Raw genomic sequence first — 144,179 nt, 5'->3', positions numbered from 1 at the left:
TATTTGCCTATTCTGAACATTTCATATAAATGGAATCATACAATATGTGGACATTTGTATCTGGCGCCTTTCTCTTTTTGCATAATGTTTTCAAAGTGCATACATGTTGCAGCAGTTATCAGTACCTCATTTCTTTTTATTTTTTTTAACCTAACAAAAATATTTTTTCAGGTTTCCTCGAAAATGCTAATTCCCTCACTAAATTAAAAATACTATTAGACTTTATTCTGACCACTTAGGGATAACTTGAAGTCTCATCCTAAAAAAAATTTTTTCATTAATGTCATGCTTATTTCTAAGAACAGAGTAAAGTGTTCTGGTGTTATAAAGACTTTTTTTTCCCCTCTGTAGCTATCATACATCCTGACTTACTACACTTTTTAACCCTTTGACCTGCCCTCATCCATTTCTCTCATCCCCCCCACCCCACTTCTGGCAACCACCAATCTGTTTTCTGTTTGATTTGTTTTGTTTTGTTTTAGATTCCACAGATAAGAGAGATCATATGGTATTTGTCTTTGTCTGACTTATTTCACTTAGCATAATGCCCTCCAGCCCCATCCATGTGGTCACAAATGGCAAGATTTCCTTCTTTTTTATGGCTGAATAATATTCCATTGTTCCATTTTCTTTCTATCTATCATCTATCTATCTACCTACCTACCTATGCTACATTTTCTTTTATCTATTCATCCATTGATAGACAATTAGGTTGTTTAAGTTATATATCGTGGCTATTATAAATAATGCTGCAATGAACATGGGGCTGCATATATCTTTTTGAGTTAGTGTTTTCATTTTCTTTGGATAAATACCCAAATGTGGAATTGCTGGGTCATACGGTAGTTCTATTTTTAGTTTTTTGAGGAGTCTCCATACTGTTTTCCAAAGTGGCTACACCAATTTACATTCCTACTAAGAGTGTACAAGGGTTACCTTTTCTCCACATCCTCACCAACACTTGTTATTTCTTGCCTTTTTGATAATAGCCATTCTAACAGGTGTGAAGTGATATCTCATTGTCATTTTGATTTGCATTTCCCTGATGATTAATGACATTAAGCATCTTTTCATGTGCCTCTTGGCCATCTGTACCTCTTCTTTGGGAAAATGTCTATTCAGATCTTCTGCCCATTTTTTAATCAAATTGGGGTTTTTTTGTTGTTTTTCCTTTTGTTTTTTTGCTATTGAGTTGTATGAGTTCTTTATATATTTTTGGATATTAATCCCTTATCAGATATATGATTTGCAAATATTTTCTCCCATTCAGTAGGTTGCCTTTTCATTTTGGTGGTGATTTCCTTTGCTGTGCATAAGTATTTTATTTATTTTATTTTATTTTATTTTATGTGTATATGCTGAAGTTTTTTAGTGTGATATAGTCCCACTTTATTTTTCCTTTTCTTTTGCTTTCGGTGCCAGATTAAAAACAATCATCACCAAGACCAATGTCAAGGAGCTTACAACTGTTTTCTTCTAGGATTTTAATAGTTTCAGGTCTTACATGCAAGTCTTTACTCCACTTTGAGTTAATTTTCGTGTATGGTGTAAGATAGTGGTCAAGTTTCATTCTTTTTCATGTGGCTGTCCAGTTTTCCCAACACCATTTATTGAAGAGACTGTCCTTTCCCCACTGTATATTTTTGACTCCTTTGTTGTAAATTAATTGACCATATATGTATGGGTTTATATCTGGGCTCTCTATTCTATCTCATTGATCTATGTGTGTTTTTATGCCAATACAATATTGTTTTAATTACTATGGTTTTGTAATATAGTTTGAAATCAGGGAGGGTTATGCCTCCAGGTTTGTTTGTCCTTCTCATAATTGCTTTAGCTATCTGAGGGTTTTTTGTGGTTCCATATACATTTTAGGATTATTTGTTCTATTTCTTTAAAAAATGTCATTGGTATTTTGATACAGACTGCATTGAATCTGAAGATTGCTTTAGATACTAAGGACATTTTAACAATAACAATTCTTCCAATCCATGAGCATGGAATATCTTTACATTTATTTGTGTCTTCTTCAATTTATTTCATTAATGACTTGTAGTCTTCAATATATAGGTCTTTCACATCCGTGGTTAAATTTATTCCTAGGTATTTTATTCTTTTTGAGGCAATTGTAAATGGAATCATTTTCATTTCTCTTTCTGATAGTTCATTATTAGTGTACAAAAATGCAACAGATTTTTGTATATTAAATTTGTATCCTGCATCTTTACTGAATTCATTTACTAGCTCTAACAATTTTCTTTGATGGAGTCTTTAGGGTTTTCTGTATATAATATCATGTCATCTGCAAATAGTGGCAGTTTTACTCCTCCCTTTCCAATTTGGATGCCTTTTATTTCTTTTTCTTGCCTAATTGCTCTGGCTAGGACTTGCACAAGAGTGGGCATCCTTGTCTTCCTCCTGATCTTAGAGAAAAAGCTTTCAGCTTTTCACTATTGAGTATAATGTTAGCTGTGGGCTTATCATCTATGGCCTTTATTATGTTGAAGCACATTTCCTCTATAACTACTTTGATTAGGGTTTTTATCATAAATGGATGATGAATGTTTTCAAGGGCTTTTTCTGCATCTATTAATATAATTATATGATTTTTATTCTTCATGTTGTTAATGTAGTGTATCACACTGATGGATCTGAGAATGTTGAAATAGCCTTGCATCCCTGGAATAAATCCCATTTCATCATGGTGTATGATCCTTTCAATGTATTGTTGATTTTGGTTTGCTAGTATTTTGTTGAGTATTTTTTCATCTTTGTTCATCAGGGCTATTAGCCTGTAATTTTCTTTTCTTGTGGCATCCTTTTCTGGTTTTAGTATCAGGGTAATGCTGGCCTCAAAAAATGAATTTGGAAGGGTTCCTTCCTCTTCTATTTTTTGGAAGAGTTTGAGGATTCTTTGAATGTTTGGTAGAATTTATCAGTGAAGCTGTCTGGTCCTGGATTTTGTTTGTTGATTACTGATTCAATCTCTTTACTAGTAATTGGTCTCTTCAAATTTTCTACTTCATCACGATTCAGTCTTGGTAGGTTGTATATTTCTAGGAATTTATCCATTTCTTCTAGGTTGTCAAATTTTTTGGTGTGTAATTATTCATAGTAGTCTCTTATGATCCTTTGTATTTCTGTGGTATCAGTTGTAAAAGCTCCTCTTTCATTTCTGATTTTATTTAATTGAGCCTTCTCTCTCTCTCTCTTTTTTTTTTTTTTTTTGGTGAGTCTAGCTAAAGGCTTGTCAATTTTGTTCATCTTTTCAAAGAACTAGCTCTTAGTTTCATTGATCTTCTCTATTGTTTCTTCAGTCTCTATTTCATTTATTTTTGCTCTGATCTTTGTTATTTCCTTCCTTCTACTAACTTTGGGCTTTGTTTTTTCTTCTTTTTTTTTTCTAGTTCTTTGTGGGGTAAAGTTAGGTTGTTTATTTGAAATATTTCTTGTGTCTTGAGGTTGGCTTTTATCATTATGAACTACCCTTTTAGAACTGCTTTTGCTGCATCCCACAAATTTTGGTATGCTGTATTTACATTTTCATTTTTCTCAAGGTATTTTTTTTTTTTTTTTTTTTTTTGTGGTACGCGGGCCTCTCACTGCTGTGGCCTCTCCCGCTGTGGAGCACAGGCTCCGGACGTGCGGGCTCAGCGGCCATGGCTCACGGGCCCAGCCGCTCCGCGGCACGCGGGATCCTCCCGGACCGGGGCACGAACCCGTGTCCCCTGCATCGGCAGGCGGACTCTCAACCACTGCGCCACCAGGGAAGCCCTCAAGGTATTTTTTTATTTTACTTTTTAATTCTTCTTTGATCTGTTTATTTTTCAGTAGAATGTTGTTTAATCTCCATATATTTGTGAATTTTCCAGTTTTCTTCATGTAATTTCTAGTTTCATATTTTTGTGGTCAGAAGAAATGCTTGCTATGATTTTGATACTCTTAAATTTATTAACTTGTTTTGTGTCCTAACATGTGATCTATCTTGGAGAATATTCCATGTGCACTTGAGAAGAATGTACATTCTGTTGCTGTTGGATAGAATGTTCTGTGTATATCTATTAAGTCAATCTGATCCATCATGTCACTTAAGGCCAATGTTTCCTTATTAATTATCTGTCTGGATGATATATCCACTGATATAAGTGGAGTATTAAAATTTCCTACTATTATTGTATTGCTGTCCATTTCTCCCTTTAAGTCTGTTAATAGTTGCTCTATATATTGAGGTGCTCCTGTGTTGGGTGCATAAATATTTATAAATGTTATATCCTTTTGTTGGATTGACCCCTTTATCATTATGTAATGCCCATCTTTGTATCTTATTATAATCTCTCTTTCAAAGTCTATTTTGTCTGATATAAGTATGTCTACTCCAGCTTTCTTCTGGTTTCCATTTGCATGGAATATCTTTTCCCATCCCTTCACTTTCATTCTGTGTGTATCCTACATCTAAAGTGAGTTTCTTGTAGGCAGCATATTGATGGGTTTTGTTTTATTTATCCATTCAGCCATTTTATGTCCTTTTTTTTTTTTAATTGGCCACACCACATGGCTTGTGAGATCTTAGTTCCCCCGACCAGGGATTGAACCTGGGCCATGGCAGTGAAAGCACCAAGTTCTAACCACTGGATCACCAGGGAACTCCCATGTCCTTCAATAGGAGAATTTAGTTCATTTACATTTTAAAGTAATTATTGATACGTATATACTTATTGCCCTTTTGTTAACTGTTTTCTGCTTTTATAGTTCCTCTCTGTTCCTTTCTTCTCTTGCTCTCTTCCTTTGTAGTTTGATATCTTTACTTAGTGGTATTATGTTATTCCTTTTGCTTTATCTTTTGCATATTTACTATAGGTTTTTGCTTTGTGGTTACCATAAAGCTTACATTTAACAACTTGTATCTATAACAGCATATTTTAAGTTGATAACAACTTAAGTTTGATTCCATTCTAAAGCTCAACATTTTTACCCTCCCCACTGCTCATTTTATGTTTCTTGACATCATATTTCCATTTTTTATCTTGTGTATCCCTTAACTAATTATTGTAATCATATTTATTTTTACTACTTTTGTCTTTTAACCTTTATACTAGCTTTATAAGTGATTAATCCACTAACTTTACTATATATCTACCTTTCCAATGAGATTTACTGTTTCATATGTTTTCTTGTTACTAACTAGAACCTTTTCTTTTCAGCTTAAAGAAGTCTGTTTAACATTTCTTGTAAAGCTGGTTTAATGGTGAAGAACTCCTTTATCTTTTGCTTGTCTGGAAACCTCTTTATCTCTCCTTGAATTCTGAATGATAACTCTGCTGTTTAGAGTATTCCTGGTTGGAAGTTTTTTCTTTCAGTACTTTGAATGTATTGTGCCATTCCTTTTTATTGCTAAATAATATTCCATTGTGTGTATATACCACATTTTGTTTACTTATTCATCAGTTGATGGATACCTGGGTTGTTTCCACTTTTTGGTTATTATGAATAATGTTGCTATGAACACTCATTTACCAGTTTTTGTGTAGACATATGTTTTCAATTTTCTTGGCTAACCATAGGAGTGAAATTACTGAATTGTAGCTCTTTTCTCTGTGGTCCAAATTTTCTGAGGGTCATGAGTTGTTTTTATAAGATAAAATAATCTTTGTTCAAAAGTTAAATGCACCTTGGGACTTCCCTGGTAGTCCATTGGTAAAGAATACACCTTAGGGCTTCCCTGGTGGCGCAGTGGTTAAGAATCTGCCTGCCAATGCACGGGACACGGGTTCGAGCCCTGGCCTGGGAAGATGCCACATGCTGCGGAGCAACTAAGCCCGTGTGCCACAACTACTGATCCTGCGCTCTAGAGCCCATGAGCCACAACTACTGAAACCTGTGTGCCTAGAGCCCGTGCTCCACAACAAGAGAAGCCACTGCAATGAGAAGCTCATGCACCACATCGAAGAGGAGCCCCCACTCGCGGCAACCAGAGAAAGCCTGCGCGCAGCAACAAAGAACCAATGCAGCCAAAAATAAAAATAAATAATAAATAAAATTTTAAAAATAAAATAAAATAAAACCATAAAAAAAAAAGAATCCACCTTACAATGCAGGGGATGTGGGTTCGATCCCTGGTCAGGGAACTAAGATCCCACATGCTACGGGGCAACTAAGCCCGCATGCCACAACTACTCAGCTTGCACACTTCAACTACAGCTCACATGCTGCAAACTACAAAGCCCACGTGCTCTGGAGCCTGCATGCCACAATTAGAGAAGAGAAAACCCACACACCACAACTAGAGAGAAGCCCACACACCACAATGAAGAGCCTGTGCACCTCAACAAAAGATCCCGCATACCTCAATGAAGATCCCAGGTGCCACAACTAAGACCCGATGCAGCCAAAAAAAATTTTCTTCTTATTTATTTATTTATTTATTTTTGTGGTATGTGGGCCTCTCACTGTTGTGGCCTCTCCCGTTGCAGAGCACAGGCTCTGGACGCGCAGGCTCAGTGGCCATGGCTCAGGGGCCCAGCCACTCCACAGCATGTGGGATCTTCCCGGACTGGGGCATGAACCCGTGTCCCCTGCATTGGCAGGCGGACTCTCAACCACTGTGCCAGCAGGGAAGCTCCTCTCTTCTTATTTTGAAGAGAGTATAGATTAGCAATATAGACCACCTTCTTGACTTAGTCATATCTACCAAGAAAAACAACCCTTGTACCAGTCCAAACAAGTAAGCAGCCAGTGGTTTATAACGCCAGTCTAAATCCAGTCAAAAACACAGAAAGAAAACATGCCAATGACCTGAATATTCTGTGCCTCTCTTAATGGATTTTCCAGTGTTGGCAGAACAAAAATTCAACCATCCAACATCTTTCTAAGTCACACTTACTATATCATGCCTGTCTTTCTGTGGGATAGAGAGAGAGTCTCCTCATGGTTAAGTGGTCCATACAAATTCATCAGGACTCCTACTCCCACCCTCTGGTTCATTCTGCTTCCATACTTTTAAGGGCTGGCACTAGATATTTTCTCTTGTGCTCAAACCTCTCTTCCCACTTAACTATCCAAGTGGGCTAACCTGTAATGGGCTAACCAGACACTGGTTATTCAAATGGCCCCTTACAATATTTTGTTCTACTTAAACATGCTTCTTTGCACACTAGCTTAGAAGCAATGAGGCTCCATAAAGACAAAAGACACATGCAGATCATTGCAACATATAACAGATAAAATCTTCCAAAAATGGACAAGAAAAAGATATGTAACAAATTTTTAAATGGGCATCAAATACATTCATAGAAAGATAGATACATGTATAGATATGTGATAAAGCAAATAATTCATAGTTAATAGTAGAATCTAGGGCTTCCCTGGTGGCGCAGTGGTTGGGAGTCCGCCTGCCGATATAGGGGACACGGGTTCATGTTCTGGTCCGGGAGGATCCCACATGCCTCGGAGCGGCTGGGCCCGTGGGCCATGGCCGCTGGGCCTGCGCGTCCGGAGCCTGTGCTCTGCAACGGGAGAGGCCACAACAGTGAGAGGCCCGCGTACTGCAAAAAAAAAAAAAAAAAGAAATTAGAATATTTTCTCACATTATATACAAAAATAAACTCAAAATGGATTAAAAAGCTAAATGTAAGACCAAAAACCATAAAACTCCTAGAAGAAAATATAGTGCACTCTTTGACATAAGTCATAGCAATATTTTTTTGGATATGTCTTCTTAGGCAAAGGAAACAAAAACAAACGAGTGGGACCTAATTAAACTTAAAACCTTTTGCACAGCAAAGGAAACCATTGACAAAATGAAGAGACAACCTACTGAGTGGGAGAAAATATTTGCAAACGACATGACTGATAAGGGGTTAATATCCAAAATATATAAAGAGCTCATACAACTCAATATCAAAAGAAACCCAAACAACCCAATTAACAAGTGGGCAGAAAACCTGAATAGACATTTTTCCAAAGAAGACATACAGATGGCCAACAGGCACATGAAAAGATACTCAACACTGCTAATCATCAGAGAAATGCAAATCAAAACCAGAGTGAGGTATCACCTCACACCTGTCCAAATGGCTACCATCAAAAAGACCACAAGTAACAAATGTTTGCGAGGATGTGGAGATAAGGAAACCCTCCTACACTGTTGGTGGGAATGTAAACTGGTGTAGTCATTATGGAAAACAGTATGGAGGTTCCTCAAAAAACTAAAAATAGAACTACCGTATGATCCAGCAATTCTACTCCAAGGTATACATGCAAAGAAAACGAAAACACTAATTTGAAAAGATATATGTACCCCAATGTTCACAGCAACTTTATTTACAATATCTAAGATATAGAAGCAACCTAAGTGCCCATCAATAGATGAATGGATAAAGAAGCTGTGTGTGTGTGTGTGTGTGTGTGTGTGTGTATACATACACACACACACATACATACACACATATATACATACACAGACACACACAATGGAATATTAGCCATAAAAAAGAACAAAGTTTTGCCATGTGCAACAACATGGATGGACCTGGAGGGTTTCATGCTTAGTGAAATAGGATGGAGAAAGACAAATACTGTATGCTATCACTCATAGGTGGAATCTAAAAATTGGAACAAATGAATGAATATAACAAAACAAACAGACACAGATATAGAGAACAAACTAATGGTTACCAGTGGGGAGAGGGAAGGGGAAAGATAGCAGTAGGGGATTAAGTAGGACAAACTACTTTGTATAAAATAAGATACAAGGATTTACTGTACGGCACAGGGAATATAGCCAATATTTTATAATAACTTTAAATGGAGTATAATCTATAAAATACTGAATCACTATGTTGTACACCTGAAACGAATATAATATTGTAAATCAACTACACTTAAAAAAAAAAGCAAAAGCCACACTGAGAAAGTGTGTTACATTCTGCTCTGGACGGTGGTCTGTGTTTCTTAGTGCTGAGGGCTTGTGAACCTTCAAAGGGAAAGCACAGACTCCTGTGGGATGCCAAATCCGAGAAAGCTGAGAGGTCCACCCACTCAAATTTGTTCCTGAAGAAACAAACTTGTGATCACCACTGTTGAGAAGCCAAGAGTTAGACAGTGCCTCAATTTAGGAGACACAGATAAGTTAACAAACAAAGTTCTGATATGGCTCCCAGACCATCCCGTTCGCTGCTGCTTAGCATGGTGGCTGGACTCCCATTGTGATGGATCCAGAAGTTTCTTTGATTTTTCCCACTTATCCATTATCTCTGTTCCAGACAAGATGAAAGAGGAGAACGGGTACTGCTTTAAAAGGAATCAATCTGTTTTATCATACTAGAGAAAAAGAGTGAATTCCGGGCTGCGGGCAATTACGCTATTCACATACTTATGTAGCTAGAACATGGTGGAAGGTCTGTGAGGTGAAGTTGTGAAGTTTGCATTTTATTTCATTTTGCACTGGAGTTTCAAAGCACTAGAACTTTTTCCCAGAACTAGGTGACACTATTTTGATTAGCCCAATAAAGGAGTGCTCATTTATATATATATATATATATATATATATATATATATATATATATATATATATATATATAGTGAAAGGAATTGGGTTTGGCAAAGTGATGCCTTGGCTAAGCTGTTGGTGTCCCACAGGTGATATTATTTAAGACTGTTATTTAAGACTAATAACCTAGATTTTGGTAAAAATGCAGCCTGATCTGCCTGGACCATAAAAGTGAAACCTATAGATGTGGAGAGTATAGGACTTCTCTGAAAGGAGCTAAATATTTATCCTGTCAAACATACAGGAGCAAGAGATGAATGGGTGTTTGTCGGAGGAGGGAAGAATTTCCTTTCTCTGGTATTGAGTTAGCTGGGACCTGGACTCTGAGATAAGGAGAGCCCTGGGGATTTTTTCTGTGGAAAACCAAACTGACCTTCACCAGGTGTAGCCAACACAGGCAGTGGCTGAGCTGGGACTCGGAGGGCTGACTCTTAGGCTAGTGCTTCCTCCACTTATCCAGCTCATAGCCTCTGTCTCCCCACTGAATGAGATGGCAGAAAAAGATATCCTCCGTCAATGCATGATTCACACAAATTTCAATGGATTTATGTTAAGTCTTTTAAGTTGAAATTCTCAGGGTGTATCTCCTAGCCAAACTACTAATACAAGTATGGTACTTTTCTAGTTGTTGCAATTTATTTGTCCTGATTGTTCATTAACAAAACCCTAGGTCTCCTGAATTACTCATGTCTCAAGAGTAACCACAAAAATGTATTATGATCAGAGACAAGGGTCTTGGCCCTGCAAAGAATGAGGTATTGTCCTTGGGCGGGAAACCCCTGTCCCATTCCTATGTAAATGAGGGTCATGAGGAATCTTTTTTTTTTAAAGTGCTGATACTGCACGTCATTAGTATCCACGTATATAAATATCTGATTATCCAGATCATCTACAAACGAGGCGTCAAGGAAATCTTAACGATATTGGACATTTCATCTTTCCTGGTGTACAAGGTAATAAATATCCTTTCAATTATAAATTACATTACCTTATAAAAGATATGGACAACTAGAAAGGTTGAGAATTAAAGAATTTAATTTATTTACAATAACATTTTAATTCTCTTTTATAGTCACGGCCCATGCTTTTAATTCTTTAAATATTGTCTCATGTACCCACATGTTTATTTATTTTAAATATGTTACTCTGATGTTTGCTCTGGGTTACGTTAGGGCTTTAAAATAGTGACTGAAAACAAATTATAGAAAAACAGCAGTGACAAAAATCCTACATAAGTGGAATATTCAAAGTTATCCTTCAAATGTGCATTCCTGTTTCCCTCCTCCATATTTACAGCAATGTATATAAGGAAAAATAAGGGGAACATCAACAGTTATAACAGGGGAACATGAAGGATGCAAGCCTTCCAGCAGGCAATAATATTTACATAAATTTGGTCTTCGTATCATCCTCTTGAAGGCTTTCTTCCCATTTCAAATACTGTTTAACCTTGAAGATGGACTTTTAAAGTCAGTCATTGGCAGTTTGGTTCAGGACATATTCTCTTATGGCATTTCACAGATCTAAGATTATTGGATATGTGTTGTCATTTTGTCTTGATTTGTTTTAAAATTACATTTAGAGCTCTCTTTGTAAAAAGTATTTCAAATGGCAGAATTAAGTTTTATTAAAAACACTTACCAAGAGTGACACCACTTACAAAACTCAATCAATATACTCTTGATAAAAATTACAGTAATCCTATGGAGAAATAAAACAATTATACTTATCTTCAGAATGCCTGATCTCTCTTCTCTTCCCTCAAAACAACAAAAAAGGCATTTTGTATATCATTTAAAAGATGATGGAACTTTTCTTGTTTTCATGAAAAATGAAAATGATTGAAATAAAAGTTGCCATGATACAGTAGAAAACAGAAAAACAATGAACCTATTAGAATTTACTAACACATCAAATAAACAATCTACATCATAATATAGGAGTATAGACCAGACAAATACCCACTTCTAAGTGGATATTATACTAATGATATCTACCTATCCAAGTCATTGTAAGAATCAAATGAAATAATAACTATTTTAAAAGCTGTGTTTTTACAAGCAGTTAATAGAATAGACCAATATTCTTTTAAACTCACTGGGGCAATATTCCTAATAAGCATGAAATGTTTTATACTGTACTGTACTTGAATGCACGCCTGCGTGTGTGTGTGTATGTTGTAGATCTTGAATTAGAGCCACACACAATTCTTAAGGCATGTGAATCATAATCTATATTCCAAGTGTTTAATATCTTCCAGAATCTCTAATCTATACATCCTTTGGTTCCCAATAGCATAATCTTCGCCAAGTTCCTTAATAATGTGCCTGATCCAGTGTCACGCTACATAAGCAGGAAAGGGCCCCATATTTTCCAAGTTAAGAATTAATACTCTTGTTTTACTTGTAGATAGAGTCAAAAGATGAAACTGGTGTTTCTGCTCACTTTCCTTTTGGTCACAGCTCACTGCACACCAGTAAGTAAACTCTTAATGTCTATTTCTGCAAATCAGTCTTGGTTCATGCATTCCAAACTTTTATATTCAACCCTCAAAAAAAAAAAAAAATCTATCATTGGATTCAAAGCCACAGTCTCCATTTTAAGTTTCTTTGGAGCTAAAAGTAGCTCTTTCAACCTATTTTAAAAGACCCTGTTAGAAAAACAATAGATTTGAGTCAAGCACAGCAGAGAAACTCTCCTGGCCTCAGAACAGAGCAGTCATTCTCAATCTTGGCCGCACTATGGAATTGCGTGGGGACTTTAAAAAGTCCTGATGTCTGGGTCCCACCCCTAAAACCTGACTTAATTGGCCTGGGGTGTGATCCAGGCATCAGGATTTTTATATGCTCCCCAGGGGATTATTTCACTGGGCCATGGAGGTTGAGAACCACTGGATGACGGAGGGGCTGTCAGAGGGAGCTGCGATTGCTCTGGAGAAGCCCTTGATAAACCCTGAGACAAACGGAAGACGCGTGGCAGCAGGTTAAGGAAAACTACAGCTCAGGTCGTTATTATGAACAAAGCAGAGAGTGAGTAGGCTGAGAGAATTACAGGCTTACCTCGGAGATATTGCAAGTTCGGTCCCAGACCACAACAATAAAGCAAATACTGTAAGAAAGTGGGTCACACGAATTTCTTGGCTTCCCAGTGCATGTAAAAGTTATGTTTACACTATACTGTAATCTATTATGTGTGCAGTAGCATTATGTCTACAAAACAATGTGCACCTTTATGGAAGAATATTTTATTGCTAAAAAACGCTAACCATCATCTGAGCCTTCGGCAGGTCGTAGTAGTAATATTTTTAAAGATCACTGAGCACAGATCACCATGATAAATATGACAATAATCAAAAGTTTGAAATATTGTGAGAATTACTGAAATGTGACACAGAGACATGAAGTGAGCAAGCACTGGTGGAAAAATGAATGATAGACTTGTCACAGGGTTGCCACAAACCTTCAATTTGTTAAAAAAAAAAATGCAGTATCTGTGAAGTGCAATAAAACTAGGTATGCTTGTATCTGAGATAATATTTTTGGTATTAAAAAGGATTAGTGACCGATGTTAACAGATGCAACGTTCATTTGCTTATTCTGTAAACAATTTTTTCTTGAAATGGGTGGATCGTGCTAGGTGCCAGGATTACACAGATGACAAAACATAGCCCCTGCCTTCTGGGAACTCAAAGTCTAAATCTCCTAGTTAATTACTATTATTATTATTACATCTATTTCCTCAGTCTCCATACTCTTCCTCTCAATTTTCACAGGTACGAGAATTTCATTCTGGAATTCACCATGATCACTTCTTAAACTGGAAGGTAACTGTTCTTTTTTAAAAAAAACAAAATTAGGAATAGTTGTTGTCTCCTAGGAAGATATGATTTAGGGAGGAAACAAGTGACATTTTCAAGAAGTAATATTTTCAGGAACATAAAGCATGATTACAAGATTTTCTCCAAGAAAAGGGAACCCTCTTACTCTTTTGGTGGGAATGTAAATTAGTGCAGCCACTATGGAGAACAGTAGGGAGGTCCCTCAAAAAACTAAAAATAGAGTTGCCATATGATCCAGCAATTCCACTTCTGGGCATATATCCAGACAAAACTATAATTTGAAAAGATATATGCACCCCTATGTTCATAGCAGCACTATTTATAATAGCCAGGACATGGAAGCAACTTAAATGTCCATCATCAGATGAATGGATAAAGAAGATGTGGCACATATATACAATGGAATATTACTCAGCCATAAAAAGAAACAACATTGAGCTATTTGTAATGAGGTGGATAGACCTAGAGTCTGTCATACAGAGTGAAGTAAGCCAGAAAGAGAAAGACAAATACCGTATGCTAACACATATATATGGAATTTAAGAAAAAAAAATGTCATGAAGAACCTAGGGGTAAGACAGGAATAAAGACACAGACCTACTAGAGAATGGACTTGAGGATATGGGGAGGGGGAAGGGTAAGCTGTGACAAAGCGAGAGAGAGGCATGGACATATATACACTACCAAACGTAAGGTAGATAGCTAGTGGGAAGCAGCCGCATAGCACAGCGAGATCAGCTCGGTGCTTTGTGACCGCCTGGAGGGGTGAGATAGGGAGGGTGGGAGGGAGGGAGACGCAAGAGGGAAGAGATATGGGAACATATGTATATGTATAACTGATTCACTTTGTTATAAAGCAGAAACTAACACATCATTGTAAAGCAATTATACTCCAATAAAGATGTAAAAAAAAAAGATGTGGTATATATATACAATGGAATATTACTCAGCCATGATAAAGAATGAACTAATGCCATTTGCATCAACCTGGATGCAACTAGAGATTATCATACTAAGTGAAGTAAGTCAGAAAGAGAAAGACAAATACCATATGATATCACTTATATGTGGAATCTAAAATAGGACACAAATGAACATATCTACAAAACAGAAATAGACCCACAGAGATAGAGAACAGATTTGTGGTTGCCAAGGGGGAGGGGGCTGGAGGAGGGATGGAGTGGGAATTTGGGGATAGCACATGTAAACTATTACATATAGAATGAATATCAACAAGGTCCTACTGTAAAGCACAGGGAACTATATTCAATATCCTGTAATAAACAGTAATGGAAAAGAATATGAAAAAGAATATACATACGTATAACTGAGTCACTTTGCTGTACAGCAGAAATTAACACAACATTGCAAGTCAACTATACTTCAACAAAATTAAAAAAAAAAAAAAAGATTTTCTCCAAGGTAAAAATGAAAAATCTAAGGTGGGAAGCATAGGAACCAGCCTCGCTGGCATACCTAGGAATTCTGTGGACAGTTCCTGCCAATTGGGAGAATCATCTCCAGAGAAATAGACCATCTCCAGGCCCGTGAAAGTTAGAACACCAGCCTTGTGTCACTTCTCGTCTGGGTGAACACCACCCTTCTCAATATACAACTGGTTTAGATCCTTCTCTTTCACAATAAGGGGCTAACATAAGTCATTAAACGTCTTCTACAAGTTTAGCATAATCTGACTTAAATAATCTAGAACCCAGAGATCACCAGAATACTTTGTTTTTGCAACTGAATATTATGTCCTTACTTTTCAGAGGATCCAAAGAATGCGCCCATGTAGACTGCATCGCCTGGTAAACCCATTCAATACATCCATTATAATATCTAAAATTCCTCATTAACAAGTTACATGTATTATTAATTCCTTTTAGAAGACTTCATCTCAACAGACAAATGTCTACTTCTTTTGCCAAGCAAGCTCAGAGATAAATTTATACTTATTTTCAGTAATTATCTTTAGCGTAGATTTTGATCTGTAGATTGTGGCCTCTTGGTATATTGCCTGCTGCTTTGCATCTTCCTGAAGATGCTTGGAACATCTTTGAAAGCTCAGGTTTCTGCTCAGAGAGAACTGCCAAAGCACACAGCTCTCTGTTCCTCACCCTGGCTCTCAACTTCCTTTTCCTTTTATAGTCTGACTAAAAAGGCAGAGATAAATCTTTATGTTTCTATGGACTCTGGTTGTTTTTTAGTGGAGTTAATCTCTGGAAAATTTTTGTACTGATCCTCATCTCAGCTGACTCCTAACTCCCTTTTCTTCTATATGATTGTCCAATTTACATTACAACAAGCTTCTTTACTACTCACAGACCTTAAAGTAATTTTTGCAATTTCTTCTTGGAAGTATTTCTTTTTTTAAGAACTTAAAAAATTATATGTGAACTGAAACAAAATTTCCTAACAATTAAATGTCAGGTAACTGTTTTTATTTTCCCCCTCTTGCAGTACCTTCAGAGGTTTTATGAACTCTTCAATACCTGTGTAAGTTTTCATTTTTGATTTTTCTATCATTATCAACACTTGAAAGAAGAATGAAGGTTCAGGAAAATAAAGGGAAAGACAGGAAATGTGAAATCATGTTTGAGGGTTTTGTTATCATAATACTGGCTAATTTCCCATTTATATCTTATTTTTAATAAAATTTTAAGTCACTGCTTATGAATTAAGAATGTTCCACATACTAACAAAATTGCTAATTAATGGAAGAACTAAAACTTGTGAATCTGTCTGAAAAGCATTACAATTTCTTGAAAATGTTGAAGATAGTTATTAAGCAAAAGTCCTCTCAAATTTTCATTACATGTATCCTACTAAAAATATCTGAGAGGGAAGTTACATTTAAAAAAATATACATATATATTTATATAGAAAAATACGTGAAATTATTTAAGAAATCATAATTTCTTAAAATTATTCTATTTCCTTCTATTTTTCAGCTCTAACGTGTCCCTTTTATGCCAAAGTCACCATCTTATCTTCTAATTCCTTGAGCATTTTAATCACAGTTATTTTAAAGTCAGTGTCTGGTAACTCCACTGTTTGGACCTCCTGAGGGTCTGCTTCTATGATAGACTTTTTTTCACTGTCACTTGAGTCTCGTTCCCCCCCAACCCCACCCCCTCTGGATTCTTTTTTTAGCCTGGTTGCTTTTGATTGAGCAGTGAACATTGTTTTTGAAAATGATAGAGACAACTTGAGGTTCGGGATGAAGTTATCGTCCTCCAGAGAGAATTTACTTTTGTTTCTAGACTATGTAGACTGTGGGGACAACATTCACAGATCACCTTGATCCACTTGGAGACTGAGATGATTAGAACAAGTTCCCCTGGTTCACTCTTACCCCCAGGGTGAGGTCTTTGGGGTCCTAGCCTTAAGCCGGGTTACTTACCAAGTCTCCTCTCCGGCAGCCCCTGAACTTGAACTTTTGGCCCCCAGCCCTGTGAGTTTGTCAAAAGTGCTGGGCTTCCAGCCTTTCAGCCACTGCTTTAGGAGTCTCCAGTTGCCTTGAGGGCAGTCAAATGCCTCCCTGGGATTCTTGCCTCCCCAGGATCTCGGGTCCATAAAGCCTCACTTTCTTAGAACTCTGCTACCTTCAGAAGTATGCATAAACATTTGGCGGTGGGGGCGTCCAACTCTTCTAGTTGTTCTTCCCAAAAAGATTGGCTGAAACAACAAGGTTGGAAAGAATGTACTTGCTTTTCTTTGCAAAGATGAAATGCAAACAATTTGAAATTTCAGTAATTAACTGTCATACACATAGAGAGAAATAGAGGAAGTTGGTAATGTTAATAAAACTAAAAAAAAAATGGTATTGGTTGAAAATTCTCCCCTCTTATCTATATAAACTTAAAAATGTTTTATTACTCAAGTAGTAGCTACGTAATATTTATATGTCGAGGATTTATAAATGCCTTTTTTGTCTTGATTTTTGTTTTATCAGCGGAAACCACCAACGAACAGACGGACTACCATAGTCCCCATGCTACCATTCTCACCAATAACAGAAATCACTCCTTCTTTGACTCCTAACCCAACAGGCTCCTTTACCCCCGACAGACGGGGAGATTCATGATTCATGAAGTTCTCCAGGAACTTCGTAGCCAAATGCAGCTTCTTTCTCCAGCATTGTTTAACACCGCAACTGACGATCAATGACTTCATCTCTCTGCTCCTTGTACCACAGTGAACACTTTTCAGTATCCTGGATAAAATGGCAGTGCTTCATTAAAAATGTTTGTATCACTATATTATTCCCACGTGGAATGTCATTTTCCATCATTATCGACATTTAAAGAGAGATCAGGAAAACAAGCAAAGGAATCTAGGAAACAGGATCTCTTTTTCTCTGGGAAGTCGTATGCCTAGCTAAGAACCAGAGATTCTACGACAAAGGAAGGAAGGAAAAAGAATATCGGGGAGGGGTATGCAGCCTGCAGTCTCTGCCATTCTTGGGGAGGGGTGGGTGACAGGACTGTCCTCAGCCTACATCCAAGCCCTTGAGAGACCACTGGGATGTTTCCGGCAAGAGGAGATGGTGTTTTGACCCTTTTAACTGGGATGGAAATTGATGAAGCCATGCGGAAATGCACTTAAAATTTCCTTTTGTCTTATTTGAGAGGCAAAGTTACAAATTTCTCCCTAATCTGTCTCTACAGATGTACAAGGAAAAAAGGAACAAAAAAGATTTTACAGATATTACTCATTCTCCACCTCTACAAATCCGCAGTCCACTTTTCAGGAAAGAGAATGGTAACCATTTCACCTCTTAATTAAGAAGAGTGATCACAGTATGTTAGTCCCTTCTGTTCCTTCGTGGTGGGAAAAATCACTACGTGGCATTCATAGGGGACTTTGGCTTCATTTGGGAAGTTTCCCAAAGGTCTGTCCTTACAAACTGGTTCAACAGGGCTACATCTAAAAGTCAAAGGGAATGGAGTCTGCATAGGAGGGGACATGCATCTATTTCATAGAAACCAAAGTCTCAGACTTGGAAAGGACCTTAGAGGCCATTGAGTGGACATCACCTGGGAGCTTGTTAGAAATGCAAAAGAGATCAGGCTCCACTGGGGACCTACTGAAGCAGTATTTGTGTTTAAGCAGGACCCCCCAGTGCTCCTCCAAAACATCACTGACATACAGACATCTGCCAGAATACCTCAGTCTATGTAAGAGAGACATTCCATAGTCTTTTCTTGGCTAGCTTTGATCTTGGAAAAGTCTTTTTTTTGTTTTTTGCGCTACGCGGGCCTCTCACTGCCGCGGCCTCTCCCGTTGCGGAGCACAGGCTCCAGACGCGCAGGCTCAGCGGCCATGGCTCACGGGCCCAGCCGCTCCGCGGCATATGGGATCTTCCCGGACCGGGGCACGAACCCGTATCCCCTGCATCGGCAGGCGGACTCTCAACCACTGCGCCACCAGGGAAGCCCGAAATGTCATTTTTTTGTATGGAGTTAAAACTTCGTTCTAATCCAGCTCTTTGGGGTCACATCAGATAAATCCAGCCTGGTTTCTCAATGCTAACCCTTCAAATAAATAAAGATAACTTTCACAGTCCCGAGTTCCTCCAAGAAAACTTCCCCAGTCCTCCGACCATCCTCTGTATGACATGGTATGATTTTTCAATATCCTAGGAGTCTTTGCCAAATATTCTTTAGTTTTTATATTGTCGCCATCCTCGAAGATGGTATTCAAAACTGCACGTAATACCACAGATGTGATCTGGAAAATGATAAAAATGGGGTGATTGTCTCCAACATTCCAGATCCTACATCTATTAATATGATTTAGGGCTGTGACTGTCTTTTGTTTTTCTTAATATTTATTTATGTATTTGGCTGTGCCAGGTCTTAGTTGCAGCACGCGGGATCTTCTTAGCTGCGGCGTGCATGCAGGATGCAGGATCTAGCTTCCTGACCAGGGGTCAAACCTGGGCCCCCTGCATTGTGAGCGCAGAGTCTTAACCATTGGACCCCAGGGAAGTCCCTGTAACTGTCTTTTTGGGTAATCACTAAGTCCTTTTCCTGCATTGCTAAAAACATGTTAGATGTTTTCTGTGCCTGTACCCTTGGACTGAAGGACAGGACCTTACATTTACCTCTGTTACCACTTATGTGATTAGACCCAGCTCGGCATTCTCACACACAGATATTTCTAATCTAGACTCTATCATTAAATATATTTTAGTTCAGTAGTCCAATACATGGTCTTAACTCTCTCTGTTCGTTCACCTATCCATCCAACATACAATTTCAAGTATTTCCTCGGTTCCAGGCACTGGGGAAACAGATGACAACAGGACAGTCTGGACTTCTGTCCTCATGGGCTTCTCACTGCTTTGAAGCAGTATTTGCTATCCCAGGGAGGGTGCTGTTAAACATAAAATATATTCGACGGTATAGCAGATACCGTCAGGGCTATAAATGAGTTTCATGACCAAAGCACTGAGAACAAATAGAAGACTTAGTAAAGCAAATATTTACATGGCTAATAAAGGGTATGTTACATGCATCTTGATAGCTGAAGCCTGGACGGAAAGGCGTACCCAGAACTTCCCAGCCCCGTCTCCATGTTAGTATCATCTGGGGACCTTAACTACACCTAGGTCCCATCCCAGACCTACGGGATTGACATTCTTGGTTGTGCAAGGAACCGAAGCATCCGCATGTTAAAAGTGCCTGGGGTGATCCTAATGTGTAGCTGGGCTTGAGAACCACACGGATTCTCGGAAGCACGGTGGTCCCTCTACCTTGTGTGGATTGGTTCTGGGACCCCGCACGGATACCAGACCCTATGGACGCTCCAATCCCTTACATATAGTAAAATAGCCTAGTATTTGCAAACAACCTATGCACATCCTCCCTGTATACTTTAAATCATATCTAGCTTACTTATAATACCTAATACAATGTCAATGCTGTGTAGTTTTTACAGTGTATTGTTCAGGAAATAATGACAAGAAAAAAAAGTCTGTCTATGTTAAGTACAGTCACAACCACCATTGGCCTAACTACCTAGTACACGTCAGCAACAACGTAACATTTTCTTTCAACACTTGGATTGCTTTTGTTAATGACCTGAAAGAGAACTACATAGAATAAAACACAGAATATTTAAAACACAGATACAAATAAAAAATAGAAATAGAGAAAATATGAATTCATTCCCTCTTTCTTTCATACACACACACCGTGTTAACACTTACCAAAACCCTGGTTCTTCTCTCTTGATAACCCTGGTATGATGATGATGCCAACAACGACAACAGCTATATGGCGCCTACAGTGCCCACGTGGTTGGGCGACGAGATGTGTGGCACTGAGGCCTCAGGCTGAATTGAACCTTTGACAGAACATCAGAAGGATCATCGCAGTGGGAGGAACCAGGTTCTGACTGCAAATTGTTGACGCTTTGGTGGAGGCTTAATAACAGTCAGGACCTGCTGTAGAAAAGTGTTTCTTTTTCTTTGCAACATCAAACAAGTCTTGCAGTAGCTCTGGGAAGGTGTTGTTAGCCCTCGGGCTTATTTCCGGGTTGTATTTGAGAATCAGTTCCTTCAACAGGTGGAGCTGCCACAAGTTTTTCAAACATCCAAGCCAACGAACACTGCTTTTGAAAAAGCTACTTCGTCATCACTCTGGCCCTGAGCGATAAGTCCTGCGCGCTGCCAAGGCCCCGCCCCCCACCATCTGGAGCACGAGGTGGATCCTGGCACTGCTTCCCTTCACACTCCAAACACTCCACACAGACGCTCACTCTATTCCTGCAAGCGCTAGACCATCACTTACAAAAGAAAGACGTTCCAAATTGTAAACGCCAGGCGGTAACATCTTGGATCCCAAAATATTTGCAAAAACATGTACAACGTGAACAAGGCCAAAGGACACTGCGCATGTTTACACACTTCCAGCGTCTTTTAGTGGTGTCGTTCTCTAGCTCCTGACAAATCTGCAGGCTTTATTGATGCAGTAGGCTGAATTACAGCCCACCAAACCTCCCACGTCCCGATCTCTGGAACCTGTGAAAATGTTACTTTGTGGAAAACAGCTCTAGCAAGTGTCATTAAGGATCGGAGGTGGAAAGTATCACGAGTTACCCAAGTGGCCTTACAGAAAAAAAAAAAAGAAAGGCCTATTTAAGAGATGTCAGGAGGAGCAAAACGCTAACCCGTTGACTTCAAAACAAAAGGGTCTACGGCAAATAATTCATAAAAGCGATATAAAAAACGTTCCCGTTAACTATAACCCGACCATAGCCGCGATCTTACTTTTCTTCTTGTCAAAGTTTTGAATGCTACCGGTTCATTCCTGTTTCAAGAAAGAAGGCATAGCTACCTAGAATAACACATAACTCCGAAATAAAAGTAAACCTGCTAAAAAAAAAAAAAAGGCGATGTTACGAAAGCATTTGACACGCACTTAGAGCTCACTTTCCTTGTTAAATAACACATATCAGGGAAAAGTACGAACACAGTTCCTTTACACCACAGATTGTACAAGCAAACTTCCAATACTTGGGAGAATTGCAAGGATGACCTCCAAAGACGAAAACTAAAACTCGCGCTAAAAAAATACAACTGCAGGATCCCTATACTTCTTTCCAGTAAGGGTGAGATCGTTCCATGGCCGGGCACCTCACCCTTAAATTCAAATAACTCTAAAGATAAGATCACTTTTCTCATGCAGTCTATAGACCCCCTTACTTCTAGAATAAAGAGTTTCTAAGCTAATATTACCAGCAGCAATATTTTGATATCTAGATATTGCCAAAAATCTTAGAAAAAATATGTGTAGCTTAAGCATGACCAGCAGTCACTGCGCTCATCTACATATTCCAAACCCCTTTTGTGATCTCATTTAGCGCGTCCTTTTCCTAGCATTGTTAGTGGTGCAGTTCCAATAAAACTTAAAGGTAAAGACACTCTACAAATTTAAAGATAAACAACATAAATTAGCTGCTTCCTTCAAGGGCTTGGGGCAAATGACGTCGCTGTGATATCTGGCAGTTCAGCAAGATATGTGATATCTGGCGGTTCTGTACACGTAACTAAAAGAGCTAGTCTAAAAAGATGAAATTTGGCAAACCACGTTTGAAAATCCAGTCCTTGTATTGATGAAAATACGTTGTCAGTTTAAAGCTTCAAGCACAAGGACAAAACATGCTTTCTTTCAAATATGCGGCAAATGATTGCCCTTAACCTGAAAGGTCAGTTGCACAAACACTCATTCTAACTTTGAATTGAGCAAACTAGGGAGAAAGCTCGTGCAGCGCCCCCTCCCACACACACGTATGTGGAGAAGTCGCGGGAGTCTGCACAGCCGGAGAGATCACACTCCGCCAGTGGAAACCAGCTTCGTGATCAGAGTGTCTCCCCTTCCAAGCAAGAATAAATGGTTTCCATGTATCCTTAAACCCTCCTGTCTTCAACTCTACAAGCACAGGGTCCTCTGTTCCCCTTTTCACCGGGCCTTTGAAATCCAGAACAAGACTGCTGGAAAATCCATCCTGCAGGAAACTCCCGAGCCCTCCTAGACTCATATTAGACTTCAAAAAGAGCAAATCCTGTCTCAGGCAATGGTTAGTAATTCACATTTCCACGTCCACATAATAAATGCTATCAATCTCCCCAATCCTCTCCTTCCTTCTTCACTGTGAATTAGAATTGGAGTTTCCAAGTTTACCTGTTCTTCAGTTGTCTCTCTTGGGATTACACTGGAACCAGGACTCTTCTGGTATTCTACCTTGGCCAAAATAAATTAGTCAGAGTTTTATATCTTTAAAACAGGAAGAAAAAAATGCTGTTTCAAAAAATCTTTAAAGGTGGACCAGAATAATTCCTCTTGTAGCTTAAGCAGGGTAAGAAAAGCATTAGTGCTATAATCCTCACAGAAACCCTGCAGACGTGAATATCCTTTGAGGAGAGCCACAATGTGATTAGAAAAATATAAGGAAATATACGTGCGTGATAAATACTAATATGTTAGCATAGAGAAAGCGGAGAAGCTTCTTTCTTAGTCATTTTACAAAGGTTGAAAACCTCTTGGCAAAACCAAAGTAGACATAATAATCTCGAAGATAAATCTCATTTATGAAAAATGCAAAACTCTTAACTAAATCTATAAAATCTTTATGAACTGAAGCTAGTAGGGTATGAAAAGAACATATACAATAACTAAATAGGTTTCACACCAGGAGTATAGAACTGAAGTACATGTAAGTATACTGTACATGTGTGCAGGATACAAATTTGCTCTCTAGAAAGCTCTCTTGGAGGAACTTCCCTTGCAGGATGTGGATGTGTACACTTTCTAGTACATTTCTATTTGCCCACCAGGCATAACATGGGAGCAAAGGCCAGCACAGGAGAAGACATGATGTAACTTAGGTTCACTTAATTAGAACTTGACGTGTGCCTTGTAGTTTTCTCTGACAACAAGGGTAGTTTTTATCTGGAAAAAAAATAAAACTTACACACAAAATATTTCAAATGTTACTTGTCTACAGGATTTGGTTCTCTTTCTTTGAGGGGTTCTCTGGTGGTCAGGAATTCACGGTCCGTGTACTGTACTGGCCTCACCCAGCTTCTGAAGTGCATGATCCCCTCCAGCCTCGGTATAATTATGTATGATCAAGGGCGTGTGGTTGGCTTCAAAGCCAGGGGTAAGCAATTCTCTCAAAAACAAATCCTGAAAACAGACTGTCACTCCCCATCTGACATCATCTTTCGTAAGGCCTCCCATCTAGAAAACACACAAAGCCACGGGCGTTTTGTGGGGTTAAGAGAATGTCTGGCGGGTTTTGCTCTCTGGTAGAGCTTCCTGCCTGTCTTAGAAGCCTCCAGCGGCAGCAGATGAGTCTTGAGGGGTCTGGAGGGAAATGCCTATGCTCTGATTTATTGATTTATGGATTCAGGGCTTAGCGACCTTCAGGCATCAGCTAGAGCAGGAGCTATTTCTGGCGGATATGGCAACATGAAATCGTCACTGGAGTAGAGTGGAATGTTTGTATCCTGGGGGCGGGCAACAAGACCCACAGGGGTAGGAAAAGATTTTAGAATTTTTTAATTTTTAAATTCATACTTTTAAACTTATTTTTTAGTGAGTTCTATAATGTACATAATAAATATGCAGTAGAACATGCTTAAAACGGGTAAATAATTATGATATATATACATACACATATATATGCATATATATATGGTGCACACTCAAAATTGTTTACTGATGAAGCACATGATTAAAAAAAAAAAAAAGAAACAGAGACCACGGTGGTAAAAGTCTGTTAGGTGAGCGAGCCTGTTGATTTTCCTGCAAGGTTTCCAATTCCTTCTTCCCTGTGGTCTCCCCCAGCAGATTCGCTGAAAGGAAAAGGCAGATACAGAATCTGCAAAGTCTGTGGCTGGGAAAGATTTTCCCGTACGTTTCTTTGTTTTTCAAACTTGAAATGATAAGACTGTAGTCATTAAATATGTTTTCTCCTTTGCTAAACCTCTAGAGGAGTGAGTAGTTTAAGAGAAGAGATGAAGGAAACAAAACAGCCCCATACCTACAAGATGTTTTAAAAATTAGCATGTCTTGGATAAAAGGGTCATTTTACTCAGATTGTTTACTATAGTTTTCCTAATGTCATTCCAGCAAGCTTTTAAGAAAATTTAACTGACCAGGTAATTTAAACATGTACTGGTTATTAAAACCTGTTTTGTAGCATTGTTGGGAAGATCAAATAGAGAGCACAGTGCTGTGGCTGTAATGAGAGCTTAGTGAGGATTAGTTTTGTTATTTCTGTTTTATTATTATTATTTAAAAATTTTAAATTATTATGACATAGCTCCCCGCTTGGCCTTTCTTGAGGTGGTTCTCTAGATTTCTGGAAGTTCTTTGGGACCCTGGGAAATTTATTCTCTCTGACCCTCTTTCCAGGCAGGCCTGGTTTCACATTCCATTGTCCCTGACCAAACATGGGTGCTTAATTCTCCTCTGATATGGCGCATTCTTACTGAGCAGTTCTCTTATATGTGGCCAGACTGGTCAGGTTGCTTTTCCTTCGTAAGGAGCCAGTGGAACTGGCAGGACTGACAAGCCTTTAATATAAAAGGTAATAACTTTCATCTCTTTATCCCTGCCACCTTGCACAGTGCTCAGTAAATGTTTATTGGATTGAACTGAATATTAGGAGAGGCAGTAAATTCAGTCAAAGGAATGACTCTCTAAAGGTGGAATATCAGACAATATCACAGGGAGGGAAAGAGAGGTCATCTTTGGGAGTTAATATTCCTTAGACAATACTACAGATTATCAGTGTAATCTGGGAATGGCCCACTATGGGGAGTGCTGGTCAGGTGTGTGTCAGAGGAAGACCCTAGATTCATGGGAAAATAAAAGTAGACAGTATCATTGTATATGACAGGGAGGTGACTTCCAGGTACAGAGGTACCCCAACACCTGGAACTGTACCACATATATATAGAACCAAGGGGCCTGAAGAGCAAGTCTTGGGAGCAGTACAGCAGGCCTGTGTCTTAGCTTGGGCTCCTATAATACAATACCATAGACTGGGTGGATTAAGCAGCAGAAATTTATTTCTTACAGTTCTGGAGGCTGGGCATGGTCAGGTGCCAGCATGGTCAGGTTCTGGTGAGGGTTCTCTTCTTAGCTTGCAGACAGTCACCTTCTTGTGGTATCTTCACATGGCAGAGAGACAGAGTATGGGAGCAAGCAATCTCTCTGCTCTCTTCTTTTAAGGGCACTCATCTTATCATTAGGATCTCAGCCTCATGACTTCATCGAAACCTAATTATCTCCCAAAGACGCACCTGTAAATATCATCATACCTGAGGAGGGGGGTAGGGCTTCAACATATGAATTTGAGGGGGACTCAGTTCAGTCCATAGCAGCCTAAGTACTTGGGTTGGAATCCCGATCTTCATTTCATAGCCAGGGCTTTGGGCAAATTATTCAACCTCACTTTGCCTCAGTTTCCTCACCCATAAGATAGAAATAGAAATACAAGTCCCTGCCTCAGGATGCTGTTGTGAGGCATGAACAAATACAATTAAAGAACCTGGACCAGTGTCTGCAGCATGGCAACTGTGAGTTATTTTTGTTATTAGCTATCATTATCCAGGGAGGTGAGGGCAAACGAAAACCCTTAATTAGGTGAAAGCTGAGCTTTGCACTTGAACCCAACCAGAACACCCACCTTAGCTAGGTCAACATTTACCAGTGGCCTCGGGAGTTGGCAGCAAATGACCAGGAACCAGCCTATGTGCCGTCACGGGTCTGCCCCGACACACCTAGTCTCCTGTGCAGAGCATCAGGCTTCCTTTCCCACCAACTGGGCCTACCTTGTACTTCCCGTTCTCTCTCAACTGCCACCTTGTCTTAGCATTTCTCTGTGTCTGTCATTGTCTCACTTCTCAGGGGAAATCTTTAAGGGTTCTTGGCTGCCATTCTCTGGTGGCCAAAGAGCCCTGTTCCCTCCTCAGGGTGCCTTCCTAGGACTAGCTGCTGCCAAGGGGCTGCCACTCATGCTGGTTCTTCCTCTCCTTGGATCCCCAGAGCAGACGTCAGCAGGGCAGCCACCAGAACAGGAGATGCTTGGGGGAGAGACCCACAACCAGGGCAGGAAGTCCAGACAGTACTGCAGTCTTTTTAAGCTCCCAGATTCCATTTGGCTTTGTTCTCCCTCCTTCGTCCAGACCTATCAGACCCAACACCCCCTTTTACATACAAATATTTTGTAATTCTCAGGTGAGTCTCCAGTAATGAAATGCATAGATACAACCATCTACCTGTATACTTACCTCCAAAGAACTAATATAATGCTCTAACTGTGCTATAAAGCAGAACTAAAGAGGGTGATTTATAGATATTTCAATATGTAGATGCTCAGGCATGACACTGTTAGAAGACAGTGTTTGTCAGCTCCTTGGTTTCCAGACAGACCCCCATGAATACAACACGCACAAATGCAAGTGGTGGGCCATTGGTGATTTGATTTTCCAAAATGGTGGACAGTTCCTGGAAAATTGCAAATAAAGTTCAATTTTGCCTGGATCTACCTGAGAACCACCGCTCTAGGCTGCTTTGAGAGAAGCTCTGCGTAAATGGTAAAATATTCACGCATGCCCATTTCCCTGTCCAACTCCAAAGGGCCAAGTAAGAAACAGAGGCCTGGGGATCAGAAAGAATCAACTGGAGTCAAGACAGACATTCAAACCCTGCTGTACCACCTCCTTTGATGTGACCTCGGGGCAGTTATTAACCTTTCTAACCTTGGCTTCCTCATCTACAAAATATGCATATAAAATACCCACTTGATGTAGTTACTGCAAGGATTAAATGAAATCATGTGTGAAAAGCACACTACACAGGACCTGGAATATAGAAAGCTCTCAATAAAGGCTTTTAGAGTGACAAGTAGGCAGGAAATAGCGTAGGGAAGGAAAAAAACCTTTTTCCTCTACCCGTCTTAGGTTCTCCAACTGGGGCCCTGTAAACTGGCAAAGATAGTTAACAAGAGTAAAACGGAAGTTTATTAACATGTGCATCACGCAGGTACACAAGGGAGCACCTAGTGATGAGTAACCCAAAGAGGGGGTTAGAACTTGGGCTCATAGCCTATCTTAGGCTAAAACAAAGGAAAGGTGTTTGGGGTTTCTGTGTGTGGGAGACCAGTCATGGGAAGGTGACCAGAGAAATCACAGTAACAGGGGCAGTTTAGGAAGGCTTGTTACGCAGGTTCAAGTCATGCCTTCTCCATTGGTAACAGTTGTTAAGAGCCCTCCTCTTCCTGGTACCAGAGAGGGAGACATCGTTCACAAGTGGAAATCTTTACAAAAGGAAAACTTATTCCCTGTTTTTAGAACTTTTCCTGCATCTACTGGGTCTCAGTGGCCTTAAGCTCAAAATAACTCCAATGCCAAGAGGCATAATTTGGGGTGGCATATTCTGCTGCCCTTCAATAGTCAACAAATATTCACATCAGAGCTCTTCAGATGGTTCCTGCCTCCAAAGGTGTGACTTGCAGTGTCTCCCCGACACCAGGAACTAAGCCCAGGAGAAAGACAAGTCCAGCTGGGGAGCTGTCCCCTGTTTTCTTTGCCCTCGGGGAACCAGGCTCACTGACTCACAGGGCTCGGTGGGTCTCCAGTGGCTCCTGGAGAAGCCTACAGGGTCACCCACCACTCTATGGAGTCAGGATCCCTGGAAAATACCTCAAGGGCCTCTGTGGCTGAAGAATATTGACCACCTACCATGGGGTTGGGGTGATACTGGTCAAGAAGCAGCCAGGATCTTGGTGGTGTCACGTGCTTAACCAGAGCCTGATTTTCTAGGACACATACGACCGTCAGGTACTTCTGCTTTAGGTATTTCTTGCTCTTGAAATGTCCATCTTCTGACCTAGACAGCTGTGCGAGGCACTGTTCAGGTCAAACTCACCCTGAGTTGCGTCCGGTTTATGGATCCTCTCAGCAAATATTTAATGAGTAATCACTGTGAGCAAGGGATGAAGCAGTAAGCAGTGCAGGCAGAAATCCACTCTTTTTATTTGATCTCTTAAATAGACTATGAATTCTTCTCTATTTGTGCTCAGCTCAGAGCATGATGGTAATAATAAAAGATAAAAACATATAGAGGGCCGCCATGTTCCATGCACTATTTTAAGTGCTTCATAAGTGCATATTCTCATTCAAATTTCATAATCACCCTTGAAACAGCTTTTATTTATTTATTTACTTTCAATTTATTTATTTTATTTTTGGCTGCATTGAGTCTTCACTGCTGTGCGCAGGCTTTCTCCAGTTGCGGCGAGCGTGGGCTACTCTTCGTTGCGGTGCGTGGGCTTTTCCTTGTGGTGGCTTCTCTTGTTTCACAGCAGGGGCTCTAGGTGCGTGGGCTTCAGTAGTTGTGGTACGCAGGCTCAGTAGTTGTGGCTCACGTGCTCTAGAGCGCAGGCTCAGTAGTTGTGGTGCATGGGCTTAGCTGCTCCGCAGCATGTGGGATCTTCCCGGACCAGGCCTCGACCCTGTGTCCCCTGCATTGGCAGGCGGATTCTTAACCACTGTGCTATCAAGGAAGTGCGAAATAGCTTTTAATATTATCTCCATTTTATAGATGAGGAAAATGAGGCATGAAGAGGTTAAATAATTTGCCCCAGGTCACACAGCTAGCAAGTGTCAAAGTCAGTATTTCAAGTCCCACCTGCTCCAGCACCTCTGTGCTCTACTTCCCATGGTACACAGTGGGTGTTTAATAAATAAAGGCTGAATGATCAAGACATCATCTATGTATACGCACGCACATGTTTATTTATAGAAATAAAAAAGTTTCACTTGTGCTTTCAGCACCTCAGCATGGCGCAGCGTGTGAGTCTTCTGGTCTTTCTCCATGGAGTTCCCACGTCTCAGATGGTGAGTAGTCACTGGTGTGTTCCCACTTCTTCCCCTTCCAGGGTATCTAGATTTACCTATAGGAACACAAAGGCACATGACATCTAGGTTTCCTATACTCTGGAGATAAGATAGATTATGTCAAAATTTTTTCCCCATTCTTATACCCTTTTATATCCATTCCCTCTTTCAAGAAAGGATCTAAATTCATTTATGCTAAAATGAAGGTGACTAAGGGTAACTTAGGAATCAATACATGTTCAGAAGCAATGTTTAAGTTACTGACTCCAAGGCAGGGAGAGAGAGAGAGACTAAATTGGATAAGGGGAAGGTCCTTCTGCTCAAGAATAACTCCACAACACATTCTACCTAAAAAAATATTTAAGTTTAGGTTTTTGTTTGAAGACGCAGAGAAGAGCCCATGGGTACAGAGGGAGATGGAAAAGGAGAACAACAGAGATCTGACTCAGAGTCTCCAGTGTGCTGCTTATTTCGTCTGAAATATTTTTTCCTTCCACTCCTCACCCAGAGCAGCCCTGCTCCTCCCTCAATATCTCTTAACTGCTAGTCATCCCTGGGAGTGTAGTTTAAACAGCACTTCCCTGACCCTCCCTCAGCATCTTAAACACGCTTAGTTTGGTTTTGTTTTCTAATCGATTCTCTCTCATCAGCCATGTATAAAATGATTTTTCCTTTTCTAGCATTTTGTGGAACATTTTCAAAGTTTTCAATTTATACTGCTAGAGAGTGCCCCATTTTCCAGCTCTTCTAATTACATGGATGGATATGACCAAATTGTCTGGTAGTATGGTCTAAAAATATAAAGAATTGATTTTCCAAGTCATATTTGCCAATGCCAGATGCATTAGGCCTTTATGTTATTTTAAGATACTTTTAAAAATATTGAAATACATCTTCTGACAATCTTCACAATTAAATAAACCACTAGATACTTTTACAAGATGGTAATAGGCAGTAGGTGAGCATCAAGGACACTTATGAGGTCAGAGTATTTTGAGATACAAATCCAATTTTTATAGGCAAGAATTTTTTCTTGGGATTCATCCGACTTTGTATATTTTTGGTTATGGCCTGCATTTGGTCAAAAACACCTATAATGTTCTTAAGATAAAGATCTATTTTGCAAAGTATCTGTGAGGGTAGTTAGCAGAGCTGTTTGGAGACTGGATTTCAGATTCATTGTAGCTTTGCCCCTTTGCCTGAGATCAGTGGTTAAAATGGACTTCTGACACACGGTCAGAGCAGGGTTCAGATATTGGCAGTATTATCTTTGGAATTGTAATTTTTGTATTTCTTACGTGTATTTCCTAGGGCTGCTGCAACAAATTAGCACAAACCTGGTGACTTAAAACGATAGAAGTTTATTCTCAGAGTCTAGAAGTCAGAAGTCACGGTGTCAGCAGGGCCATGTGTTCTCCAAAGGCTTTTAGGGAGAATCCTTCCTTGCCTCCTCCAGCTTCTATTGGCTCTTGAAGTTCCTTGGCTGGTGGCAGCATAATTCCAGTCTTTGCCTCCATCCTCGCAAGGCCTTCTCCCCTGTTTCTCTGTGTCTTAAAACTCTCTTATTGGGTTAAATCCAGGATGAACTCATCTGGAGATCCTCAATTATATCTGCAAAGGCCCTATTTCCAAAGAAGGTCACAGTCACAGTACTGAGGGTTAGAACTGGTACAGGTCTTTCTAGGGAACACGGTTTGACCTGCCACACGTACCAAAGTCCATTTAGGGCATGTCATGTATCACACTCACCCTTCTCATCTATCACAATGTGCTCCTTCAGAGGACCCGGTGGCAGGTCAGAGGTGGGCCAAGCCATGAGCTCAACATGATACCTCTTCGAAGACTGGAACATTATTATAGGGACTTCCCTGGTGGTGCGGTGAATTAAGACTCTGCGCTCCCAATGCAGGGAGCCTGGGTTCAATCCTGGTCAGGGAACTAGATCCCACTAGTTTCCTGGAAGATTTTTTTTTTTTGAGAAAAATTTAACTGGTGATTTAAAACATGTTAGTAGTATAATAAGCGTATTGTGGCATAGAGTTCAAAGTTCACGTAAATATTTAAGAGGAAATGGGAGACTCCAGCATATATTTCAGTAGGCAATGGCTTTCCTACTAGGCCTCTAGAGGAACGGCATCCACTCCTTTGCTGGTGGGGTACCTCACAGTGAAAGTTTGGGCTTTGTCATCACAGTCCCCATTATTCACGAGCAACCTAGAAGTCTGTAACATATAACTTGTCATTTTGTGGAAACTTGAATTGTGTGCTGCTATTGACTGATTTATGGGAACAAATGACTAACCTAGCAAGTCAGTCTGGCTGGTCACCCCGCATAGGCATCTAGACTCGGCAATATTGTCCCTGGTTCTCACCCGTTCTGTGGGAGATAGAGTAACATACAGGGTCATGTGTGAATTTTAGAATTTGTACAAGTGATTTATTCAACATATATTTCTTGATCCATGGTATGGGGATACAAGAATGATTCCCCCCAAAAGAAAGAATTCTTGTTCTTTCCAAAAAGGTAGATAGATAGATAGGTAGAGATATATGTCTACTATATATCTAGAATTAATGGGAACTATGAGCATACATACCATCGCCGCCCATTTGGCATAATCAGGATGGACATTGCTAATTGATCTTGGCGCTCTTTCCTGCTGAGTCCATGTTTTAGTCTGCTTGGGCTGCTGTACAAAATATCACAGACTGGGTGATTCAAACAATAAGAACTGATTTCCCCCAGTGCTGGAGGCTGGGAAGTCCAAGATCAAGGTGCCGGCCAATCCATTCCTGGTGAAGCCTCTCTTTTTGATGTGCAGACGACCATCTTGTATCTGCACATGGCAGAGAGACAGGAAGCAAGCTCTCTGGTGTCTTGTCTTATAAAAGCACCAAGCCCAGTCATGAGGACTCCAACCTCACAACCTAATTACGTTCCAAAGGCCCCACCTCCAAACTATCACATTGGGAATTAGGGTTTCAGTATATGAATTGTAGGGGGACACAAATACTTAGTTCATAGCAGCCCAGTTATGGCTTCAGGAACAAAGGACATCTGCGCTTCCTGTATGCCTTCTTCGTAGGGCTGGTATCAGAAGTGAGAGCATACTGTTTTAACCACTGATTCTGATAATTTTATATTCAGAGCGATGCTTTCTATTTATACATATTTTTTCATGAGATACTTTTGGCATTATTATTCACTTAATTCATCCAAGGGACTAAACATATTTTGGAACATTACAGGATGTCACAAAGGGCCTAATGGGACGATGTAAGTGGAAATCCTCTGAAGATAGAAAAAAAAAAAGGGAATTTTAGCCAACATACACACATAGCTGAAAAGGTGTGTGTTTTTGGGGGGAGGAGATAAAAGTCAAAGTTGAAACCTGGCTTGCTCCTGGGGTCTGGCTGAGGGGGCGTGGGGTGGTGTCAGGGGTAATTTTGCACATGGGCTCGCAGACCAACTTGCACCGTCTCTGAGGTCCCAGCAGAGGAGGAAGCTGGGATGAGAAGGCCAAGGTTGGTTCTGGCTAAAGAGCAGAGACACAGAGACACAAGGCAAGAAAGTATGTGAGGCCAGGGCTCCGGTGAGAAGGAGGGATGGGGACAGAGACCGCTTCTGGCCCTTGACTTGCCCTGAGTCTGTTTGCACGTTTCCCATTTTATCCAAGACATTGTGTATCTTGCCAGAGCCACACACTTAGTATATGTACTTTGAGTAGCTCTTCTCCACATTTTGAGTAATAGGTACCTATTTGGAAAGGAAGCAACAGACCAAAAGAAAAAAGGGGTTCTAAGACAACTTCATGTTTCTGTTTATAGAAAGGGGTGCTCGGTTTGCCAGAAGAGAGCAGTGACAGCAGTCCTGGGTACAGAAAAAGCTACTATATAGTTCAGATGCTGGTAAGTCAATAATAGCATTTATGTTTCCTAAAAGAATTGTTACTTTGGATCAGGGTTTCTCAATAGCGGCACTACTGACTTTTGGGGCTGGATAATTCTTTGTTGCCGAGTTGCCCTGTGCATTGCAGGATGTTTACAGCATCCCTGACCTGTCCCCTCTAGATGCCAATAGCCCCCCTATCCTCCATATGTGACAGCCAACAATGTCTCCAGACATTGTCAAGTGTCCCCTGGAGGGCAGAATTGCTCCCAGGTTAGGAACTTTTGTTTTAGATAATTGACAAGAGAAGTCCATACTTGAATTGTTGAAACTTAGGACTCTGGTAATATTTGAGGGACTGGTAAAATAAGAGTGTGTCTGAATTTTTCAAACCTCTGTGTACTGAACCCAAATAGAAATGTTTCGGATTCAGTGAGAACAGATTTTTTTTTTTTTTCATGTAATATTCTTCTGTCATACCAGAAAAATTCGGTCCTGGGCTAAGTTTAGAAGATATAAAGCTGAAACTAACCATTTCAATTCTAATATCATCCTGAAGGAAATCCTAAAATAACAACTACACCAACCAAAAATTTAATCATTTAGGACATAATGACTAGGATGTTTGTAGGCTCTAACTCTTGCCTAAAAAGCTCTGTGGCTCCCTTAGCAAGACCAACAGAACTTGGGCTCAAGAAAAGCTTTGACCTATTTATAGTTTTTGTTCATGGGAATTTACTACTCTAATGGGAAACTGGTGATGAAAAATAGGTCAATGGAGACAAGAAGGATATAAAGATATTAGACCAAATGAAAGGACACTGATGAGTCATGGGGTTTGTGGAATATCGCTCACTTGTGCCAAAAAGACTTCTTTGTTGAAGATGTCCTACCATTGTGACACACTGGTAATAAAGGGGAGAAAAATGAAAGGATAGAAAATATCTAGCCCATTTTAACTGTTTAGTCAAAGCACCAGCATGCAAATGACTCTGGTGGTGGGTGGCAGTGACCAGGGTACAGCAGCGATCTAAGGATGCTTTAGGACCTTTCTACTTGGGGACACTGACATGGACCTGTCCCCAGGAATTGCTTCCCCATTCTCTAAGTTTTGTATCTCAGAGGACAGATGGCATTCAAAATGTAGGCGAATCAGGCAAAAGCCAAACCAGTTTCCCAGTTTAGCCCAACTTCAACCACACTTACCTATTGCATGTCACCCCAGCCTCAGATGCTCCCTTTATCTCCTACAGAAGTTATATGTGCACTGCTCCCTCAAAAAAGAAAAAAAAAAAAAAAAAAAGAGGTTCTTTTAGGCCAGAACTGTCAATTAGCCTGGCGCCGCCTGTATACTCCAGCCAGGAAGTGCTTTCTCTAACTTGATCTCTCTGTCCTTCTACTTACAGCCAATTCAAAGACTAAAAGAGCGACCAGAGAATACTTACGACAGGAAGGCAGCACACTTGCTAGCTTTGTGGCCTTCCAGTGTTTTTGGAGCACCAGATGGAGTAAGACGCCCTGTCAGCATGGTGGCACGTGTCCAGCTTCTGCCAGTGCCCATGATTCCTAGACAGAGACCGTCCACCCTGGCTCTTCCCCTGTTGGGAAGCACAGCTCTGGGAGGCCCTGTCCTTGCACCCTCTGCCCAGTCCAAGACATCGGAGGGAAATGGAGAGGCCTCTGTACCTGGGAACCTGGGGATCTACTGTGGTGTGTCAGCCAGGTTTCCCTTGACACCCCAAGTTCTGACTACTCCAGGTCTCCCCACAAAGGGAGTACTTCACAGCAGCAGCTTCCCCACCTCCCCTCCCCACCCCGACTAAGGAGCCCCGAGGAGATACGTAAGCTAAAGTGTTCAGTGCTCCCTTCTCTTGGGAGAAGGCCCAGACACACACCCACCTGTGCCGCTGTCTGCGTGTGGAAGCAAATTTCAAGGGAAGCGTTCAAAGCTCAGGAGCTCCTGGTCATATCACAGTCAATCACTCCTGGGGATGTACCCTGTGAACCTACTTCTATTACAGGATTCACCTCAATCACCAGCTCCCGTAGAAATGAAGTTCTTCTCTCAGGAAGTACCATAGAACCAGGAAAGCGATGTTGGCACGTACACTTTGAGGCAATTTCTCACTGTTACCTAAAAATAAAACAGCACAACTTCTAAACCATCTCTGAAAAAAAATTTTTTTTCAGCCAATGGTAGGCAAAAGTGGGAAGCCATAGGGATTTGCCATCTGTTGCCCTGTCCTATCTTTTTATTTTTGCATTTTTGTCCCTTGCCCTAGGGATTGGAATCTCCCGTTCTCAAATTGTCTCTGCCAAATCTGGAAAGATTCTTTTTTTTTAATAGATCAAGTCTTGTTAGTCTTTTTGTAGTTTTTAAAAATTTATTTATTTTATTATTTATTTATTTTGGCTGTGCCGGGTCTTAGTTGCAGTATGCATGTGGGATCTGGTTCCCAGCCCAGGGTTCGAACCTGAGCCCCCTGCATTGGGAGCAAGGAGTCTTACCCACTGGACCACCAGGGAAGTCCCTGGAAAGATTCTGATGTTGGTCATTTATGCTTTTAATTCCTACTGTACTCTTTAGACTACTGAGATAATTTCGATGTCGTTGGTCTCCAACACTTGAGCTGTGGCCACCAGAGTAAAAGAGAAAGCCCAGATGATAACAGAGTAATTCTAAATTGCAAAATTCTTAAAAGAAAATTCTCAGAAAAGAGCTGTTTTAGCAGGAAATTTCAAAAAATACATCAGTTTTCGGGAATTCCCTGGTGGCACAGTGGTTAAGAATCCGCCTGCCAATGCAGGGGACCTGGGCCGCTAAGATCCCACATGCTGCGGAGCAACTAAGCCCGTGCGCCACAACTACTGAAGCCCACGCACCTAGAGCCCATGCTCTGCAACAAGAAGCCACTGCAATGAAAGGCCCACGCACCGCAACGAAGAGTAGCCCCTGCTCGCCGCAACTAGAGAAAGCCCGCACTCAGCAATGAAGACCCAACACAGCCAAAAATAAATAAATTAAAATAAATAAATTTAAAAAATAGAATAAAATAAAAATACACCAGTTTTCTTCTCAGTTAAATCAGAGTCTCCTTCAAGTGGAAATAGCTGCATTGACAATGTATCTTCAGAGAGTGAATTGGTAGAGATGATAAAGGAGTGAGCATGAATTAGAAGCTAAACTATGCCACCTATGCAGACGGCTGGAATTGAAAAGCTGCAGCAACTACTCAATTTGATAACGGTACAACTGACAGAGATCTACTCAAAAATTTTAGTGGTGCTTGTCTGCAGCAAATGAAATGAAAAACTTAGAGCTGACTCAAAGGAGGAAGCTAACCTACTCAATAAAACAAAAGTTGATCTTCTGTTAGACAGCTTCAGTTGCAGACGGTAAAACTATCCTATTTGGACAAGGATGAAAGGACAAAGCATATGTCTTGATAGAAACCTTTCTATGAACTGTTTGCACAAATCTTGAAACTGGAAGAAAGAAGAATGATGTTAAACACATCAAAATGAGGATTTGGTTATTAAAACTTAATATATGATCAAGCAGCATTTTACGGGCTTAGAGCAGTGGTGTGCTGGCAAATGTTTAACTGGGTCTCTGGGAGGATAAAGCTCCAGTCTGTGGCTTTTGCCATGACATCGCTAAATACAGAGTTGTGAAGAGGTGTGCAGCAGCACACCATAGATAGTATTTCCTCCATACAGATAGATAAGAGTCAGCAGAAACATCCTCAAGAGCATAGATAATAGTACAGTAATTAGGAAGTGTTGAATTGAGTTTAGAGTACTTATTACCAATGTTTTTATTTTTTAAATCGATTTATTTTTTTACAATTAATTAATTTAATTTATTTATTTTTGGCTGCAATGCGGTGCACAGGCTTCTCATTGCAGTGGCTTCTCTTGTTGCGGAGCCCGGGCTCTAAGCCCGCAGGCTTCAGTAGTTGTGGCTCGCGGGGTCTAGAGCGCAGGCTCAGTAGTTGTGGCGCACGGGGTTGGTGGCCCCGCGGCATGGGATCTTCCCGGACCAGGGCTCGAACCCGTGTCCCCTTCATTGGCAGGCGGATTCTTAACCACTGTGCCACCAGGGAAGCCCTACCTTTGTTTTTAATATAATTTATTTAATTGTAAGTTTATATAATTCAATTTTAAATAATGGCCATGTTTAAAAACCAGCTCACAAAATCCCTAAAAAATTAACGAGCAACTCCAGCACACCACTAGACATGAAGATTAAATCAAAAGGCAAAAAGAAGCAGACACAAGGGAACCTTGCAGTACCAGAATGACTATATTATTGTATTTCTAGGCATAACACATTAAGAAAAGTTGAAAAATGAAGTGGAAATAGAAATCCTAGTGCTTACAAATGTAAAGTACCACAGGAACTTTTCTATACTGTATTGCATGTAGGAAAGCATGGGTATTAATAAAGAATCCAGAAGAAGGAAGTAAGAGGAAATACACAGATGGGGCTGTCATCACCAAAGCATGTGTTAGAATGGGATGAAGAAATAGGAGAAAAGGAAGAAAAACATGCAGCTGGGCAAATACAGCGCAACCTGAAAGATTCAACGCAGCCCTTTTGTAATTTGGAATAAGTTTTTGTACTTCAGAGTCTTAGACATCACAAAAGCTCTTGGAGTAAGAAACAAAATTTTGAAACGTAAGTTAATTCACTTGCTTTATAGACTTGCTGACTTTCAAGGGAGATTGAGAGGAGAAAACATTTTCAAAATCCAAGTTAAGGAGCTGCGAAAACAATCACTTTCACTTTTTTCCTACATTGCAATCTTCCACTCTGAAAAATAGGTTAGCATTTGAAGGGGATCAGGATGTGCCCCCACTGTACCAGGAAGAGAAGAACACTCATCATCAGAGACTGGGAGTCAACACTGAGATGAGTTTGCCTAAACAAACTTTATTAAAATAACCCTTATCTTCCATTAGTTCTCCAATACATTTTCTAGTCACTTCTCTACAATTTATTGTCCTTTGAACCTCAAATCCCCTTTCCTTTGTTACAATGGTAATATGTCCCCAAGTCTAGACACTTCTTTAACTTATCTGTGAACTCCTGTGCACATAAAAAACTAATAAATTTGTATTCCTTCTCTCCTGTTAACTCTTCTGTCAGTTAAATTCAGACCCCATTCATGAAACAAACCTAACAGAGTAGAGGAAAAATTTTCCTCCTCCACACAGTAATGGTAACTCAGTGCCTTTCAAAGGTTGTCTAAAGGCTTAACTGTGCTTACTTGATATCAGATGCACAGCCCATCACTAATATCCATTCTCTTTCCATGGCTGACATCACTAATCAAGCAGGGTACCTTTTCCCACTGAGCAAAATGTGGTCTCACGATCTCAACCCAGTAGACCAAGCTGCCATACAAGGTGCAACCTACTAGCCAGTTCTGGCTCAGGCACGTCATCAAAAAGACCTTGAATAAATGAAGATCTGCTAAAAAGTAAAAACAACAGAAATTTCATGTGGTTATAAGAAACACACAGAAATAATCTAATCTACCACTGCAGAAAGTAGTCAACTGCTTAAAGTCAAACTTACAGCTGCAGGGACTTCAAAACCAAAAGCTGCTGTTGCACTAATTGCAAAATTTTCATCTAATACACAAGGGCTTGGAATAGATCCTAATGGTTATTTTATCTCCATTAAAGGCAATTGGATAAGCAGACCATTAACAGTAGATTCAGCTTCCGTGCTTGTGCCCAACAGGAAACATTTATATTTCAAGCCTTTAAAAAATTTACCATCATTTAGACATAGTCAATAGATAATTGGTGAGGCTGATGCAGTAATAAATGCTTAATAGATAAATCTTCCCCATCTGTAATTCTTTAATGACAGGGATAGATTTCAGTGTACAGACTTCTAAAATACAACAGTCCTCCAAGGTCATTCTCTGTTCTAATATCCTTTGGACAATGAATACAATTTTTAATTCATGCAGACTTATAATTCTCTCACAATTTGATTATATTTTATCAGTTTGGGTGATTTCAATTAAACAAAATAGGAAAGATAGAAAATAGAGACCAAAGCCCAAAACTTTCGAAGTTTTTTTTTTTCAATGCAAAGAATGATAAAGAATCAGATTTGCTGTAAAATAGCTAGTGCGAAGCAGCCACATAGCACAGGGAGATCAGCTCGGTGCTTTGTGACCACCTAGAGGGGTGGGATAGAGGGCGGGAGGGAGACGCACGAGGGAGGGGATATGGGGATATATGTATATGTATAGCTGACTCACTTTGTTATAAAGCAGAAACGAACACACCATTGTAAGGCAATTACACTCCAATAAAGATATTAAAAAAATCAGATTTGTTGCATGAGGACTCAATTGTTAGGTAATTAATAAACAGTAAGAAATCTTTCAAGAACAGTGACCAACAAAGGGTCCGTTTTCATCCAAGTTCCCACAGATCACTTCTGAGAATGCTTTCAAGTCAATCTGAACAAAAGTAACCTCCTTTCATAAAGAAAAGAAGAAAAAGAAAAAAATATATACAATTATCACAAGAGCATAGGCATTATCACACTAACATAAAGCAAATGAAAGTCAGAAAGAATGAAGAAAAAGTATGGAGAACATGGCTCAAAAAGGTATTCTTAAAAGAGGACTTCAAGTAAATGTTTCTTTGCCCAAATAAACGTAAATACAGTGGAGGAGATCTGTTGGTTTTGTAGTGAAGACAGGAACAAGCTGTGGTGTCCCATGCTCTGTTCCTTCTGGAGGCGTCATTATCGGCAGACCCTCTGTAAAGCTAAATACGGGTCAGAAGGGCTTAAAATATTGTCAAAGGTTCTGCCACATAGGAATCTAGAAAAATGGTACAGATGAACTTATCTGCAAAGCAGAAATAGAGTCACAGATGTAGAAAACAAACTTACAGTTACCAAGGGGGGTAAGGGAGGGTGGGATGGATGAATTGGGAGATTGGGATCGACATATATATACTACTATATATAAAATAGATAACTAATAAGGACCTACTGTATAGCTCAGGGAACTCTACTCAGTGCTCTGTGGTGACCTAAATGGGAAGGAAATCTAAAAAAGAGTGGATATATGTATATGTATAACTGATTCACTTTGCTGCACAGCAGAAACACAACATTGTAAAGCAACTATACTCTAATAAAAGTTAATAATAATAATAAAAGGTGCTGCTACATAATTTGAAAGTGAGTTCTCTAAAAAAACAATTATTCCCTCCCAAATGTTTAATCTGTTTCCAACACACCACACACGCAACACAAACAGACACACCCACACAGAGGAGAGAAAACCTAAAAACTCAAAAAGAAGGAAACTGAGAACAAATGGACATAATAAACATTTTTGGTTTAAAAAATCAAGGAGTGCTTAAATTTATTAAATGACATTTTACCCCATAGAGAAATTTTGACTCAGGAAGGTAAAGTTAGTGGAAAAGAAACATAAATAAACCATAGAAATCCATATTACTCCTTAACTAGGGTGGGAAATTGCTTATCTCTGTGTTAACAAAGATAAAATACCTAACCAGAGATAAACACTCATTATGATCAAAACAGATTTATCATGAATAAGCACTGGTGGATAATATATGAAAAATTTTAGTCCATTACTATTAATTGCACAAAACGCCCATGTTAATTAGCTACTTATAAAGGGCATTCCTTTAAACATTTTGTATGAAAAAGGCCTTTTGAAGGGATAATGAAAGTTCTATGTAAGTCACACATAAAACCAAGCAATAATATGCCTATGCCCCTAGATTTCATAGTGAAGACAGGAACAAGACGGCTGCCCTCTCTCATTTTCTTAAGGGCTCATCATTATAACCCCAGGGATGGCTGGGAGAAATCATCCCAGATCATTCTACATGATGACCCATGAACTTTGCCTTCTTAAAGGGATGCTATAATGCAACCCATTCCATGGAATGCAAGTTCTTTATAATTTTTGAAGTCTCAGGCTTCAAAATTAATTGCATGCAATTATTATTTGGTCAATGTCCCTAATTCTGTTAAATTTGTAATTACTCAAAGCAGATATCGACACCTTTGAAACAATGGGACAGAAGTTCTCAGATTTCTAATTTGAATACGAACAAGTAAATAGAATTCATTTATCTAGTCAGTATTTATGGACTGCCCTCTATATGCCAAGCATTGATCTAGGCACTGGGATTCAGATATGAACAAGACAATTTTCCTGCCCTCACAGGGCTTACTTTCATTCTTGGAGGTATAGAGACACAAACATTTGTAGACAGTGATTGGTGTTACAAAGTGAATAAAACAGTGTGATAGGATGGAGGCTACTGGTGTATTGGCTGTTAGGGTTGTCCTTCAACCCCTGTCTCATTCCCACCCCACCTTGCTTCTGCTTCATTCCTCTCTGCAGTGAACTTTCTCCACCTCTCTGTTCCATATCTGGTGTAGACGGCTACTCCACAGCCCTCCAGTTCACATCTTCCTGGTTTAAGAAGCTGGAAGAGAATACGAATACCAATTCCTGGAGCAGAGAATCTGGCCCATCTTGGGTCAGGGGTGCAACCCCTAGTCCAAGCAACTACTATAGTCAAGACAGGAACATTTTGAAAAGATAAAGTTTACTTGCAAAGAGTACAAGGGAACAGCCTTCCCAGATTAAAACAAAAACGAAAACAAAAAAACCCACACAAGTATTTGAAGGAAAAGAAACTCAAACTACAAAGGTTATGACAGTTACACTTGTCTGCTCATGGTGGGAAAACAGCAACTTTCCCACATGACTATCAGTTTCACAAAGGTCATGATGTACCTTTAGATAGCAGCATGGTAAAAATTAGGGACAAAATTATTTTGGCTAGGGAGTCCAGGTTTACAGGAAATAGTTAAGGCTTTATTATTGGAGATCAGAACCAGTCAGAATGACTCCAATTTTTTTGGTGTATGTCAGGGTGCAAAGCTTTGTCCCGAATTTGATACGTAAAGCGCTCAGTTATACTGGAAGCAAGACCAAGTGTCAGCTTTTGTATCTACAGTTCACAAGCTACAAACATAGCAGCCAGGGCCCATCCCCCGCTAAAGGAGGCAGTTAAGGGGGTTGCTCTGAGCTGAATAGACTTCCAAAAGAAAATGTTTACTGCTGCCTGGGCATGCTAAGCCAGGTGAAGCCTAATTACATAGCCACAGAAGACTATATTGCAGATTTCTAAGTCTTCACATTTGACTAGTACTTTCTATAAAATACCTTTACATGCCTATTTTTTAAAATAAGTACTTATTTATTTGGCTGTGCCGGGTCTTAGTTGCAGCATGCCTGCGGGATGTAGTTCCCTGACCAGGGTTCGAACCCAGGCCCCCTGCATTGGGAGTGCAGGGTCTTAACCACTGCACCACCAGGGAAGTCCCTCATGCCTATTCATACAGTCAATCCTCAAAATTCTGTAAGAAAAGAATACTAGTTAAAACTTATTAAGCACTTTAGATATGTGCCATCAGTTCTTGAGCAGTTACAAGCATTGTTCTCACACCTTTACATATATTAACTCTTAGTAATTCACTTAATCCCCATAATATGCCTATGAACATAAGGTACGATTACTATCTCATTTTACAGGTAGTGAAATTGAGGCACACAGGGGTTAAGTAATTTGCCCACAGTCACACAGCTTAAAAGTGGTGTAGTTGGAATCTGACCCCAAGTAACCCAGCTCTAGAGTCCATGCTTTTACTCACTGTTCTACACAAGGGATCCCCAACCCATTTGCCATGGACCGGTACCAGTCCGTGGCCCGTCAGGAACCGGGCCGCACAGCAGAGGGTGATCGGCAGGTGAGCGAGGGAAGCGCCATCGGCCGCTCCCCATTGCTCCCCATCGCTCCCATCACCGCCTGAACCTTCCCCCCACTGCTGCCCCCACCTGTGGAAAAACTGTCTTCCATGAAACCGGTCCCTGGTGCCAAAAATTTGGGGACCGCTGTTCTACACAGCCTCTCTAGAAATGAATGTTATTCCAATTTTACAGATGAAGAAATAATCAGTACTAAGAGATTAAGGTACTTGCTGAAGGTCAGTAATAGGATAAGTGACCTCAAGTCACTTGAGTCTAATGACCTAGAATAAGCTGAGATTTTAAATCCAGTCCTTTGACTTTAAGCCAGGTTTCCTTCAATACTAACAATGACAGCAGCAGCAACAACAGTTGACAATTATACAGGGCCTACCACGTGCCAGGCACTGTTCTATATACTTTACATACATAACTAATTTAATCCACAGCTCTATGACATAGATACTGTTATTAGTCTCATTTCACGGAAGAGGAAATTGAGGCGTAGAGAGGTTAAATAACTTGCTCAAGGCCATACAGCTGGAAAGTGGCAGAGTCAGGATTCAAACTCAGGCAGTCTATCTCCAGAATCTAGACTCCTAACCACTAACCACGTCTTACACTGCCTCTTCATGCTCTACAACCATCTTCCTCAGCAGGATCAGTAAGGGAAAAGATGGAGGTGAAGGACACTAACATTTACTGGTTATACTTTCACATGTGATTTACTGTCCCTCCCTCTCAGGCCTGTTCCCACTGAAGGATTATACTCTGCATTGACATTAGTTTGGCCATGACTTGCTTTGGCCATTGAAATGTGAATGAAAGTGATGCCACTTCTAAGCAGAAGTTCTAAGAGCCACCGTGAGGTTCTGCCACCTCTCTTTTCCCTTTGCCAAGAGACCTGCCTGTCCGAGGAAGAACCTGCTTCTTTAGTGTTGGTCTTGGAATGACGATTCGGGGCAGAGTACAGATGACATGCTAAGGACACGAACATGAACAAGAAGTATCCTTGGGAGACTTCTCTGGTGGCACAGTGGTTAAGAATCCGCCTGCCAATGCAAGGGACATGGGTTTGATCCCTTGTCCGGGAAGATCCCACATGCTGCAGAGCAACTAAGCCTGTGCGCCACAACTACTGAAGCCCATGTGCCCTAGAGCCTGTGCTCCACGACAAGAGAAGCCACCACAACAAGAAGGCCGGGCACCACAATGAAGAGTAGCCCCTGCTCACCGCAACTAGAGAAAGCCCATGTGCAGCAACAAAGACCCAACGCAGCCAAAATTAAAAAGAAAAAGAAATACGGTTCAAGAAAACAAAAGTATGCAGCATTCCATGATCTCCACTTCCTGGTATTCATGCCTCTGTGTAATACCCTCCCAAGAGTGGGCAGGACCTGATTTGTTTCTAACCAATTGACTACAGCATGGTGATGAATGTCACGCCTGTGATTATATTACTTTAATTTTATTTATTTTTGGCTGCACTGGGTCTTCGTTGCTGTGTGTGGCTTTCTCCAGGTGTGGCGAGCAGGGGCTACTCTTCGTTGTGGTGCACGGGCTTCTCACTGCGGTGGCTTCTCTTGTTGCAGAGCACGGGCTCTAGGCGCGCGGGCTTCAGTAGTTGTGGCTTGCAGGATTAGTTGTGATGCAGCATGTGGGATCTTCCTGGACCAGGGATCGAACCATGTCCCCTGAATTGGCAGGCGAATTCTTGACCACTGAGCCACCAGGGAAGTCCCTATATTACTATGTATAAAACACAGTCTTGCTGGCTGACTGGGGCTAGAGCTTTCCCTTGCTGGCTTGATGAAGTCAGCAAGCATGTTGGGGGAGCCCATGAGGCAAGGAACTAGGGGTGACCGTTAGTTGCTGAGGGCAGACTTCCGCCAACTGCCAGTAAGAAACTGAAGCCCTCAGTTCTACAACTGTAAGGAATGTATTCTACCAACAACGTGAATGAGTGTTGGAAGCTGATCCTCCTCCAGTTGAGCCTGCAGATGAGAATACAGCCTGGCTGCCACCTTGATTGAGGCCTTGGGACCAAAAGCAGAGGACCTAGTTAAGCTGTGCCCTGACTCCTGACCCAACTAGGGAGATAATAAATGTGTGTTATTTTAAGCCACTAAATTTGTAGTGCAGTGTAGAAACCTAGGTAATACTTAAGCTTTTATTCAGCTCATCCTGCTTTTAAACAGGCTAACCATTTTTGCTGCAAAACAGTTGCCTACATTTTTTTGTTTTACAGGCTTTATTTATGCAACTTCATTTTGGGTCTAGAACACGAGGGTAAAAAAGAATCAGAAAGTTCCACTCCATATCCACCACAGCAACTAGTTTGCATCTCACCTTCTCCCTGATACTAGGCAACAAGTTATTTCACAGGGTATTGGCATGAAATGTCACAGAGGGGTGACAGAACTTGTTAAGAGTTACAAAATGGTTTTACCCTTTTAGATACCCACTAGATTCAGAGAATAATACACTTATTTAAATAAATCTAGAATTAAAAGGCAGAGCTGAAAAAAGACTAGCAAAGTAGATACTGGGACTCACTTGTTTACATTCTCACAGTAGAAAAACAATTACAAAGTGGTCTCACGTTTTTGTAAGGAGCAAAATCAAGAGTAACATATAACTGTAGTAAGGTCAATGTTTAAGCTTTTTCAAACTAAAACAACTAGTCACGGTTGCTTAGAATGAATATGGAAAAACCTATGTCTAGACAAAATGAGTCAATCCGCAGGAAGGGAAACCACATTTAAGATAGATATGTGTCATACCTTAATGTTTTTCTCTCTGGAAACTTTTTTTTTCTGTACATGGGCCTCTCACTGTTGCGGCCTCTCCTGTTGCAGAGCACAGGCTCTGGACGCGCAGGCTCAGCGGCCATGGCTCACGGGCCCAGCCGCTCCGCGGCATGTGGGATCTTCCCAGACCAGGGCATGAACCCGTGTCCCCTGCATCGGCAGGTGGACTCTCAACCACTGCGCCACCAGGGAAGCCCTCTCTGGAAACATTTTAATTTTCATTTTGAAAGGTTATAGAAAATCCTAAAGTTTCTGAGTTGTAGACATAGAAAAACTGCAAGAATAACTTTAGAGTTTCTGGAAGGGAAGCAAGTCACTAACCCACAAAAGGCACAATTTGATAAAATAACTTGCATTAAAATAAAACCTCTCAAAGGATATAATGTAATCGTAAACAGATATTTTATTTAGATAAATATCTTCTATTTGGTTAGAAGACAGATTCCTCAAAACAAACAAACAAAAACAAAAACCAACCAAACAAAAAAACCCAGTTTAATTAGGTTCACTAGTAAAGAACTAGTCTACGTTAATAGAATAATGTGTTTCATTAAAGCTGTTTGAAAAGAATTAAGTTTTCATTTTCCAAAATTGCAGTAGGAAATCAGTTTAAAGGTCAGAGCTTGCTCAGTTTTCCCCTTAATTCCAAGGCTCCAATTTGCTCTGGAGTAAGATGATTTCGTTACTCATTTAATATTTCTTAAGCTCCATCCCCACCACTGAAGGCTGAATTGCCCAAAGGCTCAGTTCTTGGCTGCCTTCTCTCTACACTCACTCCCCATAAGAACTTATCCTACTGGGTGGACTTAGATTCCATCTCTACACTATTTTTTCCAACACAAATGAGCTCCAAACTGCCTACTGAACATCCATCTATTAGTATAAATCTATCTACTTGGGTCTCAGATTTAGCAAGCCTAACACACAACTCTAGATCTCACCCCAAACCTGTTCCTCCCGCCTTCCCCCAGGAGTTAATTCTTGTCTTGCTCCTCTACTCCCCAGACACATGCAATTCATCAACGAACCCGCTCAGCTCTACCTGTAAAATGTATCCCAAATCCTACCACTTTAGACACCTCCACCCCCACAGTGCAGTCTGAACTACATCTGCTTTTGCTTAGATGGGGCCAATAGCTTCCTACCTAGTCCCCTGGCTTTCTTTCTTGGCCTCCTCCCCATAGACAATTCTCGACCTAGTGGAGAAAGTAATCTATGAATACAAATCAGATCTAATTGCTCCTCTGGTTAATGCAAGCTCCCTTCCAGAAGCTACAAAGCATTTGACATGGGCTTATGTACTTGTTTACTGTTTTCTCCTCCAGAACGTAAGTTATATGAGGAAGGAACTTTGTCTCATTCATATCCCCAGTGCCTACAAGCAGTACTCAGCACATTATACACTCAGTAAATATTCATTGAATGAATTAATACATTTTGCTGTAACAGTAAAGATTTTCGTTCTGATGAACGTTATGAGGCCCTTACCTGGCCACAAAAAAAACACACTAAACTTTCAAACAAGGGTTTGATCTCTCAGCATAATTTCAAAGTAGTAACTTAAGACTCTAAAATGTGAGCTGTTACTTTTACCTTTTGTAGTAACCTTGGATGATTATTCTTTCCTTTCCAATGTGCTAGAAGTGTAAACTACACTTGAATAAAACTTCAAGTAAGGACAAATATGCTTTGTGCTTCATGACTGCTCCACTGTTATAGCTCTCAATACATGGAAATAGCCTTTAATGTGAGGGTTGACAAATGGGCAGAGGAAAGAACACGTGCAAAAGCAAAGTGAGAAATGAAAAAGCGGGATGTATGCCATGATGGCAAATATCTTGGTATGGTTCTAAAGTATACTTGAAGGGAGCTAAACTAGATAGTGGTAGAGCACAAAGAGTCTTATCCACATGGCTAAGGGCTCCAGACAGTAGGCAACTGCAATCTCTTTGGCTCCTATCTGCGTTTCAGAAAGCTTATTGTAGTGAATATGGAGGATGGCCTGCAGAGGCGGCAACCAACTGGGGGCGCAGAGACCAGTTTAGGAGGCTCCAGAAGCAATCCAGGCAAAGACAGACAGACAAACAAACAAACCCCAAAAAACTATAGCTATGTTAGGAAGGTGTCCGCTTGGGCTCCAGGCTGGACTGTGCAGCTTTGAGGCCTTCTTGTGTCTTCTCTACTCCAAGCCAGCCTGAGTGACTGAACTTTGGCAAGCTATCACTGATTTTGCAGATGTTTCTTTCTGAAGATCTTTGGTATTCCATTATTTCTGGAAGTACTACTCTTACTTGACACATTTTTCCTTATCCTTGTAACATTAGCCTGAAATGTTCACTACGTGGTGTCAAGTTTAGGAAAACTTCACACGGTCTGAGCTGGTCCAGTAAAAATCATGTGGTTCTCTGATGGCAGATGCCATCTCAGGATGGCATGGCAGCGGTGGGATTAGGCAGGGGCGCGGTGCAGTATTCACGGGTGCTCTGTAACACACAGCCATCTCCCCTTTCAAGACATGTGAAGATACTTCTTTCAAAAGTCTGTGCCCCTTAGTGGACTGCTCAAATTATTCCTGAAGCCAGGAGGCAGATGATATACATAATGCCCCAACTCTTGCTGTCTTGCCTTTAAGAAAGCCTGCTTCTTTAAATAGTAAATCATTGTTGAAGAAAGAACTCCAATGCTCAATTTAGAAACATCCAAACCCTTCTCCAACTTCTGATTTTGTTCCAATTAGCCCCCTCCGATCTTACGGAATCCTAATTATTGGCTGTAAATGATAAGACTGCTGTTATCATGCAGTTATAGCAAAGTCCTTTAGTAAGAGAAGGACTCCTTTCACCACTTCCCTCTGCCTCATCTTGTACAAAGACTACTACTCTCAAAATCTAAAAAAGGGAACCATGACGAGGGATTAGGTGAACATAATATCTATTTTTATTACGAAAACATTAAAGTTTGACACATTGCTTCATTGCTTTTTAAAAATCTATTATCTGACTTAAACCTATTCAGCAAAAATGCCAATAAATTATATAAACCATAGTTTGGATCTTTGTAAAACTAGGAACATAATATGTTTTATAATAATCAAACAATAATACTAATTCTGAGCTGTATGAGCTGTTAACTTGTAATCTGTTTTAATGTTTAGCTTAAAAATAAAACCAAAACCAAAACCAAACACATGCTGATACACTGTTGCAGAAGTTTCTCAGAAACACCCTCCTCTTCACTGTGTGCTAATATCCTTCTTCTTCACTGAGGTACAGAATGCAGCCATATCAAGTGTCAAGGCACTCATTCTACACTGTCCTATCCTACTCACCTTAGGAGTCACATTGGATGGAGGGCTGATGATCTATTATCCCCCAGAATAATGCTATCTTGCCTTTAAGTAAATCCATTCCTTTAAAAGGAAATCATTAGCTAAGAACTCCAATACTGAATTTAGAAACAGTGATTCCAACACACATTAAATCAATCGTGTTAGTATTTAAAGTCACAAATTCTGAAAAGTAAAAATAGCAGACAAATACAGAACTTATATAAACAACCAATGAACTAAAGGCAAAGAGCATTGCCACCACATGCCTGAAAATATTATATTTTTGGTGTCTGAAGCTCTTTGCAAATTATATTTTGGGATAGTCCAGTTCAATAAAAGATGTGTGCTCTACATGAAGTCAGAATAACAGGATTATCAACATGGGTGGTGGCTTCATTTTAAAAATACATCAATAGTTGTATTAGTGAATGTCTGCCACTTGGTTTCTAAATCTTTACTTCCTGTGGAGGCAAACCAAAGCACTGTCTTAAGACTCCGTCTTCAAAGTTACAATGTAACCCCTATCATTCCTAGAGATTGTAAAGCTAGATATGACCCTGTTCCTTGCTGTCATCTTCATCTTCCTCATCCTCATCATCTTGGTCTCCGGATTCAAGTTCATCCTCTTCTTCAACCTAAAGGGAAAATATATACATTTAACATTGAGGATTTGCTCACTTCACATTCAACACATAATGATATCTACTCTGTTGATACATTCTTTATTCCAGAAATTAAAGTAGATTACAGGCCATCTGATTTCCTTGATTTAATGTTCAAGGATCCCTGTCATTGTTAACATGACACGAGATACATAGGTTAACTTGCTGCCAGATGGCTACACCTCTCTACACACAAACCTGAATCAACATGGCAAAAGAGGACGACACATTTGGATAGTGAGAGTCTTGTCACCACAGGAGCAATCAAATCAATTCACTTTCTAGGCTCAGAGCCCCAAAGAGAGCAGTTAACAAACGCTGGAAACTGCATCTAATCTGTGTCTTAAGTCAATTCACTGAATACCATAAGAGCGGTGCAGATGATACCACGTTCACGTACCTACAGATCTCTGCCTGTAGTATCGACATATAGGCACAACATTCCCATGTCACAGTACAATATTTAAAAATACATCATAAAGAAACGCAATATAAATCATTTTTGGAAACAATGCAATCTTACTGGATGACCAAGTTCCTTGAGTTTATTCTTTAATGAAAATATTTTCTGATCCTGATCAGCCAACAGCACCAAGAGATCATCTTGTTCTTTTTTAGAATCTGTAATGTCCACCTCAAGCTTGTTTTTCTCATTTTGTAAAATGGCAATGGTACTGTTAGATGAATCCAGCTGCTCTTTAATAGCAGTTCTTTCCTCAGACAGAGCTTTAATTTCATTCTAGGAAAAGAAAGGTGAAAATCACTAATCTAAAATTAGTATTCACTCTCCTAGGGTTTTAACAAACATGTTCTTTCTTTGATAAATTGCTGCGCTTGTCTAGTCTGAAGAATTTGGGGTTAGGGGTTGGGGGAACAGGAGGTTTAAAACACACGCGCGCGCGCGCGCGCGCACACACACACACACACACACACACACACACACACACTCATCTAGTAACATGAGAATTTATGTTAGGCTATACATCAAAGATGGTTACTGTAAAAAATAGAGTTTAACAACCAAAAATAGTTTTAATCATCTATTCCTCAAAAAATCCTACCATTTCAGATAATCAGAGGGATAAATAAAGACATAAAACATTTTATAACAGAAGCCTAGTTAGCATCAGAATTAGAATTGAAGTTTAAAAATAAAATTCTATCCTACTTCACACATACAATTAAATGGAAAAGAAAAACAGCTTCAAGTAAAATCAATGGTTTAAAAATAAAATAATTTGGGCTTCCCTGGTGGCGCAGTGGTTGAGAGTCCGCCTGCTGATGCAGGGGACACAGGTTTGTGCCCCGGTCCGGGAAGATCCCACATGCTGCGGAGCGGCTGGGCCCGTGAGCCATGGCCGCTGAGCCTGCACGTCCGGAGCCTGTGCTCCACAACGGGAGACGTCACAACAGTGAGAGGCCCACGTACCGCAAAAAAAAAAAAAAAAAAAAAAAAAAAATTTGACTACAATCCAAAAGGCAAAATCACACATTATCTTCCTTTTTCCATGTTTTAATTCCTATCTTTTTTTTATTACTGTTACCTCATTCCTTTCTTCATGTTATCTATTTTGATTTCTCTGTCACACAAAAGGCTGGCAGGATTTAATATGCCTGTGTTCCTCAGCCTATGGAAAACCTACAGGTGGCTTGTGTATTAGCCAAATCTATACTCCTCGTTTCTTACTGTGATTAAAGATTGATAAGCAAACTTAACTATTTTTTTACTCTTACTAAAATCTATGGTTTTACTTTCAAAGTACATTCATATACATTCTTATTTTATATATTTAATACCACTGTTTGAAATGGCATTTAAAAATCTTCATTTGTGGGACTTCCCTGGTGGCACAGTGGTTAAGACTCTGCCTGCCAATGCAGGGGACACGGGTTTGATCCCTGGTCTGGGAAGATCCCACATGCTGCGGAGCACCTAAGCCGGTGTGCCACAACTACTGAGCCTGAGCTCTATAGCCTGTGAGCCACAACTACTGAGCCCATGTGCTGCAACTACTGAAGCCCACGTGCCTAGAGCCCATGCTCTGCAACAAGAGAAGCCACTGCAATGAGAAGCCTGTGCACCGCAACGAAGAGTAGCTCCCGCTCGCTGCAACTACAGAAAGCCCGTGCACAGCAATGAAGACCCAACACAGCCCAAACAAACAAAACAAAAAAAAACCCCTTCACTTGTGCCACCTTTAGTCATCCAAATAGGAATGGACGTATTGTGAGATAAAATTACACTCCATTGACTTTCTTCATAAATCTAAGGATTTGAGAAATTAAGTGAAATAAAATCAAATTTCCTGGAGTTCATTTCATATAATATGCAATGAGTAAAAGTTTCACCAAAACCAACCTTTAATTCTTTAGTTTCTTGTAATAATGCGGACAGTCTTCCTTCTACATCAGTAGTTTTTGTAGCTATTATAGTTTCACTCTCTCCTGGTATAGGAACTGATTTTGCCTGAAAGTAGAAATTGGAAAAACAAATGTTTCTTTACAGTTACAATCAAAACGAAATTCCAAAGATGATTTAATTTTCTAGCTATTTTGAAATTTTCTCTCCAATAACAGAAAGTCTAATTCTTTATGTATTTACCCACAATAAAGTGCTTTCCCTACACAGATAAGTTGCCCCTTCAGTGGAGCGGGAGGCTGAGTCAGGAGTGGCATGGCATCAGCTCTCATCAGAGTATGAGGAAGGCTGGGTTAAGCAAATACCTTAAACTGTGGAAGGGGCTTTGGAACTGGTAGAGGTTAAAAGAATTTTGAGGTTCATGTTAGACAAAGTCTAAATTAGCTTGAAGAGACTGTTGATGGAAATATGGACATTCAAGGTAATTCCAGTAAGGGCTCATAAAGCTTTCTATAGAGAAAGCTTCTATGGTCTTAGTGAAAACATGTATCATCATGAACAGAATGTTGGTAGAAGTAGGGATGTTAAAGGTTTTGGTGAGCTCTCAGAGATGAGGAACATGTTATTGGAAAGTGGAGGAAAGGTGATCCTTGTTATATATAATGTGGCACAGAACTTAGCTGAATTGAGTTCTAGTGTTGTGAAAAGCAGAACTTGTGAGCGATGAACTATTTAGCTGAGGAAACCTCTAACCAAAGCATTAAAGGTGTGGCCTGGTTTCTCCTTGCTGCATATAGTAAAATGTGAGAGGACAGAGATAAACTGAAGGAGGAACTGTTAAGAAAAGGGAATCAGAACTTGAAGATTCATAAGATTCTCAGCCTATCCCTATTGCAATAAATGACAAAGCATGTTCTACTGAAACATCAGGGGTGTGGCTGGACAACCATTTGTGAAGCGGTTACTCGTGTAACACATGGACACAATCAACCATCTCTGTAGAAGCTGGAATAGAAATGTGGTTCCCCAGGAGGGATCCAGGAGAACTTTGCTTGATGGCTTGGAACCCTGTGAATTGCATGGGTCACCAACAAGGTTTTTGACAATTTTATACCAGCAGAAAACCTGCCAGGTTAGAATGAAGGAGACAAAGATGGGATGAAATATAAAATACCAACAAAATGAACCGTGAATAACTGATTAAACTGACCTGGTGAGTCTGACTATAATATGGCTGTCCTCACGGCCAAGAAGCCTATGTGACTGGAACTCTGGCTAACGGATAACCTGAATGGAAGGTGCTATCTGACAAATTTGCTTCTTTTCCACAGTGGCTGATAAATAACCTTCCAACCTTGTGTTTACTACCTTTGAGAACAAAAAAATAATTAACTTACAAATGCTTCTGTTTTCTGTAACAGCTCCTGCTTTTCTGTCTGTAGTTTGGTGATCTCAGAAGACTGTGAGTTTAACTGAGACTTTAATGTTGCCAGTTCCTAAGAGACAAAAATAGTTAAGCTGTAACATTAAATAGCATTAATTTCATCAAGGAAATGTCTATTTACAGGAAGAAATAAAAAATTATTTCCTTTCTTGGCCCTTCTCTCTCAAATCACAACTTCCAAGTTTTAAAATTTAAGTGGAAGAACTATTCTTGAACTTGGTGGGTTCAAGATGGAGAATTAAACGTGTAGATTAAACATGTTCACCTCTGCTTCCTTGTGAGATCCAATGTAAAAAATTATAAAGGGAGGGAGGAAGGGACGAGAAAGGAAGGTGGGAAGGAGGTAGGGAGAAAGGGACGGTGGAAGGGTGGGCAGGAGGGAGAAACCCACAAGGACAGAGAGTAAAAGGAAAGAGCAATAAATTGAGGAATTTCAGAAAGCAAATGACAGTGGTAACTGACTCAGCACACGTGAGACAGCTGAAATGTAGGCTGACCTTTTAGAAAGCCATGCTGCTACCTGACTTACAATGCATAACTACCAAAGGGCCTGGGATGTTTTGGAAAGTGTGAGTAAAAATGGAGTCAAAAACAGCAGGGTTGGTTGAAAGCCAGCTTAGGAACAGACCACCAAATCCCTGTCCTACTCTCATGCATCAGGTAACTTTTCCTTTTCTCCTGGTGGAAGACTAAAGGTATATTATTTGAAAAGGGCAAAATAGGATGGTTTTCGACTTGGGGGCCACCAAACATAGATGAAAGCATTAGACTTCCCTAGCGGTCCAGTGATTAAGACTCCATGCTCCCAATACAGGGGGCACAGGTTCGAGCCCTGGTTGGGGAACTAAGATCCTGCATGCCACACAGTGCAGCCAAAAAAATAAAAAAGTACTCTAGTGAAAGTGGCAGAATTAATTGAAAGTTTATATATTACAGATGTTGAAATTTCCAAACTTCTTGCTCTCTCCCCCACCCCCAGAAAAAGTACAGGAAAATAAAACAATTGTAACAGTGGTTCTCCACTAGGGGCTATCTTCCCCCACGATATCTGGCAGTGTCTGGAGATATTGTGGTAAGTAGTGGGATGCTGTCATGTAGAAAGCATTTTTATTCTCTTAAAACTTTCTATCATGTACATACACGCCTTTTCTTGGATTGCTTTTTTTCAGTTATCAAAATGAGTCATGTAAACATGGAAATTATGAACCTTTTTGGTTTTCTTTTTATACCATATTTTACTACATATTATAAAAAACAAAACTGTCATTTAAAATATATCTTTGGGGCACTTCCCTGCTGGTGCAGTGGGTAAGACTCTGCGATCCCAATGCAGGGGGCCCGGGTCTGATCCCTGGTCAGGGAACTAGATCCCACATGCATGCCGTAACTAAGGAGCCCACGTGCCACAACTAAGGAGCCTGAATGCCACAACTAAGACCTGGCACAACCAAATAAATAAATAAATAAATAATATTTAAAATATATCTTTGGGAAACACAAAAAGTAAAAATATTTACTTGGGATTTACAAACTAAGGGTATATATTAATAACTTAATTCCCTTTAATTTTAATATAGTTCTAGAATTAATAAAATCAAAATAGATATTGCTCTTCCTCACAAGAACAAAACATTATGGACACATATTAGAGACTTGTAAATCGTTAATGACAAATTATTATTATTATTTTTAAAAAACATAATTTAAGTAGATTGTAGAATCTACTCTGGGGTACAAAGACACTATCAAAATAAGACATTTTGTTTCTCTCTTTCCGATCATTCCCATCATATCAGACATGTCAGTGGGTAAGGACCAGCTGGCTACTGGAGGGAGAAGGAAGTTAGTCCTAGCTTGGCCAGGCTGTTCACTTCTTTCTTTAGTAACACTTTTTATTTTCTTTTAAAGAAACATATATTCCTTCTTCAAGAAAGGAAGGAAGGAGGGGAGGATGGAAGGAGGAAAAGGCTTATTTGCTTTTCTAAACAATATAAATTACTACAGCAGAAAAAGTATATTTTGCTTTTTAGCTAGAGTCATCTAATTGAGATATATACAAGTTTACTTCCTGTTTTTCCCTTTTCCAATTTTAAAAACCAACATTTTTCTGGATAGAATGACTTAAATGCCCAATACATTTAACCAACCAGTTATCATGAAAATTAGGCATAAGACTTTATATCTTCATATTTGTGGCTTATAAATATATTTAAGGTTTCCTTAACCGTTAGTTTACTGATAATCTATAAATAATCTGGGTAAGATGCTGAGATCTGTTAAAAAGAACATCACTGAAAAATAAAAACACAATATAAAGCAAAATACCATTACTGTATAATTAAAACAGCTTCTGGATTTTCAAATGGCTGTCTTCACTATCAAATTTTGCTTACACCTGACAAAGCAGTTCTAGATTAATGGAACTGCAGTGCTGTTATGCTATTATAATTAAAACAAGACAAAACAGAGCTTGGATCAAGCTGAAAAATGACCTGTTTTAATTCTTCAATTTGTTCAGAATCTCTTGCTGAAGCTGTCGCTGAAGACTGTTCATTTGTGCCAGGTGATGGTTGGGACGATTTCTACAAAGAGCATAGAAATAAACTATGAAATAAATTCAGTTTAAAGAGACAGAAAAAAACCCCAAACTGTACATATATAAGCTATGTCTGGTATACGTTTACCAAAAAATTTCACACTGACATGTAAAATTTTATACTCAAAATAACATTTCAACATAGCACATACTGTCTACAAATTTTCCATAGCTAATAAATTTATACTCATGCCAAGTAATTTATTAAATCTAGGCACTTAACTGAGGTCATATGAAGAAAGAGCATAAAAGCAGGTATTTATTGAGTGATTTCCATGTATTAAAAGAACCTCATACAGGGCTTCTCTGGCAGCACAATGGTTAAGAATCTGCCTGCCAACGCAGGGGACATGGGTTCGAGCCCTGGTCTGGGAAGATCCCACATGCCGTGGAGCACATCAGTCTGTGCGCCACAGCTACTGATCCTGCATTCTAAAGTCCACGAACCACAACTACTGAGCCCGTGCGCCTAGAGCCCGTGCTCCGTGACAAGAGAAGCCACCGCAATGAGAAGCCCATGCAATGCAACGAAGACTAGCCCCTGCTCACTGCAACCAGAGAAAGCCCGCACACAGCAACAAAGACCCAATGCAGCCGAAAGTAAAAAAAAATAAAAAATTTTAAAGAAATGAATAAAATCTATCTTTAAAAAAAAAATCAATAAAAGAGCTTTTAACAGTGTATCTCATTTAATTCTCACAGCAATGAGACAGATATCACCACCACCATTTTATAGCTCAGGAAACAAGTTTAAAGAGGTTAACTAAGTTGCTTAAATTCAGTTAGCTAGGAAGCACTGAAGCTTTAGACAGTCTGACACCAGAGCTCATATTCTAAAACCTTAATATGATACTGTAGCTTAAGGGATGGAGAAAAATAAACAAGCTGGATAATGAGAATCATTCTTGACTTCTTGTTTAAAAACTGTCAACATTCACTTACCAAATTTTCAATGAAAGCGTCCTTTTCAGCCAGTTGGCTTTGTAAAAGTTCCTGATTACTTTTTAATTCCTCTATCTCTTCTCGCAACCTACCAATTTCTTCTGGCTGAATACCATTCATCTGAGCCCCATCACTGTAAGAACCTTGATGCTGATTGTCTTTTCCTATTAGACAGGCATAAAATTTGAAAAGCCAGCACGAAACTTTTCATTTTTTGAATTGATGATTCAAGTATAAAATAAATACATACTTTCCTTAATAATTACTTTGGCAGGGTTTTTGCAAGCACATTTCATCTTTGCAAAATAGTGTTTTTTTGTTTTGTTTTTGTTTTTTTCCAGCCACGCCGTAGGTGCGGCATGTAGGATTTTAGTCCCCTGACCAGGGATCCCAATGCCCCCTACGTTGGGAGCATGGAGTCTTAACCACTGGACTGCCAGGGAAGTTCTGAAAAACAGTGTATTGATAAAAATAATGATATTTTCAGGGTTTCTGGGAAGAAAAAAAGCATAGTCTTAAGACTAAACTGCATGGTTTAGTGATCTAAGATTAAGAATTACAGTAGTTTACCTCTTGCACTGTTGGTGGGAATGTAAATTGGTACAGCCACTATGGAGAACAGTATGGAGGTTCCTTAAAAAACTAAAAATAGAACTACCATACGACCCAGCAATCCCACTACTGGGCATATACCCTGAGAAAACCATAATTCAAAAGGAGTCATGTACCAAAATGTTCATTGCAGCTCTATTTACAATAGCCAGGACATGGAAGCAACCTAAGTGTCCATCAACAGATGAATGGATGAAGAAGATGTGGCACATATATACAATGGAATATTACTCAGCCATAAAAAGAAATGAAATTGAGTTATTTGTAGTGAGGTGGATGGACCTAGAGTCTGCCATACAGAGTGAAGTAAGTCAGAAAGAGAAAAACAAATACCATATGATATGGAATCAAAAAAAAAAACAGGTCATGAAGAACCTAGGGGCAAGATGGGAATAAAGACACAGACCTAACTAGAGAATGGACTTCAGGATACGGGGAGGGGGAAGGGTAAGCTGGGACAAAGTGGCATGGACATATATACACTACCAAACGTAAAATAGATAGCTAGTGGGAAGCAGCCGCATAGCACAGGGAGATCAGCTCGGTGCTTTGTGACCCCCTAGAGGGGTGGGATAGGGAGGGTGGGAGGGAGACGCAAGAGGGAAGAGATATGGGGACATATGTATATGTATAACTGATTCACTTTGTTATAAAGCAGAAACTAACACACCATTGTAAAGCAATTATACTCCAATAAAGATTTAAAAAAAAAAGAATTACAGTATTTGAAATTCCAATTCTGTCAATTAATGTAAGAGAAAATAAAATCCTTTTAAAAATCTTCACAGCACACTTCCCTGGTGGTCCAGGGGCTAATACCCTGCGCTCCCAATGCAGGGGGCCCAGGTTCGACCCCTGGTCAGGGAACTAGATCCCACATGTCACAACTAAGAGTTCGCATGCTGCAGCTAAAGATCTCACACGCAGCAACTAAGACCCGGTGTGGCCAAATAAATAAATAAATATTTCTAAAAAAACTTCACAAAGGAATAGCTTTCTATATGGACTAAAAGAACTGACAAATTATTGTCATTAAATAGAGGAAGTAAAAGATATTTTCTTCTGAAAATTTTGGTCACCTTCATATAAATAAAATTAATTATATTTCTAAGTAGCTAGCATTCCACCCACAAGCAGTGTAGAATGAGACTATTTACAAGCATCTGAGCTCCTAGCATGTGCCAGGCACTGAACTAGAATTTTATATATATTATTTCATTTAATTCTCAGATGACACAGGTGCTACTATCAGCTCCGTTTTGCAGATAAGAAAACGAAAAGGTTAGACCAGTCAACTGGCTGGCTCAACTGGCTAGACATTAGAATCACCTGGGGAGCTTGTAATTAATAATCACTGATGCCTGGACCCACCCCCCAACTAATTAAATTAGAAACCTCAGTGGGGTTTCAGTATTGGTGTTAAAAAAATAAAAATATCAGGGGATCTTAATGTATAGGCAGCTAAGGTTGAGAATCAATGGATCAGATAATCAAACACTGAGCAGAGAGCCTGGACTTCAAACTCTGACTTAAATGTTTGTCACAGTGATTAATTTAAGGTTACAGAAAGACTAGTCCACAAGAATAACCTGTCTGACTTTGTCCAGCTCCTGGGGACACTACAACAGGAATGGCTAGCTACACTTACCTAGCTGTACTTTAAGAAGATTATACTGATCCTTGTGTTGCTGAATCTGAGATACTTGCTGTGTGACTGCTGTCTGGAGCTGTTCGTTTTGACATTTTAACGTAGAAATCTGCTGCTTCAATTCCTCAAGTTGCAGATCCTGTGAACCAAAACATAATTGAAGTGTTTTAAATTCAGACTAGTTAGCATTAAGAGGATGAACAAATTAAAAATTAGAGATTATTTTGGGTGAGGATGTTAAACTACTCAATATTTCCAAAAGCATTCTATAATTAAGCAATAACACATTAATGTATGCACCAAGGCCAATTAACATGCAGCAGAACTGTAAGATTTCAAGGCCCCATCATATGGCGCAGTCTGCAATCTCACCGTAATTTTGGTTTGGGGGTGGGGGGAGGTCAATTTTAAAAACTTCATTTTATGGTCCATCAAACTACTTAAGATATTTATACCAAATTATTTAAGAAGCTTAGTATATGTATATATATGTATGTACCTCTGTTACTTTTAACATTAAAAGACAACCATATAACAGAACACTTAGAATTCTGAAAAAAACAGGTTTCATCTCTTATCACCCTAGTGTAGTAACTAGTTAGAATTTGATCTGTCTTCATTTTCTTCTAATTCTTTCCAACCCAGGTTTTTTAAACTTGTCATAATCCGTCCACCTACATTTTGTAACCTTTAATTTGCTTAGTACTCAATCAAAATTTCCCAATATTAATCAGTAGATGCAATGTAATTTACACTCAAAAGCAACACTGAGGTTGCTCTCCATTTTTCTAAATGATAATATCATTACAATAAATATTTTAGTCCAAATAACTGTTCTCCTGAATTTTGGAGAATTTCCTTAGGATGCATTATCAAATGTAATTCAAAGTTTATATAAACATTTTACAGCTCTTGATGCTTGTTGCCTAATTGTCAAATGGCATTCTAAGTGATGAGAATATTTAAAATTAACATTTCTAAAGAAAAGTGATTATAGTAATTGTGTCAAATCACTCTTTTCTTCTTCCAAATCAACCATATTTATCAGCTCCAAGTGCAAGCAAGCTATAATATCACATTCCAAGTATTTATTTCCCATTGCTCTAAAAATTACATTTTACCATCTGGAAATGACTCCAAATTTGTACTAAGACAGATGAAAAATCCTAATAACCATGGGTAGTGTAATGATTCAAATTTGGATCATTCAAAGATGATTCTAATTTACTAATCTGCTTATAAACTGAAAAGCTCAGACTGAATGCTAAATACACCACTAGTATATTTTTATTCTTTCTGAGAATTTCATTCTCAACAATACAGATTGCGGGGAAGAGAAGAATACATCGGCAGCTCTCATTCAGAGGGCTCTACACAAAAGCTCTTAGGAGCCACACCTGCCTCAAGCTGTCACAATCAGCAGGGGGTGGAAGGCAGTGCAGGGAAGGGGCAGCAGCCTGCCCCACATGAGACGCCCCCGTATATTGTTTCCATGACTCTGGAATTTTAACACCATAACACTGCAGCACTTTCTAGGATTCCATTCCAATAAAGGTATATGTACCAGAGTGAGGAATTAAATGAGAAAAGAAAACCAAGAACCATCCTGAAGGAATGTAATGGAAGGTGTAAGGTGCTCAACACTACCCAAGTGTGGGGTTCATCGGTATCCTGCAAAGAAAATGTCAGCTGATGATTTTGAAAATGTAGTTTCAACTTAACTCATCATGACGCACTCTAGTAATTCAGCTCCCTCTTGTTCTATCTAATTTAATATCATCTATTCGGGTGCACAAGACAGAGATCTAAGGATCGTATCTGACCCTTTCTACTCCCTCGTCCCCAGGCCCAATCACTACCAAGTCCTGTCAGTTTTATCTTCTTTGGTTTCCACATTTCTCAGGACCGTCCCCTCTATACCACACAGTGTGAGCTTTGGAGTCCCAGTAACACACATGTATTTGAATTCTGTTCCACCAAGCACTGAGTGACCTTGGACAAGTTTAAATTCTCTAAGTCTTAGATTCCTCATTTATTCTGAACTGCAGATGTCAGCTACTTTGAAGGGATATTGTGAAAAGTAAATGAGATGGTGTTTAACTGTATTCGGTGAGCACCTAGAACACAGTACACAAAACAGCAGCCGCTATCATCCTCGTCAACCGTCAGTTTCCCAATTGCCACCCACCATCACCACCCTCCTTGGGCTCCCTCTCTCTAGCCTTGCCTCTCAAATTCTCCTTCATACAGCCAACGAGTGTTCTGTGTCCATGCCAGTAACACCTCCCGTCCCCCTCTCTGCTTGCCTAGCTTACTCATTGTCATCCTTTTAGGACTCAGCTTCTCTGTCTTCTCCAAGCACCTGCTCCTACCTAGCTAAGTTAGGTGCCTCTCAATGCTGCCGCATACCTTCGATTATCTTTACCACTAGACTTGCTTAGCACATACTAAGCTCTCAGTGTGTTGAATACTCAGATGCTTTTGAATTATTTAGGAAAACGATGAGTTTTACTTTGTGTATCCTCTTGCATTTGGAAATGCCGAGAGAAATTCCTCCCTTAAGTAGAGAAGTATCTATACTTTTAGTATAACAGAGGTTGGATACAATTTATCAGTACGTACTTGCTCTCGAATCATATTTTTGTAGTGAGTCACAATACTGTCATGCTGCTCTAGTGTTTTCTTCACCTCTTCTTCTTGTTTATCTTCTTCACTGGACTTATAAATAGCCTTAGTTATCACACCTGTAAAAGAAGACTTATTTAAAATACTGTTTTATTATTAAGATGTAGTCAGTAAAAACATATGGCCTAATTGCATGAGAGATAAGAAATCATCTTTCCAATCTTACTGAATGCCAAAAGTCCTTAAGTGGGCCACAGATCAAGAGCTAGGAAAAAAAATACTTTTAGGCTTATCATATAATCTGCATGTATCCAGAATATACATATGCAATACAATCCTAGGTACTACTTTCTAATGAATATCAAGATAAACTTTGTTGTCTTACCTTCAAGTTCTTTTACCAGCTTTGTAAACTCATGATCAAATATCATGTATTCTGGACTGGGGAAGTTTGGCTGGGGTTTCTGAGATGCTCTGGAATACAACTCATGTTTGCTAATAAATCCTAGTTTCTCTATGAAATTCTCTTTGCCAATCCTCTTCTCTATCAGTTGTTTTAGTTTCTCTCTACAGAGATAAGCATATTGAGATGCTTAAAAAAAAAGGCATAACAAAACATAAAAGCTTGGTCTACATTATACTTTGGCAGAAAAAATTTTTCATTATCTCTTGATGACATCAGCAAGTCATTTTCCCCTGGCATTTTCCCCTTACTTACTTCATATAGCTCTCAAGTGAGTTATCATTGAAGTAAATCGAAATGCCCAACAGAAGAGCACATAAGCCTTGGACCAACTGTTCTTCCTCTCCAAGATTTTCTGCAATTTGTCCTGTAAGCTGAAAACTTTGTTAAGAAAACTAATGGTTCATAATAACCAGAGTACTTTGTTTTACAATTTGAATTTGACATGTATTTCATGTAAGAGTTTCTACAAAAAATTCTATACACAGTCCGAGCAAACATAAAACAATGGTACACGTACACCCACCCACCCACCCACCCACACCCACACAGCTTAAGTAAGCATCGTTGTCACCTTAACAGTTTAAAAAGTTGTTACATAGATAAAGAGGATTCAAATATTTGGGGCATGGAGCTAACTCTAGTTGAGAAGAAGAAATAGAAAAGATAAAAAAGGTAAATACTTACATGCATCTTACTAAAACATAAAGGATACAAAGGGAACATTGGCTGAATTGTGAAGAAAATGTGTTACTGCAATGGGGCAGTTGCTAAGCCAGGTACAAAGCAACATTAGTAACCCAACTCTTGTCTGTATTTTGCTTCCCTGTAATAAACAAGGTGGCAGAAATCTTGTTTTATTTTTTTCAAACGTAAAGTTGCCCTAAGATCCCTCCCCATCTGCATAAAAAGATATTTAACATCTTATAAAAGATGTGTCAGGTATCCGGATTTTAAAAATTGAACAAGAGAATGCATTCCTGTATACTCTCTGGGCTGCACTTCCCAAAATAAACCGAGAGCAGAAATTAGACTTGATCCACGCTTATAAGCATATGCCAGGTTATCTAAAATACTATTAATGGAAAATCTGATATGCTAAGGAAGACATATATGATGTGGATGCTTAAAAAATTTCATCAGTCCTAAAACACTTTACAAAAACATAAATTTGCGGCAAATTTATGATGTTTCAATAGGAATTTTAAGAACAATTTTCTCATAAAAGGACAAATTCTACCTCCTTCAAAAAACATCAAGAAAAATACAAAGAAATAATCTCCTGAATTATTTAGTCAAATTTCATTAACGAATATATTTCTCTAACAAGAAAATAAATAAACCATGTTACAAACCCCCTGAGAAATGCCAAATAATGAGAAATCACAAACTTAATGAAGGAGAAAAAGATTTATTTAAATTAGCTAAGTGCCTCAAACCACTAACTGTACTGCTGCCAAGTATGTTAAACAATACTGAAAACTAGCACGTCCATCAACATTAGTTTCCTGAATTTTAACAACACATTTGTATCCCTTATGAGATATTCTCTTAGCTCATTAATATTGCCATTGCCCACATTATATTACATAACCTGTATTTTTGCGTGAAACAAAATAATGGAAATTAGCACAGTAATGCATGGCTCTGGGAGTAATTTCAGAAAATATCCAAAATGCAATTATTCAAAAATCTAGACAAGGAATGGATTTAAAGTAATCATTACTGTGTTTTGAAAAATTCCTATCACTCAGCCAGACAGTTCTAATTTCATGAACCGTGATGTCAGTATCCTGAACTTTCCATAATCTTTTTTCAAGTATACTTAATATTTAATTAAACAAATTCAAATTAGACCTCTTCAAATGATTTGCCAAGTAAGCATTAATCAGCATGAATTTAATTTTTACATAAGGCATTATGTTTACTTTTTCCTTGCCTTTATGTCATTACAGTAGTCCACAATAAATTTTCATGTTACCCAAGTACACTGAAGTTTAAAAATATATTCTCAACTGACTATGTGCCACAGAGAATTTACAACTAATTACTCAAGTTATAAATGTGAATGTTTTGTTGATTTCCCCTGGTTATACATAAAAAGTTTATTACTGGAATACCATTTGCAGGTACCAAATATACCGACATTGTATATACAAGGGCATTCTATCAAATCACTGGCTGATGTCTGAGTAAACAAAAATGGAATGAGATTCAATTTTGAAAAGTAGGTCATTTGGGGTCTAACTGAAGCTTAAGAACACAGTCAAACATAACTAGTTAGAACCAGGCAGAAGATAGAATGGAACACCCATTGTTGCTGTTGACTACACCCATTGTTGCTGTTGACTACAGCAACAAAAGAAGATAAAGTACTCAGGAATGAGCCTAATCAAAACTCTATAAAACCTAAATGAGGAAAGTTTAAAAACATTTCTAAGAGCACAAAAGCAGACACAAATCAACAGAAAGACACATGTTCTTAGAGAGAACGACTCAAGATCATGAAGATATTGACTCTACATTAATTTGTAAAATTAATGTGATCCAAATAAAAATCTCAACAGGCTTTCTTTTTTTTTTTTTCTGGAACGAAACCACCTGCTTTTCAAGTTCAAATGGAAAAATAAACAAGCTAGAATAACTAGAGAAACTGTAAAAAAATGAAAGAGAGCAATGAGGTGATATTACCTCATGAACAGACAAATCAAAGAGCAGAATGGAAAGTCCAGAAATGATCCAGCTACAAATGGAAATTTAGTATGTGAAAAAGACAGAATATAACTATCAGTGGTTACAGACAGACTTCAAAGATGTTGGCAAAACTAGAGAGCAGTTCAAAAGAGCAGAGGATCCATATCTCACACAATTCAGAGAAAAAGAGAACAAAGATTTAAGTGCAAAAATGAAACCAGAAAGTATGAGATGGAAATACTGGCAAATTCCTTAACATCTTGAAGTGGCGAAAGCCTACGTATGACTTAAAATGTAGAAGCGATAAAAGTCTGATATCAAAAAAAAAAAAAATCCAAAGCAAAACACCAAGATCCTATCAGGAAAAATATATTTGTAACTTATCACAGACAAGGGTTAAGTTCCTTAATATGAGTTCCTATAAAGAAGAAATGATTAACAACCCGACAGAAAAATGGGCAGATGATAAAAGAGTTTAATGAAAAAACCTTCAAATGATGCATAAATATATAGGAAACTATTCAGCCCTTTAGTAAGAAAAATATAAATTAAAACTCACTAAGATAACATTTTCCACCTATCAGCAGACTGGCAAAAGTACAAGTGTGACAACACACTGTTGGGAGGCTGTGGGGGAAGAGAGCACCTAGCCCACCGTAATCTTACTTTACTTTGCAAGGAGAAGTGCAAGGTTCTATTAAGTGAAACAAAACAAAACAAAACAAAACATCAAGGTGCAGATCAGGGCATATACGGAAAAAACACTTCCAGATGTAGAAGAAAAGAGTAACATGAGGCGGGGAACTAGGACAGGGTTGGTGCCAAGACTTCGTGTATCATTTTGATTTCTAAACCATGTATTTATCCATTTCAAGTTTAAAGGACTAAAGTTTTAATTCTGAGAGTGGCAGTATGGTGTCGGTGAAAATGACATTTGGTTTGGAATTAGAAGAACCAAATCTTCTACTGCCTTACCTTGGACAAGTTCAATACGCTACATGGGCCTCAACTTCTTCATTTAGTACACAGAGGTGGTTGGATTAAATGATCTCAAAGAGGTTAAGAAGATAGGCTCTGAAGCCAGGATACCAGGATTCATATCTCGGTTCTAAAACTCAACAGCCATGAAACCTCAGGCAACTTACTTAACTTCTCTTCCTCATCCTTAAACAGGGGCAACAGTTAATACCTATCTCATGAATTATAAATGGGTTAATATATGTAGAGAACTTAGAAGCAGCGCATGGTACACAGTGAGTGCTCTACAAATGTTATAAACTATTACCATCATTTCTAACTCTGGGACTCTACAACTCTCTACCTACTAGCATATTAAAAGCAGAACTAATGCCCCCAATTTAAAATAGACGGCAGAAGTTTGAACTGGGAAAAGAAAAAAACGATACAATTGCTGGGATAATTTTTTTTAAACATCAGTGAAATGCAGGCAAGTCCTTGCTTTGCTACGTTAACAGAAATCCATGCATACTGTAAACGTGCAAAGTGAGTACTTTGTAATAATGGTCTTTTGTGCAGACTACGTTATTCTGATGTTCATCAAACCATGATTTATAACAGGGAAAAATGGGAGATAATTAAATGTGCAATTAACTAACTTAGGGTATATCTACTTAGTGAAATATATACTGTGTAACCATATAAAGTGATGTTGACTTAGTGTTTAATAACACGGAAAATACTTGTAAGAAAAAATGCAGAATACAAAATAGAATCTAATGCATGATCACTGCTATGTAAATAAACAGTATAGGGAAAAAAAAAGCCTGAAATTTTACCAGTAGTTACCTTTGGGTAGTAGAATGAGGGACATTATTCTCTTTCTACTTTCTATTTTTCGAAATTTTCCAAAATGAAAAGAAAAATAAACTATTAGAGAGTGCAAAAATGTTACAGTATTTGTCCAGTATACTATCATAAAATGTTGATAATAATATAAATCCAACAAAATCCTGATCAAGCTGCTCTATCCCGCCAAACAAGTAAAATTAGAAATTGAGCAATAAAAGCTATCAAAACATTCTATTTCAGTGCTCTCTCATTTTCTGATGGATTCCTTACAATATAAACAGCTAGACCAGCTAAAAGAATGCCACACTTGGGAATTCCCTGGTGGTCCAGTGGTTAGGACTCCACGCTTCCACTGCAGGGGGCGCAGGTTTGATCCCTGGTTGGGGAACTAAGATCTCACAAGCCATGCAGCGTGGCCAAAAAAAAAAGGCTAAAACTATTCATTTTGTTTATGTGTTACATAAACACGTTTGTTTACAGGTTTAAGTCAAGAAAAAATACCTATCTCTTCTCAGCCCCTTAGAGTTTGTGAACCGCTGACAAAACCAAAGATTTTATAGGATGGAAGAGAACCACAGACAAAATAAACGATCCTGAATCACCTTTAACATAAGCTACTATGTTGCCCCAATTATATTTTCTAAATAAAAATCCCTCATACTCCTACTTTGTGGATTTCAAGTTTAGTATTTGTGCATTGTTCATTTAAATAATATGAAAAGCTAACAGTTTAAACTTCCAATGTTTAAGTATTAAAATGAGGTTCTAGAATATTATGATCAGATTCACTTTTTTGGTTTTTTTTTTGCGGTACGCGGGCCTCTCACTGTTGTGGCCTCTCCTGTTGCGGAGCACAGGCTCCGGACGCGCAGGCTCAGCGGCCGTGGCTCACGGGCCCAGCCGCTCCGTGGCATGTGGGATCTTCCCGGACCGGGGCACAAATCCGTGTCCCCTGCATCGGCAGACGGACTCTCAACCACTGCGCCACCAGGGAAGCCCTCAGATTCACTTTTTAGTGGTGGCCTCTGAGGACAGAGAATTAATAGGAAAGGGACATGATGGAACTTTTTGGGTTTCTGAATACTATGCTCTATATCTTGTTTTGGGTGGTGGTTACCGAAGTATATTCAACCACCAAAAATCATCAGACTGAACACTTAAGGTCTGTGCATTTTACTGTATATAAATTATACCTCCAAAAATTTCCCTTTTAAATGAGTGACATGTATACTTATACTTTACCTAATATAAAAAAATTCTGCCAGCTAAAGCTTCCAAATATGTCTGTGTGTGAGTTATTAACATGTGTTAAATCATGCTCATACAATTCCTAATAGGACCTCAGTTATTACTGTCCACACTGCATGACTAAACACAAATTCCAAGTATGGAATTAAGGTACATGCCATTTGTGCCAAATACTCCAGAAAACAAATCAAAACCAAACACAAATCACACTCTCCCCCAACACGCATCAAAAACTAATCCCCAATGGTAGTGTAGCATGTGGGTTACATCCAGAATAATTCAAGAGATTTAAACTCTTTCAAATTACAAAATTGTACTTACTATTGTATATTTTCAATAACCTAAGTAATATAAAAGTCATCACATTCTTTCATATACTGATTAAAGACAAAATTCTTAATCCTAAATTTGACTACCTTTGAAATGGTTTCATTGGAAATAAAGAAGCAAGCTTGGGTGAAAAATCACACCAAAAACCCAAAACCAAGGAATTCCAGAAAGTGCAAGCATCCCCAGAGGAAGCACCAGTATAGCTTCAGATTCCCATTCCTATAGTCCTTAATGACACCACTACGATACCCCACGGAGAAAAACTGGAGAGCCACGATAGAGATTAACTTGCTGGCACATACAAGTGTGAGTAGAATATAACTTCAAACAAGCAGTTACAAAAACCAATCAGCAAAACCCAAGACAAAGAAAAAGGCTTGCTGTAGGAGGAAAATGCCTAAGCCCAAACAAGTAATACATACCCGTCGGTCGATCTTATCACCCTGCAAATTATACATTAAAAATTATTCATAAATATTACTGCTTTAGAGAAATGTAAATCTAGAAAAATCCCTCAAATACAGTGTCTAGAAACCCAAGCCAATAATCTGGGACAGGATAGTTCTAATCTTTTATTATATAACAATGTATATACATTTTAGAGGAGAATGGATAATTTTATAGCACTGTCATTACTTAGACTGGTAGCACACCACGATCTTGAGGATTTCTCATTATGCATTAATTGTAATTGCAATGTTAGAGTGAAGTATGTGGTGATGACTGTTGGGCAGTTAATTTCTGTTTGGCTCAAGAAAAGCTGTTACACACTACTATATATAAAATAGATAACTAATAAGGACCTACTGTATAGCACAGGGAACTCTACTCAGTACTCTGTAATGGCCTACATGGGAAAAGAATCTAATAAAGAATGGATATATGTATAACTGATTCACTTTGCTGTACATGTGAAATCAACACAACATTATAAATCAACTATACTCCAAGAAAAAATTAAGAAAAAACAAAGAAATGAATAGCTGTTTCCACACACAGCAACAAGAGAATGACAAGTATTAAATAAGTAAGGATATGAATGCTTTGGGGTACTTTTAAAAAATCACTAAGAGACAAATGATAAAGTTAAAATAGGCTCTCAATCAAAGTAAACCTATTCTAAGCAACAAAGGAAGTGTTCAACTCCCATTTCAGTACAGTTAATTTTCAAGGTTTCATTTATAACTTCATATGGATAGCACTGATGTTCTCTAAAAGCTCACAATAAAACAATTCAACCAGTGTGGCAAAATTAAGAACTAAGAAGGACTCCGCATATCAGGGGGAAGGGATTAGGATAATACCAGTGGATGGATCAATTTTAGGCTTATGTACATTTTTACTCTCCTTGAGTGAATCTGAATGTCTATGACTTTACAGTTTTGCTAAAGCATGAACCTGAATTGTTTAACAGCAAGGCTGGCACATGTGGGTAAATCATCTAATAATAGTAAGGGACATTCCTAAAAGCCCTAGCATCCACATTTCAATGAAGCTTAGCTGCTTTCCTTAGGAGTCTAAAGGAATGTAAACATTTTAAGTTGTTTACCTACATCTTACTAGGTAAATTGTATGTCTTGGCATTTTGAGGATTTGAGAGCTCACAAACATCAAGGGGGTTTACTGTTTAACTATATAAGCATTGGAATGGTATTTTATTTTTGTTTTTTGAAAGGAAGATCAATTGCTCTGGGAAGAGAAAGAGCGAGGTGCACAGCTATGAACCACTCTATTCTATTCCCTCTCATAAATGACCCGAATTCAGCTATTAAGCAGAAACAGAAAATGACATGCAAGAACTGTGTGGATGATATAAAAGAAAACAAATCCAAAAAAACCACCTTTCTGTCCAGAACATGTGTTCCCATCATGATGCAGACCTTATTCACAATTTGGCAAAACCATTCTTATAAGAATATTTATTGCTTTCTCTCCACAAAACCATTTCTGGTGACAATGAGCTAATGAGCCGTCCTTGCCTCTCTCCTTTTTCATCTACATCTACTAAGGACATCCTTAAATCCTTGTATCACTGACATCAAAGTGAAACTTTCTCCCCCCGCCCCCTTAGAGAAGTTTTGCTGGCTACTTTACCTGTGAAAGGATGTTGGTGCACTGTTGCAATAAAGAAACTGGAGGGTTGCCAATACTTGTAGCAAGTTGAACCCTGAGCAATTGTTCTTTCTGGGTAGCATTTTCTTGCAAAGCATGAGCAAGGGCCACAGCAGCACACCAGTTTGAAAGTGAATCAGTAGAAAATAAACCTCCGCATAACAACTGACCAGCTGAGACTGAATTACCTGTTGCTACAAAGATGGCAGGCAGAAAATAAGGTAAAAATTAATTATGTTGCTTTCCAAACACACAAAAATAGTATGAAATGCTACTTAAAAATTTGCTAATTAGTAGTATTAAGTAATACTTTCAAAAGTCTGTTTTTTCAAAAACAAATGCAAAGATGACAAAAAAGTACTTTGGAAGAAAAGTTGCAGAACAAAGAAATATTAGAATACTTTAGGCATCAAACTGCTGATGGTAATACTCCAGAAATTATTGCCTTAATTAAAAACTACTTTCTAAAACAAATTCAAGGAAATGCAATATTTTAAATATTCTATTACATTCTAATATTCTACATTTAAATATCTACTACACATTTATGATATATTTTACCATTAAAAGCTTAAAAGACAATTACTTACTTTAAAACTGAAATTAGAATTAAATTATTTACGGGACTTCCCTGGTGGCGCAGTGGATAGGACTCTGCGCTCCCAGCGCAGGGGGCCTGGGTTCGATCCCTGATCAGGGAACTAGATCCCACCTGCATACTGCAACTAAGAAGCCCGCCTGCTGCAACTAAGACCTGATGCAACCAAATAAATATTAAAAAAAAAAAAGAATTAAATTATTTACCATCAATAGTGGAAGGCAGAAGTGTTGACACAATTTCTCCTTGTCCTTTCTGATTTTTATATAAGAAACACTGGAAACAGTAGAGAACAGCACAGCGCAATACAAATGGCTGCCTTTCATTAACCATGGACATAAGAAGTACTACAATGGCTGGTCTGTTGCATTTAAAAAGAAAAGAACAAAAAGAAACATTGCAATCCAGGTACACAAATCAATAACTAGTCGTTTTTACTGACTGAAAAACCATAGCCAGAACACAAGGAAGTAACTATTTTCATCTCCATTTCACAGAAAAGATAACTGCAGCTGTGAGAAATGAAGTGATCTGTTTGCTTAAGGCACATAGCTAGGAAGTGATACCTGCGCCCAAATACGTAAGTTCCAAAGACCACAAACTCTTTAAATACCAACATATTTATCTTGTCAGATAATTTGTTTCAAAACACATGACTGAACTTCTTAAAAGAATAAGATATGTATATGAGATATCCTTAAATCCCAAAGTAAGTTTTCACTTCCTCTGTGGGATCTCAGTATTTCCCCTTTCCTACCTTGGTGGGTTTGAAGGTGCATTTACAGAAGCAAAGTAGTCTTGGTTTACTTGACAGCCCCGAATAACTTCTGATACAGTATTAATGGTCTGTAATGAATGGGGATGGGGAGAGAATTTAGAGAAAGTCAGTCAAGGGAAAAACCCTGTTTCCAAAAGAAGAAAATGTTATATTCTTTTGCTTTTTGCTTTTAAATGGCAAAACTTAGACACCAAAAAAATCAGTGACAGCATTATAGACTTGTAACACTTTCTTGAGATAACATTTTAAAACATTAAGCGTAGGCCTCTAACTAAAAATAACACGTGACCACATGCATTTAAAATCTCAAAAAACTAAAATTAATATCTCCTAAGAGATAGAATCCATTTCTATGAAACAAGAAAAGGGTGCTTAAAAATAAAATCAGAGAACAAATTTAAAACGTAACAAATTAAAAATTCAATTTAAGGATGAAGTTGAAAAAAAACCTCCAAGAAAACAGAATAAAAAGACAAACTGGATCCAGAAAGTCCAACAATCTATTAATAGAGTTGCAGAAACAGAAAAGAGGAAAGAAATGGTCAAGGAATACGTAAAACATCCTGAGAACTGAAGTACTTATGTCTCTGGCTTATAAGGGCCCCAAAATTATTGGGGGTGGGGGTGGGGTGTGTGGTACAGCACATCACCAGTAAATTTCAGAAAACCATAAACAAAGAAAGATTCTAGAGAGAGAAAGCAGGTTACACAAAAAGGACAAAGATTCAAAATGGCTTCGGATTTCTTAACAGCAACACTGGAATAATGTTCTAAAAGTTGAGTGTTAATGATTTCCAATTCTGAATTCCATACCTAACCAAACATTAGAGTCATACCGCAGGTGGAGGAATGACATGAAAGAGCTAAAAACAAATTATCTTGCCATTTGCCCTCTCTCAGGAAGTAAAATAAGATAATGAACAAAGGGGTGGGAGAAAAAGACACAGAATCCAGATAACCAAGGAATCCCCAAGTTAAGAGAGAGGAAAAAGGATCGTTGGAGGATGGTGAATGAAAGTCCCAGAATAAGAGATGTGTGGCAGAAATAGAGAATATGCAGCCCATATTTGAGTAGGAAGATGGAGGGCTTCCGGAAGAAGGTCTGGAATGCGGAACAATGTGTTAACACATTAACACATATAACAGTGTTAATATGTATAGATACATAGAAAATCCGTAAAATGAAAAAAGAATACTATTATAACTCAGGAAAGAAAAAGGGTTATTAAAGAAAAAGATATAGAGCTCTATTTGGCTTAGCAGGAAACAGTATTGGAATAGTCATAAAACTATAAACCCTGATTATTGATTTAAATACAAATTACTGGGGTGACAAGGAAGAAGTAAAGTGGGAAGGTTATATAGGGGGGAAGTGGGGCTTAGGGTAGGGAGAAGGGAGTCCAAAGACAGTTTTTGCTATAAAACTTTTACTATTATCTGTGCTTTTAATATGCATGTGTTAATTTGAGAAAAAAATTAAATAAACTAAACCTTTCTTTTCTTCAAACTAACTTCTTTTTCTTAATAGGCAGGAAACAGAAAATGCCATATGTCAAGGAAAAAGAATTTATTATTCTACAAATAAGACTCAAATCTTACTTGACTAAGTCATACTCTTCTCAAAATTAAAAACATAAATCATACTGTTCACTCCTGTTGAATACAATAAAATTAATGAGAAATCTTCTAAGCTTTAACATTATTTATATACTATTAAACTTGAGGAATGAACACACCTTTTGGAATTGATACTGTCATCATTATGCTAATATTTTATAGGGTCAATAAGGAATTTAACATACAAGAATGGTTAACAATTCCTATTTTTCATTCAGCTGATATCTAATTCTTCCTAGGCTTCCTGACTGCAGCTTCCACAGAGCAGCCTCTGCCTTTATTTGGTTTACCTCAGTCAGGATGTCAGCAGGAACGCCAGTGGCCATTAGGATGGTGCAAAGCTGCTGCAGTAAGCCACACTGGAACATAGCTTTTTGGCAGCTACTGGTAGCACCGGGAGGGTTATTGGGAGAAACCAGTACACGAACAAGCTGCGAAAGAAAGAGAACACAAAATCTGTCTTTTAAAGATCTGAAAAGTCTTGAGACAAATTTGGTCTATATGAACAGAAAACCTATGTGAAGGATTCCCTCAACTGCTCAGCCAGATCTAGGAGCTCTTTCCTTCATGCCATCATGGCCATAGTTCTGTTACAGTACATACCACATTATGCTATTTCCTTCATTTTATCTCCTTCGGGTCATTGTGAACTCCCAGAGAGTAGAAACTGCCCCAGTCATTTTTTGTATCTCAAACAACAAGCACAGTATTTGTAACATAGTCCGTATTCAAAAAATGAATAATGAATAAGTAAGAGGATGGTAGATTTCTTATGGAAGTAAGGATGAAAGACCTAATCGTAAAGCAGGTTTGAAAATAGAATGGCCTGAGGTGTGATAAAATTCCTCCCAAACTGGAAATATTTAAAGAGAGGGTAAAATGAACAACTGGAGACATGGCTGAAGATTTGTGCATTAGGCAAGGCGTTAGCCTCATTGACTGTTAATGCTAATTAAATCCCTAAGGTTCTATGATGCTATGATTAGTCTAACCTTGAACATGAAATTTCAGAGACATGAAAAATGTTATCTTAAACAACTGTTCAGCACAGTTACATCTTCAAAATAAATTTGGATATACCTTACATTTTAAAACTAAAGTTATATGTATATGTGTGTACAAAATCTTACATATATATATATATATATATCAAGATCAAATGGTATATTTATGATAATACTTTATTAATGACAAAGTGCTATACAAATGTTACCCTAAATGTACAGAAGTAATCAATGATGTAACAGAGGAGACTAAAACAATTTTATTGCTATAGCTGGTGCATATGATAGATAATGACTTCACTAAGAAAGGGGACGTTTTTGTGGGGGGAGATAAAATATAAAAAATAAAATGGGTATGAAAAGTGCTATTTTTACTGCTCGTGAATAAAAAGGTGACCGGCAATCACTAGAATTTGTGGAAAAACTCAGTCAGTAGTTAAATCAGTAAATTATGAAGAATTGAAATAGTTAATGTTTCCACGTTTGGCCTAGCAGACATTCTCCAAGAGGTTTCATTAATAAATTGATGTCACAGGTGAGAGGCTTTAGGACTACACATTGGCTCTTGTTTTTGGACCTTTCTAGTTAGACGTCGGTGGTTTTTATTTGTTGATTTTTGTTTTAAATTTATTACCCTTCTATTCCTGCTTTTTAAAAAATACAGGCATACCTTGGAGATATTGCAGGTTCTCTTCCAGACCACCACAATAAAGCAAATATCACAATGAAGCAAATCACACAAACTTTCTGGTTTTCTAATTGCAAATAAAAGTTATGTTTACACTATACTGTAGTCCCTTATGTGTGCAATAACATTATGTCTAAAAAAACATGGAGAAACCTTAATTAAAAAAATACTTTATTGCTAAAAAATGCTGACCAGCATCTGAGCCTTCAGCGAGTCACAATCTCTTTGCTGGTGGAGTTTGATGTTGATGGCTGCTCACTGATCAGGGTGGTGGTTGCTGAAGGCTGGGGTGTCTGCGGCAATTTCTTAAAATAAGACAACAGTGAAGTTCAGTGCATCGGCTTTCTTTTCCTTTCACGATTTCTCTGTAGCATGCAATGCTGTTTGATAGCATTTTACCCACACTTCTTTCAAAATTGGTGTCAATACTCTCAAGCCCTGTCACTGCTTTATCAATTAAGTTTTTGTAATATCCTTTGTTGTCATTTCAACAATCTTCACAGCATATTCACCAAGAGTAGATTCCATTTCAAGAAACCACTTTCTCTGCTCATCCATAAGAAGCAACTCCTCACCCATTCAAGTTTTATCATAAATTATAGCAATTCAGTCCCATCTCCAGGCTCCACTTCTAATTCGAGTTCTTTTGCTGTTACCACCACATCTGCGGTTACTTCTTCCACTTAGGTCTTGAATCCCTCAAGGTCATCCATGATGGTTGGAATCAACTTCTTCCAAACTCCTGTTAATGTTGATATTTTGACCTCTTCCCAGGAGTCACAAATGTTCTTCATTTTCCAGAAAGTTTTCAATTGCTAGATTGAAAATCTAGATCCATCAGAGGAATCACTATCTACGGCAGCTAGATCCATCAGAGGAATCACTATCTACGGCAGCTACAGCCTTACAAAATGTATTTCTTAGGGACTTCCCTGGTGGTCCAGTGGTTAAGATCCCACGCTCCCAATGCAGGGGGCCCAGGTTCGATCCCTGGTCAGGGAACTACATCCCGCATGCTGCAACTAAGACCTGGTGCAGCCAAACAAACAAACAAACAAACAAATATTAAAAACAAAGAAACCAAAATGTATTTCTTAAATAATGAGACTTGTAAGTCAAAATCACTCCTTGGTCTATGGGCTGCAGAGTGGACATTGTGTTAGCTGGCATGAAAACAACATTAATCTCCTTGTACACTTCCATCAGAGCTCTTGGCTGACCAAGTGCATTGTCAATGAGCAGTAATATTTTGAAAGGAATCTTTTTTCTCTGAGCAGTAGGTCTCAACCGTAGGTTGAAAATATTCAGTAAACCATATTGTAAACAGATGTGCTGTCATCCAGGCTTTGTTGTTCCATTTAATAGAGCACAGGCAGAAAAGATTTGGCATATAATTCTTAAGAGCCATAGGATTTTTGGAATGGTAAATGAACACTGGCTTTAAATTAAAGACACCAGCTGCATTAGCCCTTAACAAGACAGTCAGCCTGTCCTTCGAAGCTTTGAAGCCAGGCGTTTTCTCTCTGGCTTCTCTCTAGCTATGAAAGTCCTAGGTGGCATCTTCTTCCAGTAGAAAGCTGTTTCATCTACGTTGAAAATTTGTTGTTCAGTGTAGCCACCATCATTAATGATCTTAGCTAAATCATCTGGATAATTTGCTGCAGCTTCTGCGCCAGCACTTGCTGCTTCACCTTGTACTTTTATGTTATGAAGATGGCTTCTTTCCTTAAACCTCATGAACCTCTGCTAGCTTCAAACTTTTCTTCTGCAGTTACCTCACCTCTCTCAACCTTCACAGAATTGGAGAGTTGTAAAGGCCTTGCTCCGGAATAGGCTCTGGCTTAAGGGAATGTTGTCATTGGTTAGATCATCTATCTAGGCCACTAAAACTTTCTCCATATCATCAATAAGGCTGTTTCACTTTCTTATCGTTCATGTGTTCATTGGGGTAGCACTTATAATTTCCTTCAATAACTCTTCCTCTGCCAATTCACAACTTGGCTAAGTGGTGCAAGAGGCCTAGCTTTTGGCCTATGAAGGCTTTCAACATGCCTTCCTCACTAAGCTTAATCATTTCCAGCTTTTGATTTAAAGTGAGAGACATGGGACCCTGCCTTTCACTTGAACACTTAGAGGCCACTGTAAAGTTATTAACTGGCCTAATTTCAATATTGTTATGTCTCAGGGAATAGGGAGATGGGGAACAGTCAGTCAGTGGAGCAGTAAAACACACACATTTATCAATTAAGTTCTCTATCTTACATGGGTGTGATTCGTGGTGCCCCAAAACAATTACAATAGTTACATCAAAGATACTGATTGCAGATCACCACAACAAATATAATAATAATGAAAAAGAGTCTCTCATAAGGTAATGAAGCTTTCTGAGAGTCACTGGCAGTATCTATCCAAAAATGGCATAGAATGGATTCCTGTAGGTAGAATTAGTCATAAAATTATCATTCCGAGAAAAAATTTAAATGTTTTACAACTAAAAAATTTTTCAATAAGATGCTTCCCCCAAATTTAATTTGCAAAATGTGAATGAACTACCCTTAAGTGGATCAATTTCAATTTTTAGTGGCCTAGAGTTCCATCATAATTATAACTGTGATGATGAATAATTCTAAATGGAAATATCTATCCAAAAAGGATTGTTTATCATCAATTGTAATGCATTTTCATTTGGTACATAATAGAGAACTTGAAATACAAGCAACCCTAAATATAAGCAATAAAGCTATCAAGAAAGAACCCTCTAATAGGCTGAAAAGCAGAAGATAACCTGTGGCCTGTGAAGCTATGACTACATCAACTACTCAGTCTTTGCGTGGAGAATATATTAAAGTGAATTAAACTCAGTTTCTTTATTTTGAAGTTTATGTTCTTTAAGATTAGTATCTAGTTTATTCACTTTCTAAAAGCAAAGAATACTTAAAGAAAGAACTAACTTACTATATAACCAGAATACTGTGTTTTTCTGTTTATTTATATTTATATAAATATTTATATTCTAAATTTTTTAGGGGGTAAAATAGTACTTTTACTTTTTAACAAGTGACACTTCCTTCAAAAATAATTATTTACGTAGTACCGTAAGCTATAAAACATGAGTAAGCTGCTCAAGCAGTTTAAATTTTCACTCTGGCAGGAAACATATATGTAATTTGTACATCATCAGATCCCTTCATTTTCTCTAATCACGTTTTGAAAATTACTTTTCTAGAGGAATTTCCTTTATTAAGAAAGCAATGGTGAGCAAAAATATCAAGCTTACCACTGGGACACTATTTCTAAAACATAAAAAACTAATGGCCTTGAAATGTGTAATACTGACAAGTAAAAATATAGACAATGAAGATGGGAGTGTAAATAGAAAGATTCTGCCCATGTTCTCCTGTAAAATATCTTCCTGACAGTTTTTAGGCATATTCTAAATAGGCTAACTATATAATTTATTATCTAAACTGGAACACTTTTGAAGTGAAAGAGGACACTATTAGTAATTACAAAATGAACACTGGCCTGGTGACCTGGGCCATATGGTCACCCTAATTATCAATCAACACTATGCAGGCAACTCCCAGAGCATGCAACAATATGTGGATTCTAATTACCAGTCTGATTAACCATCTAGTTTTGAGGAACACAACTTCAGAGATGCAGGCACAATTCAGAGACACTCGAAGACCCACAGGAATCACTAGAGAGTCAGTAAGGTGGGAGACCCGTATAAGCTTAAGGGTCTGGAGAAGGGGAATTCAATAAAGGGATAAGTAAGTAAAATATTTTAAAAACTTCGTCATTTTCTCTGATGTAGAATTCATTTGGGATCCTACTGTCTTCACTTTTACTGTCTATCATCACCAAGCTTTCACCATAAAGCTTAAATAAAATTACACGTGATTTGTCAATTTAACTTGTATTAGATTTAAAACTCAAGACTGTTAATCCTTGGGGGCAGGGACATTACCATTCATTTCCAAGCATCCAGGGCCTGGCTCTCAGTAAATGTTTACTGAATGGATTTCTTTGAACTTAATATTCTGAGTATTAAAATTTATGATACTAGAACCTTAATTGAAGATAGTAGATTTTAAAAATTCAACTCAACAAGCTAACCTGCTATTTTCTAGTGCAAAACCTATCAGGAAACTGTATGTTTGGATTTGCTTTAAAATAATCCTGCAGGGCCAGAGAGAGGGATAAAAGATGAAACAAAACTGCCAGATGTTAATAATTATTGAAACTAACTGATGGGTGTGCGTGGGGGGATCTCCATCTCTGCGTATAACTGCAAATCTCCATATTAAAAGCGTTTTCTTTTTTTTAAAGCCCATCTGAAACCAACTCAACATCCTGGATTTATCAAACACAAGCCATTTTCTTTTCTTTGAAAGTATCACTGTCAAAATTCTTATCACATTTATGTCTAAGGACAGTATACCTGTAGCATTAGGTGCAGATTAGTCACTTTCTGTGCGGACCAGCCTGAATTTTCATCTCCAACTTCAAACCAAGGTTTCATACGCTGAATATATGAGCCTTCTTTAAAAAAATTTTGATTGGAATTGTTGTTTTTTAACAGGTTTTGAAGCAAAATCAGACAATCTTCCACTACTATACCTGGGGAAAGAATGTAGAATGGAATGTTGAGGCTGATAAAACCTGAAGGAAAATTCAATCCTCAAACATTTCAAAAGAAAACTCTCAGTGCTCAGCATCTCTTCAGTATGCATGGCAGTGAGCCTGCTCCTTCTCAGGTCCCCCAGTGATTTCCTGACTTCTATTTTCAACTATCCACTCACCTCAGTAACTCACATTTTTTCTTCAAATCCAGCTTACACATCATTTCTTCAAGAATGATTAGCAAGATCCAGTGAGTAGGTTAGGATCACCAGCTATATGCTCTCACAGTAGCCTGCCCCTTTTATTATTATGCAGTATCTGTCTTCACTAGATTAATTCATGAAGACAGGAATTTGGGAATGTCCTACTTACCTCTCTGTATCCTCAGCAGATATAGAGACAAGATCCCACATGCCACATGGTGCGGCCAAAATAAAATAATAATAATAAAATAAACACCAATGGGAAAGATAAGCAGGAATTAGTCACATGAAGTGGGTGGGATGCAGAAAAGCATTCCAAGAAGAAAGTAAAATGGCTTTTAAAAAACAGTCTACATTTCGGGACTTCCCTGGTGGTCCAGCGGTTAAGACTCTGCGCTCCCACCGCAGGGGGCGCAGGTTTGATGAGATCCCGCATGCCACGTGGTGAGGCCAAAAAAAAAAAAAAAAAAGAGAGAGAGACAAGATATCAGATGTATACATGGTAGGTCACTACTAAATATTTGTTGAATGAATCAATCATATATTATTTAATCGCTAAGAAGCACTTGACATTGCTGTCTTTATGCCTCTTCCTTGAAACTTCCTCTTCTTTTGGTTTCTAAAACACTAACGACTCCCTCCTGGTTCTCCTTACAGATATCTGGCCACTCCTCAGGCTTCCTAACCAATGAGCTCTGTTTCCTCTGCAAAGCATATGAAAAAAAGAGGCTGGATGCTCACAGCGAGTAGGTTCCTCTGTGTAGTACATGCACACTTTTGCTCCTACTAGTTAAGCTGCACGATTATAAGAATTAATTGCGGGGCTTCCCTGGTGGCGCAGTGGTTGAGAGTCCGCCTGCCGATGCACAGGGGACACGGGTTCGTGCCCCCGTCCGGGAAGATCCCACATGCCGCAGAACAGCTGGGCCCGTGAGCCATGGTCACTGAGCCTGCGCGTCCGGAGCCTGTGCTCCGCAACGGGAGAGTCCACGACAGTGAGAGGCCCGCGTACCACCAAAAAAAAAAAAGAATTAATTGCTTTTAAAAAATGAACAGATTTTAGGGAATTCCCTGGTGGTCCAGTGGTTAGGGATCTGCGTTTTCACTGCTGAGGGCCTGGGTTCAATCCCTGGTTGGGGAACTAAACTAAGACCCCACAAGCCGTGCGGCAGGGTCAAAACCAAAACAAAACAACAAAAACTCCAAAAAACAGACTTGATTTTTCAGAGCAGCTTCAGGTTTACAGAAAAACTGAGCAACAAATAAAGGGAATTCCCATATACTCTCTTCGTGTCAGTTTCCACTGCTATTACCACTTAGCATTAGTGTGGTACATTTGTTAAACTGATGAATGAATATTGATACATTATTAACTCACGTCATAGTTTACATTAGGGTTCACTCTTTGTGTTGTAAATTCTATAGATTTCAACATATGTATAATTTCATGTACCCACGGTTACAGTATCATACAGAATAGTTTCACTGCTCTAAAAATCCTGTGTTCCACCTATTCATTCCTCTTTCTTCCTACCCCCAAATCCCAGGCAACCACTGGTCTTTTTACTGTCTCTTTATGGTTTTGTCTTTTCTGAATGTCATATACTTGGAATCATAAAGTATGCAGCCTCTCCAGACTGTGTTATTTCACTTAGCAATATGCATTTAAGGTTCCTCCAGGACTTTTCACGGCTTGAAAACTTTTTAATCGTTGAATAATATTCCATTGTCTGAATGTACCACAGTTTGTTTATCCATTCACCTACTGGAGGACATCTTGGTTGCTTCCAAGTTTTGGCAATTATGAATAAAGCTGCCATCAATATTCACGTGCAGGATTTGTGTAGATATAAGTTTTCTACTCATTTGGGTAAATACCAAGGAGTGTGATTGCTGGACTGTATGTTAAGAGTATGTTAAACTTAGTAAGAAACCACCAAACGGTCTTCCAAAATGGTTGTATCATTTTGCATTCCCATCAGCAATACATGAGAGTTCTACACCCTTGCTTACTTTTGGTGTTGTCAGTGTTCTGGATTTTTGCCTAATAGGTGTATAGTGATGTCTCATTGTTTTAGTTTGCATTTCCCTAATGATATATGATGTTGAGTGTCTTTTTATATGCTATATACCATCTATATATTTTCTTTGGTGATACGTCTGCTCAGATCTTTTGTTCATTTTTTAATTGGGTTGTTTCTTTACTTCTTATTGAACTTTAAGAGTTCTCTGTACATTCTGGATACAAGTCCTTTTCCAGATGTGTTTTGCAAATCTTTTCTTTCAGTCTGTGGCTTATCTTTGCATTCTCTCAGCAGTGTCTTTTGCAGACTAAATTTTCAATTTAGTGAAGCCCCACTTAACCATTTTCTCTTTCATCTAAGAGTAAATTACTTTTACTCACTGAGGCTCAGGCCATCTGGCTGTACCATCTACTACTAGTCCTCACTGCAGTTTTGTAACAAATTCATGGTCACTACTCCTTGTTCACTGCAAACACCAGCACCTCACTCGGAGTCTTCTTTCTATCTCCATGTTCTGCTGTCACTCTTGATTTCAATTTCATTGACAACCCATCTAATATCTGGACCCCTCAGTTCCTTGGCCTCATCTTCAGAGATAACCCTTACTCTATTACTAAAACCTCCCATCTTTCCAGCTCAAGTATTCTCAATATATCTGTTCTGTGGCTTCCCTGAGACTTTCAACCCATCAACAAGTCTTCTTTCTTCTTCTTTTTTTTTTGCGGAACGCAGGCCTCTCACTGTTGTGGCTTCTCCCGTTGCGGAGCACAGGCTCCGGACACGCAGGCCCGGTGGCCATGGCTCACGGGCCCAGCCGCTCCGCGGCACGTGGGATCCTCCTGGACCGGGTCACGACCCGCGTCCCCTGCATCGGTAGGCGGACTCTCAACCACTGCGCCACCAGGGAAGCCCCCTTTCTTCTTTTTAAAAACCCTTCTGTCTTTACTTCCTTCCTTATCTAGCTTAGCACATATAGGTCTTCATTTCTTCCACCCTACAGGTAATTTGCTGAGCTCTCTTGTCTCACTATCTTTTCATAGCACCCGCCTGGAAAGGCACTATCCTGTCGAAAACTGCCTGCCTGGTTTTTTTTCTATATCTGTACCTAGACAGCTGAGTACTGGGGGAGACAGGGGATCACATAATCAAGTAGCCTGCACTGCTATGAAATCATGGTGAACACCCTCAATGGGGCCTTTATCCTTGCCTGGAAATCTTCCTAATTACAATAGTCAACAAGCTCTCCTATCCTCCAAAAGACTATTTTCAGTCTTCTCCATGATTCTCAACTGTGTCCTCCTTTTTCACTCTCAGCATATGCCTCTGCCTTCAACTCAACTCCCTGTCACCAAATGTGAAAAAGGACTTGCATCTTCACCTGCACTATCCCCCATTATGATGGAAGATGAGCTCCTTCTTCTCCTATCTTAAACAGCCAGTTCCTACCTCTCCTGTGGATTCTAATAACTTCCTCCTTTTTCAGGTATTATGTACCACTGATTGTTGTCTTTTCTTTCTCTCTTTCTCTCTCATATCATATCTCTGTCCCCTCTCCGCTTGCTCACAGCTGTTGTAGTCTCTTCCATTTTAAAGAAAAAGCCCTTTTAGATTAAAGGAGAATAATCTGATAATTTCCACAGATGTAGAAAAAAATAAAAAGTTATTAAAATGCAAGACTCATGATAAAAACTCTTAGCAAAAATCAAACTTAAAGGTGAAACATCAACATTCTCATTACAGTCAGCAACTATTCAACACTGTACTAAAGATTCTAAGCAGTGCAATGAGACAAAGAAAAGAAAAGTGGTATAAGAACTGAAAAGAAAGAAGATTACACTTATTTGTAGAAAATATCGTATCTACACAGAAAGTCCAAGGAGAACGAATGGTTTAATAAGATGGCTGGATACAAGATCAATATACAAAAATCAAGTAGTAACCAATTTGAAAATGTAATAAAAAAAGATCCCATTCACATGTAACAAAAAGTATAAGATGCCTAGAAATGAATCTAATAAAAAAAATATACAATTCTTGTGCTCAAAATTATAAAACATTACTGAAAGACATAAAAGAAGACCTGAATAGATTAAAAGATATACCTGGGTTCATGGATAGAAAAAGTCAATGACGATTCTCCTTAATCTTTAAACTCAATATATTTCCAGGACTTCCCTGGTGGTGCAGTGGTTAAGAATCTGCCTGCCAATGCAGGGGACATGCGTTCGAGCCCTGGTCCGGGAAGATCCCACATGCCGCAGAGCAACTAAGCCTGTGTGCCACAACTACTGAGCCTGTGCTCTAGAGCCCACGAGTCACAATTACTGAGCCCGCGTGCTATAAGTACTGAAGCCCGCATGCCTAGAACCTGTGCTACGCAACAAGAGAAGCCATTGCAATGAGAAGCCTGCGCACCGCAACTAAGAGTAGCCCCTGCTCGCCACAACTAGAGAAAGCCTGTGCACAGCAACGAAGACCCAACGCAGCCAAAAATAAATGAATAAATAATAACTTAAAAAAAAAAACCCAAACAACTCAATATATTTCCAATCAAAATCCCAACTAGGATTTTCAGATAACTTGACTAGCAAAGAATTTCATTCATATGAAGAATAAAAGGGAAAGACGCATAAGACAATTCTGAAGAGGGCCAAGATAGGAAATTTTTCCTATATTCTAATAGATAGGATATTATTATGAAGCTTTTGTAATTAAAAGAGTGTGGTTTTAGTGTAGAACTAGACAGACTAATGGAACATAACAGAGAACTGAGAAACAGACCTTCACACATATGGAAATTTGATCACAAATCTTATAACATCATTCAAATGCAAAATCCCTATTAATTAAATGTAAAAGACACATTTTAAAAGCCTTCAGTATAAGAAAGTGATGGAAACTCTTTATGACCTTGAGGTAGAGATAGATTTCTTAAACAAAACATAAAAGCATAGACTATTAAAAAAAACCCAACATGTTATTACGCTAAAATTTTAAACTTTAATAGAAACACTATAAACAAATTAATAGAAGATAACTGAAACATGTATAATCAACAAATGATTAGTATCCAGAATACATAAAGAACTCCCAGTAATCAACTGGAAAAGGAAAAATGATCTTATACAAAAACGGGCGAGAAGGTAATTCAGAGGGGTAAAAGATAAACAAAAATAAATGGTGACTACTCCCATGAAAATATGCTTAATCTCATTAATTTAAATAAATAAAATCTCAATAAGACATTATCTCACACTCATCAAATTGGCAAGGAAGGACTGACAAGGATGTGAAGAAACAGGAACTTGAAAACACTGCTGATGGAGTATAGGTTGATAAAACCACTTAAGAGAGCCATTCGACAATATCTGGTAATGGTGAAAAAAGTACAACTCTATTTGTAGGTATATAGAGAAACTTAACACACAAGTAAATACATAAAGACCATTCACTGTAACAGTTTATACTAGTAAAAATAGAAACAACCTAATTGTCAACTCAATCAGAAAGTAATAGATCATAGTATATTCATAATACAGAATAATATATAGCACTTAAAATAAATGAACTAGAGTAACATGTATCAACATGGATAAATCTCAGAAACACAATGTTGAATTAAAAACAGCAAGTTGTGGGACTTCCCTGGCAGTCTAGTGGTAAAGACTTCGAGCTTCCACTGCAGGGGGTGCCGGTTCAATCCCTTGTTGGGGAACTAAGATCCTGCATGCCGTGTGGCGGAAAAAAAAAAATTAATAAAAAAAAAACCAAAACAGTAAGTTGTGAGATTATATTCAGAAGGATACTTTATTTAAAAGAACTGGATGGTAGGTGCACAAGTGTTTGTTATGCTATTTTCTATTGTTTTCTGTATGTTTGAAATATTTCATATCTCAAAAAAAAATTTAAGAAAAGAAAAATAGTTCCTTGTCAACCTCCAGTTCTGTTCACCTGGCTCTCCCCTGACTTTACCAAATTCCTGATATGAGTTTTCTCTGCTATTCTATTTTCCCTCTTCTAACTTACTCCTCTGACACTACAATCTTGATTCTGAGGCAACCACTAAACACAAATGCTGTCCCCAAGGTCACCAATGATGTCTATGTTCTAAGTCCTACAGATACATTTCTGTCCTATCTTGATATCTCAGTGACTTCTTACACTGCTACCAATTCCCCCAACCCTTCTAAGTGTGGTTCTCCTCTTGCCTCGCAGCCTGTTTCTTCTCAGTCTCTTTTACCGATACCTCTTCCTCTATGATCTCTTAACAATTTGTATTCCTTAGGGTTTGTCCTAGCACTTCCCTTCTCACTCTTCACTTACTCTAAGTGACTCATCTAATCTTTCTTGTTTATCTAATTTTGTTTTACCTATATTATAAAGACTCTCAAATCTTTATCACCAGGCTGGCCCTGCCTTCCAGATTAGTAAGCCAACTGTCACCTATACTACACTACTTGCTAACCCCAGTTCAGTGAATGCAAATAAACTCATTTTTCTCCTCTGACGCTAGTGCTAGGTTTTTTTTTTTATCATTTGCTCATTAAAAACAACAAAAATGCTGAATTAAAAAAAAAAAGCCTAGGAGCAACGAAGAACTGATAGTACAGCAGGCTAAAACTGACAAGAAAATGGATATCTATACAGATAGTTAAGTATAAAAGTACCTTTTGGCTGGCAGTACATTTCTCAATCTTGATAAATCTAAACTTTTTATTTTGACAGTCTCATGGGACAGAGGGAAAACAAACCAAAGCCAAGGGTATACACAAGGTAGGGAAGGAATCTAACAGAAAACTTTTCACCTAATAAAATGGGACCTCAAAAGGATATATCCTAAGGAAAAAAAAAAAAAAAAGGATATATCCTCAGGGTGCAAAAAATGCAAAGTTAACTAGTCCTCATAGGTTTTGTAGCATTACCTGAGTAGTCCAGGGAATATCAACCCTTCAATCTGGAATGAGGTGATCCCAGACAAACTGCACCCCCAGGGCTTGGCAGAAACAAGCACATTTTCTCTGCAAGAAATTACTTTCATCCTAGGATTCAAATTCCTATAAGTAATTCTGCTAAGTACGACACAAAACATAGTCAAAGAGAACCATGTACACAGAAAATGTTGTACCATGTGTCAGAACCAGCAGAGCAAAGTATCAGACCCACAAAGACTTAAAATACTGCGATTATCAGACAGAGATCGTGAAGTAATTGTTTCTTATATTCAAAGAAATAAAAGATAAGTTGAAAATACATGCAGAGAAAACGAAGTTACAAAAAAATTACCTAGCAAATTTGCCAAAGAAACAAGCAGAACTTCTAGAAAAGAAAAATTTAAAACTCAATGGACACATTCAAAAGCTGATCAAATACAGGTGAAGAGAGAATCGTTTAAACAGAAAACAGGTCAGAAGAAATAATCCAGAAGAAAGCCTGAAAGATAAAAAGAAAATGCAGACAAGAAAGTAAGATGATAAAGTGAGAATCTAATCATATGACAGAGAACTGAATCTGAGTTCAGAAAGATAGGAAAAAATGTGATGGAGCAGTATTTGAGGAGACACAGCTGAGATTTTCCAGAAATGATGTAAGATATCAACAGATTCTGGAAGTTTAACAAATATTAAACAGGATAAATAAAAAGAAATCCATATTCGACACACCATAATGGAAGAAAGAAAGAATATAAAGTATCCATCCTCCCTCAGGGAAGCCTCTCTCAACATCTAACAAAACAACAAAGAAAATGTATGTCCTCATTTCTCCCTTCAGTTGCATTCCTGAAAAGTTAACAAGTCCGTGAGAACAAAAGGAATCTTTCCAAATCAATCTCTTCATACTATACCTCCATCACTGTTCCCCTCCTCGGTAATAATGTCCAGTAGTCTCTCAAAAGCATTTTCAAAAGCAACAATTTTCTGGATTGCTCCATTGCTTCTTGTTAGTGCCTGTAGTAGTAAGACGCCCTTATGGAGAAGAAAGATAATGTTTAGTGGAATACAACTTTTACAAGACATTTAAAAATTACTTTAAAAACCACTGAGTTTTAGAAGTGGCAGGAATTTCACAAGTCCAACTCCTTCCCTTTATAGATAGGGCAAACAAGGACAGAGAAGGTGAGCAATTTACCTCCCTAAGCTATATAAATCTTGAAAGACAGATCCTTGACTGGAACCCACGTCTACCAATTCCTAATTCAGTTCTCTTTTCACCGTACAATATAAATATACAACAATTCTTGCATATTCATCAATTCATCAATCATTCATTACCTGGCTTTCACTGTGGTCTAAGAGAGTTGAACATGATTATATTTGCCTCAGTAATGCCTCGGTACATGCTTCACAATAGTAACAATAAAAAATTGTGAAATCAATAATATAAATCAATAAACATCACCACATTTTAGCAGGGAATGTTCAGATATTCTTGTAATTATCTGGCCCGGAAATTCCCAAAACTTGATTCTAAGTTGATAGAAAAAAAGAAGAATGAGAATTCATGCCTCATGAACACCATGTCTAGTATGAGACAATTCTCAGTAGTCTTTGCTTCTGATTTTTAGTTTTCTCAGCTCCTGTTGAGCTAGATTTAGGTTATATATTTTGCAACTTCTTTATTATTCAAGAAATAGTCACTGTTAACCATTTCTGCTTATTTCACTATCAAACAACAAGTATTTTATGAGCCCACAGGAGCCCAACAATACCATAATGGTCAAAGAGACAGAAAATATTTAATTTTCTTAGAGGAAGAGGAAGAGCAACTAAGTAGTTCAAAAGTTCCAAAGAGTCAAATAAGCCGTTAGCTGTCAGTACTGGGCAAATAAGTATTTACATAAGACAAAAAATACCTACAGCCTTACTGGGCTTTTCCTACTCATTTCCCTTACTGTCCAGTCTCAACATTAGATGAGAGAGAAAGCAAAAGTGGTTATTTTTACATGTCATATTCTCCTACTTAATGTTAACTTGAGTTTAACTGCTAACAAAGGGAGGAATAAATACAGTGGAAAGAACACTAAGGTTATGAGTTCGATACAGTGGGTTTTTTAAAGGTCTACTTACTAGCTGTGCAACTTGAAGCAAATTACATAAACTCTGTATGTAATTTATGTAATGTAAGTCTTAGTATACCCATGTGTAAAACAAGGATGGTATCTTTGTCATAGGGTTTTTATGAGGACTAAAGGAGATAAAATAACTCCTACAGAACCTAAGTTCTCAATACATACCAGTTTCTTTTCCCTGACTATTAAGAGACATATTCCTCTAATCAAACACATCCACTAAAATGTTACTAGAAATGAAAGTATACTCATTGGTCATTGAAAGTAAGTGGGCACCAATTCCTTACTTTAAAAACTGGTAATTAAAGGGATTTAGCTATTTATCCTCCCTTTCATCTATGAATTATAATTCAGGGTAATAAAATATACTGGTGGATGAAGTAAAGTTCTTTGAGGAAGATTACAGCCGAATAAATGTGAATGAATGACAGAATTATAGAAATCATCATTTTGAAACTCTTAACAAAATAAACGAATCAGGCAATGATCATTAATGAATGATCAGATGTAATGGATGAAGGGATCCATGGAGGGATCTGGCTGTCACCACCTGAATCAAACCCACCGATCACTACAAGTGAGACAGCCAGATATTACATTTCCTGATGTGCTGCAAAATTAAGTACACTGCATCATCTAGGAAATATCAAAGCAAAGAGGTGAACCAGAACTTAATCAAGCCCTTTAGAAAGTTAACAGACATTAACAATCAAATGTAATGAGAGAGTCTTGTCTGGAAACTGATTTGAAGAAACCAACTGTAAAAGACATTTATGAGACAACTGGGAAACTTGAGTGTAGAAATAGTTACCTTATTTAATGAGAGCTAAGACAAAGTTGTTATCTCATTAAATGTGATGGCATTGTAGTTATATAAGGAAATACACACACACACACACACACACACACACACACACACACACAACATGTATACTGAAGTATGTAATAGTGAAATTATACAGATTGTTTGATTCCTTTTAAATACTCTAGTCAAAAATAAAGGAGAGTGGTGAGGGGAAGGATGTATGAAGTAAGTACAATAAAATCTTGAAAATTAATGGGTTTAGGGGACGGGTTTATCTGTATTCTCTCTACTTTCATGTATGTTTACATTTCTCATAATGAAAAACTAAAAATTAAAGAATGGAATTACAGTCTATCATTTAGAAGTGAGCTGGTAGTTACTTCCTAGAGTCTTCTCAACCTTTCTTGCTAATTTTTAAGCCCTAAGTAACAAATAAATATGATAGTTCACTGTATCTATGATAAATGACCAACTAATTCTCTAAATCCAGATCAAATTCAATGTTTCAAATATAAAACAAACTGAGGCTAAAAATCTTTACCAACAGGCTCCCAGAGAGGTTAGTCAATATTAATAACTGTCATTGAATGCAATGAGAAATATTAAATAGAAGGAAATGAAAAGAGAATTTTAAAAGAAGGATAAAGAAAGAAAAAGATACAAAGGATGCAGGGGGGGGCGGAAGCAGTGTATTATTCTGGGCAGTAACAGAGTGCCACTAGTAACTGCCTCAGGTGCCAGTTAGTTTCCTCTGGTTGCTGGAGTCAACTGGGGTGTATTACACTGTGTTTTACTGCATAATGTTCGATAGTAAGTCTCCACAAAGAATTTAAATGAATCTGTGAAGCCAAAGGAAAGATGGCTGTAAAACTCCAAAATCTAAACATCACAGCAAAAATATAACTTAATCTCTAATCATAAAAGTAATCAAAGCCAACATAGAGAATCATTTTATCTGTCTCAAATAAAAACTGAGGAAAAAAGGTTAGGAAAAGAAAAAAAAGAGTAGAGAGTTAAAGGAAAGAGAAGAGCAGAACACCAAATTCAGATTTAAGATACATACTAATATTTTAGTCAAGAAAAGACACTCAAAATTCCTAATAGATAGGTACACAATTCTTAAAAGAATATTAAAGAATAAAAACGGTCCTTCTCATTAGTTATACTACTATATCATTTCACCACTTATATTACTGCATTGACGTATGTACTACAAAATTTTAAATGCAAAGCTAAAAAAAAAAACTGTCTAAGTGGATTAGAAGTCAAGAGCATTTCAGTTTTGTCTCTGCTTTGTCAGGAAACAGTTGTGAGACTAAAAGCAATCCAAATGGTATTTATTAGCACTTAAGATGAGAAAGGTACAGGGCTAGGTACCACAAACACAAAGATGAATAAGACATCACTAACAAAGAACAAGTCACTTGGTTTCTGTGAGTCTTGGGCTTCTCAGTGTAAATATGGAGACTGAATTAGCTTGATAAGATCCCCTAGCTCTAAATTTTAATTTTAAAGATTTTTCCAGGGGCTTCCCTGGTGGCGCAGTGGTCGAGAGTCCGCTTGCCGATGCAGGGGACACAGGTTTGTGCCCCGGTCCGGGAAGATCCCACATGCCGTGGAGCGGCTGGGCCCATGAGCCATGGCCACTGAGCCTGTGCGTCCAGAGCCTGTGCTCCGCAACGGGAGAGGCCACAACAGTGAGAGGCCCGTGTACGGCCAAAAAAAAAAAAAAAAAAAGATTTTTCCAATTGCTATCTAAAGTATTATGGTTTTGATCAAGTTGTAGATAACAACAGAAAAGAACGTTCAAGCAACAAAACAATATTCATCAATAGAAAATACTCAAATGTATATGCAAATATTAAATCAGAATGCAAAATTAACTCCAAAGCAAATCACGTTCTATAGTTAAATAGAGATTACAAGGAAAATCCTTTGAAATATGTATTCAATCAACTAAGGGTGATGGTTCCAAATGTTACACTTTGTTAAGTTTATGCAGTTCAATGTCTAGGGGTGTTTCCTCTGCTCTTTCTGGAGGTAGAATTTGGTGTCAGTACAACCTTTCAGAAAAGGATGGACGAAATCCTAAACTTGTGGAAGGCATAAATTTGAATAGCAAAGTCATTTGTCTAAGCCAAAATACTGAATAGGTTGGAAACAAAGAAAAAATGTGGCCTTGTATATAACTTCAAAAGGTCTAAACCATTACCCCAACTTTCCAAATCTAACTTCTATGACTCTGAATAAGGGTCAACAAAGATTTCATTTGCAAAACGAGAAAAAAAGCAGCATATTCTTAGACTTTTCTTCAAACTTGACTTACATCATTACGTATAACTTCCCTGGAATCCGCTAATAAGTCCATCAACCTTGAAACACCTAGAAACATATAACCATGTGAAAAACACTGGCAGATCAAAAACACAAATAGTGATTCAAATTATAAACAATTTATTAACACATCATTTCAGTCCCCCCCCGTAGGAATGATCCTCAATTTTACTTTGTTTGTTTTTGTTTTTTATGATCCTCACTTTTAAATCAAAATAATATAAGGAAGATGAGTCACTTACCCATAGGACTGACTAAAATAATTTGCTGCACTTGAGGCCCTAGTTGTTTTAAAAGAGAAGTAAGAAGTTTCACACCAGGCCAGCGGACGTGGAAATCAAACTCCTACAATATAGGAATTTAAAATATTTAACATTTGTAATTCACATTTTCAAGCAAAACTTTTCAACTAGTAGAATGGTACCAAAAACTATAAACAAACAAAAAAAGAGTTTGTCAAACTTTAAAAAATTAACTTAAGAAATAAAAAGCAATAAAAAGAAAAGAATTAATATAAATTTATCAAACTGATTACACTGTTGTTGACTAGATATAACAGTACTCTGTAAAAATGGAAATAAGAAGCAGACAGTATTCTAAGAGACTACATAGCTCTTAAAACACACATGTGAATCTCTTCTAATGATACAACAAATTTCGCTATCTTGAAAAGGTATATAGGGGCTTCCCTGGTGGTGCAGTGGTTAAGAATCCACCTGCCAATGTAGGGGACACAGGTTCAAGCCCTGGTCCAGGAAGATCCCACATGCCGCGGAACAACTAAGCCCGTGCGCCACAAGTACTGAGCCTGCGCTCCAGAGCCCATGAGCCAGAACTACGGAAGCCTGCGTGCCTAGAGCCCGTGCTCTGCAACAAGAAGCCTGTGCACTGCAACAAAGAGTAGCCCCCACTCACCACAACTAGGCTTCCGCGTGCAGCAACGAAGACCCAACGCACCAAAAATAAATAAATAAATTTATTTTTTAAAAAAAGGTATCTATATATGTTGCTTCCTCAATAACACCCAAAAGGGCAACAAAACAAGCTTATTAAGATGACAAAAATAGCAAGGTTCTTTACTTACCTCTAATAAAGATAACAGAAGAGTGACATTTTCTTGCTGCTTAATGAAAATTTCTGTAAACTGGCTTCCCAAATCCTCACTCTGTCTTGTGGAGTTTTCTTCTGTAATATTCAAAGATAAAGTATTTGAATATGATGCTTTGTTATTTTAAAGTATCCTTTTTGTTGAAAAAGCTAAGCAGAAATGATAATTTTCTTGGAACAGTGTGCCTGGAAGTGATACCACAATTATGCTTGAAAGACATATCCTTAAAATAAGTTTCACAGTCATTTAAATAAATTTTTATTCTTTAATTGTTTAAATATGATATTCAAAGAAAATATATTTAGATTTTCACATTTTCTCAAGGTTATTTTTCGGTTAAACTTCTAACTCGAGTACAAGGGAATTTATTGGGGTGATGGAAATATTCTAGCTCAAATGTGATAGTGGTTATACTACTGTATACATCTGCCCAACACACAGGACTATACAACCCCAAAGAATAGATTTTAATGTATGTAAATTATACCTCAAAAGCTCCTCCCCCACAAACATTACTGAACATATAGTCCTTGCTGACTCTGTTACTATGTTAAATAATTTAATTTTAAAATTAAACCAATCATCTACAGATTTTTCAGTATCTTTTTCAAGCAAATCAACATATATATCTTACAGTTATTCGGCAATAAAACCAGAATTTGCATTTAAGTTTTCACTTATTCTTTAAAAGATTTTATATTTGTCCTTAACACTTAAAAGTCTTTAAGCTGGGGCCTCCCTGGTGGTGCAGTGGTTGAGAGTCCGCCTGCCGATGCAGGGGACACGGGTTCGTGCCCCGGTCCGGGAGGATCCCACATGCCGCGGAGCGGCTAGGCCCATGAGCCACGGCCGCTGAGCCTGCGCATCTGGAGCCTGTGCTCCGCAATGGGAGAGGCCCCAACAGTGAGAGGCCCGCGTATGGCCAAAAAAAAAAAAAAAAAAAAAAAGTCTTTAAGCTATTTGTTGTTTCAATGTACTTTGTCAAAAAAATGTAAAGGATCACTAAAAACTGAAGCAACAACTGCCAAAGCAAATTATCATTTAAAATCTGCCTACTCTAATAAATGCGATTGAGAGATGGCAAATACACTACTCCCCATCCCCTTACCCATTCCAGACATAGCTAAGCCTTTTCCACATATTGCTCCAGGCAGTGACTATAAACCAAAGGAGTTGGCAGTTAAGATCAAACATATTTATTATCTCTCAAATAGTTCTTTTTTAAATGTGAGATTTTAATATTAATATACTTTAGAAATGGAAAAAACCCAGCAGATGACAAGAATAGCAAGACAATCTGACAGTGACAGTGATAATCTCATCTAATTATTTGTAGAGAAAAGAGGAAAAAAGAAGAGACCAAAAGTAGAAAAGAAATATTTTAATATTCTGGGTTATTAATAAAACCTAATTTCTCACATATTGATTAATATGCTAGGTTTATCCTTCGGAAACCGTAAGAAATATTTCTTTTATCATCTCTTGCATCAGTAAAAGAATTCAGTTTCTGAACCTTAAAACTACATTACTTAAACAAAAAATACTTTACTTTTAAAAGGACTAGTCTGGCTGTGCTAAGATGTCAGGGAAAGAGGGAAATAATAAGGAGAGCGATTAGGAGGCAATAATCAAGGTAAGTGGTGAAAGTGACTTAGACACTGGTTACAATTCTTTTGAAAATAGAAGGAACAAGATTTGTTGGCATATTCCTTACAGGGGTATGAGAAGGGGGGAAAAGGAAAGGTGGTTCTAAGGTTTCAGCCTAAAGAAGTGGAAGGATGGCCCTGCCACTTACTGAGATTGGAAACACTGGAAGAAGCAAGTTGAGAGCATAGATAGAATCATATGTTTAGTTTTGGATGTGTTAAGTTTGAGACATAAAAATTTGAGTGGAGATATCAATCAAGTAAGCAGTTGGATAAACACAAGCACAGCTGTCAGTGGATAAGTTTGGGTTGGACATATACATTAGAATGATAAACATAAAAATGATATTTAAAGTCACAAGATTGGATGATACAGGGCATCTACAAAAAACATAGCTAACATCAAACTTAATGGTAAAAGATTGAATGCTTTCCACTTAAGATGAGGGAAGAGGCAAGAATATCTACTTTCACCAATTCTAATCAACATTGTACTGGAGATCTTAGTGCCATAGGGTAGGAAAAAGAATAAAAGGCATACAGACTGGAACGGAAGAAGTAAAACTGTATTTACAGATGACATGCTTGTCTATGTAGAAAATCCTATGGAATCTACATATAACTTACTAGAGAGTGAATTTTGCAAAGTTAAGTGGAATAAAAGGTCAATATACAAAATTAATTGCATTTCTATATACTGGTGATGAAAAATTAGAAATTCAAATTTAAAAAACAGCACCAATTAAAACAGCATCAAAAAGCATTAAAGACTTAGGGATAAATCTGATAAAAGATGTATAAGACCTATTTACTTTGAAAACTCCAAAATGGTGCTGAGAGAAATTAAAGAAGACTTAAATAATATATATACTGTGTTCTTGTATTAGAAGGCACAGTATTGTTAAAATGTCAGTTTGCCCCAAATCAATCTGTAGATTTAACAGAATCCCAATCAAAATCTCAGTTTTTTCTGTAGAAATTGACAAATTGATTCTAAAATTGATATGGGAGCGTAAAGGACCAAAAAGAGCCAAAATAATTTTGAAAAAGAACAAAGTTGGAGGACTTACACTACATAATTTCAAGATATAAAGGTGGGGTAACCAACACATGTCACGTAGGCAAAACGACAGACATAGAGACCAACAGAATAGGAAGTCCAGAAATACACCCATTGGCTCACAGACCTAATCATGAGAGTTAAAACTATGAAACTTTTAAAAGAAAACACAGGAGAAAATCTTAGTGATTTTAGGTTTGGTGAAGGTTTCATAAGTAGGAAACAAAAGGTCCAAATTATATAAGAAAAAAATTGATAAACTGGAGTTAATCAAACTTAAAAATTTTGCTCTTCAAAAGACAATGTTAGGAAAATAAAAAGGCAAGTCACAGACTGGGAGAAAGTATTTGTGAAATATACATCACAAGGACTTATATCTAGAATATATACAGAACTCTTACAACTCAAGTATAAGAAGATAATCCAGTAAAAAATGAACAAAAGATTTGAATAAACACTTCACCAAAGAATGAAAAGGTATATGGATGGCAAATAATCACATCAAAAATTGTTCAATATAGGGCTTCCCTGGTGGCGCAGGGGTTGGGAGTCCGCCTGCCGATGCAGGGGACGCGGGTTCGTGCCCCGGTCCGGGAAGATCCCACATGCCGCGGAGCAGCTGGGCCCGTGAACCATGGCCACTGAGCCTGCGCGGCGGAGCTTGTGCTCCGCAACGGGAGAGGCCACAACAGTGAGAGGCCCGCGTACCGCAAAAAAAAAAAAAAGTTCAATATAATCATTCATTATGAAAATACAAATTAAAACTACCGTGAGATACTATTTCACACCTACTAGAACACCTAAAATTTAAAAAGACAGACCATATCAAGTATTGGAGAGGATGTGGAGGAATTAGAATTCTCATACACCACCAGTGGGAATGTAAAATGGTACAACTACTTTGAAAAACAGTTTGGCAGTTTCTTATAAAGTTAAATATACACCTACTATCACTTAGCCATTCTATTCCTAGGTATTTACTCAAGAGAAATGAAAATACATGTCCACAAAAAGACTTGTACATAGTACGAAGCTTCAAATGTAACAGCTAAAAACTTGGAAACAAGCCAAATGCCCACCAACAGGGGAATGGATTAACAAATTGTTATATACTCACGCAACAAAATATCAATACTACTCAGCAATAAAAAGGACTAACCTATTAATATACACCATGAATGAAACTCAGAATAATTATGCTGGGTGAAAGAAGCCAGACCAAGAAAACCAAAAAGAGAGTATATACTGTATGATCTCATTTACATAAAATTCTAGAAAAATGCAAAGTAATCTACAGTAATCACAGATCTATGATTGATGGGGCTAGAAGGAGGAGGAATGGATTACAAACAAGCACAAGGAAACTTGGATATGTTCATTATTTTGGTGGCGGTGGTGATGGTTTCATGGGTTTATACATGTCAAAACTCATGAAATTGTACATCTGCACATTTATTATATTTCAATTATAATTCAATAAAGCTGTGTGTGGAGAAAAGAAATCCAATTGGAGATATCAAGTAAGTATTTGAATATACAATTATGGACATCAGTGGAGAGGTCTGGGTTGGACACATATATTTGAGAGGCAAGCATACAGACTATATTTGAAGTCACAAGCCTAGATGAGGTCACCAAAGGAAAGAATAGAGAAGGAAAGAAATCCGTGCCCTGGAATGTTCCAATGTTAAGAGGCTGGGGAGACGAAAGAAAGCAGCAAAGGAGACAAAGAAAAAGTAGCGCCATGAGACAGAAAGAAAATCAGGGGACAGTGGAGACTGAGAAATGAGTGAAAAAGTGTTTCAAAGAGAAAGGAGCAATTAACTGTCAAGTACTATCTCTGAACTTAACATGAAAGAGAAATGAGAAATTGCTAAAAGACAAATTGCTAACACAGGCAAAAGTAATTTGTTTATGAACAGAATGGCTAGGGTATGGAGTAGTCAAATACTTTCTTGAGAGGCAATACAGTAAAAAGGAAGAAGCTCACAAAGGTTTTTGAGTCAGACCAATTAAGCCAATATTCATCCATTTAGTCACATTACTTTGGGCAAATAGCCCAGATATATCAAGCTTCAGTTTCCTTAATTGTAAAATGGGAACAATTTTCTTTTACACAGGGTTTTCTTTGAGGATTCAAAATAAGTATTGATAAATCATGTAGCACAGTACTTGGTGAATAATAAGTGCTCAACTAACAACAGCAACATCATCATCTCTAAAGCAGGATTTCTCAACCTCGGCACTATTGGCGATGACATTGTTGTGAGAGACTCCCTATGCATTTTAGGATGTTTAGCAGCATCCCTGGCCTTTACCCACAAGATACCAGTTGCACTCCCTTACGTATCCTCAAGTTGTGACAACCAAAAATATTTCCAGACGTTAACAAATGTCCTTTAGGTGGCAGGAGGTGCCAAACTGCCCTTAAGAACCACAGTCCTAAGATTTATTATATGCTATACATCTACATGTATTATCAAGTTTTGTTTCTTTTGGCTGTGCCACACGGCTTGTGGGATCTTAGTTCCCCGACCAGGGATCAAACCTGGGCCCTCGGCAGTGAAAGTGCAGAGTCCTAACCACTGGACCACCAGGGAATTCCCTCAAGTTTTAAAATTATACAGAACATAAATCTTCTTTTGATGATTCAAAAAAATTTTGAGATTCTTGTAAGGTTACTATTAATGAGTATTATCACCAAGATGCAAAAGATGTTTAAAGAAACGTATATCCTATGATATTCCCAGAAACATGCTTGTCTGTAAGCAAATCCTGTTATTGATATTTTACCTTATATCTCTTTCTCATAAAAGTTGCATGCAATCTCCCAAAATAAGTAGTTACTTGAGTTTATGGTTGTTTGGATGCCAAATAAAAATAAATTTCCTGGATTTTTAACATTAGTAAACTATTAATTTTTGCCCTTCAAGTTTAATTTTTTAGATTAATGGTGGCTTCAGAAGAATAGTTTAGGGAAGCCGTCATTATTTCCACTGAAATATTTCCATTATTTCAGGAAAAACAGATAGAGGGGGGCATGAAGGGATGAAAAAAAGTACACTTGAAAGCTATCTACATGTTACCGCCCAATTATTATGTCAAGGGTATTAAGTTAAGGTGGCAAAGGCTTGATGCTACAAAGGTCTAATATTAATCAGAAGGAAGTCTAATACTCAAACATAACTAGCGTGGACTCAAGGGACGATATCTATCATTGATCTGCTTAAAAGATTTCCTGTTGTTCCATTGGGAGCAGACAAAAGCCTGTGCCCTAATTATTCAAACACCTCTGAACGTAAAATTTTGCATGGTACACTGGTTTTCAATGCTCAAAGTTGAATTTACCATGGAGTTGGAAAAAAAACTCAGACTGGTTAAGTAGCAAGAGTGCACACCCTTCCCATTTTATTTGCAAGGTGACATGATGATGGAAAGGGAGATGACAAATTGGAAAAGATATGGAAATTTGGGAGCTAATAAAATCTCCTGAAAATCTCCCTCTTTGGAATCAGCTATGAATAAGAGCCCTGATTCCCATGGTATGGTAAATGCCCTGTATCCAATAAAATTTCACAAGATTCGCTGGGCTAATGAGCCTACCTTGTTTTTACCTACCCTGGAACCCTAACAAATCATGGCTCTGTGGCGGATAGTACCAAGAACAAATACCTAGCCAAATTCTAATGAAATTCTATGGATAAAAAAGCAGATAAAGAAAACTACAAAAAGTGGCCCACATATGTGAAAATAGCTCTCCAAATACATGAGAAATCTATGTTGAAAAGGCAAGTAACTTAACTGTCTCCACCTTAGAACTGTTTCCCTCTAGAAACTACTATCCCAGCAATGCAATGACCTAATTGCGATGCTTTGTAGGGCTATTTTGCATTTGCATATTTTCATATTTATTGCATGAAACAACACTTGGGTATATAATTAATAAAATGCTTTTGAAATATAATTTACTTTACAATGGTTTTTATTTGAGTGGTGTGAATACAGTAGAGAATATAAACTCAACTACAGGGGGCAAGACAGTAATGTATGTAAATGAAGCAGGCCAGGTATAAGACTACAGAAAGGATGGAGAGCACGTGCCCGATCTAAGGAAAGCAGCAGTTACTCAGCTCCAGCTGACTCTGCCGTGGGAGAATGCAGGCCCAGGTGTTGTCGGTCTTCAGATTTTTTTTTTTTAATTTTTTTTTTTTTTTTAATTTTTTTGTGTTACGCAGGCCTCTCACTGTTGTGGCCTCTCCCGTTGCGGAGCACAGGCTCCGGACGCGCAGGCTCAGCGGCCATGGCTCCTGGGCCCAGCTGCTCCGTGGCATGTGGGATCCTCCCGGACTGGGGCACGAACCCGTGTCCCCTGCATCGGCAGGCAGACTCTCAACCACTGCGCCACCAGGGAAGCCCAGTCTTCAGATTTTTTTAAAAAGAGAAGTTTAAAATCTAAAAACTGATGCAAAACCTCCAAATTTTTAATATTAGGAACTTATTTATTATTTAAAATACTAAGTGGCCAATCTTGCTTGTAAGACAGATAACGCCCTTGGGCCCAAAGATTGTGACTTCTAGAGAAGAGCTCAAAATAAAATTCATTGACATTTGGGAGAATATTCAAAGACTTGTAAGTTAATCTTAAAAGGAAGGGAGGAAGGGCTTCCCTGGTGGTGCAGTGGTTAAGAATCCACCTGCCGATACAGAGGACACGGGTTCGAGCCCTGGACCGGGAAGATCCCACATGCCGCGGAGCAACTAAGCCCGTGCGCCACAACTACTGCGCCTGTGCTCTACAGCCCGTGCTCCGCAACAAGAGAAGCCACCGCAATGAGAAGCCCGCACACAGCAACAAAGACCCAATGCAGCCAAAAATAAAGAAAGAAAGGGAGGAAAACCATATACAGACTTGATGGATTCTTCCCATGAAATATTTAAAACTGCTGAAATATTTTTATGTGGATAAATACAAACAATTAAGCTGTGGGTTTAAGCCTTGGTTAGCATTTCTCGAAATGCAGGATTGTGTGGCACGTTAACAGGTATCGCATGAAAGCAAGTGCAGGTGTAAAAATGTATCTGGATTAAACAAAATTGAACAGGTTTCTTTACTGCAGGATTCTCAGTATTTACTATAAGAATGTAAATTTTGTGAAGTTTCAGAGCGGGATATACTATGTTACATTTATTTAACTATAGACACCTTTTAATACAGAGAACTCTAGGTCTTTTGTGCTACACTTTAAGGAACACAGGTTTAACCCAAGAAAAAGCTTAATTCAATGTATGCATTGAGCACATGCTAATAACTTAGCAGGAAGTAGACGTAATACTGTACATTCAATTTATTCTGTAGCTATACTGTATAAAATACTATAGCTTAGCAGTATATAATTAAGATCTATGTTTTGAATTGAACTAGTAAAATATGATCCAGTTCCAGGAAGCTACAGCTCCTTCTGGTTTAACACTGTCTACTAAAAAAGTGTTAGTGAGATATACTCTACTTCCTTTAAGTTATAGTCCTAAGACAGCACTTCTGAATTTTAATGTAGAGTCCTACAAAGCTTTGCTAAGCAACTAAAGTAACATAAAAAGCTATTTTGATGTAGAAGTAAATTAAGCTAAAACTACTACATTAATTATATCTAAAGGTTGTAAACCAAAACTAGATTCATGAAATATTATATCTTTTTCACATGTAAGCAAAGGTGTGAGACAATTAACCATCCTTTCTCATCCAATATATTTTAAAAATTCTAGAGCTGAGTCTATTTTTTACATCCTATAGCTGATAGGATGATATAGCTGATACTTGGTATACTTATCATAACCTGTAAAAGTAAATGTCCCTTTACTGTAAGATAAATGAAAAATTAAGAATAAAATGGCCCTTTGATATTATAGTGAAAATAAACCTATGACAGGTACATGAAATTACAGACTGCTTTTTAAAAAGTCCTTATATACCTCTGGAAACATTTCAGGCCTATTTATGTAACTGGCTTTTAACTAAATATTTGTATATACATTTATTCTTCATATGTATTTAGTTGTATTTTTTCCAGCGGTATAAACAATATTAAAAAACATTCTGGGGCTTCCTTGGTGGCGCAGTGGTTGAGGGTCCGCCTGCCGATGCAGGGGACGCGGGTTTGTGCCCCAGTCCGGGAGGATCCCACGTGCCCTGGAGCGGCTAGGCCCGTAAGCCATGGCCGCTGAGCCTGCACGTCCGGAGCCTGTGCTCCGCAATAGGAGAGGCCACAAAAGTGAGAGGCCCGCATACCGCAAAAAGAAACAAAAAACAAAAAATAAACATTCTGGACCTTCTCTTTGGAACTCCACTCCATATCAAGTTCATAACCCATATTATGGAGGACAAAACGGCTTTATAGAAAGAGATATTCTAATAAAAGTAGTCCTATCTCAGAGTGAGGGAATATCAAGTAACCTTCTTTTACACTGTGGTCAATTCGTTAAACAAGTACACCTATTTTTTTTAACATTTGTCTGCATCGTATAAACTAGTTATATAAATTATAAGATTTAATAAAGAATCTAGTCAGAAAATGGTCATAATTTATTAAATCAGAAATCTATGGAATACAAAAAAATGTATCAAAAAAAATCCTGTTACCCTACTTACTAGACAATACTATATAATTTACATGATCACAGGGTTTTCATTTTCTCATCTTTTTAGAAAAGAAAAATGTCACCTACCTCACAGGTTGCTATGAGGATCAAATAAGATAATTGACATAAAAGCACTGTAAAATTTAAAGCTCTATACAAATATGATGAAATAATAATAGAAACAACAGCTACTGATCTGTACTACTCAACAAGGAAATAGCACTGTCACAAGAGTCAAGGCATAATGCTCAATATTATCTGCTTTCAAACAAGGGGTTCAAATTTCACAAAAGGTAATGCTATACAGCTTAATAAGTTAGTTTCTTTGTTAGTTTCTTGTTAGGTATAGGCAATTTTGTTATGTACCATTTTAAACCTACTTTAGAAAAGGATTTTTTCTTCCTCATTTTAAAAAGTTAAGGATCTTACGAAAAATGGTAAAACAAAATAAAATGTGGTTACTTAAATTATGAGGAAAAGAAGTATAATGTTAAAAGTAAATGGAACTTGAAAAGGATCACCAGAAAAAAGAAAGACAGTATTGGTGAGTTTTATAAATTAATATAAAAAATGTCAGTAACCAGACATTATTGTGCATGCATTATTTTAAAGGGACAATATCAACATACAAGTATTCTCTGAACTGGAATACCTTCCAGTTCTTATTGAATATAGGTAAAATTTATATGTATACATATATATGTATACATTTTCAAATATTATTTTTATTTTTAAATAAACTGCCTCAAAATTTTTTCCCCAAGAAGTATATAAAAAGTAATTCGAATAGATTGTCCTACCAGAGAAAAAGTTTAATTTTGTTAAAATATGCACTAGAATATTTTCTGTTCTGGACAATAGATTTAGTAGCCATAGAAACAATAAATAGTAATATAAGATTATCAAATATTCCTCTTTCATGAAGAAATTCATATATCGTGAAACAAATCTCAAGACTTTTTGTACCAGCCAGAAGAAACTCACTTGACAGTGTCCTTTTATATTATCAGAAATTATGCCTAAAAGCATCATGCATATTAAATGCAATCTTTTACCTTCAACATCATCTGAAAAGGTAGACAGAAATAAATAAAAAGTGGGTGATAAAAAAAAGTTTCTTATGTAATAGTATTCACAATAAAATAAATAAGAGCTTAAAAACATCAAATAAACAATATAATCTCTTGAAAGAAGAGACTCATACTCATTTTACTCAAATCTGAGATATCCTAATAGAGATACAGCATATGCTATAAATGTAGGATTATGAGACATATTTATCAATAAATTGAAGGGTTATTAAAATATCCTCAAGGTAAAGAACTCTAAAATGAAGTTCATTATGGCAGCTAAGAATTATCTTTTGATGAAGCAGTAAAGAGAGAGTATCAATAACAGAACTGAAGGCCACATTTCTCAATATCTAGATTTTAAAAAATTGACTCTTTCAGGCTATTACCCTAACTTCATATTTTAATCTTTCCTAGAAGAAATGATTCTACTACTGTTTCTCCAAAGAATCGTTTATCCTGTTTCATCCAAAGAATCATTTTTAGATGTTGAATTAAAAATAAGGAGCCCAAATACATTAAGAGAAGCAAAAAGTTAAACTTTAAACATTATTAGATTGCAAATTTATAATAAAGGAAAACTGCCTAATTGATGCTATATAGTTTTTTAAAACACAAAAATTATCACTACAAACTAGAAAAGAGCTAAATTTTCCACCTGAAACAACTAAGAAGAGTCTTTTTCTTTAATGTTTTCTAACAAGTGTATTCTATCTAATTTTCTCATCTGAGAAATGACTAGGAGAAATAAGTATCTTTACCTTCAAAGTGTGTTCTTGCGCGTACTGTATTTAAGTATTGTCATGTGACTGACAGCCTCTTTTTCCATGGGAACCAAATTATGTTTACTAAAGATTTTCTACTAAAGAAATTAATAAAGTTAAATTGTCAGCTAGATATCACAGAGAAATAAAAATTTAAGAAAAAGGATATTCAAGTCTAAGAAATTGTGACTATTCAGGACAATCTAGTTTCAAATGTTCCTACTACTGGTATTTTGTGAAGTTAATATCTACATATATTTCTGTTCTACTTTTATTTCAATAAAATATGTGCAAACTCAATATTATCTACATTTCCTTATGCCTTGTCTACTCAGATTTTGGAAGACCCTATAACTTCCGTCTAAATTGGACTTATAAAATGCATGAATATTGCCCTTCTGATTGTCTAGAAAAATGAAAGACCCACTGTGTCCTCCTACAACAGCCAATGTGATATGAGGAAAGCACTCTTCAACAGCACTGTAAAATGTTACTCAGTGCATGTTTTTACAATAAATGGAACAAAATGTATAGGCCTCCAGTCAAGTATTTCACATGCTGGGAGTTCCCTGGTGGGCCGAGTGGTCAGGATTCCAGGCTTTCACGGCTGTGCCCTGGGTTCAGTCCCAGGTCTGGGAACAGATCCTGGAAGCTGCGTGGTGTGACCAAAACAAAACGAAACAAAACCTTCTAAATTTAAAAAATTGCTGCTCTTTATAAGTTAACATAAGTCTTATGTGAAAAGTTTAAGTATATATCAGGAAAAACCCTCTAACTTCATACTGCTCACCAGGTAACATATAAATAAAATAGTTTGATTTTTAATCAATAGCCAAAAATGATTATTTAATCTAGAGAATACTAATATTCATTCTGCTCAACTAAAATCAATACAAAGAGAGGGAAAAATATTTTTTGAAAAAGAAGAATGTAATTCCATCTCCAAATCACATACAAAGCAATCATCTTAAAGATATTTTTCTGGAACTAAGCCAATGTCTTCCCTTTACTGATGAAAAACAAAAAAAGAAGAAAAAAAGAAGAAAAAAAGAAAAAATCCTTATAAATAAATTTATAAAATAAACTCAACCTTAAACCAGCAAAATTGGCACAATCCAGTTGATTTTATGTACAGAGAACACAGTAAAAGAAACTTACCTACTTCTTCTTCTTCATCATTAGATATTATATTATACAGTGTGTCCAAAGCATAACCTATTATTTCAGAATCCGAACTGGAAGAAAGAAATTATTATACTTATACACTGCTAGTTAGAGTATAGCTGTTATGACCATTTTATACTCTTATTTAACAAGACTGTAGGAAACATTAATCCCATTTCTGAAAACCTACCCTAAGAAAATATCAGAGTGCAAACTGTAAAGATGTATAAATGTTCATTTTTATTTATAATAGTGAAAAATTAGAAGCAACCTAAATGTCCAATAATTTTTTTAAAAAGTGTGGTAAATCCATACCTATAGCAATTATAAAATGTATTTTTAAAGAATGTTTAATGACATGGTAATTAAAACACCCTTGATTTAGTGCCAGTAGGAAAAAACTGAATATTAACAATTAATGTGCACAATGATCAAATCTAGCAAAAAATATATATATACATTCATGTGTCTATATACATTTTAAGAAAACCTTATAAATAAATTTGTAAAATAAACCCAACTTTAAAACCAGCAAAATTAGTACAAGCCAGGTAATTTTATAAGTCTGTGTGTATGTTTACATATATGCTTTATAATATATATAATCTTTATATAACATATATATGTTTATATAAACATAACAGTGTTATCTCTAGTTGGACCTCTAGAATTTGTTTCCCTGATTTATATCTTATTTTCTAAAAAAAAAAAACTTATGGTAAACATGTACTATTTATAATATCAGGAAGTGTAAGATTTTTTTCTTTTTTTCTTTTCTCTTTTGTTTCAGGAAGTATAAGATTTTTTAGTTGTTGATAAACAGACAAATTTTGAAAGCATGATGGAGGATGATGGCATTTAGAGTGAAAAGCAAGAGTGAGATACAGGTCAGAAAGATTCAGTGAATATGAAGAAGTGGCTAGGAGTGAAAGCAAAGATGAGGGACAAAAGGGGTCAGAACTAGAGGATATAAATCTCAAATGAAGTGGGTCTTTTGAATTATTATTATTTATCATTCTTGTTTTTGAGAAATTTTGAGGGACATCTTTTAAGAGACTATTGAGAAAGTAGGAACAGAAGGGAACTTCCTGAAAATGAAAATCCAACAACTAACATATGTAATGGTGAAAGACTAAATGCTTTACCCCTAAGATGAGGAACAAGATAATGATGTCTCTTCCAGCCACTTCTATCCAACATTGAACCTGAGGTTCTAGCTCGAGCAATTAGGCAAGAAAAGGAAATAAAAGGCATACAGATTGGAAAGGAAGGACTAAAACTACACCTATTCCCAGATGACATGATCTTGTACAGAGAAAATCCTAAGGAATCCACTAAAAACCTATTAGAACTAGTAAACAAATTCAGCAAAATTGAAGGACATATGCTCAATATATAAAAAAAAAATCAGTTGTATTTCTGTATACTAGCAATAAATAATCAGAAAATAAAATTAAAAGAACAATTCCATTTAAATAACATAAAAAAGATTTAAATACTTTGGAATAAATTTTACTAAAGTACAAGACTGAAAACTACAAAACACTGTTGAAAGAAATTACCTAAAATTCAAATAAATGAAAAGATAATCTGTGTTCATGAATAGGAAGATGTAATGCTGTTAACATGGTAATATACCCCAACTTGATTTACAGATTCACACAATCCCTATAAAAATCCCAGCTGCCAGCTGATCATAAAATCTGTATGGGAATTCAGTGTATCCAGAATAGCCAAAATAATCTTCAAAAACAAAGTTGAAGGACTCACATTTTCTGATTTCAAAACTTACCGCAAAATTATAGTAATCAAGACTGTGGCACTGGCATAAGAATAGACATAGAGATCAACAGAATAGAGAGCCTAAAAGTAAAGTCTAATATTTATTTCAATTGATTTTTGGCAAGGATGCAAAGACCGTTCAATGAGGAAAGAACAGTCTCTTGAACAAATGGTGCTAGGACAACTAGATATCCACATGCAAAAAACTGAAGCTGGACCCCTACTTCACACCATATACAAAAATTAACTCAAAATGGGATATAAGATCTAAATGTAAGAGCTAACGCTATAAAACTCTTAGAAGAAAACACAGGTACAAATATTCAAAGCATTAGATTAGGCAATGGTTTCTTAGATTTGACACCAAAAGCATAAGCAAGAAAAGATAAAACAGATAAACTGCATTTTGTCAAAATTAAAAACTTTTGTCCTTCAAAGGACACTATCAAGAAAATGTCCTTTGGGGCTTCCCTGGTGGCGCAGTGGTTAAGAATCCACCTGCCAATGCAGGGGACACGGGTCTGAGCCCTGGTCCAGGAAGATCCCACATGTGGCAGAGCAACTAAGTCTGTGCACAACTACTGAAGCCTGCACGCCTAGAGCCCATGCTCCGAAACAAAGAGAAGCCACCGCAATAAGCCTGTGCACCGTAATGAAGAGTAGCCCCCACTCATCGCAACTAAAGCCTTCGTGCAGCAACGAAGACCCATCGCAGCCAAAAAAAAAAAAAAAAAAAAAAATACAATAAATAAATTAAAAGAAAAAAAAGTGTCCTTTGACGACCCAAAGAATGGGAAAAAAAATATTTGCAAATCATGTTAAGGGACTTGTATCCAGAATGTATACATACAATTGAATAATAAAAAGACAAGTAACCAAATTAATAGCAGGCAAAAGACTTAGACATTTCTCTAAAAAAGATATACAAGGGGACTTTCTCGGTGGTCCAGTGGTTAAGATTACACGCTTCCACTGCAGGCGGCCCGGGTTCAATCCCTGGTCAGGGACCTAAGATCCCACATGCCTCGGGGCCAAAAATAATAATTAAAAAAAGTAAAAAGATACACAAATGGTAAATAAGTACATGAAAAGATACTCAACATCATTAGTCATTAGGTAAATACAAATCAAAACCAAAATAAGATGCCAAGTTCACCCACTAGGATGGCCATTTTAAAAAAGGGACAATAACAAGTGTTGGTGAGGAGAAATTGTACCTTTATACACTTCAGATGAAGATATAAAATGGTGCAGCCTCCATGCAAGAGTTTGGCAATTTCTTAAAAAGTTAAACCACATGACTCAACAATTGCATTCCTTTGTATAAAACATATGTTCACACAAAAACTAGTACACAAATGTTCATAATAACGTTATTCGTAACAGCCAATAAACAGAAATATCCCAAATGTCTGTCAACAGAAGAATGGATAAACAAAAATGGTATATCCATACAATGGAATATTATTCAGACAGAAAAGGGATGAAATACTAATACATGTTATAACACAGATGGACCTTGAAATATTATGCTAAGTGGAAGCAGACAGACATAAAAGCCACACATTGTATGATTCCATTTACATGAAATGTCCAAAACAGTCAAATTTATATAGACACAAAGGAGATTGGTGGCTGCTAGGCACTGCGGGAGGAGGGAATAGGCAATGACAACTAATGGATACTGGATTTCTTTTGAAGTGATGAAAATGTTCTAGAATTAGATAGCGGTGATAGTTGCACAACTTTGTGAATATACTAAAACCATTGAAATGTACACTTAAAAAAAAACAACAAAAAACTGCTGAGGTGTCATGGTTTGGAAACAGTTTCCATCAGACAACTTTCAGGCCCTGAGTGTGGGACTTGGGAGAACTAGCAGTCTCTCCTCAAGATGGCTATAAGAGAAGCAGACCCATGGACAGATGGAGAGTTTCAAGCCAGGCCAAGAAAGGGAACGCAACTCTCTGTGATGTAGCCAGGCATGAAGGGGATTCAGCTGAAGGATTCTGAGAGTGTTAGTTAGGCCAAGAGCAGAAGCATAAAAGAGTAATGAAGATGAGAAGTGGAAAGAGATGGCTGCAGAATATAGACCTTTGCAATCAATGAAGTTAAGAAAACACTCACAGAACATTTTGAGAACAGAAGATAACAGATAAGTATTGGAAGCAAATGGAAAGGGAATTTAGCACAAGAGAAGGAATGAAACACAAGAAGGCTCAGAGAAGTTTGGCTTTGTTTGTTGCCTAAGGGTCATAATAAAACACCCATCAGCCTCTAACGTGATCAATTATTAGTTCACACATTCACCAGGCTATATGGTATACCTTATTTCTAAACATGGTGCCTGGCACATAGTAAATGTGCTATAAATGTTTTAAAAAATATATTTCTTAACCTTTATATCAAGAGTATCTACACATTTATTTTCTACTGTGCACTAAAAATGACAATAAGGGCCACTTTACATAGAGGTAGATTCTGTTTTCCATATCAAGATGTTCGTCGTTTCATTACCAACTTTATAAGACTCAGTGAGAAAATGTATACATAAAGACACATGAAATAAAAAAAAGAAAAATTATATGTATGTATAATAATCACACTGAAGTTTTTTTGACCTAAGGCCCATTTTGTCATAACTTGGAATACTGTTTAAAGCAGGTAACTAACTTGGGTTATTTTATTAGTTTTCTACTGATGCTGTAATAAATTACCACAAACTCAGTGGCTTATATAATACAAATATAGTACCTTACTGTTCTGCAAGTCAGAGGTCTGAAATGGGTCTCACTGGACTAAAATCAAGGTCTCACCAGGGCTGCCTTCCTTTCTGATGGCTTTAAGGGGAGAATCCATTTCCTTGCCTTTTCCAGTTCTAGAGGCCTCCTTTCATCTTTAAAGCCAGCAAAGACAGGTTGAGATCTTCTCATATCACCTCATTCTGACCTCCTCTTCTGCATTCCTCTTCTAGTTTTAAGAAGCCTCAGGATTATACTGGGCCCACTTGGATAACCCAACATAATCTCCCCTATCTCAAAATCCATAACCTAATCATATCTTCAAAGTCCCTTTGCCATCTAAGGTAACATTCATAGGTTGTGCTGATAGCATATAAATATCTTTGGGGGAACCATTACTCTGCCTACTGCAGTTGCCCACTCTGGTGTTAATAAAACAGAGCGTCCCGACATATCCAGTGGATTTATTCAAACACATTAGAATTAGTTGGATATGAAAGGTAGCCAATGTGGGTCACACTGAGGAGGATAGAAAAGGTTCTAATTGGTATGAACAAGCAGCTGGGCATTGCTGAAATATAATTTAAAAAGGGGTTATGAGGTTCGACAAGCAGCATCTTGATCTTTAAAAAGCTTATATGCTTTGCTTTGAGGAACTTGGACTTCACACTGCACGGAGCTGTGAAATACATTAAATAGGTGAGTGATAGAAGATTTACATTTCAGACAGAAATGTAAATGAAATGAAATTCTTGAAATGAATGGAAGGACAAAGAGATCAGAGGCAAAGAATACAGTTTGAGGTGGTGGTGTTTTTTTTCTTTTTTAAATTTATTTATTTATTTATTTTTGGCTGTGTTGGGTCTTCGTTTCTGTGCAAGGGATTGCTCTAGTCGCTGGGAGCGGGGGCCACTCTTCATCGCGGTGCACGGGCCTCTCACTATCGTGGCCTCTCTTGTTGCGGAGCACAGGCACCAGACGCGCAGGCTCAGTAGTTGTGGCTCACAGGCCCAGCTGCTCCGCGGCGTGTGGGATCTTCCCAGACCAGGGCTTGAACCCGTGTCCCCTGCATTGGCAGGCGGATTCTTAACCACTGTGCCACCAGGGAAGCCCGTGGTGGTTTTAAAATATGTCAAAAAACCCTCTTTGATACAGCTCCTTTCAAAAGGTGGACCCTAATTCTCCTCTTTTCAAGTGTAGGCTGTCTTTATTTACTTGCTTCTAATAAAATGTGATGGGATTGATGATATGTGACTTCTGAGACTAAGTCCTACAAGGCATTGTGGCTTTGTTCTCTCTCTAGGATCACCTGCTCTGGGAGAAGCCAGTTCCCATATCATGAGGATGCTCAAGCAGCCCTACAGAGAGAGCAACAAGGTGAGGTACTGAGGCCTCTTGCCAACAGCAGTGTTAGTGAGCCATCTTGGAATCAGATACTCCAGCCCCAGTCAGGCCTTCAGATAACTGTACTCCTGGCTGACATCCTGCATGCAACCTCATGAGAGACCCTGAGCCAGACCACCTAGCTAAGCCACTTCTGAATTCCTGATCCACAGAAACTGTGACATTAATATTTGTTATTTTGAGCCAGTAAGTTTTGAGGTAATATGTTATGCAGCAATAGATAACTAATACAGCGGCTATGTAAATGGCTTAAGTGATTAATATTGAGAGCCAGAACTAAGACCAACAATGGAAATCAAGAAAATTCACGGATTCCAGCTTCTTTTTTGTCTGGATGGGCATAATGCGTAAAGGAGAGGGATAAGTTCAGCACAAATCCTCCAGTTTCCTGTTTTAATGGAAAGGTGCTAACTGGGATGAACTTGGGTCAAAAGGCAGTTGAAGTGGATTGGGTGGGTAGGGGGGATGTGTGGAATAGGAGTAGGACAATTAGAGACAAATTAACTTTTGAACATTTATAATTTAAGATACCTCTGAGAGCTCTTGATATGGTAGAGAAGTCTGTTGAACAGCTAAAGCTTTAGGATATATTTATTAACTAGGGGTAAGATTTGAAAGTTATTCATGTATAGTTGTTAATTAAAACCAAAGAGGCAGATACTCTCTTAAAGAGAAATTGAAAGAGCAAAAATTACGCTGAGTGATTTTTCCCTTAAGACATCATTCTATTAGTACAGTTTATTTCTCTCCCCGCAAAAACAAAGTCTGGATAATTGATATACCATAATATTCATATTATATTATAGAACAGTACATTATAGTATATCTGAATGAAAATCAACACATTCATTTGGTCAATTCAAACTCCAAATTTTAAGCCTTTAATTAGCAGTAATTTCATTATATTTTTATATAATGGAAAACTTTCAACCCCTGAAGGTTGAGATTATGTCTGTCCTAATGCTTAATTAGCACAGTGGTTTGCACCTAGTATCCAATAACTGTTTACTGAAATGACAACTGAAAGTAAAAACTTAATAGCCTTAACATGTCAATCATTTCTGGAATAGTGACTGTAAAACAAATTAATTAAAATTTCAAAAAAAATTAGGGAGAAAAATCATTAAGTAGAGACATACCGATCTGTTTGTAAAACATGGATAAGATGTTCCATAGCTTGAATACCCACTTCCAAGCGATATTTCTGCACAAAAGAAAAATGTTATTTAAGTAACTAATATCCAACTTAATAAACCTAATAACTGATAAAGTGTTACAGACCTTAGATAATGATTTGAGAGCACGCACAGCATTTCTTCGATCATCCAGTAAAGTAGATGAAGCTACTCTATCACAAAGCTTTTGAATCTGTCAGGGAAAAATGAAATAGCATTAATAGAATAAAAAGAACAAAAAGGAAACATGAAATTTCCCCCCAAATTTATACATTTGGAAAAAAATCAATAAATGGGATGTCATGGAAATAGTCTTTTCACAAATCAAAATAACTAGGTAGTAGTATAATCTTGTTACAGAGATCAAATAGATTTTTCACAGAGACTTGAAAAATGGAAGTGGTGTAAGAGAAGTCAAATAAAGTAAGTCATATAAATTGAGGAATTAGGAGAAGTTAGTAGAACCAGAGCTTTCTAAACATATCTATTACAGCTGTTTGAACCAAGAGGGTTGCATAATCCATTAGGGTTACGGTATATGATGGGAAGTTAACAAAAAAAAATTAAAATAACGATTGTTTCCATCATAACTTCACCCTAACGTTTCCACTATATATTTGAACGAGAAAAGTCAGAACTGTTTATCAAAAATTTAAAGTGTGCCTCAAAATTTAGAAGGGTGAAATGTTCCAAGCTTTTAATAAATTTGCAGGAATTAAAACTTGAACTGAACTTTAAAATAAACCTTGGAGCATTATTTACAATAGGAAAAAATTGGAAACAACTGTCCATCAAGAGAAGAAAAACTAAATAAATTGTGGTACATTCTTCAGTTAAATACTATGCAGCTACTCAAAAAAATTAACTGTACTGACATGAAAATACTGTGATTTAATAAATAGTGGGGAAAAAAGAGCAAATGGTAAAACTATATGTAAATTGTGAGTCCACTGTAGTAAAAGTACCAAACTGTATGTGTATGTAAAATTGCATTAAAAAAGAATTTGGAAACTAAAAACTATAAAACCTTCTAGAAGAAAGCACTAGAGAAAATCCTCGTGACTTTAAAGTAGGCAAAGTTTTCTCAGACACATACTAAGAGTATAATTGATAAAAGAAAAACATGGTAGTTTGGACTTCATCACTCCTGTTCTTCAAGAGACAGTGTTAAGAGAATGAAAAGACAAGCCACAGAATAGATGAAAATACTTGGAAAACATCTGATAAAGAACGGTTTTTAAAACCACTATACTCAGGTGCTTTACAGCTCTAACAGTTTGTTACTATTTTATTATTATTTATTCCTTAATGACAGTTCTTAGTAAGATTCTATAAATATGAGTTTGGCATAGCACAAACTTTTGCATCCTATGTATTGAAATTAATGGCTTAAATACATATAGTGTTTTCCAAATTATGTTCTATAGACTTCCAGTGTCTCAGAAGATATCAACAGACTTCCTATGATCACAGAACCAGTAGGAAACACAAGGTTATACAAAATTAAATATGTTGGGCTTCCCTGGTGGCGCAGTGGTTAAGAATCCACCTGCCAATGCAGGGGACGAAGGTTCGAGCCCTGGTCCGGGAAGATCCCACATGCCGCAGAGCAGCTAAGCCCGTGTGCCACAACTACTGAAGCCCGCGCACCTAGAGCCCATGCTCCGCCACAAGAGAAGCCACTGCAATGAGAAGCCCGCGCACTGCAGCGAAGAGTAGCCCCCGCAAGCCAGCACGCACTGACGAAGACCCATCGCAGCCAAAAATAAATAAATAAATTTATTTAAAAAAAAATTAAATATGTTTCTGCACTGCAGGATTTCTAGAAGTCTTTACTATGCTGATTTGAATTTCTTCATACTGCAAATGCAGTATGTCAACCCAGCTTAGCTTTACGTTTTGATTTAATTCATTCTACCTACTCACATTTTGAAATTATTCCTACCTTAAATTGTATTTACTTCATAGTAATTATATTGACTTTCCAAAATGAAAATAATAAAGTTTTCACTTTATTAAATAACTGGTTGATAGTTTTTCTACTACAATTTTTTTTTTACCATGAAAAAAACTACATAAATATCTCCTGAGAAGAGATAAATCTCAGAACTCTCAGCTTAAAAGAATTTCTCAAGCCAAAAAGAGTTTTCCTGAGTATGAGTATAATTTCTTCTACTTGGGTCTTGTACATCATTTGTTTTTAATTTTTTAATTTTATTTTTTTATACAGCAGGTTCTTATTACTCATCAATTTTATACACATCAGTGTATACATGTCAATCCCAATCGCCCAATTCAGCACACCACCATCACCATCCCCCCCCCGCGGCTTTCCCCCCCTTGGTATCCATACGTTTGTTCTCCACACCTGTGTCTCAACATCTGCCCTGCAAACCGGTTCATCTGTACCATTTTTCTAGGTTCCACATACATGCGTTAATAGACGATATTTGTTTTTCTCTTTCTGACTTACTTCACTCTGTATGACAGTCTCTAGATCCATCCACGTCTCAACAAATGACCCAATTTCGTTCCTTTTTATGGCTGAGTAATATTCCACTGTATATATGCACCACAACTTCTTTATCCATTCATCTGTGAACGGGCATTTATTTAGGTTGCTTCCATGACCTGGCTATTGTAAATAGTGCTACAGTGAACATTGGGGTGCATGTGTCTTTTTGAATTATGGTTCTCTGAGTATATGCCCAGTAGTGGGATTGCTGGATCACATGGTAATTTTATTTTTAGTTTTTTAAGGAACCACCATACTGTTCTCCATAGTGGCTGTATCAATTTACATTCCCACCAACAGTGCAAGAGGGTTCCCTTTCCTCCACACCCTCTTCAGCATTTGTTGTTTACAGATTTTCTGATGATGCCCATTCTAACTGGTGTGAGGTGATACGTCATTGTAGTTTTGATTTGCATTTCTCTAGTAATTAGTGATGTTGAGCAACTTTTCATGTGCTTCTTGGCCATCGGTATGTCTTCTTTGGAGAAGGTCTATTTAGGTCTTCTGCCCATTTTTGGATACGGTTGTTTGTTTCTTTAATATTGAGGTGCATGAGCTGTTTATGTATTTTGGAGATTAATCCTTTGTCCGTTGATTCGTTTGCAAATATTTTCTCCCATTCTGAGGGTTGTCTTTTCGTCTTGTTTACGGTTTCCTTTGCTGTGCAAAAGCTTTGAAGTTTCATTAGGTCTCATTTGTTTATTTTTGTTTTTACTTCCATTACGCTAGGAGGTGGATCAAAAAAGATCTTGCTGTGATTTATGTCAAAGACTGTTCTTCCTATGTTTTCCTCTAAGAGTTTTATAGTGTCCAGTCTTACACTTAGGTCCCGAATCCATTTTGAGTTTATTTTTGTGTATGGTGTTAGGGAGTGTTCTAATTTCATTCTTTTAAATGTAGCTGTCCAGTTTTCCCAGAACCACTTATTGAAGAGGCTGTCTTTTCTCCATTGTATATCCTTGCCTCCTTTGTCATAGATTAGTTGACCGTAGGTGCATGCGTTTATCTCTGGGCTTCCTATCCTGTTCCATTTATCTATATTTCTGTTTTTGTGCCAGTACCATATTGTCGATTACTGTAGCTTTGTAGTATAGTCTGAAGTCAGGGAGCCTGATTCCTCCAGCTCCGTTTTTTTCCCTCAAGACTGCTTTGGCAATTCGGAGTCTTTTGTGTCTCCATACAAATCTTAAGATTTTTTGTTCTAGTTCCCTAAAAAATGCCATTGGTAATTTGATAGGGATTGCATTGAATCTGTAGATTGCTTTGGGTAGTATAGTCATTTTCACAATATTGATTCTTCCAATCCAAGAATATGGTGTATCTCTTGATCTGTTGGTATCACCTTTAATTTCTTTCATCAGTGTCTTACAGTTTTCTGCATACAGGTCTTTTGTCTCCCTAGGTAGGTTTATTCCTAGGTATTTTATTCTTTTTGTTGCAGTGGTAAATGGGAGTGTTTCCTAATGTCTCTTTCAGATTTTTCATCATTAGTGTATAGGAATGCAAGAAATTTCTGTGCACTAATTTTGTATCCTGCAAATTTACCAAATTCACTGATTAGCTCTAGTAGTTTTCTGGTGGCATTTTTAGGATTCTCTATGTATAGTATCATGTCATCTGCAAACAGTGACAGTTTTACTTTTTTCCCAGTTTGTATTCCTTTTATTTCTTTTTCTTCTCTGATTGCCGTGGCTAAGACTTCGAACTAAGTTGAATAATAGTGGTGAGAGGGGACATCCTTGTCTTGATCCTGATGTTAGAGGAAATGCTTTCCGATTTTCACCAGTGAGGGTTTCCCTGGTGGCGCAGTGGTTGAGAGTCCGCCTGCTGATGCAGGGGACACGGGTTCGTGCCCCGGTACAGGAAGATCCCAGATGCCGCAGAGCGGCTGGGCCCGTGAGCCATGGCCGCTGAGCGTGCGCGTCCTGAGCCTGTGCTCTGCAACGGGAGAGGCCACAACAGTGACAGGCCTGCGTAGCGCAAAAAAAAAAAAAAAAAAAAAAAAAAAAAAAAAAAATTTCACCACTGAGAATGATGTTTGCTGTGTGTCTGCCGTATATGACCTTTATTATGTTGAGGTGTGTTCCCTCTGTGCCCACTTTCTGTAGAGTTTTTATCAAAAATCGGTTTTGAATTTTGTTGAAAGCTTTCTCTGCATCTATTGAGATGATCATATGGTTTTTATTCTTCAATCTATTAATATGGTGTATCACATTGATTGATTTGCGCATACTGAAGAATCTTTGCATCCCCGGGATAAATCCCACTTGATCATGGTGTATGATCCTTTTAACCTGTTGTTGGATTCTGTTTGCTAGTATTTTGTTGAGGATTTTTGCATCTATATTCACCAGTGATATTGGTACCTAATTTTCTTTTTTTGTAGTATCTTTGCCTGGTTTTGGTATCAGGGTGGTGGTGGCCTCATAGAATGAGTTTGGGAGTGTTCCTTCATCTCCAATTTTTTGGAAGAGTTTGAGAAGGATGGGTGTTAGCTCTTCTCTACATGTTTGATAGAATTCACCTCTGAAGCCATCTGGTCCTGGACTTTTGTTTCTTGGAAGATTTTTAATCACAGTTTCAATTTCATTACTTGTGATTGTTCTGTTCATATTTTCTGTTTCTTCATGGTTCAGTCTTGGAAGGTTATACCATTCTAAGAATTTGTCCATTTCTTCCAGGTTGTGCATTTTATTGGCATAGAGTTGCTTGTAGTAGTCTCTTAGGATGCTTTGTATTTCTGCGGTCTGTTGTAACTTCTCCTTTTTCAATTCTAATTTTCTTGATTTGAGTCCTCTCTTTTTCTTGATGAGTCTGGCTAATGGTTTATCAATTTTGTTTATCTTCTCAAAGAACCAGCTTTTAGTTTTATTGATCTTTGCTACTGTTTTCTTTGTTTCTATTTCATTTATTTCTGCTCTGATCTTGATGATTTCTTTCCTTCTGGTAACTTTGGGTTTTCTTTGCTCATCTTTCTCTAGTTCCTTTAGGTGTAAGGTTAGATGGTTTATTTGAGATTTTTCTTGTTTCTTAAGGTAGGCTTGTATAGCTATAAACTTCCCTCTTAGAACTGCTTTTGCTGAATCCCATTGGTTTTGGATTGTCATGTTTTCATTGTCATTTGTCTCTAGGTATTTTTTCATTTCCTCTTTGATTTCTTCAGTGATCTCTTGGTTATTTAGTAACGTATTGTTTAGCCTCCATGTGTTTGTGTTATTTACATTTTTTTCCCTGTAATTCATTTCTAATTTCATAGCGTTGTGGTCAGAAAAGATGCCTGATATGATTTCAGTTTTCTTAAATTTACTGATTTTTGACCCAAGATGTGATCTATCCTGAAGAATGTTCCGTGCGCCCTTGAGAAGAAAGTGTAATCTGCTGTTTTTGGATGGAATGTCCTATAAATATTCATTAAATCTATCTCGTCTATTGTGTCATTCAAAGCTTCTGTTTCCTTATTTGTTTTCATTTTGGATGATCTGTCCATTAGTGTAAGTGAGGTGTAAAAGTCCCCACTATTACAGTGTTACTGTTGATTTCCTCTTTTAGAGCTGTTAGCAGTTGCCTTAGGTGTTGACGTGCTCCTATGTTGGGTGCATATATATTTATAATTGTTATATCTTCTTGGATTGTTCCCTTGATCAGTATGTAGCGTCCTTCCTTGTCTCTTGTAACATTCTTTATTTTAAAGTCTATTTTATCTGATATTAGTATTGCTACTCCAGCTTTCTTTTGATTTCCATTGGCATGGAATATCTTTTTCCATCCCCTCACTTTCAGTCTGTATGTGTCCCTAGGTCTGAAGTGGGTCTCTTGTAGACAGCACATAGATGGGTCTTGTTTTTGTATCCATTCAGCCAGTCTTTGTCTTTTGTTTGGAGCAATTAACCCTCTCTCGTTTAAGGTAATCATCGATATATATGTTCCTATGACCATTTTCTTAATTGTTTTGTGTTCGTTTTTGTAGGACCTTTTCTTCTCTTGTGTTTCCCACTTAGAGAAGTTCCTTTAGTATTTGTTGTAGAGCTGGTTTGGTGGTGCTGAATTACCTTAGCTTTTGCTTGTCTGTAAAGATTTTGATTTCTCCATCGAATCTGAATGAGATCCTTGCCGGGTAGAGTAATCTTGGTTGTAGGTGCTTCCCTTTCATCACTTTAAGAATATCATGCTGGGCTTCCCTGGTGGCGCAGTGGTTGAGAGTCCACCTGCCGATGCAGGGGACACAGGTTCGTACCCTGGTCCGGGAAGATCCCGCATGCCGCGGAGCAGCTGGGCCCGTGAGCCATGGCCGCTCAGCCTGCGCGTCCAGAGCCTGTGCTCTGCAACGGGAGAGGCCACAACAGTGAGAAGCCCGCAGACAACAACAACAACAACAAAAGAATATCATGCCACTCCCTTTTGCCTTGTAGAGTTTTTGCTGAGAAATCAGCTGTTAACTTTATGGGAGTTCCCTTGTATGTTGTCATTTTTGCCTTGCTGCTTTCAATAATTTTTCTTTGTCTTTAATTTTTGCCAATTTGATTACTATGTGTCTCGGTGTGTTTCTCCCTGGGTTTATCCTGTATGGGACTCTCTGCGTTTCTTGGACTTGGGTGACTATTTCCTTTCCCATGTTAGGGAAGTTTTCACATATAATCTCTTCAAATATTTTCTCAGGTCCTTTCTCTCTCTTTTCTCCTTCTGGGGCCCCTATAATGTGAATGTTGTTGTGTTTAATGTTGTCCCAGAGGTCTCTTAGGCTGTCTCCATTTCTTTTCATTCTTTTTTCTTTATTCTGTCACGCAGCAGTGAATTCCACCATTCTGTCTTCCAGGTCACTTATCCGTTCTTCTGCCTCAGTTATTCTGCTACTGATTCCTTCTAGTGTATTTTTCATTTCAGTTATTGTAATATTCATCTCTGTTTGTTTGTTCTTTAATTCTTCTAGGAGTTCGTTCTTTAATTCTTCTAGGTCTTTGTTAAACATTTCTTGCATCTTCTTGATCTTTGCCTCCATTCTTTTTCCGAGGTCCTGGATCATCTTCACTATCATTATTCTGAATTCTTTTTCTGGAAGGTTGCCTATCTCCACTTCATTTAGTTGTTTTACTGGGATTTTATCTTGTTCCTTCATTTGGTAGATAGCCCTCTGACTTTTCATCTTGTCTATCTTTCTGTGAACGTGGTTTTTGTTCCACAGGCTGCAGGATTGTAGTTTTTCTTGCTTCTCAGGTCTTGTACATCTTTTGATAATTTTTTTTTTAGGTAGTTTAGAGGTACCTAAAAAATAGGAAGGGATTTCCTGCTTTTTCCTAGCCCTAAACCTCAAGCACTGGTTCTAAATCTGAGATTCCCATCTTGCTTAGAGTACTTCATCCCAGTACCCTGTAATGCTTGAATTTTAGTATCAGCCCCATCTTTGGTTGGTGTACAGACAGACTTGTGTCAGAATACGAACTTCCATGTCTAAAAGCTCTTTAATCATTATCTGTTGAAGGTGGCTATTTAATCTGGGGGAGACACTTAGCTTTAGGAATATTGAAGGGAGATGATCATAATCCTAGAGTTTGGGGGTTTGCTTTGTTTTCACTTTCAATCTTTTATTTTGTGTTCTAACATGCTAACATTTAAGCCTTGTTAATTTTTTTGTGGTGGGGGGGCTGCACTGTGTGGCATTGTGGGATCTCATTTCCTGGTCCAGGGATCAAACCCACGCCCCCTGCATTGGAAGCATGGAGTCTTAACCACTGGACCGCCAGGGAAGTCCCGAGCCTTGTTAATTTTTTTAAAATGCTTTAAGATATACACAAAGATAATAATTTCGGCATCATGAAGATAAATCTTCAATATAAGTTAAAATAGCAATGATGTTATTTTTCATCTATCAGTCTCACAAAAATTAAACTAATACTACCATATATTAATACTATATGATTCCATTTTTATAACTCAGAAAACCAAGCAAAACTAATCTAAGCTATCAGAAGTCAGGATGGTGGTTGTTCATGGGGGTGGGCAGTGAGTGGAAGCACAAAAGGGACTTCTAGGGTGCTGGTAATGTCCTGTTCCTTGATCTGGGTGCTGGATACATAGGTGTGTTCAGGTTATGAGGTTTATGTATATGACACGTGTACTTTTCTATATCTTCAATAAAATGATTTTAAAAACAACTATACAGGATAGAGAAAGACACAGATTAATGAACTGGCTTATATTCCATCAGATGGAAAGTAACCTAAAAACGTGTCAATTTGGCAAAAACTATTACAACTTAAAATGTTCATACCCTTTCCACCAGGCATTCTTATTTCTAGGAACTTATCCTTTAAAAACATGCCCACAGGGGGCTTCCCTGGTGGTGCAGTGGTTAAGAAGCTGCCTGCCAATGCAGGGGACATGGTTCAAGCCCTGGTCCATGAAGGTCCACATGCCCTGAACAACTAACCCCGTGAGCCACAACTACTGAGCCCATGCACCACAACTACTGAAGCCTGTGCACCTAGAGCCTATGCCCTGCAACAAGAGAAGCCACTGCAATGAGAAGTCCGCGCACCGCAATGAAGAGTGGCCCCCACTTGCTGCAACTAGAGAAAGTCTGCACGCAGGAACGAAGACCCAACGCAGCCAAAAACAAAGAAAACAAAATGCCCACAAATACACAATGTTATATACTAGAATGTTCTTTGTAGCATTATTTTTAAGAGCTAAAAAATAAATCTAGCTTCCATCACATAAGGATATAATAAATAAGAAGTCTGTAACACTGATGAGGTCCCTTACCAAACCATGCTGGCACCCTGATCTCAGACTTCCAGACTCCGGAACTGTGAGCAATAAATTTATGCTGTTTATTGGGGAAAAAAAGAAAGGGCGGATGGAATCTAAAGGTTCATCCACCAATCAGAAAACAGTTAACTAACATATAGTACACATACACTATGCAATTAATCAAATGAGTAAAGCAGATCCATATGCACTGACATGAAAAGATGTCCAAGATACATTAAGTGAAAAAAGAAAACAGTTAGTAGTATATTTAACATGAGCTCATTTTGGTTTAAAACTATACCATTAATAAACTATGTGAATACTATAAAATTCTTAGAGGAAAACATAGGCAGACACTGTCTGACATAAATTGCAGGAAGATCTTTTTTGATCCACCTCCTAGAGCAATGAAAATAAAAATAAACAATGAAAATATGAAAATAAACTAATTAAACTTAAACGCTTCTGCACAGCAAAGGAAACCATAAACAGAATGAAAAGACAACCTACAGAATGGGAGAAAATATTTACAAACAGAGCAACTGACAAGAAATTAATCTTTAAAATATACAAACAGCTCATACAGCTCAATGGCAAACAAAACAAAACAATCCCAAATCACAAAATAGGCAGAAGATCTAAACAGACGTTTCTCCAAAGAAGACATCGAGATGCCCAAAAAGCACATGAAAAGCTGCAATATCACTAATTCCTAGAGAAATGCAAATCAAAACTACAATGAGGTATCACCTGACACCAGTCAGAATGGCCATCATCAAAAAATCTACAAACAATAAATGCTGGAGAGAGTGTGGAGAAAAGGGAAACCTCCTACACTGTTGGTGGGAATGTAAATTGGTCCAACCATTATGGAGTACAGTATGGAAGTTCCTTAAAAAACTAAAAATAGGGCTTCCCTGGTGGCGCAGTGGTTGAGAGTCTGCCTGCCGATGCAGAGGACACGGGTTCGTGCCCCGGTCCGGGAAGATCCCACATGCCACGGGGCGGCTGGGCCTGTGAGCCATGGCCGCTGAGCCTGCGCGTCCGGAGCCTGTGCTCCACAACGGGAGAGGCCACAACAGTGAGAGGCCCACATACAGAAAACAAACAAACAAACAAACAAAAACTAAATATAGAGCTACCATATGACTCAGCAATCCCACTCCTGGGCATATATCCAGAGAAAACCATAATTTGAAAAGATACATGCACCCCAGTGTTCACTACAGCACTATTTACAATAGCCAAGACATGGAAGCAACCTAAATGTCCATCAACAGAGGAATGGATAAAGAAGATGTGGTGTATATATATATATATATATAGAGAGAGAGAGAGAGAGAGAGAGAGAGAGAGAGAGAGAGAGGGAGGGAGGGGGAGAGAGAGAGAGAGGGAGGAAGATTATTCAGCCATAAAAAAGAATGAAATAATGTCATTTGCAGCAACATGGATGGACCTAGAGATTGTCATACTGAGTGAAGTAAGTCAGACAGAGAAAGACAAATATCATATGATATTGCTTATATGTGCAATTTAAAAAAATGATACAAATGAAATTGTTTACAAAACAGAAATAAAGTCGCAGATGTAGAAAACAAACTTATGGTTACCAGGGGGCGGGAAAGATGGGAGAGGGAAAAATTGGGAGATTGGGATTGACATATACACACTACTATATATAAAATAAATAACAAGGACCTACTGTATAGCACAGGGAACTCTTCTCAAATGCTCTGTAATGACCTATATGGGAAAAGAATCTAAAAAGAGTGGATATACGTATATGTATAACTGATTAACTCTGCTGTACAGCAGAAACTAATGCAACATTTTAAATCAACTATACTCTAATAAAAAATTTAAAAAAGAATTATTAATGTGATTCTACTGCTAGAGTGAAAGTTAGGAACATAGAAATAAATAATTTTTCAAAGGAAAAAAAATACTACGTGAACATGTATAGAAAAAATTAAGACTATGTACCATACTGTCTTTCAGTGGGTTGCTGGAAATGTTCATTTTCTACATTATTTCTGATGTTTGAATTTTGATAATGAACAAGTATTACCTTTATAAGCAGAAAAGAGTAATAATGGAATAAAGTGAACTGGTTTATGTTTTATTGGAATTTCTAGGATATTTTCATGACTGACTGAACTCATCTTTAAAAGATGCTATCTTTACTCTGCTGATCAAAATAATATGAAATCTGCTCTTAACTGATAAAAATAAACTAACATAATAAAAATATCCTCAATGGCTCCCTACTACCTATAAAGTCCATTTTTTTTTAGACTAGAATGCACAGTCATTACTCAGTCAATAAATACACACTGAGCATGTATGTATTTGTTCTTGTGCTAACCAAAATAAGATATGGTCTCTGGCCACAAAGAGCTTAGACAGGAAGACAGTTGTGTAAATAAACTACACTAACAAATTAAAGTTATATAAGTATATGCTTATAAAGCAGGTGCACAAAAGAAAAAGTAGTGAATTCTATCTGAAAGTGAAACTGCTATGTTTCCTTCCCTGCAAAATGCATGTGTTGAAATCCTAACCCCCAGTGTGATGGTATTAGGAGGTAGGGGCCTTTGGAAGGTGATTAGGGAGGGAGGGTGGAGCCCTCATGAATGGGATTAGTGCCCTTATATAAGAGACCCCAAAGAGCTCCTTCATGCCTTCTACCACATGAAGACACTGGAGAAGATGGCAGTATATGAACCAGGAAGCAGGCCCTCACTAGACAAAGAATCTGCCAGCACCTTGATTTTGGACTTCCCAGCCTCCAGAACTAAGAGAAATGTGTTTGTTTCTTAAACCAACAAACCTATTGTATTTTTGTTACAGCAGCCCAGATAAACTAAGACAGATACTGTTTAAGAATGGTATATTGAGGATGACACTCTTGAATCAAGAATTAAAGGATGAGTAGTTCACCAGACAATATAAGGAAGGAATGCCAGGCATAGAAAATGATTTCTTATTTTATAATTGTGTATACATATTTTAATGTAGAAAATAGCATTTTATAGTCCAAATAAGAAAATTGGTCTAATTTGAGTTTATAAATTTTATATATCTATGAACAATTTTTATATTATGCACATACATATATATACTTGTTCTATTAAAATAATATACCAAATGAAATTTCTAAAATATGAAAGCTTTCCTTTTAAATTAATTTTATTTTATTATTATTATTTTTTTGGCCACGCCATGTGGCTTGCGGGATCTTAGATCCCCGACCAGGGATTGAACCTGGGCCCCTGGCAGTGAAAGTGCTGAGTCCTAACCACAGGACCACCAGGGAATTCCCTACAATAATTTTAAATGCTTCTTATTTCTGGGAATGATGATCAATCTAAAATAATGTGGGGGGGAAAAGGATTATATAAGATTAAACTGTTAGCTAAAAACAGATTTCTAATGACTTCAAATTATATGTTTCTGCTTCAATTAACTCTGATTAATAAGCAAATCACTAGTGTTTTTTAGAAGGTTGCAAAATGGAACTTAAAAATTAATCACTATTTTAAAGTGTAGTATTTACAATTATAGAAATAAAATCCATTCATTCCTGAGTTTGGGTAAATATGTATCAAGACTATTTTTAAGACTATAAACATGCTAAGAGTTCCCTGGTGGCCTAGTGGTTGGGATTCTGGGCTTTCACTGACGTGGTCTGGGTTCAGTCCCTGGTCAGGGAACTGAGATCCTGCAAGCCACGTGATGCGGCCAAAAAAAATACTATAAACATGCTTTTTATCTATTAAACTTGGGTTTTAGTGGCAAGTACATATTCTTCCTGATTGGGGATTTTATTATATTATTTATTTATTTTTCTTTTTTTTTTCTTACAGTTTTATTGAGATATAATTGACACACTCGATTGGGGATTTTAATCGGAACTTTCTCTCTAGTGACTTAAGGCAATTACCATACTGCAAACCAATAAGAGTAAAAAATGAATATAAGAACAACTTATTTATCCAGAACCATAATTAAGCTATTTCAGATACTTCCCCGTCTGGGAAGATCCCACATGCCACGGAGCGGCTAGGCCCGTGAGCCATGGCCGTTGAGCCTGCGCGTCCGGAGCCTGTGCTCCGCAACGAGAGAGGCCACAACAGTGAGAGGCACACATACTGCAAAAAAAAAAAAAAAAAAGTTTTTGCAGAGTACCTGGCACCTATAAATGCTCAATAAATGTTTAACAAACTTTATTATTACCAAACTTCTATGACTCCTTTGTATTAATTTTCTATCCTATCAGGCTTTTGGCTGTCATTTCCATCATATACGTTTCTAACAGACAGTTCAAATTTTGCAGATTTTAATCTGCTACTGAGTGAGAAATCTGATAATTAGGCTAGATAGTAATATGTCTAAAACCCCAAATTACTCAGGCTTGAAATCAAGATTGAGTATATGGACTTCGCAACTTCTACTTTTGCTATGCGAAAGCCATATTACCTCCTGATAATATTCCATACAGTTGAAGTTTCTGAATAAGTGATCTCTCCATAATAAAGTGCTATGTTGCAACCTTTTACAGACAATGGAAACCAAATGAAAGGAAAATATTACATATGTTCCAAACCTTACAAAGACAGCCATGTTTCAGGCCAAACACAGGTCTATATTTTTCAGTTGACATTTACCAAGAAAAAATTTTGTAGCACAAGTACACTTAATTTTTCTTCAGAAACTGAAGATTTCAAAGACCATTATTCCATTTATTCCTGACTTAAAAAACCAACACAATGCAGTATGATTGTGCTTCATTAACCATTCTTTTAGTTATTAGAACCCTCTGTGCTTTAGCTGGGCACAAAGGTTGTCCACCTACACTACTTTCTGAGCTTTCCTTACACCTGGGCATAGAAAGTGACTACACTCTGGCCAATGAGTTCTTTGTACCTTCCAAGTCATGTCCTTAAAAGGAAGCTATTTGTTCTTCATTCCTCTTTCTTCTTCCCTCAGCCTGGAACTTGAACCTGCAGGTAATAAAGCACCTTCAACAATTCAAACAAGGGCACCATCCTAGCGGATGGCAGAACAAGATAAAGAGCAGCACCTGGGCCTCTGGACCACCCTGAGGAACATAACTAACCTATCCTAGGGATTGCCTTCTAATTGGACTTTTATTGGACAAAGACACAAACTTTTATCTTGGTTAGACCTCTGTTATAGCAGCTGATCCAATACCTAAACTAATAAACTCGTTTTACAGGACAGGAAACTAAGGTTCAGGGATAAAGCAATGCACCCCAAAATACCCTGCCAGTTTGGTGGTACAGTCCAGATTCTAACTGAGCTACAGATGTCTCACTTCAAAGCCCACACACTTTCTACTATCCTACATTGCCTCTTATGCAGAGAAATGGGAGCCTGAGCACCTGTTGCAAACTACAGGGACTGCAAGATTTTTTTTCTTTTTTGTAAATAGGGGAACACTGTAATGTAGTTCCTGTGAATAGCTTCCACTTTCACTACAGACCAGTAAGGACCCTCATAAGCCTTGGACTTAACTGCCGAGCCAGGGTAGTCCCTTGTTCTAAGGGAGTTGGAGCTTTACTCTGGGAAAGCTATAATCAGAAGCTACCAAGTATTTATGAAAAAGTCAGCACTATATATAAGTACTTCAGAAATTAATATACTCACTTTTAAAGAATTAATCTGGCTGAGATAATAAGGAGAAACTGGAGCAGAAAGAGATTACAGAAAAAATATGTCAGCTCATTATAACAGACAAGAAATAAGGTAAAAAAAAAGGGCATTAGGGTGGTGGCAATGGGGAAGGGCTGAAGAGATAGATAAGACAAAAGAATATTTGAAAGAAATGAATTTAAGAGGCTTGAGAATAAAGAATAAAATGTCTGAAACAGCTGCTGTTTGGAATTCAACTTCTAGAAATTTGTCCTAAGGCAATATATGCACATGTACAGTCATAATTACAAGAACAACCACTGCAGCACTGTAATAGAAAAAGAAACAAAACAGAAGGACCTTAAATGCCCATTCATGGAGCACTTACACTTTTCATTTTATACACTTCTACAGCTTTTCCTTAAGCATGTATTCAAATGTCTCTTTTGTCTTTTAAAAAAAAGAATCAGAGAATCAAAAAGCATCACTGAATAAGCTAGCTGAAGTTTGATATGAATCCACAATCACTTTTCTATATCTCAGAATATTCTGGTTTTGGTAAAGTCAAAGGAGTAATAGCGTCTGAAGAATTCCATGCCATAATCTTGAAGTTGGTGATTCATTCATTCATTCATTCATTCATTCAACAAATGTTGGAGTGCTGCTGCCCTCATCGGGGCCATGGTCAGTGCAACCAGAGAGCAGTGGTTTGTGACAAGGTAAGTTCAGAAATTGGACTAAGCAGGGGGGTGAGGGATGAGTAAAATACGTGAGGGAGATTAAGAGGTACAAACTTTCAGTTATAAAATAAGTCATACAGATGTAATGTACAGCATAGGGAATATAGTCAATAATATTGCAATAACTTTGCATGGTGACAGATAGTAAGTAGACTTACAGCGGTGATCATTTTGTAATGTACAAAAATACCAAACCACTATGTTGTACACCTGGAACTATTATAATATTATAAGTCAATTATACTTCAATAGAAAAGAAAAAAGAGGACTTCCCTGGTGGAACAGTGGTTAAGAATCCGCCTGCCAATGCAGGGGACACGGGTTCGAGCCCTGGTCCGAGAAGATCCCACATGCCATGGAGCAACTAAGCCCGTGTGCCACAACTACTGAGCCTGCGCTCTAGAGCCCACATGCCACACCTACTGAAGGCCAAGTGTCTAGAGCCCGTGTTCCGCAACAAGAGAAGACACCGCAATGAGAAGCCCGTGCACGGCAACAGAGTAGCTCCCACTGGTTGCAACTAGAGAAAGCCCATGCGCAGCAACAAAGACCCAACGCAGCCAAAAATAAATTAATAAATAATTTTTTAAAAAAAGAAAAGAAAAAAGAAAGCAACTGGGACTAAGCATTAGAAACTTCTATAACAACTGGATACCTTTGTGGCTGTTTAATAAAAAAGAAAAAATTGGGCTTGTATATTGTATGTCCATGAGTATGTGTGTGTGTATTGTCATTTCATTTTCCTATAAATTCATTTTTATTATATTTTACAAAAGTATTGGTCTGTGATGAATTGGAAATTGGGGGGGAAAAAAACAATCCAACTGGTTCTTCACCACAGTCAGTTTGAGAAATACTATTAAAGTGCTTAATATCTTGCTGGGCCCTGCAAAATTCTATTTTGGGGAAACAGCAGTGAATCACTACAGAAGGTACCTACTCAAATGAAATTATAATAGAAAGGAGACAACAGAATAAATTAAAAACAAGATAAATACAGAAAATAATAAGTGCACTGAGGGAAATGATTAGGGAAATAAGACAGAGACTGGGTGGAAAGTAGTACTTTGGACAGCATAGCTGGTCAGAAGGTCCCAAGTTAAGCAATGATTTGGATATAGTCGGACGTGTGGGTAATTGGTATCAAAAATGAAGCAAGTGGAAAAGTAGGGAAGCAGAGTGAATGAGGATGTTACCATCAGAAGGAAAAAGGACAGTATTTTAGAGCTGAAGGATATGTTTATTCAGTGTCCCACATGGGATCCTGAGATGAGAGATTTTTGTTGCTAGCAACTCACTCACTCTCTCAGAATCCGACCAAGGAGGCCACTTAGTAGTTTAAAGCAAAATTTATAAATTTACTATTTTTTTGAGGTCACAGACTCTTGCCCTAGTCCTCAACACCCTTACCTACATGACGGGAGCGTTAGAAAGGAAGTACAAGTTTAAATCCCCCAGATTTCAATGCCATCCTGCTCCTTTTCAGTTAACATTTTGCTGCCATTATTGATCAAAAGAATGAGTTGTAATACAGAAAAAATTAATCCAGTCTACTTTAGTAAAAAATCAGAAATATTTGTCCCTACGCCTTTTACCAAAGTACTCATTATCACAGCATACTACCAAGGCGCCACATTTCAGATGACCATTCTGTAGACTTCAAACAAGTAACCTTCCCAGATTTTCTGCCTGAATCAACAGAGATATAAATACAGTTGACCCTTGAACAACAGTTATGACCCTTGAGCAACAGTTATGAACTGCGCAGGTCCACTTATACTTTCTTTTCAGTAGCAAATACTGCAGTACTATGTGATCCTTGGTTGGTTGAATCCGAGGATATGAGGATATGGAGGAACTGTGGATACACAGAGTCAACTATAAATTAAATTACAGGAGGATTTTCTACTGTGCAGAGCGTTGGTGTTGTTCAAAGGTCAACTGTACAGTCAGGATATGTAAGGTTACAGAATAGAATACTGGTAACAACAGGAAAAGATACTTCTGTCTATTTGTTTGAAACAAAGAAACTTACATTTTTAAAAACTCTCTAAAAAAAAACTATGTTCATTGATTAGTAAATAGAAAAATTCTAATACCTACTGTTAAAATTTTAAAAAATCAAATAGCTATGAATATAACTATTTCACTCATAAAGAAACTCATTTGTGTAACAAACATTGGTAAATGCAAAGAAAACACTCTGGAAGGATGTATAACAAACATCATTAGAGATTACTCCTGGTAATGGGAAATAAGATCGTGAAAAGAGGAAGAAAAGGGCAACTTTAGACTATATACTGATTTGAATTATTTATAATAAGCATGTTTTCAACTACTGTTTCAATAACACAAACATTTAAAGAAATTTCCAGAATATGTTAGACTTTGCTTTGATTCTATTACCTGCTCTAACATACCACCTGATTGACTCACTGTTCATCTACTTTCTGAACACTGTTGGTTCTTGTTATTCATAATAGTTATGCTCTATAGTCACCATGAACACTGAATTAGCAGACACTGAACTGCTGTGCCTAAAGGAAATACAGTGCTAGGTTCCTGTGAGTCCCTAGTAACATTTTCATCAATGGATCCAATACATAACCTTGTTTAACGTGTGCTTCTGTTTAAAGACATCTTATTCAATATACACCCTTGATTCAGTAACACTGAACTCACAGCTACCAGCGCTATTACTCATGCCTTAGTAAGCTTATCTAACACATATATTTTCTCCACAAGGCACATCACAGCTTTCTTATGCAATACTTCGGAACACTAGACAACAGTTCAGCACTACATTTGGGGCCAGTTTTAATAGCAAAAATTTTTAAAAAGCACAGAAATGCAAAACACATGACACTAAACAGACTGTGAAAAGGACACTTGTTTACAGTATAAGAGTGGAAACAAGAAGGCAGAATATCTTTTTGTTTGACCTCAGTTGGGAATGCACACATCAGTGACTCTGATTTTTTGCTACTCTGCATCTGTCCACAAATCAGTGTGAAAGTGTTGTGTGTATTAATTGTGGGGTTACAATTTTTAGCGTGTAGGTGAATTCACAAATATAGAATCAGTGAATAACAAGGATTGACTGTATCTTAAATTCAAGCTTTCTAAGTCAGTTTTGTTATCTACAAGATGGAGGAATAAACTAGATAAATTCTAAGGCTACTTAATACTCAAAACTTTGAATATGTTAAAATACTCAATTTTACCTACTTAGTAATAATGTAGTTATTTGCTATAAACCTCTGAAAAAATCTATTTGGCCTATACAGTGTTTAAAATAATTTTAAAAGCCAACATTTCAAAATCAAAAGACTTCATATAAAACTCCAGATTTCTTTTTCTCTTTTTTTTTTTTTTTTTGCTATACGTGGGCCTCTCACTGTTGTGGCCTCTCCTGTTGCGGAGCACAGGCTCCGGATGCGCGGGCTCAGCGGCCATGGCTCACGGGCCCAGCCGCTCCGCGGCATGTGGGATCCTCCCGGACCGGGGCACAAACCCGTGTCCCCTGCATCGGCAGACGGACTCTCAACCACTGCGCCACCAAGGAAGCCCTCTACCTTTTCTTGAAAAACATCAGCCTGTTAGCTAATGGTAACTAACACTGTATTTCATACAATTTGAGAAGCCAATGATTATAAGATCTACCATTTTTTAAATGTATTGCCAAGAAAAGAGAAATACCGCCAGTTATAATTACAGGATGCAACCTGACTTCAGAGATGTTTAAATGCTAAAGTGCATTACATAACTGTTAAAATATGGCATGTATAGCACTTACTATGTGCCAGCTATGTTCTAACATTCTTTATACTTTTAAATTTATTTAATCTTCACCAAAATCCTATTGGTAGGCACTATTACTATCCACATTTTAGAGATAAGGAAACAGAGGCACAGTGGGTAAGTGACTTGTCCAAGTTCACAGAACTAGTATGTGGTGCGACGGGATTCAAAGCCATTAAATTGGCTCTCTGCAACAACTGGCTGAAGCTGAGCACTAGCTACACTCTCAAGGCAGGACATGCAGGCTCCAGTTTCATCCCAGACCTCTGATCTCTTCTCTAACACGACCCGCTTCACTGAACAATGATGTTACCCAACTGACACTGTTGGGATTTGAGTTTGTGATTCTTGCATTAAACAACAGAATACTACATATTAACAAAAAACAGTTCTAAAGAGAAAAAATATGTATGAGTAAAATTTAACCCAGAGTTAATCTTATTTAAAAGGATCAGAAAGGGGTGATAAGAAGGAAAAACGTAAGAGACAGCAGTATTTCAACTAATTCATACTATGCTAACTAGGTATTAGAGTTAATCAGAGATAAATACAATGATGAATTAGATATGGATCCTGTTATCAAGATGCTTTTATAGTCTATTAGAAGAGGATATAAGTGTAATTAAGAAAAGCAACTAAAAATCTGATATTTTAAATAATTTCTAATAAAGTAGCTGTATGTTTTAACATGCAAAGATCTCTAAGACATATCCATCAATGAAAAAGATAAGCTGTAAAACACCATAAACAGTGTATCATTTGTGAAAAAGAGAGATAAATATGCTCATACAAATATATAATTCTATACTGTATGATTATTCATAAAGGTCTGGAAAGATTTATACCAAACCAAGAATAGTGGTTATTTCAGGAAAGAGAAGTGAAATTGGAGATGGTAGTCAAAGAAGACTTAAACCTTACTAGTATTGTTTGCCATTTTGTGTAATAAAATAAAAAGCTAATTAGTAAACTAATATGTATAACCTCATGCAGGTGACTATGTTTCAGGACTCTTGTTTTCAGTAATTGCCATGTGAGGTTCACAATTCCACTTATTAAGAAAAATATGAAAAGAACAAAAAATTCCATTAATAACTGATAAATTGGGCATAATCTGAATTATAACCTTATAATCCAAATTTAATGTTTGTTTGTTTTGCTTACTAATAGTGTCATTTATTTTTATTCAGTAATACACAAAGGAGGCCAAAAAAGAAGCAATGGGACCGCCTGGAGGGGTGGGATAGGGAGGGTGGGAGGGAGGGAGACGCAAGCGGGAAGAGATATGGGAACATATGTGTATATATAACTGATTCATTTTGTTGTGAAGCTGAAACTAACATACCATTGTAAAGCAATTATACTCCAATAAAGATGTTTAAAAAAAAAAAAAAAAAGAAGCAATGGGAATAGGAGTGACTAGGAAAGAAAAACCTGAGATGAGGAATGTGAAACTAAAAAACCTCTGAGAAGTAAAAGGGGTAAAAAAGAAGATGGCATAAAACTAGGTTGCTGAGCCACATTTAAAAGACACTGACATAATGTAGTTTGCAATATTTTCTCACAATTCCTAATAGAAATCCATATTTTTTTACTATTCAGTAACTATTTAACTGACATGCAAAAATGAAAGGAATGTCAATTTTAAAAAATTGAATTCAACCATTCAATCATTTATTCAACAAATATTTATCAAGCACCTAATACCAACTTATTTGATATAACTTTGCCTTCATGACGCTTAAAACATAGTTATAACTTTTTTGGAGAGAACTTCCCCAACCATAACTATAGGACTAAAATAATTCATGCTAATCAACAGTCAATTCATTTATATTGTTTTAATGGAATAAAAAATTACTGTTTTCAAATACAAAAAAGAGCTAGAAATTTGGTTTAACTCAAACTCTACTACTGAGAAGATTTTCCAAAAAGAAAAAAAAGCAAAAGCCAGACTTATCTTCAGATGACCTAAATTATTACAATCTAAAAAAAAAAAAAAGTAGGAACATTACAGTCAAACACAGTCTCTCTGCAGATAAATCCATAAACCTAACACAATCTATTTCCATTACAATTACCAATAAGTCAGCTGACATAATATACTGCATTTATTCTCCATGCTTTCTCTCAGAAATGAACTATGTTTTCCAAAAGCACACCCTTTTAAGCAAGGCATCATAATGAAACTTCTCTACCAAATAACAAATGCTAGCATCTCAAAGTCTAACACTACCAAAGTTTTCAAATTAAAGGTGACTAACTTTTTATACAAAGAATGTTTATGGCATTTCTGCCTGAGGTATAAAAATATAAGCATGTCTTTTCTATGATATCTACAACACAAAAAACAGACAGAACAGTATACATAATAAGAGATAAATGTATAAAAAGAAAAACAAATTTATATAAGAAATTCTTACATTCTCTCCTAAAAGATAATTCAGAAGTGATTACAATTACTTCTCAAACCATAAAGCATCAGGAATTACTTTGTCTTTTAGGCAGCCAAATGGGCAACACTTCATGAACTCCATAAAACTGATGATAATGAAGAACTTCTAAAATGCAGCATTCCTTTAAAAAGATATATCATTTAGGACAATAGTAACCAACATGTGTTCCTCAGAACACTAGACCCTACAGGAGGAAAAAATGTATATCATCAATTAGATTTGGCAAACACAACTTACTTTATATCTCCATCTTGAAAATATTTGAAAACATAACACAGTGCCTGTTTAATAAACCTTGTATAAGTATCAGGATTTTTGTTTTGTTTTTGACCATCACTCAGTACACACTTCTTTAGTAACAGAACCCTTTCAAGTACATCTACTCACTTTCTTTGGGACATGGTTTGGTATGCAAATTTTAAATGATACAAATAATCTATACATAATAAACCTTCAAAAGAGCCATGTAGGGACTTCCCTGGTGGCGCAGTGGTTAAGAATCCACCTGCCAATGCAGGGGACATGGGTTCCAGCCCTGGTCCAGGAAGATCCCACATGCCACGGAGCAACTAGGCCTGTGTGCCACAACTACTGAGCCTGCGCTCTAGACCGTGAGCCACAACTACTGAGCCCGTGCGCCTAGAGCCCGGGAGCCACAACTACTGAGCTCGCACGCCTAGAGCCCATGCTATGCGACAAGAGAAGCCACCGCAAAGAGAAGCCCGCATAGCGCAATGAAGAATAGCCCCCGCTCATTGCAGCTAGAGAAAGTCCACACGCAGCAACGAAGGCTCAATGCAGCCAAAAATAAATAAATTTATCCAAAAAAAAAAAAAAAGCCATGTAGTTTTCAATAGACACTACTTAAAAAGAATATAAGAGACATCTTTGATTGGGTATAGAAGTGATCAAAGCACAAATCATTATTAAGGCTTTCTCTGACACTGTTATTATAAGAGAGCTAAGAGGGAAAGCACATACCAGTTACTATACTGACCTGGTTATTAATGTAGAATATGAAACAGGAATCTAGATACGGGAGTTTCAGGCTACACATTTATAGTAACGTGGTATCTAATGCGCTTGACTAAACCAAAACTATGTCTAAATTTAAGTGCACATTCCTTAATAACAATTTTTATTAAAAGAAACTACAGCTGTGTCCATACTGTTAGCTCTTTTGCTTTTTAAGCCAGCTGACCAAAGTCTGATCGAAAAAGAGATGCCTTAACAGTAGAGTAATTCTGCATATCTTTTCTGGACTTTTGCAATTTTCATGCCTTGGGACACAATTTGAGAAGAGAACCCCCCCTCTCCACGATTTATCACCAAATGTAGTTAACACTTTTCTTGGAATCTGCCAAGAAACTCGCTTTTAAAAAAAGATATTAGTTGGAAGGTAGATGGGAAATTAAGCACGTCTGAGCACTCAAAAGAATGGGTAGAATTTTTACTATAATTAGTGTTTATTTGGACCTAGCAAAGTATGCCAAGGCTAAGGAGGCTTCAATCATCAGAAATCAGTGCCTTTCTCTACTAAAGTAAAAAAGAGAAATCAAATTAAAAAGTATTTGAGGGCTTCCCTGGTGGCGCAGTGGTTGAGAGTCCGCCTGCCGATGCAGAGGACACGGGTTCGTGCCCCGGTCCGGGAAGATTCCACATGCCGCGGAGCGGCTGGGCCCGTGAGCCATGGCCGCTGAGCCTGCGCGTCCGGAGCCTGTACTCGGCAACGGGAGAGGCCACAACAGTGAGAGGCCCGCATACCGCAAAAAACAAAAAAAGTATTTGACTCTAAAACAGGAAAGGTTTAATGTGAATGAAATTCTAGACTTAAAATATTCCAAACTTTATAGAATTATTGACTATCATATGATACAAACACAAATATTTACTATTTTGTTTCTAAAGAACATCTTAATACCAGTCCAAAGTTACTCTTAACTAAGTATGAAAAGCTAGGCACTATGCAAGCAATAATACAACTCACACAGTTAGAAGGCACGTTAGTTAAGAAAAAGCAGGAAAGCAGTCAAAGCACGGCAAACCTGAAAAATCCTTTAAGTAAAAAGTTCGACGTAATGAATTTCAATCATTCCAGAACTCTGATTCCTACAGTCTTTAAAAAGTATTGTTTCAGCACCTAGTAATTGGTAAGCTGCTATGATTACAGATCTGTGATTTCTTTCATAACACCATAATTAATTCATTTAACAAATATTTATTTAGTATTACTATGGAAAAACAAAGATTAAAATATCTACGGGGACTTCTCTGGTGGCACAGTGGTTAAGAATTCGCCTGCCAGTGCAGGGAACACGGGTTCGAGCCCTGGTCCGAGAAGATCCCACATGCTGCGGAGCAACTAAGTCCGTGTGCCGCAACTACTGAGCCCGCGTGCCACAGCTACTGAAGCCCATGGGCCTAGAGCCCATGCTCCACAACAAGAGGAGCCACCGCAATGAGAAGCCCGCGCACCACAACGAAGAGTAATGCCTGCTCACCACAACTAGAGAAAGCCCATACGCAGCAACAAAGACCCAACGCAAATATTAATTAATTAATTAATTAAAAATAAAATATATATGAACACTGCCCAAAAGACGCTTAAGAGTCCAGAAGAGACGGCACAGATTTAAAGGGTAGAAAATGGTAAAGAGCCTAAGAAATGCACAATCTACTTAAATTGTGAAGATTGCTCAGAGGGGAAAGATTCTATGCAGTTTGGTGGGGGAAAGAAGTAAGGGGTGCAAATCAGGGAAGGGATCGATGATGGATTTAAACGAGAAGTAGAATTTAGACAATGAAAAGAGGCTTTCCACTGGAAAGAGATGAGAATAGCAAAAAAGATGGAAAACCACAACGAAAATAATTTAATTTTGCAGGAATGGACAAACCTACAAAATACTAGCTGATAATGCAGAAGTTAGATATTCTAAGCTCTGGCAACTGGAATATCCAGGTCACTTCAAATCACCAATGAAAAGATCTAATATTGTACCAACACACTCTATTGATGCTCTATAAATACTTCTAAATTAGTGACCCATGACCCCTTATACCAATTATTCTTCCTGATGGAATGAGATGGTGAAATAAATTTTATTCATACTGTAACTCAGAATAAACTATTAATTCTCATCAGAAGACATATTAGTTCTCCAATTTTGAGTATACACGTTCAAAGTTAGGCAAGAACGAGGACCCCCCCTCACTTTCCTTTCAGTTTATATATACAAGATACACATCTGATACTCAAGTTTCACTTTGAAATCATGATATAAAAGTTATGTTGTTCCAGTCACTATGGCGAGATCAAAGTGTTCTAGTCTCAGCTCTGCCATACTGTGCAAGTTGCTTTAGTGCCCTGTGCCTCAGTTTCCTAACTTGTAAAATAAGGGGGTTCCACCTGGATGATCTGCAAAGGGCCTTTCAGCTTTAAAATCCTATACCCAGTTAAATGTACATCACCTTTTCTACAGAAGTCATTGTGCCAAGACTAACTATAACAAAAAGAGTATTCTTTCCCTAAACACATGTAATAAAAATTAGCCTTTATTAAGCACATACTAAGTCTTAGGCTCTTTCTATTCCTTATTTCACTTAATCTTCACTACACCCATCAGAGTAGGCATTTTCCTCATTTTACTCATAAGGTTTTAGCCATCTCTTGCCTGTTCAATCCAATTAGGGGTGGAAGGCAAGGATTCAAATCAAGGTCTAACTCCAAAGCAAGCTCTAATAAACCACACTATAAAACTTGGTGCCTCAAAGAAAAATATCAGGCAGATAATATACACAAACAAAAGCTGAAGGGGTGGGCTGTGTGACTATGGTAACCTGGAGAGAGCGTGGTCTTCTAAGAGCGCAACTCAGCTGCCTTGAAGCCACGGTGGGAATGGACAAGAGAAGCCAAATATCGGTTTGTGTGTCTGCATGTGAAATCTCCTGATTTTCAAATGAAGGAAGATAGATTCACCAGCCTTCAGCTTATGCTTTAAACAGTTCTAACTCAGATTTTGTGAGGTTAGTTGTAATAATTATATAAATTTCCAAAATTCCCAGATAAGTATTAAAATACGGGGCAGCAGCAATAAAGCCTAGGCTTTGATGTAAGGCAAACTTTGGTTGAATCCCTGCTCCATTACTAGCAGTGTGACCTAGGTCAGGTAACTTCACCTCTCTAAGCCTCATTTCTTCATTTGTAAAGTGAGGATACTATCACCTATCTTTCAGGGTGGTTAGGGATCTAAGGAGAATGTGTACTATAAAGAGCACAGTACCCAGCACAAGGTAAGGGCTTGACAAATGAAAGCTATTATTTACCCTTCAGGATTCCAGTAACACAGAACATGGGATCTATGTTCATAGACAACCCAGTAATGTCTACAAATACTACCCAAAGTTTACCTTTAAAATGCCATACTCTGGACTTCCCTGGTGGCGCAGTGGTTAAGAATCCGCCTGCCAATGCAGGGGACACGGGTTCGAGCCCTGGTCCGGGGAGATCCCACATGCCGCAGAGCAGCTAAGCCCTTGCACCACAACTACTGAGCCTGCGCTCTAGAGCCCATGCGCCACAACTACTGAGGCCGTGTCCCACAACTACTGAAGCCCGCGCACCTACAGCCCGTGCTCTGCAACGAGAAGCCACCGCAATGAGAAGCCCGTGCACCGCAACGAAGAGTAGACCCCGCTCGCTGCAGCTAGAGAAAGCCCGCGCGCAGCAACGAAGACCCAACGCAGCCCCCCCAAAAGGTCGTAGCTTGTCACTTTCTTGTAGATCTAAAATTACTCTCAAATTAAAAGCTTAGTTTAAAAAAAGTCATATATACTCATTTCTAATAGACAACCAAACTTCGAAGAAAGTTTATCCTAAACCTAAAATCGAACCAACTTATCAAATACTGTTTGTAGTAGCTAACAATTTTTTTAAAGTGACGCTGCAAATCCTGTTACCACGAGTTCAGACTTCTGAATGGGGTGAATGGAAGGGAAATGTGTTTCCAAAGCAGTTTGAGCGCGAAAGATCCCTACAACGTCCGAGGGAGTATTTCCCAAATAGTTGGGTAAGACTGAAAAACGGGGTCCGAACTAATAACACCTGGCAGAATGACCTGTCTCCAATTGAAGGGACAGGGGCAGGCAGCTTCGTGCCCAAACTATCGTATTATTCTTAGCCAACTGCTCTGGTCAACAGCTGGGTTTTAAACCTTCTTGCTGTCTTCCCCAAAGCCCCATTCCAGACCGCGAGGGAGGGAGCTGGACTTTCCTCACCGCCAGTGTAGACACTGGCGAAACGGGAGGGACAGGCCCGCGGCCCCGAGGGGCGTGGGAGACAGGTCGGGCCACCGCTGCCCCGGATCGATGACTTCCCGGGCGGCACCACCCGCGGACCACCACCAAGCGGCCTGCGGAGCTGTTGTCAGCAGGGCCGAGCCGCCGCGCTGGGGGTTTCGTTGGGGGCGTGAAGAAATAACTCGGGGGTTTCAGGAGACGAAGGAAGGCACGGGGGCAAAGGGGGAGGAGGCGTTTGGACTCCCGGCCCAGTGACGCGCGGGAGGTGACCTCCGGGCCCCCGAGTCCTCCGTCCCAGTTCCTGCCCGGACCCTTCCCAAGTCCCGGACCCGCCGCTCCTCTCACCGTCTCAGCTTCTGTGTGCTGGGGTCCGGCACTCTGACCCCCCATAACCCCGCGGAGGAAATTCATCTTGCCGCTCAGCCACCGGCTCCACCGGCCCCGTCGGGAAAGAAAAGATAACTTCCCCTGTCCTCCGCAGGGCCTGGCCCCCCAAGCCCGCACTCAGCGCTCTCCGGCCGCCGCCAACACCGCCTCTTACTCGGCAGCAGCTCCAGCCCCCTAAGCCCGGAAACAGCTTCCACCACCTGTCGAAATGCGCATGCGCGGGGACGTGGCATTACGTGGCTGCTCGAAGGGCGAAGGCAAGGGGGAAAGCAGGCGAGAGGAGGCCGGTAGCCTCGGTCCGCCCAAGCCCCGCCCACTGCGCAGGCCCCGCCTCCCTCCGCAAGGACACGCCTCCTACCCCAGCCCTGCGCTGGTAGCTCGGGCTGGTCCCAACCACCCACTTGGTCCGAGCCCTGCCCTGCCAGCTGGAGAGGATCCGGATAGTGTACGCATTTTGGCTTGCAGGGTGTTTAATTGTCGCCGGACGTAGTGCAAGCTGTCAAATCTGGGGTCGTATTTTGTTGAGTCGAAAGTGAAATTTTCCTTCGGCCGACGTGACAGGTAAGGGTTCCCGGCCCCTGGAAGGGTTCTTTTGGTTTTGCGGTGTAGCAGTACCGGCGTTGTGGCCTTCTTGTCCCCGCAAATTGCATTTCTTTACATGGCTTTGTTTGGTGGTAAAAAGGTTGCTAGAGCCCCCTCATTCCACTGCCACAGGAGGGCGCATTTCTCAGCTCTTGCTCTTCCAACCTGCTAAAAGGAATTCCTGGATCTAAATACCAGGTACACCGCTATTTTCCTGTGGTGTGGGGAGGAAACCACTCGAACCCTGCATTTAACTTACTAGAGAAAATACATTGATCTGCCGTGTCAGTTCGGCAGCTAGTAGCATGACGTTTTGTTATTAACTCTAAACCCCTACATTTTCGGTGTGGTTTTTATTTTAGCATGAAAAATGGCATTTTTCAAATCGGTATGCCTTGTTTCTTTCGAAATGAGAGTGCCAGGTACACACGCTTATGGAGTAGTCTTGTAAATAAATATCTTGAACCTAAAAAGCGCAGGGTCTAGTTAGCTAACTGATTAATACACGTCTCCACTTGGATGCCCCACAGGTCTCAGATTCCCCGGCCTCCCTTAAAGAAAACAAAATCAATGTGCTTTTTCTGTGTGCCCTGACACGCTCTTTGGTACCATTAGCCAAATAATTGCCTAAGCTAGAAGGAGGAAGCTGGGAGGAATCTGAAACTCTGGATTGCACCCCCATGTGTTCAGTAGTCAATCCTGTCATGTCTATTTATAGAATATTGCTCAAATAGGTCTCTGCTCTCCATGCTCTCTGCTTCTGACACAGTTTATGTTGTCATTTTTCACCAAGATTACAGCAATAGCTTCCTAACTAGTTTGTCTGCATTCACGCCCTGGCTTCCTTCCAGTCATCTGCAGTCCACCCTTGGGTGAGCCTAACAATAACAAAACATCTGTCTGTGTTGATCTTCTTCTGAAAGTCCTCCAGTGGTTGCCCATTCTCTCCATAATAAAATCCAAACTCCTTAGCTTGGTGTACAGGCCTATTATGTTCTGGCTCTTGCCTGTCTTTCTAGCTCCTGTCTCCCTCACATACTCTGGATATATGCCTGGATATGCCCTTCCCCTCCCTCCACTTCATCAAGGAAACTCCTGCTAGTTCCTTAAGACTTTTTTTTTTTAATTTATTTTTATTTATTTTTGGCTGTGTTGGGTCTTTGTTGCTGCTCACAGGCTTCCTCCAGATGCCGCGAGTGGGGGCTACTCTTAGTTGCGGTGCGCGGGCTTCTCATTGCGGTGGCTTCTCTTGTTGCAGAGCATGGGCTCTAGGCTTGTGGGCTTCAGTAGTTGTGGTGCGTGGGCTCAGTAGATGTGGCTCACGGGCTCTAGAGCACAGGTTCAGTAGTTGTGGCGCATGGGCTTAGTTGCTCCACAGCATGTGGGATCTTCCTAGACCAGGGCTTGAACCCGTGTCCCCTGCATTGGCAGGCGGATTCTTAACCACTGCGCCACCAGGGAAGCCCCATAGTTCCTTAAGACTTAACTCTGGCATCTTCTGAAAGCTCTTCCTGAAATCCAGATACGTATGTATATGCTAGCACTTTGCAGTTGTTGATATGCGGGAAGCTCTCAATAAATGCCTGTTGAACCGGACTGTTAAGGGCACAACTATGTTATTCATTTTTATGTCTCTGTGGCTTAGCATTGTCCCATAAAAGGTGATATTAATGGATACACGAACAAAACATTAAAGGAAATATGAATATAATGCTAAGGAAGAAGGTCCTTTTTTCATCCGTAAAGTGGGATTGCAGATAACACATATCACAAAGGCTCTGGTGCATGTTCCTAGTGCCAAGATTTTAAGCCTGGGTGACTTGGAGAACAGTGGGGATCATACTGCCCAAAATACTGTACACTAAGCATTGTCCTCTGCTTTAAAACTGGACACTTGACGTTTTGCTTCAGACATTTTCCATGGGGGCATTTCATTGCAGCCTAAAAAAAGTAACCAATAAATGCTCAGCATTTTTATTACCAGGTAATGTGTGCAAAGAACTTCACCCAGTCCCTAAGCCTCACCCCTCCCTGAGCCTCTCCTCACCTCCTCCCTGTGCCCCACTCTACCCCACTATCAGAGATAAAGCTCTGAGGTCAAGTGGGGCTCATGGATGTCTACCACATGTATTATTTGGTAATAAAAAGCAGCGCCTTGACATCTTAGCAGAATTATTTTAAGACACCGCCCTTTTCAAAATGCCCTGCTTTGTTTTAAATTTTGCTGAATGTAGTAAGTCACTAACAGCGTACTATGAGTTTTCCCTTCACTTGACCTGTTTTCTTCCCTAACAGCCTCCACTGGCCAGGAAGGACTATGGGCAGGAGAAGTGGGCAGTCTGGGACAGAGGAAATGAGGGTGGAGCCCCCAGATTTCCCCTTGACCTCACAGTCTTGCCTCTCTCCTGGTGTCTGGGAAGGGGTAGAGCCGCTTGATGCTTCCAGGAAAAAGAGGAGGCAGAGAGGGTACAGTGCCTAATTTTT

General features: G+C 38.2%; 1 protein-coding gene, 1 long non-coding RNA gene and 1 other non-coding gene across 4 annotated transcripts; 1 reads left to right on the top strand and 2 right to left on the bottom strand.

The window, feature by feature from the left end:
* Positions 1-13,314: 13,314 nt before the first annotated feature.
* LOC141278798 (uncharacterized) lies at positions 13,315-17,464 on the top strand. Its single transcript, XR_012332041.1, has 4 exons — positions 13,315-13,370; positions 15,155-15,193; positions 15,846-15,881; positions 17,341-17,464. It is a non-coding gene; the product is annotated as an uncharacterized lncRNA (long non-coding RNA).
* A 31,799-nt stretch (positions 17,465-49,263) lies between these two features.
* On the bottom strand, positions 49,264-141,274 carry USO1 (USO1 vesicle transport factor). 2 transcript variants are annotated; one of them, XM_019932734.3, is made up of 25 exons: positions 141,072-141,274; positions 113,624-113,710; positions 113,482-113,546; positions 106,410-106,486; positions 94,052-94,152; positions 93,210-93,312; positions 92,960-93,015; positions 88,605-88,725; positions 80,354-80,532; positions 74,505-74,645; positions 72,577-72,665; positions 72,026-72,180; positions 71,204-71,415; positions 69,532-69,552; positions 63,744-63,854; positions 63,284-63,402; positions 62,951-63,132; positions 62,563-62,684; positions 59,941-60,079; positions 57,681-57,844; positions 56,635-56,724; positions 54,096-54,194; positions 52,699-52,806; positions 50,863-51,078; positions 49,264-50,312 (listed from the first exon to the last, which is right to left on the bottom strand). In XM_019932734.3, the coding sequence occupies exons 1-25, from the start codon at positions 141,135-141,137 to the stop codon at positions 50,223-50,225; spliced, it is 2,913 nt and encodes a 970-aa protein (XP_019788293.1). In that variant the 5' UTR covers positions 141,138-141,274; the 3' UTR covers positions 49,264-50,222. The 2 variants fall into 2 exon arrangements, with proteins under 2 accessions (XP_019788293.1, XP_019788294.1); XM_019932735.3 differs by lacking the exon at positions 69,532-69,552.
* Positions 99,309-99,381, bottom strand: TRNAE-UUC (transfer RNA glutamic acid (anticodon UUC)). The gene has a single exon. It is a non-coding gene; the product is annotated as a tRNA-Glu (tRNA).
* Positions 141,275-144,179: the final 2,905 nt, after the last annotated feature.

Source organism: Tursiops truncatus, chromosome 5, assembly GCF_011762595.2.
Source record: "Tursiops truncatus isolate mTurTru1 chromosome 5, mTurTru1.mat.Y, whole genome shotgun sequence".
In the NCBI taxonomy this organism is placed as follows: Eukaryota; Metazoa; Chordata; class Mammalia; order Artiodactyla; family Delphinidae; genus Tursiops; species Tursiops truncatus.
This window is presented reverse-complemented; position numbering and strand designations above follow the sequence as displayed.

Bases quoted from the DNA above. Each gene is read 5' to 3' on its own strand.
- USO1 (XM_019932734.3), bottom strand. From the start codon at position 141,137: ATGAATTTCCTCCGCGGGGTTATGGGGGGTCAGAGTGCCGGACCCCAG. The intron at 60,080-62,562 runs GTACGTACTGAT...TTTGGTTCACAG, and splicing joins AAAATATGATTCGAGAGCAA to GATCTGCAACTTGAGGAATT. The intron at 54,195-56,634 runs GTCATTTTTCAG...TTTGTCTCTTAG, and splicing joins AAATTGAAGAATTAAAACAG to GAACTGGCAACATTAAAGTC.